Source organism: Tripterygium wilfordii, chromosome 10 (genome assembly GCF_013401445.1).
Source record: "Tripterygium wilfordii isolate XIE 37 chromosome 10, ASM1340144v1, whole genome shotgun sequence".
NCBI classification, from domain to species: Eukaryota; Viridiplantae; Streptophyta; class Magnoliopsida; order Celastrales; family Celastraceae; genus Tripterygium; species Tripterygium wilfordii.
Genome location: NC_052241.1, coordinates 3,591,575 through 3,735,753, shown reverse-complemented (window position 1 = coordinate 3,735,753; position 144,179 = coordinate 3,591,575). Strand labels below are relative to the sequence as shown.

The window sequence follows — 144,179 nt, the reverse complement described above, 5'->3', positions numbered from 1 at the left end:
CATTTTCAACTGTTGCTTTTCTCCCAAGGACGGATTCTAGTAGAATTATATCAAAGGGAGTTTAGGAGAAACGAAAATTTGTTAGCCTAACGTTCCTTATTTCTCTCATGAATGTTTCTAGTTGAAACATGACTCCATAAAGACCAACCCATGTTCGTCCTGCGCATGAAAGAAGAACATATTTTTACACGATAGTTCGTGTAGAAACATCAACAACGTGACTGTTGTTGGTCAAGTCCCCACATATTCAACCATAAAGCCTAAACACCTACAAAGTGGAAACTATCACGACCTCCATTGCAGGCGTGGAAGATGAAAAATCTCATGTGAAGAATGATGAGAATGGACTATTCACTGCTATTGTCAGTTGTGAGGAAGGACAAAGTGGTAACAAGCGATCTGGTAAAGGTATCCTCTCCATTTTTTTTTACACTCAGAAAGTTTATCCTATTTGTCTACGTAGAGAGGTTTTCTTGTAACTATGTCATAGTAGCCCTTCTAAATCTTGAAGGGTTGCGTGGGAAGCCGTATGATTCTGCTACTTGTGCACTCCTTTTACTAAGAACCCCTAGCCATCACTTATAAGTTGGATTCTTATATTTAGCAAAATTTGAAATGCACTCTAAAAAAGAAAATTAATGAGATATTCTCCATTTTGAAATTAAAAAAATAAATAAATTATTATCTGCTTTGCCAACCAGGCCACCAAGTGCCAGAGTTTCTCCTTCCTATGTTTGTTGATGGGGTTCAGTACGAGGAGAGAACTTGGAAGGGTAAGAATGTGATCATTGACTTAGATGCAACACTGGAAGACCAGTAGATTGAAGGAACACTAGATGTATTTGTTAGTCTTTAGTTATGTAATGCGTAATCCTGTACATATGATCCAAACATTAGTTTTATGTCGCAATATTCATATTTGTTGGATATTTATTGTCTGGATGCTAAGGATGTGTAGGTAGATGGATCATGGATCAATTAATCATAAAACTGGCCGTAGCCAATCTATAACATGAATTTCGGTGTATCTATCTTATCTAAGAGTTAGGGCCTTAAAAGCCAAGAGTTCATAGATTTTAAAGAATTGATTATGATTGCTTTCTGCAAAGACTATATGTGAATAAGTATTGTCTCAATATTTTTTTACCTTGTACCTCCAACTTACTTAGAGGTATAATATGGGCCAAGGCCATGTTTGCCCGGTACGTACCCGTCTGTTGACCAAAGTCAACGGTTTGTGTTAGGCTTAATAGTTTGTAACGGGTTGAGTTGGGATTTTCGACCCTCCTCGATCTTTTTCAAAATAAAGTTATTTAATTGTTACACAGGGGAATAGATATCAAATATTGCAAAAAATGTTGTGGTATAATTATTAGTACACAAGATTCTCATATTGAGGTATCAAGAAGTTCAAGACCCTTGCATCATATCATATTATATACATCATACCATATACATAGTAGTAATATGGAAAACAAGACCCGAGCCACTAGTTGGCTTGATAAAAATGGTGTCTATAAAGCTTCCGAGATGGGTTGATGGACAGAGGAAAGAGGAAAGAACTATTAATTTAACTGACGAAAGTGATCATGTCCTTTTTCCTAATGTCATCCCTGAAAAATACTGGCTTTAGGTAAGGTGTATTTTTCCCATGTATTGTTTGCTAAATTTTCTTTCAAAATGGATGTCCATATTTTTGCATGAAGAGCATACAATTTTGGATATTATGTAACTGCGTCAACCAAGTCTTGTGCTCTTGTGTTTCTAATTTGCTACTTATTTAAATTTATGACACGATCATATGTATGTGAGATGGTTGACTCAAATTTTGATAACATATGTCTAGAATACATGAACACTGTTTTGGGAAAATAAGTAAACAATAAAATGGACCAAATACTGAATAGGTATTGAGAGAGAGAGAGGAAAATCAGGGACATGGGCAGGGGAAGGCAACTGGATTAAAAGGAAACGAGAGGATAGAGGGGGTGTTGGACACATAAAAAGGGAAAGGAAAGGAAAAGGAAATTATTACACTTGCAGATCCTTTGTCATCTCCTCCTCTATTCCATTCCGTCTCTCTCTACTCCTTTTTAATAAGAGATGGAGAAAAAGAAGGACAATGAAGAGAAAAAAAAAGAAGGAATCTCAGAGCACCCGACTCCATTTTGTTTGGGTCTTGGAGTTCATGTGGCCTTGAAAGCTAGGAGATAGAGACGATTGTGTCAAAAAAAGTAAAAATAAAAAATTGTGAGTGAGTGAATGAGATTTATTGATAAGATTATATATTCTCTCATTTTAGTACTCTCTAAATTTGGTTTTTGTTAGGGAAAATTTTATCTACACCACAAAAACACTATCTTTACTTTACTTTTTAATTTTTTATAATTTAAATAAATATCCTAATATAAAATGACATATTAACCCTTAATATTTAAATCACTAATTAAAAAAACAGGATTTTGAGACCATACAGATTGAGTTGAATATCGAGTTTAGTCCTCACCCATTTCATGTTTGTAGCCCCAAATCAACATTACAAATCAGAATCTCCAGTTTTATTAGATCCAACATATTCACTCAATTGAAAAATAATTAACATATGAGAAATCACAAAATTTTCAGTCTAAAGCAGAAAGATGCGAAGAGAGAGAGAGAGAGCGACTTCGTTGGTGATTAGATCTACAAGCTTTCTTTGGTGATGAGATTTATTCTCGTTGATAACGAGATCTACAAGCTTTCTTGGTTTCTTACAACACAAAGCTTTGCTTTGTGGGTCAAAGAGACAATGGGTTTGAAATCACTCGAAAGTCAGTTTATCAATTTTTTTTAAGAAAATTATTTAATGTACTAAAGAACAATAGTCGAGCAATTTTAAATCGGTACGAGTGTGTGGGGATGAATTTAGGGTTAAAGAGGTTGTGTGTAAACTTAACAATAGAATTTCTAATATTTTACACATCAAGGTTAAATTTGTCTTGTAACTATAATTTTGTATCTAGACTTATAATTTTTTGGTGTAAACTTATCATGTTCAAAAAGTGGTGTAAAAATAATATTTTTATGGTGTGTAGATAAAATTTCTCTTTTGTTAGAGGATTGGCTTTAAAAATGATTAAATACTTTGTTTTCCTCATTTTCAGTTTTCTCAAACACTTAGATGGTTTTTGAAAGAAAATAGTCGATTTTGAATATTTTGAAGAATGATCAATTAGAGAATAAAGGTAAGACCTTGAAGAATGTTGGAGAATATTTTGAGAATTTTCTGTTAAGCCAATTAACCCAAAATTTGAAGACAAGTTGAGCTAAAATATGATCTTGACATAATTGCGCTACCTGTGAAGAAGTGGGTCTAGAAGATTCCATAGAATTTTACTAGAGGCATATGAGATAGCTTTGGAAAGCTAGGACGTCAAGCTTCAATTTACATATTTTTCGGGATTTTTATGAAGATTGTAACGTTGTCAGAATCCATAAAAGATACAGCAGCCCAACTTCCAAGTTAACTTAGGAGTCAAACTTTCCTTCTATTGTCTTTATTGGTTAGGAAACCTTTGTAACGTGGGTTTCTTTGGGGGTTAAGTATTTGTTTTAGAGGAATTTTAGGGTTTAAAAGAGGCTATTTAAGTAGGACCTTAGAAATATGATTCTCTCGTTTGTTTATTACTCTTATCTTTGATTGCTCTTTTGATGTTGGATTTTTAATCATCATGATATATTGTTTGAATGCTTAGATGACTGATCACCAGCTAGGTTTCAAATAAGTAATTTGATGCAAGTTTACGTAGATACCATACGGGATTTGGGACCAACTTCTAGTGATTAGAGATTGGAATTGCTTAGGGTAGATATCATACTCGTAGGGTTTACATGACATGTTAATGAATTATTGAACTTAAGGATATCTTGCATGTTCATATTTGAGTTAGATACCATAACCAAATTGCATGTTAAGATAAACGAATTAGCCTAGATACCATAGGTAATTCACGCCTTAGTGGATTCGCCAACAACATCAGTTGAGTGGATTAAGGATGAGGTAATCAACAACTAGAAAGGATTATTAAGATGGATTCATTGTCCTAGTGCTTTCATAAATTTACTTTCTCAATTAAAATCAACAAGTTTGTGTTTTCTTTACTTCGTTGCTTTAATTTCGTTACTTGTTAGGTAAAATCAATCATCCCTCAATAATTATTTCTGACGTAGCAGCAGAATAATCAAACAAAGAATATCACACCTTGCTGCCTTGTTGATTCTCACGTGGGAGAATAAGCCAAGAACACAAGAAAGCTATGCCTTGTTGATTCCCACGGGAATACCAAGTTGATAGAAGTTGAGAAACGTCTCACACTTTTATTCAATTAAAAGAAGCTCCCTTAAACAAATCATAAGAGGCACTTATATAGTGTTCACATAAACCAAACCTTCCTATAATTATATGTGTAATAGGACATCAACACAAATTAAAGTAGACGTAAATAGGAAACAATTACAATGCAAAATAATAGGAAACTAGTTAACTTGAACTCCAAGCAATACTGGAAGTCATCCCTTGCCCAATCAAAACGTGACATAAAAGAGAGAGCAATCCGTGTGGCATCAATTTCTTTTGTTAGGTTTAGTATAGTGGTTAATTGTATTGTTTATCCACTCCTTGTAGTTCGACCTCGTTCTTGCATAACCTATGCTACTACGGTCTTGTGCGCTTATGAATATTTTAATTTTGGATTTTTGTTTGCTTATTTTAAGCGATCGAAAATTGCTATCATTTATTTTTTGTCATAAAAAAATAAAAAATAAAAAATAAAAAGTGAATGGATGAGCTACCAAATAAAGAGTAATATGTTGTATGAAAAATTGGTTTAAAGACTAATATGTGCCAAATAAATACCTATAGGATTAAGAGCAAGAGATTATGTGCCAAATGAATGCTATTACTCATTCTTAATATTTTAATGTACATATTGGTAAATTCACAACTTTGACTAGGAATGAAGTCAAGTCATTTGATTAGACAATACATGAGAAAATTCAAATACAAAGGAGTTGATAGATGCATGACAGTTGACACGATTCAAGTATCAAATCAACCTTTTGCAGCATTTAGGCTTCCTAATAATTCCGTCACTAAATAAACAGGATTGAAATTGAAATGACACCTAAAAGTAAGAAAAGATACAATTAAGGAAAATTAAATTAAAGAGAACAAATGACGATTATTAGTTTCTCACTAATTATGGCTTGAATTAAAAGTAATGAGCAACTAATATCAGCAGAACATCTTAGAAAACAAGTACAGACCAGAAACAACATTAATCCTCTCACATATCTTTTTCCAACCAGTGCGTCGAATTCTCAATGAAGCACACACAGATGTAGGCATCAAATTTACATCCCTTGTCCACAAAATTAGTAAATAATCAATGAGTAAACTAAAAAAACTCTAAAAATAAACTGACGATTTACCATAAATATCGCAGTAAATATAAAGGCGTTGAATAAAATATCAAGAATGAAAATCTATCTAGCAAATGAACAATGCTTATTCGAAGTTAGAAATGATTAAATTTATGAGCTTAACACGTAAACCATGGGACAATTGGATTAAATGCATAACAAGCATGGAAGATCCAAACAGCAAAAATAAAATACATATAAGGAATGAAGCACTCGAAGAAATGCAAAGATAAAAATTAATGATAAATGCAAAGATAAAATTAATGATGAATGTGATAAATGATATAAAACAAACAACTCAATTAAGGAACAAAGAATATTAAACGCGAGCAAGATATAAAAATTGACAATAACATAACCAGAATACAAAGATAATGGGCAATGACATTTAATCCAATAGACATCTTTTTTGTCTTCAAAAGAGACCTAAAATAACATTATTTAACATATTCTTCTAAAGATATAAATATAGACAAACAACAACTAAAAAAAATGTAACCATATAGAGAGTCTAGCAATTCTAAATGCAATGCAACACACACATGAAAAACAAACATAAGCTTATGAACAAAATGTGTTACACATTTCAGCTACAAAAAAGTTGTGAAGATGTCAATATTGGACCAAATTCGAAAACACAATCAGGTGAAACATGACAATCTAATGTAAATTTCACCCAACTATATCAGATAAACACCTCCCCACATCAGAATAATCATACTGAAGATGATCACCAAGAAAGTAAAACAAAAGAATCTTATCAGAAATCATTCTAGAAGCACCTCATTAAGACAATTCAAGGAAGAATATCAACTTTGTACAATTAACACAGGAAAAAAAAACAACAATTGGAGATGCCCAATAAACACATATAGTAATGTGAAAGCATTGATTATGCAACAACTGAAGGACCGAAAAAAACACTCAATTGCGTCTATTAAAACACAAACCTTAATGAAACTCCAAAAGAAATCAAGAAAGTAGCAAAACCCGTAAATCAACTACCTCTCAACACCAGAGGCACACCTCCGTCTCGTCTTCTAGAATGTCGACATCAAGTTTGGGCACTCCGTATGCCAACCTCTATCCTATATAAATCACTGCGATCTTCACCTTAGCGATGGTCCACTCCCGTCCCCCAACCTTTCCCTTACCTTTCCAAAGATCTCCTCCGTCAATCTGGAGTAGGGGTCACATCTCTCATGCAACAACACCGCAACCATGGCGTTGAGCGAGTTGCCATCACCCAACTCCAACTCGAATAGGAGCCCCTATCAATTGTTCTCTTTTTGCGTTGTTACTATGGATATTTTGGAATTACAACTTTGTTCAGCGATTTCTGGTTACTTACTACTAAGCAAATATTGTTGATTTGGGTGATGTTCCTGTAAGTATTTGAGTTACCTGATTGCATAATAAATTGGTATTTAAGACTCCATATTCTCATGGTGAAGATAAGAACAACGACATATGATGATGTTCTAGCTCCTCTACTTGACCTTATCACTGCACTCACGGCCGCCCGTTTTGATGAGCAATTCCAAACTCTGACAGATCATTTGGACTGCCTTGACTGTCCACCAGCACCACCACCGGTTGTTCATGCTTTTGAATGGGGAAGGAATAACAACGCTGCCAATATGGTAGGGCAAAATCGTAACCTACAGTTGTATTTTCCCAAGTTTAGCGGAATCGATCCCGCGATGTGGCCCCATCGAGCCAATCAGTACTTCATCTATTACCACACATTGCTAGAACAGAGAGTGTTGATTGCTTTATACCATATGGAGGGACGAGCGACAATGTGGGCTCACGAGTTGCAGACAACAGAGCAACTCATATCTTAGACTAATTTTATCGATGCGATTCAAAAGCATTTTGGTCCTAGCTTGTTTGAAGATCCCTTGGAAGAATTTATACGCCTCAAACAAACAAGTACTGTAGAGGAATAAGATTCAATTTGAAGAGATTGTTGTTCGCATCCCAGAGTTGACAGAAGCTCATAAGCTTAGTTGATTCTTAGGGGGGTTAAAAGAGGAGATTTACCTCACAACGAATGACAGCCCAACAGATGCGTGACAAGATCATAGAATTGTATTGAAGGGGAGTACTTCGCCCATCAATGTCAGGTCGTATAGATACCCTCACTACCAAAAATCAGAGATTGAGAAAATTGTCCAAGAATTACTCAAAACAATAGTTATTCAACCAAGTGTGAGCCCTTTTTCTTCTCTTGTGCTTTTGGTGCAAAAATCCAATGGTATGTGGCGTATTTGCATCGATTATTGGGTGTTGAACAAGGTGACCATCAAAGATAGATTCTTTATGCCTAGATGAACTATATGGAGCTAGCATTTTCTCAAAACTGGATTTGCACTCGGGTTATCACCAAATAAGTGTGGCAGAGGAAGACATTCCAAAAATATCATTTAGAACGCACGAAGGCCACTACGAGTTCCTTGTAATGCCATTTGGGTTAACTAATACCCTATCCACATTCCAGAGTCTTATGAATGTGGTGTTCAAGCCATATCTCCAAAATTTTGTTTTGGTATTTTTTGATGACATATCAGTGTATAGCCACTGTAGAGAAGTGGAGAGGGCTGCTGAAGAAGGTACACATAAATATTTTTGTGAATTGCTTATTTTCTTAACTATTTTAAGAGTTAGGTCTTAATATTTATGCTAGTGCACCTCTTAAGATTTTCTTAATTGTTTTATGAATATTGAACCTTGTTTTAGAATTGGATGGCAGAGCTGGACAAGATGGAGGGCCTGGACCTATTGTTGTATGATAAACTTAATTAAGACATGGTATATTAGTTTGTGAGAATTAGTGAATTACACAAATTAGAGTGTAGTTGCTAATTGATTTAGCATGGTATTTGCCTATTTGGCTAACTATTTTATGGTTTATGATTTATATTGTATAGTGACATCATGGAAAGTTGGAAGACATGGATCATAAAGAAGTAAGGATGAAGAATGTTGATGTCAAAGCTTTGTATGAAGAAAGTTTAGGTTTTTCTGGTTGAATGTTTCAAACTTTTAATGGATTTTTTCTTTGTTTTAATGGCTCAATGTTTTAACCTTTTAAAGTTTTAATGGCTTGCTAGTTTGGTTTGCTGCAAACTGTTAAGTTTTAATGTTGGTGTCAAGCTTTGTAATACGGAAGATAAGCTTTGTCCTTGCTGGTTTGGTTTGCTGTAAACTTTTAAGTTTGAATGCTAGTGTCAGACTTTGTATCAAGGAAGACAAGCTCTGTTCTTATTGGTTTGCTGGAAACTTTGAAGTTTTAATGTTGGTGTCAAGCTTTAAGGAAGACAAGCTTTGTTCTTGCTGGCTTACTGGTTTCGTTTGCTGCGTAATGATATTAATATTGTACTGATTCTACTAGAATAGAAGAGATGTATTATTGAAGTAGCAGATATGTATTCATTGTTTTTGGGATTGGCAGACACAATATTGAATATTGCAGTACCTTTGATTTGTTCTCACGTCAATTTTTTGTTTACTTCTGAATATAGGCCTTGTTTGGGCTTAGTAGTTGTAGCCTTAATATATACTGCTGGTTGTATTGATAATTATAATAACAGCCGAACTTGACTTACAGTGGGTTATATGTCGTCGATTTGGTGAAATTCAGAGAAACTGGGGCAGGAGATAGTCTTATAGAGTTTTCTAAGAACACTTAGCAAAGATCCAAACAATCTAGAAATTAAATGTTGCAATCTTCTTTTATAAATTTGGTATTATATATTGGAAGTGTAGTCTCCAATAATTTTCTTAAGTTGGAATATGTCATTTTTGTTGCCTTTTGGATCAAGGCATGTCACCACATAGAGTCTTATTTGTCATTGGGATTTCATATGAATTTGAAATTGACCATTTTATATGCATCAGAACAAGCATCACTAGTGGACAAGAGTCTTTAAGAGATTGTGGTTGCAAATAATTTTTCAAAATGTATTGCATTATACGGTAATATGGATACCGACATTATTTTGACTAATGATTAATCTCCTCCATTAGATAATAAATATTTCAGTTAAACGTGTGATTTTTTCTTGCATTGGAGCTTTGATGTTTAGTTTAAGAAGAAGAAGAAAGTTTTCCATTTAGCGTTCCTTCTGAATACATCCTCTTAACAAAAATAATTGCTTGGTAGTGTAGAGAGCTGATTTTATAAGAATTAATGTACTTCGTCAAAAGTTAGGAGACTTCTTATAGAGGATGGAGGATTGATAGATTTTAAGTGCGTCTTATATTTGAAAATTTATTTTGCTGGATGAGTGTGGATATGCCATTTATTTTACTAGATGAGTGCGGAGATGCCCTTAATTAATTATTAAGAACCTCAACATATCTTGGCAATGTTCAAACAATCAATTATCTTAATACTGTGACAAATCCTTCTCATTCTTTATGAATATGCTTATTTGAGTTGTCTAAGTGATTTTCGTGCACCAATATATGATAATCCGCTTCAAAACTTCCAGGAAAAGGTTTAAGTATGTGGTTAGACCTGTATTACCTTTAGGATGTAAAACAAAAGTAGACCATTGCGGCGTTGTTGGTGGTAGAGACCCTTTGCTTTGAAGAATATGGAATGCAAGGGGCTATGTATGACAACTCTATCAAGAAATGTTAGAATGTTGAACTCATGCTATCACATAATTTTATAGACTTTAACTCTTCAAGCTACGCTTCATTCTATATAAGAGAAGTTGGTACGGGTTTATGATACTTCAACTAATGTTAGATTGTTAGTTATAATTTTCGACAGTTTGTATTTTTCTTCTGATATTTCTAACCAAATTATATGGAATATATATACTTTTTTACAATGGAAGTTTCTCAGTGACCTTCCTTGACATACCATGCGTACATTAATGGAGCCTTATACACCAAATCTTGTTTCCTTTATTATTTTGTCTTGTTCTACCATTATTATGTAGTCAGTGTCATCGTAAATAGCAAACCATAATCGTTGTTTCTGTCGCTATTTTTACATGTAATATCCGCTATGAACACAACCTACAGAGAACACCCCATTATTATTGTACATGTTACATGCTTCTCCAGGTCAAAACTCTAATCTAATGATCATTATGCGAACGAAGTATGCATAAATTGTCAAATATCTTTATTTACAAACTGTGTGAAGTGTGGGTATGCAACTAGTATATCATTAAAACCCTTAATCGGCAAGTTTGAAGGATATTAGAAGTTTATTATAAATTAATGGATCATAAATTCATAATTGATGGGCTTTAATTATACTTTTTATCATGTATGAAAATAATATTTATAAATAAGCTAAATTATTTATTTGGAGTATTATTTATTTATAAAATAATTTAGTATATTTGTAATTAATTTAGTTTACTAAAAAAATCACTAATAATTCATAAAAGAAATTAGTTAAATTACCTCAAAATTTATTGTAAAAATCATAATTGACATGATTGACTGACCCTTGAGTTTATGACATGTATTTTTTTTGAATAATTATTGAATATGTGAGTCAAATGAGTCCCTTATTTGGAACAACTAAAATTAGTTCAAGAAATACCCAATACGTTCTTAACCAAAAATATAGCAAAGAAAACTAGGTTCAAAACACCTAATAGCTCAAGAAAATATAGCAAACAAAGATACCTATAACAATTACAACCAAATATGTTCTAGAAACACATAATTCTATCCAAATTCACAACGAACAAGTTATAAAACGAAATAACTCAATAAAAAACATATTAGATGTCATATATTACACAAACTCCATAAATATTTTGTCAACATTAAGCTAGTTTGGTTTGGTCCACCTAATACTCTGTTAGAGATGTCTGAATGGCTCTCATATTCATTTTCATCATAGTAAGGGGAATTGACAGTATATAGACAAACAAAAACCAAATAAACACCCCAAAATCGAAATATCTAATTCGAAACCACAACCAAAACCTCAAATTGAAATTCAATCTCAATCGAAACCCAAATCAAAACACTGAACCGAAAGTCCAAATCAAAATCCCAAATTGAAGCACAAAAAGGAGCACCTAAATAGAAAAACCAAAATGGAAAACGTACAAATCGTACCTTGATTTTGCAAGTATAGACCTATAGGAGAAGAGAAAAACAAGATCCGGTGAAGGGGGCTGCAGGTAGAGTCAGAGGGAGAGTTTAACATGTATGTGCGACTTTGCTTTTGCGTTTATGCTTTCAATTTTTGATTTAAAGGGAGATATTTTGTTTTTTATTTTTTTTATTGGAGTCATGTCAGATTTTACACCTCATTTGCATTTTTCTTTGAATCAAAACCATGTCACATATTAATTGATACATCAACATTTTTCAATATTAGTTTGCTAGAAGGGCTAACGAATATCAACATTCAAAGTAGAGGCATTTATTTAGTCCAAAACAAAGTAGATGGGTTTTTTTGGACTTTTTTTATAAATACAAAGTATAGGTGTAAATTTTTTTGTAAAAGCCAAATCGACCGCTTAAAATCAATCGAAATAACCACCGATAAATTCATGCAAGTCGAAAAAACAACTGTAATATACTGTTTACACCCTAGTACATGCACTTTTACTTGTCCATTTTTTAGCAAACTTAGAAGTTAAAACTCGACTCGAATCTGCTAATTTGCATCCTAAATTTGATGGAGGCTTAAGAGCCGTCACTTGAACAGATAAATTGGAGCGCTCAACTTTGTTAAATAAAAAACTTAAGGGATAAATATCAGGAAAACCCCCGAATTTTCAAAAACAGACTAGTTAAGCCCTTAATCTCTTTTTCGGGGCAAATCAATCCTTCACCTTTCAATTATGGTCCACGTTAACCCTCACACCATTTGACCATTAAAATAGTATGAGGTGGACACCATTTTCAGATATGTATTTTATTTTGTTAAAAACTATAAATACACGTAATTATTGACATGACATGATATAAAAAAAAGTAAATAAAAAGGAAAACCCTAAATCTAACCCTTTTCCTCCCCATCGCCGTCGTCTAGCCTAATTGAGAATTTCAACTCTTTCTCACGAACCTTTTGTTAGCTTTCCAGGTCCTCAATCTTTCTCCTAGCCTCTTGGAGATGGTTGGGTTTATAGATGAACAAATTGTATACGATCCTAATCAACCCTCAAAGCTCAACACTTTGAAGGATTCACATGGAGCCGTTGATCCCAAAGCAAAATGAGGTGGATTGGTATGGTCTTGTAGTGAAATAGGAATCGAAGGAGTTTGCAATCGAGCGGATTTTGAGCGGATGAGATAGGCAAGGTTAATTTGGTTGAGGGGTCTATGTGGGCAAGAGCAAGGACGCTGACGAGGCTGAAAGTGGTTCTAAAATGAAGAGTCAAAACCCCATGGATTTGAAGGCCCAAGAGCGACAATGCTGAGAAAAACTGAGATTCAAAAGCTGAAGACCCATAACTTGGACTTGTATGGCTATTTTGCTTGATCTGTCCAATTGTATTATTCTTTTACTGAAAATTTCGCCGGAGAAGATGACTATAGTTTTTAGATTTTTTTTTTAATGTTAGTTAACAAGTGAAATTTCATTCTTTTACTGAACCACACGTCATTATATGATTGGTACATACCATGTGTACGTTAAGTAGAATATCATAGAAATTTTTTATAAATACATGTCATTACTTAACAGCCATATCATCACAGTTTTAACGCAAAATTGTTGGAAGGGTAAATGTGATCTGTTGTTGAAAGTTGAGGCATTAGTGCGGACAGGAAAAAAAGTTGAAGGGCTCAAGTGACCCTTTTTGTAAATTCAAAGACTTCCCAGAGATTTATCCCAAAACTTAACTTGTAACACATAAGTAGTTTAGTACGGCTAAGGCAGCCCGCACCTTAATACGGTACACGCTAATTAAGCTATAGCCTATATAGCAGCAGATCTCCCGGTTTCACTCTCACAGTATCGGAGAGGGGAGAGGAGAGAGCGAGAGAAATGAGTTCATGGAATTACGTCGTCACGGCACACAAGCCCACCTGCGTGACACACTCGTGCGTCGGCAATTTCACCGGCCGTCAGCACATAAATCTGATCCTAGCGTAATCCCTTTTTGCTCTCGCTCTCTCGTCTTTTTGTATTTCACAACTCAAGCGTAATCCCTTTTACGCTTGAGTTGTGAGTTGTTCCCTTTCGCGTGATAGCCAGCTACTTTTTGGGTTATTATTATATGTTTGCGTGGCTGTTACTTATTAGGAAAAGAGAATACAACGGTCAGTATGGTTATATCGCATATATTCACTTTCTTCTCCTTAATAATCTTCCTGTTTGTTGTACCAATCAATAATTTAAATGGAAGACTGCTGTTATATGTTTGAGCTTGGTCCTCTCCCGGAGCTGTAAGTCCTGATAAATTAGTTGATTTCTTGTGTAGTCTATGCTGGATGTGCCAATATATGGAAGAATTGTTACCCTTGAGCTTTTCCGCCCTCGCGTGAGTACCTTTGTAGATTTATTCATTCCTTTCAGATAATGCACAGTTGCATTAGGATTCATATTTTCATTTAATTTCACTTCTGATGTTTTTTCAGGGGGAAACACAAGATCTTTTATTTGTAGCAACTGAAAGATACAAATCTGTGTTCTCCAATGGGATGCTGAGTCGTCAGAGCTTGTCACAAGGTTGCTTACCCATTGTTTGGCAATTATAGTTAAGATATCTGTTGGAAATTTAAAATTAAAAGCAAAGAGCAAAACTGTAAACTTGAAAATAATGATAAAATATAATGATTTAAAGTATTTGACTATTTGAGTTAGATTGTTGATTTTGGAATTGTGTCGCTTAAAAGAAGGATATTGGAATTGTGTAATGAAGTACTATATACTAAAAGTTGAAGCTGGGATTTTATGTGCTATATTTTCTTATTTTTCTGTAGCTTAATTTGTAATAAATCATATGACCTTGTTCCCGATAGAAAAATGTGTATACTGTATAATACTTAATAAGTGTATATGTTTGCATTAAAAAAAAAAAGAAACTTAATAACTGTAAATGGTGGATGTTTGCTGGATACACTTGCGAGACGCTCTAATTGTAATGATATAAATAATTTCTTTAATCAGAAATCATTTGATTTGGTCTTGATGTTACTTATTAGGAAAAGAGAATACAACGGTCAGTATGGTTATATCGCATATATTCACTTTCTTCTCCTTAATAATCTTCCTGTTTGTTGTACCAATCAATAATTTAAATGGAAGACTGCTGTTATAATTTAATCAGAAATCATTTGATTTGGTCTTGATGTTGGCATGTTCCAAAGGCCGGTAGCTTTCTTCTTATTCATTTTTGAAGAACTTGATCTGTTTTTTTCCATTAATGAATTCATCCTTCACCCTGTAGAGCAATGCGAGATGTGTCAGACCGTAATGATTTTCCAACAGTTTATGGTCAGGTAATTATTTGTAGTTGCACTGAATATTTTTATTAAAATTTATTTTGGTTTTTGTTTTTGAGTATTTTTTAGGATAGCTGTGTTTTTTATGGACTGCATGTGCTTTCTTTTTCCCTTTTCACGTTGCAGAATATCCACAAATTTCTGGTATCCAATCTTCTTTTTTTGTTTGCAGATTAGTATAGTTGATCCGGATTGTAGATCAATTGGACTTCATCTATATGACGGGCTATTTAAGGTACAAAGTCGTTGCAACGAATTCACTTTAGTTTTTAACTCCCTCCTTTTGTCTTTATGGTCATATGGTTAGAGGGTAGGTATATAAGTTCCTGATTCATCTTTACATTTTAACATCAATATCCCAAATTTTTTGTTTTTTTGTTTTTTGTTTATTAGGTATAATGTAGATAGGTGTTGTTTAATTGCTTGTATTTAGTTCTAGGTAAACTGCTTGTTGTCTTTGCACCTATTGCTCCTATATTGTTGGTTGTTTTGCATTTCGTTCAGGCAATCCTAGTAGATACTTAAAAAGAACTGGGGAATTAAAAAACAAAATTTTTTTTCAGGGTACCCAAGGAGGTGAAACACAAAGAAAAGAAACAGATGCATGAAAAACAAAGGAAGAGAAATGTAGTAACAGGATAGAACTTTTGGTAACCACTGACTAATGGTATCTAAAAATTTGTTGCAAATTCTGGAAAGCCAAAACTTGTTAGTATTGAACCAACTATCTACGATAGTGTCCAGGACAGTTTCCTTACCTTAGAATATTTGATAGAGTACAACTAGTGTAAACAACCAGCAATATTCAGAAACAACAAGCAAGATGCACAGATTTGGGATTAATAAGATAGCTGTTTGTATTGATAATAGAAAACGGCAGTAACAAGATAACCTAGCTTTCGAGGAGCTAGTACCTCCAATTACAAAACCACACAAAACGTAGTCTGCCTTATTCCTGCCATATACCACTACTTAAAACCCTGCCAAAGTCTCAGTAACGTGCTTGCTCCAGTGAAAAGGGCCCATGTGTAAAGATCAGGAAATTCCACTCGTCTTCTCACGAACCATCTTGCCTCTCCTCTTGCATTGCTTAGTAATGGTCCTATCAACATTCTTTTGTTTCTTTCCAACCAAACAAGCCAGCTAATGGTAAATTGTCCAAAGCAGGTTTGGAGTTTTCCCTTGGTCTTTTGGTATAATAACTCAGTACCTTCAGGCTCCAACTTCTATATGTACCCCTCTCGCTACTTCTGTTGAGTGGCATGAACTCATAATTAGATAGTTTAGGTGTTTTAATTTTACTTTTCTGAAAAGGTTGAATGGAACCCAATGGTATAATTGCATGAGTGCAATCTAGAGGTCATTGGTTCAATTCTTGAAAACAACCTCTCGACATATTATGTGGGGTAAGGTCTACCTACATCTTGCATATCCCTGACCCCACCCACTGCGGGAGCCATGTGCACGAGTGTTGTTTGCCTTCATCCTACCTGCCCCCGACCTCGCCCACTGCATGAGCCTTCCGCATGGGAGTTGTTTACCTTTTTTCTTCTAAAAGGTTGAGATTGTACTTGTTACCTGATGTTGAAGCAACTTCATTCATAGTCATACCACGGTTTTTCACACAATTGAGGGGTGTTTGATAGGTGTGCTTATATTGGAGGCAGAAGAAAGTTACTGCAAAAAAAAGTAGTCTGACTGAAGCTCTCTGCTAATGCAATGAATACGCACATCAATAAGACAACATACATTTACCTGATCTCGATGTTAATGTGTATGATAATCACGCACTGGTCCTTGGTTTATATGTGTTGAGGGCTGGGGTTCAAATACCCAAGTTCTTTTGAACAATAAAAAAATGATGTGGCAGTTGATGCTTCGTCTGTAATAAGACTGATGTTTTTTTATGCTCAGGCTTGAGAATCTTCCTGTTTTGGATATCAAGTTTCTTTATGGCTGTTCAAAACCCACAATAGTAGTGCTGTACAAGGTAACCAAGTTCCATAATATATTTGCAGGTTTATTAGGACTTTTGACCTTTCAATTTTAATGCATTACGCCATGCACATCTTTTGAAATTTTTGTGTTATTATTTTCTGTTATTTTTGAACAAGTTAAAGCTGCAAGGATATTTGCAGAATTATTCAATTAGGAATAAAAGTTGTAACTCTAATTGTGACAATGCTGCATGGTCATACACGAATAAGGCAAGTTTCCATGTGTGAGCATATTTAAGTGCAAGTTCCATAGGCAAGCATCTGATGCATTTATTTATTTTAATTCTTTATTTTTGGAAGTGTAAGGATCAGGGATTGTTCAAATCACGTTCGACTTGTAACCAAGAAATGTCAAAGCTATGTCAATGACCCATGTGTACCTGAATTTTGCAAGTGCTTGTACTTGCTAGATAATCCGGCACTTTTCTATACTTGATGTGTTATACACAATCAAAACTTGCCTTCTTGATGCTATTGAGTGCGATCTCTCTTTATCCTTCAGAAAGAAATGAGTAACCGATTTATGAACAAACCAGTGTGCCATTAATGTTATTGAGTTTAGTTCTTATACCATCTCATAGATTTCCTAATTATGGCCGTCTAATTGTGCAGGATTACCAAGGTGGTCGTCATGTCAAAACATATGAGGTTACTGTGAAAGATAAAGGTTTTGTTGAGGGGCCATGGTCCCAGAACAATGTTGACAATGAGGCTGATTTGCTAATAACAGTACCCCCACCCCTCTGTGGTGTTCTCATTATTGGTGGAAAAACAATTGTCTATCGCAGTGCTAGTGCTTTGGGAAAGATCCAAATAGGACAAGTAGGTTGCTTGTAACTTCTTTGAGCCTCTTATGATCTTAGTAGGATTTTCTCTTCAACATTCTTTTTCACGTGCACTTCAGTTCGTCACAAAGGCGTATGGAAGAGTTGATCCTGATGGTTCTGGATATTTACTTGGTGATGAGTCTGGGCTTCTTCATTTACTTGTTATAAACCATGAGAAAGAGAAGTAAGTGGACAGTTTATTCGTTATTTGTAAGTTTTGGAGTTATTTAACCACTTGCCTTGAGAAAGATTTGGTGAAAGGAATAACAAAATACAATATTGCCGACTTCCATGGATAGCTTGTGTATTTTAAAATCTCTTGGTATTTCATCTTGCAGGGTCACTAAACTCCAAATTATGCTCTTGGGGGAAACTTCGATTGCATCAACGATTTCTTATCTTCAAAATGAATTTGTATTCATTGGCTCAAGCTATGGAGATTCACAGGTTTGGTGAACAATAATATTACATCCTTGTTGTCTTATATATATATATATATATATATATATATATATATAGAGAGAGAGAGAGAGAGAGAGAGAGAGAAGACAATATGTCCTAAACTTGTGTCTGGTTTCGTAGCATTCAATTCCTGGATATTAGAGAGCAGCAAAAGCAATATGTGAATCAGAAAATTTATTTCATTATTTTGATTATGGAGGACTAGGAATAGGCGTTTGTTGGGGAAATCTCCTTGGTTTTCCAGATCCCCTAGTCTATATTTTTGCTATTGGTCGAGGGAAAGAGGTTATTACTTGCAATATATGTATTTACAGCAGAGTCTTTTGTAGACATCCCTGAGGGTATTACTTGTAATATATGTATTTACGGCACAGTCTTTTGTTGACATCCCTGGTATGTATTGGTTAGACATCAATTTGATCTTGAATGTGCAGCTTGTAAAGCTAAATCTACAAACTGATGTCAAAGGTCCACGTGTGAAAGTGTTGAAAAAATATCTCAATTTGGGTCCAATTGATGATTTCTATGTGGTGGACCTTGAGAGGCAAGGCCAAGGCCAGGTCGTGACTTGCTCTGGCATGTACAAGAATTATTCTCTTCATATAGTTCAAATTGGGACCAGAATCAATGTGCAAGTATGATGAATCTTACTTAATTTCTTTTAGTCTTACAGAATCATCCATGATCTACTCATAAGACTTTTTGAAAATATGAGTTATGCAGGCTTCGGTAGGACTTCCGGGTATCACGGGAATGTGGTCAATAAGATCATCCACTGGTGACCCATTTGATAACCTCCTGGTTGTTAGTTTCGTCAGTGAGACACGGATTTTAGCGATGACTATTGATGATAAACTTGAAGAAACTGAGATAGAGGGTTTCTCTTCTCAAGAACAGACATTATTCTACCATTATGCTGTGTACAATCAAGTTGTACAAGTAGGTTTTCTTGCCCATTCCCAGCCAAATGCAATCATGCTGTAGGTTTCAATTTTTAAGTGTTTTATTCTACATCTGTCATGCTCTAATTTTAAGGATATAGTGTGTAACCGGAAGTGAACCCTAATTGATTTAGATGATAGTTGAGCATGGCATTTATGATTGGTGGCTAATCAATAACCATTACAGGTCACTTCAAGTTTTGTGAGGCTAGTAAGTTCTACCTCAAGAGAGCTTCGAGATGAATCCGATAAATATTCAATCAATGTTGCCACAGCAAATGAGTCACAGGTGTTTCCTGCCTCTATGAGGTCGCTCGTTGTTTCTCAATTCATTTAATGTGATTAAACCATTTTTTTTAACTTCCATCTCGTTGTCATGGCAACTTCATTTAGACTACCTCTCATGCTGATATTAATATTGCCTAGGAAGTTGTACTGTTTTGGAATTACATTTTCATTTGCGGAAGCATCTTGTTCAATGAGATTGTCCAATTAACATTCACTGTCTTTTGGTTCTTAGGAAGTTGCTTATAATGGCATTTCAGCTTTTGAATTTATTATAGTAAGAATCCAAGTTGATCATTGAAAGTCTTGACATTACTTTTTGCCCCTCTGCTGATGTAAGATATGTCCAATAAAGCAATACCCTCTCAAGTCTGTGTGGTACATTTGGAATTATCAACATTCCATGACTTTAATACAACTTTGTATAAAGTTGATCAAGGAATACCAGAAAACTAGCAAATAAAGCAAGCATATTTTTGCTTCTCTGATTTTCTCGGTGAACATGTTGATAAGCACCATAAATGAGTGGATTACAAAGATAGCCTATATCTTTCTTCACTTGAATGAAATTGATGCCTTTATGTCTTGTCTTGTCTATACACCATTGTAAGTTTAGTGACTGGTTGCATGTTGAATTTCTTAAATCATGAGTCAGCCCAGCAGGTGAGCTGTGTGAATTAGAGAGCTGGCTGAATGTTGGCCTTTCATTGATATGCTCCTTGTTACATGTCTTACATGCCTTGGAGTCATTGATTGATATAAGAATCCATTGCTTTTGTCACAGGTTTTACTGGCAGCTGGAGAAGTCCACTTAGTCGACCTGGAGATTGGTGATGGGAAATTGACAAAAGTTAATTGTGCACAGCTGGAGCATGCAATATCATGCCTTGACATAAATCCCGTTGGTGAAAATCCAAATTATAGTAAGCTAGCTGCTGTTGGAATGTGGACAGAAATTAGCGTGGGGATATTTTCAATGCCTGACCTAACTCTCAAAGAGAAAGTGCATTTAGAGGGAGGGATAGTACCTTGCTATGTTCTTTGTTCTTTTGAGTGGGTACGTTTTCACTTGGGCTTCATTCACATCTATTCTCTGATTCTGATCTTGATTTACTTTAGCTTCTGCTTGGGTGCGTGCTGCTTGACTTAAAATGTGATTTGGGAGTGACCGTTCCATTATTAATGTTTTAAATATCCTGCAACGAAAAAAGTAAAAGCTATACAATTGTCATCATTTTATTGTTATCAACTTTTCACGTTGAGGACATTAACTATGGGCTAAGCTGCATGTTTCGTGGATGATAGTTGATTGATTTTGAATTTGGATACTTGCCACTTGCTGTGCATTTGTCTTTCATTTTCATTCGTTTTAATCACTTTTCTCTTTCTGAAATATGTTTTTTTTGTTCCCTTTCCAGATATCTTACTTGTTATGTGCCCTTGGAGATGGTCATCTCTTGAACTTCCTGTTGAATCTGACAAATGGAGAGTTGACAGATAGGAAGAAGGTGTCTTTAGGTTCCCAGCCTATAAGACTAAGTACTTTCTCATCCAAAAATACTAAGTATGTATTTGCTGCATCAGATAGACCAACTGTCATTTACAGCAGCAACAAGAAACTTCTCTACAGCAATGTAATTTTGAAAGAAGTCAGTCATATGTGCCCATTCAACACTACTGCTTTTCCAGACGGGTATCCCTGCACATGTAGTTACCTATTTGGTTTGTATGAATATTTTTGTTATATATTAAGAAAAACATTACACGTTTTGATTCGTATAATTATTCTGTTAGTGGATTAGAATATATTTTGTAAAGGATATTCTTTTTTCTTTCTTTCTTTCACTAAACGAACTTTATTGGAATAATAATTAATAGGCAATAAAATGTTCTAAGAATGATTTGTTTGTTATGCTAAAGAAAGGATATTTTTTGAATTATTTACTCACACACCTAACTTGTGTGGCGTACATATCTACAGCATGTAATTGTGAGAGGCAATTTTTTCTTGAATAATATTCCAATCTGTTAGTTATTTTTGACAACATTCTGCTGATTGATTTTCCATTTAAATTGTTTGAAAATCCCATTCTCCTCTGAAACCAATTTTTTTTAATGATGCTGACAGTTAGTTGGATTAAAACAAAATGCAATTAGCCTGCTGGGCTTTGCACAATATAGGATTACTCTTTGAAATATGGCACCTGTATAAAATTTTGGCATTTGCTGAATTTCCATATTGTACGAGTTTGGCTAGTGGGGTTTACCTTCTAGTGAGCTCCTGCATAAATGATCTTGTATCTCCTGTTTCTGCACTATACTGCCAAATGTATAATACAAGCGGGTGGTAAGTGTGCCCACATGGGTTCCACAATTAAAATGTTGTCGTTGTTGGCTGGTTTTAATACGACAATGTGAAAAACCATGTTAACAACATCTATTTGGCTGATGTCTTTTGCAGCTCTTCTAGCTTCAGATATAGTGGGTTTGTTCTTTTGGCCTTGTCTTTATTGTTATTGTCAGCAAAGTGTAAAAATTGTTGACCTCTTTATGAACAACTTGCTAGCAAGATGTGTCCATGTTTTTTCTTCTGTTCGGGATTTGAGTGGTATATACTATTAGAAGGTTTTCACAGTTTGCCAGGAGCTTTGATATTTGGTATCTTTTAAGAGATTAAATGCCTATTTAAGATTATCCTTTCCTGGTTTCTTCATGATTCTAATGTTACAATTGGTGCTTTCACTATTTTCGATAGTGCTATCTGGTGTATCACCTATTCACCTGTGTATGAGGGTTGCAGTATATTTTCCTTTTCATTTTCTGTCCTGCAATATAGTTACCACTTTTGGGCAAAATGGCTTATTTCTGTGCAAAAGCATTGACTAGTAGTTTCCTCTCAACAGCCTCGCCATTGCAAAGGAAGGTAAACTCACTATTGGTACCATTGATATCCAGAAACTTTACATCCGTTCCATCCCACTCAGGGAACGAGCAATGCGTATCTGCCATCAAGAGCCATATGTTGTTTGAAGAATCAGACAAGTGCTGAGGAATCTAACTTGCACCCTGTTCAATTGTTGGATGATCAAACTTTTAAGTTCTTATCAATTTATACTCTTGACACCTTTGAGCGTGGTTGCTCTATTCTTAGCTGCTCGTTCTCTGATGATACTAATGTCTATTACTGTGTTGGAACTGAATATGTTTTGTCGCTAAAGAAAAAACCTTCAAAGGTAAAGAGCACGTTGTTTTATGTTTGTTGTTTCTGACTTTCTGTAATAAAATTTTGAAGATGAATACATTCATGCTGTGGTTTATAATTTTCACAAACAATTGTAGGGTTGAATACTGGTTTTCATTGTTGAACATGGGAAGTTATTGCTTATTGCTGAGAAGGAAACTGAAGGGGGTGTTTACTCTCTCAATGCCTTCAATGGCAAACTGCTGGCTGCTGTTCATCAAAAGATTCAGTTGTATAAATGGATGCTTCGGGATGATGGCAGCCCTGAATTGCAGTTTGAGTGTGAACATCGTGGACGCGAACTTGCGTGGCGTGTACAAACTCGTGGTGATTTCATTGTTGTTGGTGATGAGAAGATGTCTATCTCATTGCTAATCTACAAGGTAATATATGAGCCATCAATTACATCAAATTTGGCTATAATTGATTTGTGCTGTTGTATATATCCATAGTTGCTCTGCGTGATTGAAGAAAATGTTATTGTTTTAGTGATATGAAGTACCTTTGAATCCAATGTTATTGTTGGTCTTTTTTTGAAGTTGAAAACAAGAAATAAGAAGCAAACCGCGTGACAGATCGAGAATATAACAACCATCGAACGGATCTGATATTACATACCCAAATCAGCATTTATCTTCATACAAAATACTCCCCTGTTCAAAAAAACTATTCTGAATACAACCTATATAATTGGTTGCATAATATTTCACAGCAGTTTCGTGTCCTTGTTTAGAATTTTCGTGTTTTATACTTTTGATTGAGTTTATATGGAATGATCTTTTTCGCTAATTTGAAACGATTGTCCATTCATCTGCAGCATGAGAAAGGTGCTATTGAGGAACAAGCTCGTGATTACAATGCAAATTTTATGTCCGCTGTTGAGATTCTCGATGATGATGTGTACCTTGGTGCCGAAGACAACTATAACTTGTTCACAGCTTGAAGGAATAGCAAAGGTGCTACTGATAAAGAACGCAGGTGTCTTGAGGTGGTTGGTGAATATTATCTTGGGGAATTTGTCAGTCGGTTCCGGCATGGTTCTTTGCTTATGCGTTTGCCAGATTCTGATGTGGGCCAGATTCCGACCGTCATTTTTGGGACTAAGAATGGTGTAATTGGCGTCATTGCTTCACTTCCCCATGAGCAATTCCTCTTTTTGGAGGAGCTTCGGTCAAACTTGAGGAAAGTTATAAAGGGTGTGGGAGGGTTGAGTCACAAGCAATGGCGGTTGTTCAACAATAAAAAGAGAACTGCAGATGCTAAAAATTTCTTAGATGGCGATCTAATTGAGTCATTCCTTGATCTCAGTCGTAGTCATAAGGATGAGATTTCAAGGGCAATGAGTGTTTCAGTTGAGGAGCTCTCTAAAAGAGTTGAAGAACTGACCAGGTTGCATTGATGTTATTGTCCAACTCTAGTCGCTCTTTTATTTTTGTTCGGACTGGGAAGTAATCAAGTATTCATGTTGGGAATGGTATCCTTTTATCGGGTCCAGTCGTATATTTTCCTATGAACTTCTATTAGCATCATGTGTAACACTTAGGCCATGTGGAACCAGAGCCTGTAAAACTTTACCGCTGGATAATCTGGCTTTTGACTATGCAACATCATAACATGTATAGATGGTGACTTGTGTTGCAGGTTCTCTATTGCATGATTTCAAAGTGCGTGATGGAGTTGCCTGTGACGCTGAAAATATTTGATTTGGCTTTTCTTAAATGGTGTTGAACAAAAATTGTTTTATGGAAAGGGATGACGTGCAAAATTGGAACGGCTTCTTGATTGCTAGGTAATTGGTTGCTCATTTCTGCAGGCATCTCAGTTGATCTGACTAGGAATTAGGAATGAGAGGGTTTTTTGTAAAACGTTAGTTTGGGTACTCCGAGATGTACTTCATGGGGATGTTCTGACGCTCAAGTTAGATCGATGGATGGTAAGGCGGGTGAGATAGCTTGATATTTAGAGCGCTCTTTAACTCGTAATGAATAGTGAAAAACAAAAGTGTCGAAGATTTACCTGAATGTGAGGGTTGGACTCTTTCTATATCGTAGTATGAAAGCTTCTCCTCTGAACTTGCCACATCATCCAGTTTGACTCATCGTATTTGGTCACTTGAAAAAAACCTTTAATTCTTTTAGTTAAATCTCTAGATTGAAAAAAATAGAAAGACAATTGGATATTAATATAGGTGTTCGTCTTTGTCATCCACACGTACATTCATTTAACTTCTTCGATTCAATATTTTTATTGATCGAGGGGAATGTCGATTCGATTTTAGTCTAGGTTCATCTTCCTCATTAACGCGTATATCAATTTTCCTTCGTTGTTTCATTTTACTTCCTGAGGGGATTAAAAACTAGACCAATAATGCTTTCATCTTTATTTTTGAGAGTCTTTTGGTTGTTACTCCTATTTTTTCTTTGGTAAGTTTTCTTGTATCTTTTCTTGTGATGGATTTTCTTTCGAGATTAATGCTCCGTTTGTTACACGAAAAACATGTATTTCGGCAAAAAAATTCTTATTTTTTGAACTTTAATTTGATCCAGTTCAACTCGAAAATCCATTTTTCAAACGTTTTAGGTTGAGTATCGAAATTTCAAATTGTTTCAAATAACTCACATGGACAGTTTTCTGGCTTCTTGGTAAGTCAAACTGATGATATGGTATTAAAATATCAAATTCAAATGATTTTGCTGAGCAATAGTGCTAGTTAACCCAAAAGAGTTCAAATCTAGGTGTCATGGTGACTAGGCTAACAAGAAAGAAAATTTTGAAAATTTCAAACAAATATACACTCTCTCTCATCTCTCCTTCACTCACGTTCTCTCTCTTCTTTTTTCTATTTCGCCCAGTAGGGATATATAGAGTATAAATAAAGGCTGAAAGAGTAATAATGTGTAATCGATGCAACAATATGAAATGCAATATAATAAATGCACCCGATCAACCCAACCAAACCTACATATCCACCTCCAATGACACCGAAGTTGGAGGATCAGATTCCCGCCTTGCTACGATAAGCCGACGAGAATCCACCCGCACTGCCTCTCTCTCTAGCATCCAACCAATACCAAGAAACGAACACCAGTCATCCATCAACGTCAATCTCAAAACCGCTAGAGAGAAGGTTGGCACGTATGTGGTTGCAACCACTCACTACTGACCCCACAGTGATATCTCAGCCTGCCACGCCTGGCCTAGCATCAGATAACTAGCCAGCGTGCTGTAATAAATACTGGTACGGGAGTCCTATGGACTAGGATCATCACAAGGATCCTATCCATCATCCACACAGGTGCCCAAATAACATCCAACACCTAACATAAGGCCTAAGTCCATACTTGGAACCTACTGTGCATCTATCACGACCTCCATTGCAGGCGTGGAAGATGAAAAATCTCATGTGAAGAATGATGAGAATGGACTATTCACCGCTATTGTCAGTTGTGAGGAAGGACAAAGTGGTAACAAACGATCTAGTAAAGGTATCCTTTCCATTTATTTTGCACTCAGAAAGTTTATACTATTTGCCTACTTAGAGAGGTTTTCTTGTAACTATATCATAGTAGCCCTTCTAAATCTTGAAGGGCCTGCATGGGAAGCGCTATGATTCTCCTACTTGTGCACTCCTTTTACTAAAAACCCCTAGCCATCACGTATAAGTTGGATTCTTATATTTAGCAAAATTTGAAATGCACTCCAAAAAAGAAAATTAATGAGATATTCTTTATTTTAAAATTAAAAAAATAAATAAATTATTATCTGCGTTGCCAACCAGGCAACCAAGTGCCAGAGTTTCTCCTTCCTGTGTTCGTTGATGGGTTCAATAGGAGGAGAGAACTTGGAAGGGTAAGGATGTGATCATTGACTTAGATGCAACACTGGAAGACCAGTAGATTGAAGGAACACTAGATGTATTTGTTAGTCTTTAGTTATGTAATGCGTAATCCTGTACATATGATCCGAACGTTAGTTTTATGTCGCAATATTCATATTTGTTGGATATTTATTGTCTGGATGCTAAGGATGTGTAGGTAGATGGATCATGAATCAGTTAATCATAAAACTGTCCGTAGCCAAGAGTTAGGGTTTTTGTAATGCAATTGGTCAAACTTTTAAATCTCCCAAAAGTTTTGATATAACAGCAAATCTATGCAAAAAACATTAAGTTTTTTTTTTTTTTTTTACCAAAACAAGCATCATTAAATACCTATATAATACTGATTCAAAATTTGTTATCAAAAGCACTCCGCACAATCAGTGATTAGTGAAATATTTTTATAGCAACACTAAAAGTAATGTTATTGTTTTTGGTCAATCACGTCAATAATAATGACATGATCAGTGTTATTACATCAATCATGCCACATTTTTTGTTGGTCAACCGAACAGCAATGACGTCATTCAAGAATCAAGATCACCAAAAAGTTGAAGAACAGTTCTTCCTCCCACTCAAGATCTGCTCTCTCTTCCACATACTCCGTTATCACTGGAAAACCCAAAAAGAACCCAATTGATCTTTTTATTCGAGAATGAAGAAAAGGCCAATTGATCTCAGCTCTGCCACGTTGTACTGGATCTCATTTTGTTCCTCTATTTGCAGTGTAGGCTCATGGATCTGATTTCATTTTGTTCCTCTGTTGATAATTACAATAATTTTTTAATCTGAATTTTTGGTAAAATAATAAATCTTATCATAAAGATAATACAAGTTTACTAATTTAACATTTACTCTATGATAAATGTTAAAAAATAAAAATCCCTAATTAAATATCAATATTGATATTTAATATTGATGATTACAATAAGTATTTAATAAAATAATCAGTATGTAATACTAATTTAATATTTACCCAATAAAATAATCAATTTTAGCATAATAAATATACAGAAATTAAATAACTCTATGACTATCCAAATAATTGTTAATAACAATTTGTGAATTGTTAAGAGTTAAAACTAAACAATTAGATAATAATACGAGATTAGACTTCTAAATTTTATAAATAAACTTTTTCTAATTAATTATTATATAGTTTTTTTTTTTTGAGGAAAAAAATTCATTAACAGAAAGGAGGATTACAAATCCTGACAACAATCCCTTTCAAGGAGGGATGCAATTTCCAATGGATATCTACCCCGCCAAATTGTCTTTCTACCCCATTCTTAGCCATATGAGCTAAGGAGTGGGCAATAGAATTACCAGCACGAAGAACATGTTGACAATGAGAAACATTCAACCGACACATTAGAGATTTAACCTCTCTAATGAAGTGACCCATCCTAGATTCTGAATAATCATCTGAAACCAATGCTTGAACAACAATGGTCGAGTCCAATTCAATAGCAAAATCACGATACCCCTCCACCTATAAACACCACAAGGCATAATGAACAGCTAATAACTCGGCAAAAGGAGGATCAACACCCATGCTAACCCTTTCAGACAAACAAATAAGACGCTCTCCCTGACAATTCCTCATGATTGCTCCAATTCCAATCTCATTTTTCCTTTGAAAATGTGCAGCATCAACATTCAATTTATAAGTCCCATAGCAGGTACTTGCCAATGATCATTATGCCCGGCTGAATATTCTGCATGAGATATTAGACTTTGTTTTGTACTACAATTATCTATAAATTCATCTGAAAATGCCCTCACTTTAGCTGCTATATCTCCCACAACCAGACCTTGCCTTTCATGTACAATAGCATTTCTAGTGTTCCAAAGCACCCATATGGCAGTAGCAAAAACAACCTGAGTTTTGAACTGTCCAGACTTTAGCACCGCAGCCATCCAGTCCACAAAATTCAACCCCTTACCCATATCAAACGCAACACAAGGAGAAAGTTCCTTCCATACCCGGTTTGCAATCCCACATCTTCGAAAATTATGCTCCACATCCTCATAGAAATCCCCACAGCCAAGACAAATAGAATGAGAACTAACATGCCTTTTTTTGTAAATTTGAGTGTGATGGCAATATATTATGCACTGCAGCCGATAATAAATGTCCGATCTTTGTTGGGACTTTCACCTCCCATAACTTTGCCCATGGAAAACTCCCTCCAATACTAGATGCAGATAATGTGGGTATCTCTTGGTTCTTCCAATTCGTGGCTTGGTGATAAGCACTCTTAACTGTATATCGACCACAAGATTCCCAATGCCAAATCAAGGTATCAGCAGTTTCTTCATTTGATAATGGAATAGATAAAATTGCTTCCGCTTCAAAAGACAAGAAAATTGACCGAACACGCTCCGCCATCCACTGCCTTGTTTGCCTATCAATTAAAGAACACACTCCTGCAACACAAAGTTCATTAGTTAAAGGAGAAACAGGCTTAAAAGAATGTGGAGTTGGCAACCAAGGATCCATTCCAATTTGCAAACCCAGCCCACTCCTTATCCTCCACCTAATACCCCGCTTCACCAGACCAATGGATTGCCAAAGACTACGCCAAATAAACGATGGGGCTGAACCTATCCTCGCATTGAGGATATTACAATGTGGAAAGTATTTTGATCTGAAAATCTTTGCTACCAAGGAATCTAGATTTTTTAAAATTCTCCACACATTTTTCCCCAATAAAGCATCATTAAAGCATTCTAAGTCTCCAAAACCAAGCCCTCCATTAATCTTAGACTTAGTTAAACAATTCCATTTGGCCCAATGTATCTTTTGATGTCCTTCTGTTGAACCCCACCAAAATCCCGCCATTCGCTTCATAATACACTAGGTAATGGACTTTGGAAGTTTAAAACATGACATAGCATAGGAAGGAATGGCCTGAACTACTGATTTCAATAACACTTCCTTGTCTCCACGAGAGAGCAATTTTTCATTCCATCCATTTAAACGCTTTGTAACTCGTTCTCGGATGTAAGAAAAAATTTCTCTTTTTGATCTTCCAATCAAAGTTGGAAGTCCCAGGTAACGCTCATGCATACGGGCCTCAGAAACACCAAGAATCCCTTTAATCGTCTCAATAACCTCTCCTGTTGTGTGCCTACTAAAAAAGACATTGGATTTATGAATGTTGACCAACTGTCCAGATAGCCTTTCATATTTATGTACAACCTCTAATAATGCCTTGCATTCATCTCCTTTTGCCCGATAAAAAAGCAAACTGTCATCCGCGAAAAACAAATGGTGAATCCTTGGAGCCCCCTTAGCCACCCTCACACCTTGAAACACCTTGCTATTATGAGCAGCATCTAACAATTTAGAGAAAGCTTCAACACAAAGAATAAATAAATAAGGTGAAAGTGGATCTCCTTGTCTCAGTCCACATTGAAAATTAAAACAATGAAATGTTCTGCTAACTTCAATTTAAATGCACTATTCCTAATAGGGCATTTTGTTTTTTTGTACATACATAAAATGGTAGCAAAAATTCTGGACAATTTTAATAATAGATAGCCAGATATGCTGCATGATTAATTAATAAAAATTCATTTATAAATAAATATGATTAATTTAAATAAATAAAGATAATTAATTAATTTATATTATAAAATAAATATAATTAATTAATTAGTTCGATGTTGATTTGACGGTGTTAGGGGGATAACACTAAAAGAGTGAGGATAATATGAGGAGAAAATGAAAAAAGCTATCAAAATTGTCCCCAAGAGAAACATTCCAAAAGTAGCGTAATATTGCTCCAAAATTGTTTTGGATTATGTGTCCCAAAATGCTCGTTCGGGATACACAAATATTTTGTCAAACGGGGTCATAATATGCTACTGATAATAGCGCCCAGGGTTAAATATTTCAAATGTGGTAAGGACACTTGAAATGGTGCAAGTGCTAATGTCTCCAACAAAGTTAATCCTGAGTCCCACCTCTATTACATAAAAAATCAAGTCAAACACGTATTCTAATACAGTCACATCAACAAAACACATCTTCCAATACAGCCACATCAACAAAACATAAATTTCTATACATTTTTCCTTCCCACCCAACATGGAGGCCAACAACATTTCATTCTTCCATATTATCCGCAACAAAACTGCACCAAAACACAAAATACAAATACATCCACATCAGCAAAACACATCTCCAATACAACCACATAAGCAAAACACGTTTCACAATACAGTCACATCAGTAAAAGACAACACCTTTGTTTGCCCAATAACACAGTACCATTGCAAGTGCCCTAATAGTGAAGCAATTTATTGTACACTTTTAAAATTGTATGTCTCTCTTTTTTTGTTTCGAAACATGTCCTAACTTCGTATGAGTAGGGTTATACCTTAAAAAAACCTACTCCTTTTCTTTTTTTTGAAAGGAAAAAAACCCTTCTCTGATAACTCAAGAAATATATATATTATCATTTTTTAAGTATATCGAAGAAAACTAAGCGTAGATTCCAATGTCTGAAACCCCAAAGCACAACTCAGCTAATACCCGATACTTGGCAACTCTTCTTATCTCTCTCTGTCTCTCTTATCTCTTCACTTCGTCTGCCACCACTCATGGTTTCTTCTCCATCTTCCTCTGAACCTAAACAATATCAACCATGACCTCTCTCGTTCTATCCCTTAATAGGGCTGGACTGATTGAATGGGGGCAACATCGCCACACTGTTCAATCACAGCCACCAAGCCTTACCAGAACCACCAATACCCACAAAAGCTTCTAACTCAAGAAGACCCACCACCAGAATCACCACCACCATCCACACCACTGGACTACCCAAAAGGTCTCTCTCTCCAAACTTCTTTCATCCTCTGCCCGCCATATTGCCAAACCTGCCGCCACCACCACTGCTGCCCCTATAGCTAGATTCCCTCCTATCGCTCCTATTTGTGGTCCAAAATCCGAGCTCGGTGCAAACTTCTCAGGTCGTCGATCAACCCGGTTTGTCTCCAAGATGCATTTTGGGCAACCGAAGACTAATATGGGTACCCGACATAGTTTTGTGGCTGAGGAGGCTCTTCAGCAGGTGATTCAATTCGGAAAAGAGGAGAAAAGCCTAGAAAATTTGCTTCTTGGATTTGAGTCGAGGCTTTGTGGGTATGATGACTATACATTCCTGCTCCGGGAGCTTGGAATCGTGGGGAGTGTGTGAAAGTCGTTCGATGTTTTGAGTTTGCGGTGAAGAGGGAGAGAAGGAAGAACAAACAGGGGAAATTAGCGAGTGCGACAATCAGTATCCTTAGCAGATTAGGGAAAGTTGAGCTTGCAGGATTGTGTTTGATACTGCGTTAAATGGGGGCTATGGCAATACTGTGTTTGCCTACTCAGCGATGATTAGTGCTTATAGACAGAGTGGATGTTGCGATGAGGCCATTCAATTGTTTGAATCAATGGTAAGTTCTAGTTTAAAGCCTAATTTAGTTACTTACAATGCTGGAATCGATGCCTGTGGTAAGGGTGGTTTGGAGTTTGGAAGAGTAGTGGTGTTATTTGATGAAATGTTGAGAAATGGAGTCCAGCCAGATCGAATTACTTTCAATTCTCTACTTGCTGTTTGTAGTAGAGGGGGAATGTGGGAGGCAGCTCATGGTTTGTTTAGTGAGATGGTGGATAGAGGGATCGATCAGGATATATTTACATATAACACTCTATTGGATGCTATTTGTAAAGGACTAAAGGTGGACAAATGGATGTTGCTCTTGAAATCATGTTGGAGATGTCTGCGAAGAATGTAATGCCTAATGTTGTAACTTATAGCACTGTCATTGATGGGTATGCAAAGGCTGGTAGGTTAGATGGTGCACTTAATTTGTTCAATGAGATGAAGTACATGGGTATTGGTTTGGATAAAGTTTCATATAACACTCTCTTGTCAATTTATGCAAAGCGATAGATTTGAGGATGCTTTGGATGTTTGCAAAGAGATGGAGAATTCTGGGATACGAAGGGATGTTGTGACTTATAATGCACTTTTGGGTGGCTACGGCAAACAATGGAAGTATGATCAAGTGAGGAGAGTGTTTGAAGAGATGAAACAAGACCGGGCAACTCTTAATTTATTAACCTACTCAACATTGATTGATGTGTACTCGAAAGGTGGTTTGTATAAAGAGGCAATGGAAGTGTTTAGAGAGTTCAAGAGGGTGGGATTGAAGGCAGATGTTGTTCTATATAGTGCACTTATAGATGCTTTGTGTAAGAATGGGTTGGTGGAGTATCTTATTTCCTAACTTGATGAGATGACCAAAGAAGGAATTAAGCCTAATGTTGTGACTTACAATTCTATAATCGATGCATTTGGCCGTTTGGCAACTGGAGAATGCATTGCTGATGAAGCCAGGGATATGAATAAGTTGAAGTTGGAATATTTTTCTTCTGCAATAATTATTGAGGATGAGTATGAACGTGTGGTAGCAAGTAGTGATGATAACCAAATCATCAAGATTTTTGGGTAGTTAGCCACTGAGAAGGCTGGTCAAACGAGGAAAGATAACAAGGGTAGACAAGAAACTTTATGCATTTTAGAAGTATTTGACAAGATGCACGAGCTGGAGATCAAACCCAATGTTGTCACATTTTCAGCCATTTTAAATGCTTGCAGGTATTGTTATCTTCATGCTTAAATTTCTCTTCCATTAATATTATTCTGAATAATCTAGGTAAATGAGGAATATTAGAGAAACTGAACTTTTCTTGGTTCTATCTTAGAGTCCTCTTTGTAACTTACTCTCTGAATTCTGCGTCAATATACTCTAATTGGAAGTTTTTTGGATTGGTGAAGCACCATCACTAATATTAGAGATTCTTGATTTAGAGCACTGATTTTAGAATCTAATGGTATGGTGAGGCGCAAATTTCAACAGTTATGATGCAGCTGACATGGAATTTCTGATATGTAATTGTTAAAGAAACATTGAGATCTAAATTTGATTTCTTTGAGTACATAAAATTTTGACCTTGTGATCTCAGGCTTCACTAGATCTCTACGAATCAAGGTTCACAAATGGTTTTTTCCCCTAGGCTCGTGCATTTGCATCAAACTACCGTGTTGATGGATTTTAGTGATATTTAAGTAGAGTATGATGACTAAAAACCTAGTCATTTTGATAGCTCATGATTTACTACCCTCCTATAATCTCATACCGCTAACAAGAAATGATGCTCTTGCAAAGTATTGACATTAGCTGGGATCTATTTCCTGTACTTTTTTCAGTGTATAACAAGTATCTTATGTTTGCAAAAGTGATGAATGAACCAATGAAGGCCTTGGGAAAGCCAAAAATTCTGTAAATGAGTGGGAAATGAGAAACCCATTTTACAATATTTTCAAACACAATGTATTGTCTGAGTCGCAGTTAATTCACTTAGTCCTTCCTAATTGTCCATCTACAGCAAAAGCCAATGAAGTGGATGAAATTTCCTTCTTTTCATGGATTAGATTATTACGGTACCCTTTTAGGGCTTCCTGGCAATGCTTATTTTATTTTCACCGCATTGGTGCTCAAGATTAGGTGGTGCTTTGGTGTAAATTTTATTGCAACGATGAATGCATATATGTGTCTTCTTAATTCTCGCTGTCATTACTATACCTTGTTAAAGATCATTAATCATAAATTCATATGTATGTAATTCTTCTGTGAACTGTCTTCTCGATACAGTCATTGTAATTCTTTTGAAGATGCTTCAGTGTTATTGGAGGAGCTCCGCTTGTTTGATGATCAGGTTTATGGTGTGGCTCATGGACTTCTTATGGGCTCTAGGGAGAATATATGGATGCAAGCTCAGTCCCTTTTTTGATAAAGTAAAGCTGATGGACTCTTCCACTACATTTGCCTGCTATAACGCTCTGACTGACATGCTCTGGCATTTTGGTCAAGTAAAATTTTATAGTAGCTACTGCTATTAAATGCATATTTCCTCGATTTGAATGTGATATACTCTTAGAGTTTTCCCTTGGTTGCATTTTTTTTAAAGTCTTCCCATGGTTATTATCCCTCAAACTTGCGATTCTCATGAAGTTCCTTTCCTACGCAATTGTTTCTCAGGAAAAAGGTGCCCAACTGGTGGTTCTTGAAGGGAAACGTCGGCAAGTATGGGAGAATTTATGGTCGGATTCTTGTTTAGATTTGCATCTTATGTCTTTTGGGGCTGCTTGGGCTATGGTTCACGCATGGTTGCTAAACATTCGAGCAATCGTGTTTGAAGGGCATGAGTTGCCAAAACTGCTAAGGTATGAAATCAAACCTTGGCATTTTTCAATCATTATCGGATTTTTTTTTCTCTTTCACTAATCGTTGATGCTTCTGTATTTCGAGAGAAAATATATAAATCTAAACTCTGGTGGTCTATTCAGCATTTTAACTGGATGGGGCAAGCACAACAAAGTTGTTGGTGATGGCACATTAAGGCAAGCTATTGAAGCACTCCTCACCGACATGGGTGCACCCTTTCAAGTTGCCAAGTGCAACTTCGGTAGATTTATATCTACAGGATTTGTAGTAGCTGCCTGGTTAAGGGAATCTAACACATTGAAAGTGCTTGTACTTGATGATGACAGAACTCATAGAGAAAGTGTGTAGTTTGGTACAATCTCTAATATGCAAATGATCCCCTTTTAGTTTCTCATCTCTGACAGAGTTAATTCCCTTGTAACATATGTACAAGTTGTAAGATAAGGCACACTCTTTCTTTTCTGGATTTCCTCTCTCTGCGGATTTATGATGTTGATAGTTTTGATGTAAGTCGAATAATCTCTTCAAAGTACGGTTAGAATACTTGCATTCAATGCGGAACTCCTGTAGTTGTTTTTGGATTGAAATTTTTGATTAAAGTGTAATCAACCAATGGCAAATGCATGTCAGATAAATTTGTATTATTGGTGAAATTAATTAAGTTGAGACAAGATCCTTTAGCTTGGTAGGTTTCATTCTCAGCCAAACTAATCTTCCGTGAAGATTTAAAATAACTAACTAACTAAAATATAAATCATTTTTTTAGGGCGGGATAAGTAAAATGACAAATGTAACCCACTGCTTTGAATCTCACACGTTTCAAATCAATGACGAAAACATAGGTCCACATTTTAAATCCTTATTTTAAGTCCGCATAAGAAAATCCTTATTTTAAGTCCGCATAAGAAAATCCTTTACACATACATATATATATACACACCAAGCATAGGTGCGGACGCCCAAAAATTACAACATATTGGCGTTCACACCTAAGCCTCATCGTGTGTATATAATATATATTCATTTGACTAGTATGTATAATGTATAATTGTATATATTTTAAATATTAAACAAAAATCTATTAACGTTATTATACTTGTTGATGTAAAAATCTACAAAACCTATACGTCAATCTCTAACCTGCAAGAACAACAGGGTGGCCCTTGATGGTCCATGGATACTTCAATGTTCAAGTCAATGTCTTTCTCAAGAATCAATCAAATATCAAATATTACAATTCAGAGTGCATGCCTCGTTTGAGTTTGATTAGTCCTTTTATGGGAGTCGTGGTATGTTTCACTACAAGAAAATAGTTATTTAGCGATGAATATTTGCAACGAAAAAAATTTCATCTCAAAATCTATTGTTTGCGACGAAATTTTCATAAATTTTCGTCGCTAACTTTTGTTAAAATTTTAAGACATTTTGTCATGGAATTTGCAACCAAATTGTCCGTTATAACAAAATCCGTCGCAAATGCCATTGCACTTTATGGCGCGAATTTCCGCCAACATTTACAACGGAACAACGACGAAATTAAGCAACATATTTAGCAACGAAATTTAATTCCGTCGCTAAATTCTATCTTTTGACACCATTTTTAGAAAATCTCGCTTTTTCCAATGCAAATTTAGTGATGGAATCGATATTCCGTCACTCAATTCTATCTTCTAACACCAAAATGGGACCTAGTGATGAGTTTTTTTAGTGGGGTTGAGGAGTTCATTACTTATGCGTGTGGAAGTAATCCATGATTTGTAGACACATGAACAATAAGGTGTCCATGTGTGAGATGTAAACGCACGAGATTTCAGGGATTGGATGATATAAGGGTGCACTTATATAGAAAAGGTTTTCAACCTGGATATCATTACTGGACAGTTCATGGTGAAGAAATGCCTAAATTCCCCATGTGGTGAGTATCGATGTGCAAGCAGATGCTGTAAATTATTACTAGCAAGACAATAATTGGGCTAATTTCAATCCATACGAACAAATGGTGATGGACCCTATTGGACCTTTGATTGGGGATTAGCACTTATAAGGAAAGGATAACAACCAACATTTTGTGTCGGAATCACCTAATCCCGATGTGCAAGCTTTCTTTGACATGTTTCTGCTGCCCAAGCTTCACTATGAGACGGATGAAAGTCACACTTAGAGTTGTCTACTGCGATGAGGTTATTAAGCATTAAAGCTGACTACAGTATACCCCAAGGTTGTTTCGATGATGTCGTTCATCTTATGAAAGAGACTATGCCAGAAGATAATAGGATGTCTATGGACTTCTATCAAACCAAGAAGTCGGTGTCTAAACTCAGACTTGGATATCAATGAATTGATTGATGTGTGAGTGGTTGTATGATATACTATAAGGATGACGCGAATGAGAGGCAGTGCAAATTTTACGGAGCAACCTGTTATAAACCTCGAAGAACTGGATGAGGAAATTACAAGGATATTCTGGTTAAACGTATGTGGTACCTGCCTCTGATTCCCAGACTTCAGAGGTTTTATAGTTCAATAGTTACAGCAAAGGAGATGAGATGGCATTATGAGCATCGAAGCGAGTCTAACATCCTGTGTCATCCATCAGATGGAGAAGCATGGAAACACTTTGACCGAACATATTGAGATTTTGCTTCAGGCCTGTGAAATATAAGATTAGGTTTGTGTGTGGATGGATTCACTCCTTTCAGACAATCTAGCAAGAACTATTCTTGTTGGCCTGTCATTTTGACTCCTTATAATTTACCGCCCAGGTATGCATGAAAAGGGAGTTTATGTTCCTGACAACAATCATTCCGGGTCTTCAAAATCTGAAGAGCAAAATCGATGTTTATCTACAACCTCTAACAGACGAGCTCAATCAGTTGTGGTGTGAAGGTGTGATAACCTACGATGTGTACATGAAAGATAATTTTGTTATGAGAGCTACGTTGACATGGACAACCAACAACTTTCCTACCTATGGTATGCTGTCTGGATGGATGACACAGGGGAAATTAGCATGTCCTTGCTGTACGGAGCGTTCAAAGGCATTTACCTTGAAAATGGTAGAAAAAATTGGTGGTTTGATTGTCACATACAGTTTTTGGATACGACACATCCTTTTAGGCAGAACAATGATGCATTTTTCAAGAATCGAATTGAGAGATCAGAATCTCCTCCACGTTTGTCTGGGAAAGAAGTGTTGGCATGAGTTTGGAACTAACCAAAGATTACTGATACGGGCCCATTATCATTGTCGACATATGACCAAGAACATAATTGGACCAAGAAGAGCATCTTTTGGGATTTGCCTTATTGGCGCAACAATCAAATACAACATAACCTTGATGTCATACATATTGAGAAAAACGTCTTTGATAACGTTTTCAATACGTGTATGGACGTTAAGGGAAGAACAAAGGATAATGCTAAGTCTCGATAAGACCTTCCGCATTACTATAAACGTAGAGCTTTAGAGTTGGTGGAGAATGATAAGGGCAAATCTCTCAAACCGAAAGCACAATTTTGTCTCAACATGGCGCAAAAAAATGTTGTTTGTCATTGGGTCTCCAGTTTGAAGTTGTCAGTTGGCTATGCCTCCAACCTAGGCAGGTGCATAGACATGAGAGAATGAAAGCTATTTGAATGAAAAGTCACGACTGCCATGTTTTCATGGAATGACTTCTTCCAATTGCCTTTCGGGCATTGTCGAAGCCCATATGGGCTGCCATTACTGAGTTGAGTCACTTTTGTAGAGATATATGTTCAACTACACTGTGAGAGGATCAATTGATCATCATAGAGCTGAGTCACTTCACTGTTGATATGCTGACATGGGCCTCACCTCCACCTAGCCCTCATATCCCACATGCACCCAACACGCATGGCCCACCATTGGACACACAAGGTGCCAGTGGCTCTTCATCCCAGAATATTAGGGTTGTGCCTCCTCAAAATAGCAGTATCTTGATACGACCTGTTTTGACTGCTCTGTAGGTACATTGTTCCTTACTCTTATTTTAGTGTACATTGATTACAAAAGCATTTACGCCACTAATATGTACTTACTCTTTAATTCATAGTTTCGATCCTTTTGATGTTACTCGGAAGATAAGCTGAAGACCAAGTATGAACGAGTCGTGACACAATGGAGTGATTTTACTCCCGAGGAAAAAGAAAGTTACTTTAAGGAGTTCAAGGTAAGTATAAAGTATAAATTGAAAGTGTTCTCCTTTAATATATTTTCTCACCAATGTTTCACAATGTTGTTAACTTTTTATATCTTGCAGAGTAAATTTACATGGGACCCTGCTCATGATGTTGCAATAAAGAAACTGTGGAATAAGAAGAGTGGAGAATTATTTTGGGGCATAATGCATATGACACAAGAAACCACCAAAGCTACTTGGATCCCTACTACAGTCCTTTCTGAACTTCATCATATTTGGGATGAACTAGAGTACAGGAAGAAAAGGGAACAGGGGAAGAAAAATCTAGCATTTGGGGATAGTTGTTCTCACACTGGTGGCTTTATTCCTCACACGGAGAACTGTAAGATAATGGTAAATTTTGAGTAAATTTAACAATTTCAATTTTTATCTAACGCATGGACACCTTTTTTTTCTGTAATTTGAAAATATGAACTACTTTGACAAGCAAATTCAATGAAATCCTCAACCCCTTTCAAGAACACTTCAGTAATTCCAACTCGATTGTGGCCAATTCTATTGTACATCCACTTACAAGACTCAGACATTTCTATGATGAGTAGAAAGAAACCCAAATGTGATGGAAGAAGTTGAAAGAGGTAGTCAGGAAGATAAAGTAGAGAAATGAGAGAATAAACAGGGGAGAAGTAGCAAATGTAAACTGGGGTCAAAAGAAAGGTTGTCAAAGTGTAAAAAAAAATTTTAATTTCTTTTTTTAGTGACGGAAATGCATTTTCGTTGTAAAAAATATCAACTAGTGACGGAATTTGTGATGGAAATTGTTTCCGTCGCTAGCAAAAAGCTGATGATTAGACACTATATGCAAAAGGACTTTTGTCAGAAAATTTTGTAATAGGAAAACGTTTTCATCACTAAAATTAGTGACAAAAATGATTTTCCGTCGCAAAAAAGTTGTTGCTCTAACACCTACTGCGAAAGTTTGTTTTTTACAGACATATTAGTGACGAATTTGGTGACGGAAATATTGTTGTCACTAATATTAGCGACAGAATTACGCTTTCATCGCTAATCCATCACTAAATTTGGCTGGTGTTCGCGCTAAAATTTATCACAGAATTAGTGACGGAAATTTTTAGCAATTAAAATTTCCGTCCCAAATTGATCCTTAATAATATCGTCACTAATTCCATCGCTAAAATAAAAATTAGTGACGGATGTATTTCCTTCACTAATTGTCGTCACAAAATTAATAGTTTCTTATAGTGCATCATATTCCCTTGTTTTTCTTTTCTTAGAAAAATGGTGGGATGAAGGTTTGGAATTTACAATGAGATTTCATCCCTATATGTCTTTATCTTCTAGTGTTATACTGAGGGTCTAGCTACTCCTTTCCTTCAACAACTAAAATTCTGTTTTTTCTTTGGATTTGTGCGTCTTTTATAAGTTGACTAAGTTGAGTCATTCATTCTTCATTATTTTCTTCTTTTGTCTTTGTATATGAAGCAACCGGCTTGAAAAACAATGAAGTCGCCACCAATTGATTTTTAGGGATGTAATTGGACATCCGTTCTGGTTTACGAGAAAAATGGGCAAGGGGGTCTATTGAGCATGGGGAAGGTGTTAGGCACCCCACAACTCCCGAAAACGGTTACGAGAAAAATGGGCAAGGGGGTCTATTGAGCATGGGGAAGGTGTTAGGCACCCCACAACTCCCGAAAATGGTTACCTTTAAATGTTTTCCTATTTGGCTCTAATTTGTTTTTGAAAATCCCATTTTGATGGGTCTTATTGGAATGTAAATGAAAAATCCACTTGGAGTGGTTTGGAGAACAAGGGGCACGGGATCATTGGGGCCATTCCCGGCTTGGCCGAAGGTTGGAGAAAACACCACTTGGAGTGGGTTTGGATATTTGAAAAAGGGGATGCAAGGGATCATTGGGGCCATTCCCGGCTTGGTCAAAAATTGGATAAAACACCACTTGGAATGGGTTTGAATATTTGAGAAAAAAGGGGTTCTTTGAGAACTTGGTTGATATATCAAAAGGGCTCACAATCAAGGAATAAGGTTCAATTCAAGCCTTACTCACAATTATGTTCTTCATGAGAAAAAAAAGAATTCATTTATGGCTCATCGAATGGGCCAAATATCTTTAAACCTACCTTTGAGTCCTTAAATAAATTCTCCTAATCCCTAAAAACACATTTGCTTTCTGGATCCACGAAATCCAAATGTTTTCAATGAATGCCAACAGAACCCCAATATCTTGAAGGCTCCTTGGTATTTAAACAAAACATAAGGATTCCATAATTTAATCTTGATGTGTTTTATTAATGTGAGACGGCTTGGATTAATCCAATGACTAACGCGTTGCATTTATTTTCATGACATTCAAATAATCCTAGCATACGTCTCATGCATGGCATAATGTGAAAAATCAAAGTCCTAAGCATGCATTCTAATGCAATCATCATTCACAAAATCAATCCCTAATTTCTATATGCTTCTAGCATCCTAGAATATCATGTATGCATTTTTATTATTTTTTTTTGCTACAATACAATTATACATGATAAATAATGAAATGTACAAAAATTACTATCACCCGCGAGGCCCATTGCTTCAATCCAGCCCAAATCCTCTAAGTATTCCCTTCAGCACAAGCGGTATGAAGCCCAGTCCAAACCCCAACATCAAACACAAAAATAATGGGGGGGTTAAATGGTGCTCAAATATCATAAAAACTCAAATCAAATTAATTCCATATATATATTATAGACATGCATACATAAACACATATATACAAAGTATATATTCATATACAAACACATATGAAATATATATATACACACCCTGTATATACACACACACACCACATATATATATATATACACCACACATATATATATACACCACACATATATATATACGCACATACAGATATATATATATATATATACACAATATACTGCACCCATATATACACACACTATGTATATATAAATCAAGACTCAAATAGCAAGCCAACAAAGCTCATGCTAAGGACCCCATCACCTGATATTAGAATAGCAAACAATTCAACCAAGAACATCACAAAACCAGCAACCGAAACCCAGAACATCACATCCATAATCCAAAATCAGGAAGAAATCCCAGAACATGAACCATAAGATTCAAAGATACAAAACTAGAAATCAAACTAGAAACAATATCGAAAAATAACACAGAAATTGTCGATTATTACCTCTCCTTTTCTTATCTCACGAATCTGTCAATGCTTTGATTCCGATTCCGCCCGATTTCTTGTGCAAACCTTCTTTCTCTCCATTTTTCTCTCCTTCTTCAGCTCCTTGTGCCGCCTCCCCCCTTTCTCTCTTTTTTTGTTTTTCTTTTCTTTTGTGCTCTCCGTTCCTCTCTCTTCCTTCCCCTCGGCTGCCCTCTCTTTCTTCTCCACTCCACTTTCTCCCCCACCTTTTCTTCTTTTCTTTCTTTTTTGTCTTTCTCTCCTACCTTTTCTCTCTTTCTCCCCATTTTCTCCTTTTTTTTCTTTTCCACTTTCGGCCACTTTATCTTTTTTTATTCTTTTTTTTATATATTTTTTATTTTTGTATTTTTTGAGAGGACGAAAATCGGTTACTACAGTATACTCCTCTCTTTTTCTTTTCTTTCTTTTATTTTTATTTTTACTTTTATTTTTCTTTAAAATCCGGTGTGGTCTCGAGTCGAATGATGTTAATAAACAAAAATTATACACTCGCATGATCCATGTGATATTGTGCGTACATCTCATCCTTTGGGATAATTAAGACCAAAAACACTGACATATGTATGATTGAGGTTGCTGTTTAATATCTCATCCTTTGGGATAATTAAGACCAAAAACACTGAAATATGTATGATTGAGGTTGCTGTTTAATAAATATTCGCATAAATGGCGGTCACTGGAGATACATGCATGGATTAATGCATCTTTGCCTCAATGACTGTCTCGGTAGTGTATGAACATAAAACCAAACATGTCAGAACATGATTTCTTGATGAATCCTTAAAATTAAATGGCAATATTCTCCATTATTCTCTAAGAAAATGTGTGGTTCATGTATGTCATAGAAGCAAAATATCTGCCTTATCCCCAACATTAGTATTTCATAAGTCTCCATTTGTTCACACAAGTACTATTTTTTAGATAATTAAGAATTCTTCTTGCTCACTATTCCAATTTCTTATAGATTTATTACTAGGGTTTCCTGTTTGGAAGCATGGGCTGCTAACCACTATATATTCTTGAACTTCTGCAGATTTTATATATATATATATATATATATATATATATATATATATAACTAGTTATAAGCACCCCCATAAACTCAAACTCTATGTGCATTGAATTTGGAAAGGGAAGAAGAGAATAATCCAGAGTGTTCTGATAAGGTGTTGGTGGTGGCTTATAGGGGGAGTTGGGGTGTGGTGGTGGTGATGGTGAAGAAGAATCATGTGAGTCCATGTGGATTGAGTTGTGAGGAACATGCACAAAAAGCCTAACACTTGCACTTCCTTAATTCATTTATATTTCTCCCCCCAATTCCTTTGGGTGTGTCCTTCTATGAAGATGTGTTGTGGATCCCACTCCTTGGATTATATATTTTGAATTATCCTTATTGGCTACCAACCCATTAATTCCCCTCAAACACCCAATATTATAAAAACCCTAACTAGCTATCTCAAATTGTTACCAAAACTTCTGCTCATCAAAACATTTGATGCCTCAATAGCTTGAAAAGAACAATCATGGGAATTAGTTCCACAAATCCTCTTCTTGTGTCCCTTAACTTGAAGGGTAGAAGTGTTGATGGAAACAATAAGGAAATCATAAGCAAGGCTTTGGAAACACAAGCAAGGAGAAGGTGGCAAATGAGGGTCGCGACAAAGAAGAGGCCTAGTACTAGGAGAAGCATGTTGATGAAGAGAAGGGCGGCGCGTCTAGATGGACTGAGAAGGCCGCGAAACGGTGTCAGAAAAAGGGTCAGAACCTTGAAGAAGCTAATACCAAACAGTAGTAATGAATTCAATGGTTTGGGAGGGTTATTCGGAGAGACAGCTGCTTACATATTATCTCTCCAAATGAGAGTTAAAGTCATGCAGATTTTGGTTCAGACATTGAGTACTACAGGATCTGGTGATCAGTGACTCTGCATTGTCATCTCTCTTATTGTGTAAATTGAGGTTGATGATATAATTCTTCTCATTTGTGTTTCATTTCTCTCTTTATCCTAACACAATCAAGAATATTTTTCACTCTAGGTCACGGGCCCCCACGGATTTGTTCTTCATCGCCTTCTTAGGCTCAAAAAACGTGTCCCATGTGTGAGAGTTGTAAGGATTTATTTGTTGGAAAAATGATGGTCAATCATAGTTTGACCATTATTAATTGAGCTCAATAATATTTATTGAATGAAATTTATGGGTAATTAATCATTGTTATAAGGATAATAAATTGGAGCAACTAGTGTGACCAGATCATTTTTTGGTTGAATGAAAAAAGACTCCAAAGTGACCATGATGAGCATGGTGAACAAAGTGCAATAAGTGTGTGTGTGGAATACCACATTGGAAAAATACAATGTGAATATGGTGTTTATAAGCTCAAACTTCGTAGTAAGACTTTGAGCCCAATGGCACCCAAGCTTTTGTAGGAGAGAGAAGCTCCACTTTACGAGCTTTGATGAAAAACACATACGCGTGTTGTCGTCGTCCATCCTACTCGGTTCGGTAGCACGTGGTGGACTTGTGGTGGTTGCACTTTGCAGACCCAAAAAATCAGTGATAGGTTCACTGATATTTTGGCCATTTGGTTGCATGCTCTCCTGTATAAGGAGATCATTGCACCAAGCTCAAAAGAATCCCGACTCTTCTTATCTCTGCATGTACTCCGTCTGCTGAGAAAGTTCTCTATTTTACTCCCTTTCATCTTCATCTATCTGAGAGAGTGTTGTTCTAAATTGGTTTATTAAACCACCGGTTTTGAAGTGTCTCTAACAAGGTGGTGAAGGAGCATTGTATCTTGGGAGATGATTGCCCGGAGTTGCTGGACACCATGAGGCAAAGGTAAATTCACTTTAAGGAGATTCGGTGCTCACCGTACCTCGCTCTTCCTTGTTGTTCTTCTCCAGTTGCTGCAAACTTCGGTTTCGATATACTTCATTCATGCAATTTTAGTTGTATTACTGTTTTCTGTCAATGTTACTGTTTCTGTTAATGTTACTATTTCATATTGTGTAACTAGACTGCAGTATATTCAATATATTAATTACTACATTTGTTCATGCATGTGAAATATCCAACAATCTTAAAGTGAATTTTTGTTTCTTAAACCTACCATAATTGTGCATTCTCAATTTTTGCAATTGGAATAATTTGCATCTTGTATTTAGCTATTGAATTCTATCTATCGGTATATGTTTAAAAGTTTGTTAATTGTACGTGCCTATTGATTGCATTCAGTATTGAATAAAGTATTTGTTATAATTGCATTCAGTATTTGTATGAGTAAGTATTTGCATGTCAATTGAGTGAGCCAATCAATAGTCAATTGAAAATTAAAAATTTGCAGCCGTGTGTCTCTGTGCAGGGAAATATATGTAATATGTTACTACTGTTTGATAAACTCGTGTGCCATGTTATAATTTGAGTGGTACCAATAATTGCTACATGTGCAACCGGTTTTCATAAATTGGAATTTCTTTGATAAACAAATATTTTGGTAATCTTTTTTAGTGATTAACAATGACTAAGCAATGTCTAGAAAGTTCTATCTAGCAATATCTAGAAAGTTCTATCTAGGAAAGAGGTTATTTAATTGTGCGTTGAATTATAAGGAAGGCCCCCTCTTACCTAAAGTTGTTAGTCTCTAATTTAGAAAGCCGACAAAGTGTTTTTGTACATTTTTTAAACCAATAATTTTATGGTGTTAAATTACTGAGGATTATATCTTTGCATTATTTGATCTATTTGTGTTACGTACACTACACTTTGATTTGTGTAGAAAAACACTGGCTCAAAATCAAAATACTGAGAAATCCACTGTCATTCTTGGAGGTGATGAGAATACCACTGGTGGTCTGAACCCAGTTGGTCCTGTTGCCCAAGATGGCATGATTAAGGTGACTATTCAAGGTAGCACTACTCTTCCTACCAACATTATTGGTATGGTTGGCTCTAGTGGCATTGGTGTGACCACTCCGATGGCACCCATTGTTGAGACAACTGATCTCGTGACTGGTCGTGTGAATTCTGTGATTTTGGGAGAAAAATCGTTGAAATTCAGTGGTACTAATTTCAAGAGGTGGGAGCAAAAAGATGCAGTTCTATTTGTCCACTTGTGGGCTTATCAAATACCTCAAAGAAGAGTGTCCTGCCATACGTGTAAGGCTGTTATTGGTACGGTTACCGTTACCAATCACGGAATACCGTTACCATACCAATTCTTTCGGTAATTCAAAAAATGTTACCGTTACCGTTACCGGAAGAGTCGGTATACCGATGGTCGGTATACCGATCGATCGGTAATGGTAAGTCGGTAATTGGTAAATTTACCAATTCTTAAAACCTATTTAAAAAAGAGAAGAAAAAAAATGCATCAAGTAGCATTGTGTTTAATAGTTATTGTATGAAATAAAAATGATAGATTAATGAGAAGGATCATTGTGCCATATGTGAATAAGAGAAAATACCTATCAATCGGTGAAAAAAAGAAAGGATAATTCACATAACATTATTCCAACAATCTATAACAGAAAATCTATTTTTAGTATCAGAAGTGTTTTAAACTCCATGGCAGGAAAGCTAGAAGAAACAAGATAAATAAAGATAAAAGACCATAATGGAAAGGGAGAAAAACATGTAATCAATACCAACAAAGCATTTTGTTATGTAACAAACACTGCTTTAAAGTTAATGAAATTGCTACAAGTGATATATAAATGATAACCCTAAAAATAATCAATGGTCTAGATTAAATTAGATCAATCTAATGGTCATAATTAAATAAAACTAAAACTAAAACTAAAAATAATATTAATATATATTTAATATATATGTCGGTAATCGGGAAATTTACCGGTTTTGAACTTTGTTTACCGTTACCGTTACCGAAATCATCGGTAAATTTACCGTACCGAACAATTGGTAACGGTATACCAATCTTCTGCTATTTTCGGTAACCAATTCGTCGGTAATGGTATACCAATGGATAATTGTGGGAAACGTGCATATGAGTAGGATCCTTTGACTGTTGCTACTATGCAAGCATGGATGTATGGAGACTATCTATGCAAAAACCATGTCTTTAATGGATTGGTGAACTCACTCTACGGTGTGTATTGCAAGATACCCACCGTTGAGAAATTGTGGGAAACGTTTCACAAGAAGTACAAGACCAAGGATGCCGGCACAAAGAAATTTGTGGTGAGCCGGTTTCAAGAATTCAAAATGGTAGACTCAAAATCTCTCGTTGCACAAGTGGAAGAGTTTCAGCTTCTCCTGCATGAGATTGAAGTAGAATGAATGAATTTGAGTGAGGCTTTCCTAGTAAGAACAGTCATTGAGAAATTACCTCCTGGGTGGAGTGACTACAGGAATCGCTTGATGCACAAAACCAAGGAGATGAATATGGAGGATCTAACCCTTCATTTGAGGCTTGAAGAGGAAAATATGAGGAAGAGTGGTAAACTTCCAATGATGCCCAAGGCAAATGTGGTAGAAATTTACAAACCCAAGTTCGATGGGAAAAGGAAACAAGACCATCAAGCCGAAGGCAAGCAGTCACAAAAGTTTCAGGGCAACTGCTATGTTTGCGACAAACCTGGACACCGGGCCAAAGATTGCAAGAAGCCTCAATAACAAGGGAAAGAAGCAAGCCCACCTAGTTGAGGAGGAGGAAGATGAAAAGGTGTTTTGTGGTGTCATCTCTCAGGTGAACATAGTCACAAACACCAAAGATTGGTGGATGGTCGCCAATGTTTTAAAAACCGGATTTCGAATCGTGCCAGTAGGCCACCGAAAACCAGTTCAATCGGTTTGACCGGTCGGCCGGTTTGATTGATTAATTAAAATTTTTGATAATTAATAATAAATTATAAAAATCTGTAAAAATACTAGAAAATTTAGAAAAATATTATAAATTAAAATTCATCCAAATAAAGTAATAACCACAATAATAACACTCTCAATCTCAAATTAAACATAATATTACCAAATGTAATTTTCAATTAACAAACATTATTATAAGAAAGTACAACATAACTACATAAATTATAAAAGTTCAAGTTCAACATAACCATTTAAATCTCAATTAGTTTCAACTTTTAATTTTTTAATTTTTTTTTATAAAAAAATTCTCGATTTTGAAAATTTTCAAACCGACAACCAGTATTTATACCGAAAACTGGTCGGTTGAACCGGTATTTATATCGAAAACTGGCCGGTTGAATCAATATTTGACCAAATCGATATTTTATCGATATTTTATTAAATTGTATCGGTGACCTCTCCGATTTTCGGTTCAACTGGTATTTTAAAACACTGATGGTCACAGATGCAACCAAACATATTTGCGTCCACACGGAGTTATTCTCAACATATGAGAAGAAAGATGATAGTGAGATGGTTTATATGGCTAACTCTGCTTTAGCCACCATCGAATGAATCGGAAAGGTGATCCTGAAGTTCACTTTCGACAAGAAGCTTGAGATGCTGAATATGATGCATGTCCCGGATATCCACAAGAATCTGGTATCAGTGCCCACTCTGATAGAGAAAGGATTCAAATTAGTATTTGAGTCAAAGAAATTTGTACTTTCTAAGGGTGGGATTTATTTGGGAAATGGGTATATCAATGATGGGCTTTTTAAAGCCAATTGTGATGTAATAGACAAAAAGTCTAAATTCTTGTACCCAAAGACTGTTATCAATAAAGAAGAGTCTTCACCTTACATGGTTGTGTCTCCTTTTCTGTGGCATGGTGGATTAGGACATGTAAACTATGGTACAATGAAAAAATTGGTAAACTTAGGTTTAATTCCCAAATTCAATTTGGATGTCAACCACAAATGTGAAACATGTGTTGAAGCAAAGTTTGCCAAGAAACCATTTCCCAATATTGAAAGAAGTACTGAGCCTTTGGCATTAATCTATATAGATTTATGCGACTTGAAATTCGTTCAAACTAGAGGTGAAAAGAAGTATTTTATTACTTTCATTGATGATTGTACTCGTTATTGCTATGTTTATTTAACTACCAAAAACGAAGCAATGGACATGTTTGTGAAGTATAAGAATGAGGTTGAGACTCAACTTGGTACGAAAATTAAAGCACTAAGGTCCGATAGGGGAGGAGAATATGATTTTGCTCTCTTTGATGAGTTGTTTGCTGAGTTTGAAATAATCCACCAAACTACAACACGATATACACCTCAACAAAATGGAATTGCTGAGAGGAAAAACCGAACTTTAAAAGAGATGGTTAATTCCATGCTCATAAGTTCAGGTCTACCACAGAACTTGTGGGGGGAAGCAGTTTTGACTGCTAATTACATTCTTAATCGAATGCCGCATAAAAAAACATGTAGCATCCCATATGAGATGTGGAATAAGAGACCACCATCCTTCAAATATTTGAAAGTGTGGGAGTGTCTTGCTAAGGTGGTTATAGCTCCACCAAAGCAAGTAAATCTCGGACCTAAAATGGTGGATTGTATATTCATCGGATATGCTCAAAATAGCAGCGCATTTAGATTTTTGGTACACAAATATGAAATTGATGACATCCATGTCAATACGATCATGGAAACGAGAGATGTAGAATTTTTTGAGAATATTTTCCCTTGTAAATGAGGCGAAACCTCTTAGAAACGGAATAGAGATTCAAATTCTAAGAAAAAAGAAATCGGTGAATGAGAGACCAATGAAATAGAACCAAGAAGGAGTAAGAGATCGAAAATCTCTATGTCCTTTGGTTCAGATTATCTAACATACATGTTAGAAAGCGAACCTCAGACTTATAATGAAGCAATGTCATCTCCAGAATCTCCATTCTGGAAATAAACTATTGACTGTGAGCTGGAATCCATCCTAAGTAACCATACTTGGGAATTGGTTAATCTCTTACCCGGGAATAAACCAATTGGATGTAAATGAATCTTCAGGAAGAAGCTAAAAGCTGACAGATCCATTGATAAGTACAAAGCAAGGCTTGTAGCCGAAGGGTATAGACAAAATGAGGGTCTAGACTACTTTGATACTTATGCACCAGTCACGAGGATTACATCTATTCGGATGTTAATCTCGATAGCTTCGCTATATGGATTGGTGATACATCAAATGGATGTAAAAACCACTTTCTTAAAAGGTGAACACAATGAGGAGATTTATATAGAACAACCTGAGGGTTTCAAGGTCAAAGGACAAGAACACAAAGTGTGTAGACTTGTCAAGTCATTGTATAGGCATAAACAAGCTCCAAAGCAATGGCATGAGAAATTTGACCAAGTAATGATTCGAGACAGATTTCATATCAACGAGTGTGACAAATGCGTTTACACAAAAACTATGAACAATGAATGTGTAATCATTTGTCTATATGTCGATGATATGCTAATTCTTGGTCGTAATGTTGAGATTATCAACAAAACTAAGAAAATGCTATCGAAGAACTTTGACATGAAAGACATGGGTGAAGCGGATGTGATATTAGGCATTAAGATTCTCAAATCTTCGGAAGACCCAGCTTTATCTCAATCACACTATATTGAGAAAGTGATTGAACGGTTCAAAGGACATGGAATCAAGGATGTAAACAATCTTTTTCTCACTCACCTGGTCTTACATAAGAATATTGGAAACAACATTAATCAGCTAGAATACTATCGCATTATGGGCAGTGTCATGTATATCATGAACTGCATGAGATTGGATATTGCATACTCTGTTAGTAAACTAAGCAGATACACTAGCAATCCTAGACATGAGCATTGAAAAGCTCTATTGAGAGTATTAGGGTACCTAAATAAAACGAAAAATAATGTTTTGAGCTATGGTAAATACCCTGCTGTTGTAGAAGGATACAATGACGCCAATTGAATTTCAGATTCAGAGGGATAGAAATCAACTAGTGGTCATGTATTTCTTCTTGGAAGGGTAGCTATATCATGGAAGTCCTCAATACTTTTTGGAGGACATTCCAATATGGCCAAAGTCAATGTCTGCAATTTGCATTCATTGCAATAGTCAAGCTGCAATTGCAAGAGCACAAAATATGATATATAACGGTAAGTCTCGACACATTCGTCGAAGACATAATTCCGTCAGGCAGTCACTCTCGAGTGGGATAATTTCCATAGACTTTGTGAAGTCTAAAAAAAATCTAGCGGATCCGTTTACAAAAGGTTTGAGTCGAGAGGTGATAGACTACGTATCGAGGGGAATGGGCTTGAAAGCCTTGATTCAATAAGTTATCTTGATGGAAACCTAACCTAGCGATTGGAGATCCCTGTGACTAGGTTCAATAGGACAACACAAGTTGGGTGTAACTTAAGTGTGAGCAGTACGAAGTTTTACTCCAACCCATTCCTAAGACGCACAAAGTGTTGTTAGAATGTGTGTATAAGGTTAAGCTATGCTTTTAATGATTCCTATATCTTGTGATAAACAAGTAGAGTATTAGAGGATACTCTTGATAGGAAATCACCTATGTGAGTGAAGAGTATAGCCGACTCTATGAAAATATTTTAAGACGATATTTTCTAAAGCACTCACTAAACCCAAGATGTTAATGACCGAAATAATGAACACAACTGAGAACCAATTATGAATTGGATCAATGTTGTGTGAGGTCTGTTGACTAGGCTTACACAAACAACTGGCAGTTAAAGGCTTCAGTCCACTGACTAGTTAAGTAAGTCCAATGGATTTTCACTAGGGAAGGTTCAAAGCTAAAAGCTATCTACCTTGATGCAGTATTGATTCTACTGCACTCTCAGACGTATTCCCATGTCAGTATTGTCGTCTGTTCACATTCAATGTGGGGGATTGTTGGAAAAATGATAGTCAACCATAGTTTGACCATTATTAATTGAAAGCTCGATAATATTTATTGAATGAAATTTATGGGTAATTAATCCTTATTATAAGGACAATAAATTGGAGCAACTAGTGTGACCAAATCATTTTTTGGTTGAATGAAAAAAGACTCCAAAGTGACCATGATGAGCATGGTGAACAAAGTGCAATAAGTGTGTATGTGGAATACCACATTGGAAAAATACAATGTGGATGTGTTGTTTATAAGCTCAAGCTTTGTAGTAAGATTTTGGGCCCAAGGACACCCAAGCTTTTGTAGGAGGGAGAGGCTCCACATTATGAGCTTGGATGAAAAACACACGCGCACGCCGGTGTCGCCGTCGTCCATCCGGCTCGGTTCGGTCGCACGTGGTGGGCTTGGATTAGGCCTAGTCCAATTCACATTTTAAATATTTTGCACATTGTTACAAGCCCATAAAAGAGAGGCTCATTAACCCAAATACATTGAATATGGACATGAGACTTTTTCAAAGTCATACCTAGTTTTGTAGCCCAGCTCAGTCTCATGACTTGGTCAAGTCTGTTGCAAGATATGGGTTAGTGGTTGCACTTTGGAGGCCTAAAAAATCAGTGATAGGTTCACTGTTTTTGGGCCATTTGGTTGCATGCTCTCTTGTATAAGGAGATCATTGCACCAAGCTCAAAAGAATCCCAACTCTTATTCTCTCTGTCTGTACTCCGTCTTTTGAGAAAGTTCTCTATTTTACTCACTTTCATCTTCATCTATCTGATAGAGTATTGTTCTAAATTGGTTCGTTAGACCATCGGTTTTGGAGTGTCGCTAACAAAGTGGTGAATGAGCGTTGTATCTTGGGAGGTGATTTCCCGGAGTTGTTGGACACCACGAGGCAGGGCCAAATTCACTTTAAGGAGATTCGGTGCTCACCGTACCTCACTCTTCCTTATTGTTCTTCTCCAGTTACTGCAAACTTCGGTTTCGGTATACCTAATTCATGCAATTTTAATTGTGTTACTGTTTTCTGCCAGTGTTACTGTTTCTGCTAATGTTACTATTTCATATTGTGTAACTAGGCTGTAGTATATTCAATATACTAATTACTACATTTGTTCATGCATGCTATATATCCAACATTATTTATATACCACTTGATTGGATTATGCCGATCTAATATGGGATATTAATCTTTGACATATACCGAGATCATATGTAGAACTGCAGGAGATTGTTTTTATTAATACTCCGTATGTGTGTCATGGTGATATGTCTAGGCTTAACAATTGAATTGCTGAATTCACTCTGAGTTTCTATCTATTGATTTAATTAATTTCTTTTAAATTAATTATTTTGCTTAATATGTGTTTACAGCCTAGAAGTAGTTCATGGGCTGGGCTAAATTTGGGCCGAGAGTCAGCAACACTTATCCAAACCAAACCCCCCACTGTTTGGAATCCTTGTCGGCCCATTGGGGGTTAAAACTCCAACTGAATTGTTGGAGATGTGAACTGAAGCAGATCTTCATCGATCTAGGCTACGTAATTTGGTCCAGATGTTCTTGGGCTGAAAGACCTAAATGGAGATGTGAACTGTTGCAGGTTCGTGGCCCTACACTGGCAATTAACGCACGAGTTCGCAAAGGAACTGGTGAGAGAAGAGACGGTTCGCATTAATTTTGTTTATAATGTAGGTATCATGGTGGGTTCACATTAATTTTGTTTATAATGTAGGTAACATGGTGGGTCCAGGATACCATCTTGGCCCAAGAAAAGATTTGTCGGCAGAACAAAAACTCAAATGGACAAATAGAACTTTTGATCATTCAAATTTATTTATTTTTTAAATACCACTAAGAAATATTCTTTTCATTGAAATAGAACGTTGAACATACATATATCTAACCCAGTCGATTACCAACCAAACCATATCTCGTTGGTATGGTCATTCAAAAGTTTCATTTTCATATTAAAATTTGTTTTTTCATTTTCATCCTTCTAACTATCAAAAAAAGTACCATTTTTTATCTTTCACATTACTATCCAAAAGTACCATTTTTATCCTTCACATTAGCAAGAGGCCAAAAAATTTAATGTGGTATATCGAAAAAAATTTATAAGATAACGCTTGACAAATGTGAAAATTATATCCCCAAACTATACATATGTGAAAATTTTGAACCATGAATTATATGTTCTTATATAAAAAAAACCATTAAATATATTGTCAACGATCGGTTTTTTGACATAAATTTAACCAACTATTCGGTCGATCGGTTATTGACGGTTTGATCATTTTTTTTAGTTTTTGAGTCGGTTTGACGATCGGTTCAATTTAATATAGTTTTTTTAGATAGCCCTACATAGCAAAACAAGACAAACCTTTAATTCAATCCCCATCAATGCACAATCCCCAATCGGCACTACCAACCTTTAATTCAATCACTGTATCATTCTACAACCTTGCGATCTGACGACTCACGAACAATCTCTAGTATCGAATCCAATCTCAATAACAACTTCATCAAGGCCAATCGGTTGTGCAAATCTTCAATTAAACTTTTGCTAGAGTTTCAATGTGTGGGTGGAAAAAGATAATTGGGACTTTTGAGATTTCGGGAATTAGGGTTCTCTTTTTTTTTTTAATCCACGTGTATTCTAACATGTAAACAAGATGTAAAAATGACAAGTGGATGTCATGTAATGTTTTTTCGTTGTAGGAACTAACTGAGGACAAACAAGATACTTTCTAATATATAGTTGTGGGACAAAATTAGAAAAATTCCTTACATGATAAAGCTTGACAAATGTGAAAATTATGTTCCTAAATTATACAGATGTGTGACAACTTAATTTCAACCATGAATTATATGTTCTTATAAAATAAAATAAAAACCATTAAATATGTACATAGCAAGAACAAGATCAATATCATGATTATATATTCATGATCATGAACACCAAGCACAAAATCTCTCCATCTCTGCCACCAACATATCTCGGTCACTCCACATTAATTAGGGTAAAATGCGGATCATATTTTGGGATTTCAAACATTATTCTTACATAATATTAACACCCACTTTATTAAATATATCGTGACAAAGCAAATAAATGAAGAAAAAAAAACGTTGGGAACTTTTCTGTAATGACGATAGATATAATGATGATGAAATGGACAGTGCAGTCCTTCTTCATGGCGTGATGCAAAACTGAATGTTGTAAATGGAAATGGACCGACAAATTGGTAACTACATTCGTCTTTAAAACGTACTCTATCTGGAATATATATATGCAATAGAGACCCACCCACCAAAGTAGTCTTTTATTACAAGATTCACACTTTTTGGTCTTAATTATTTCAAATATGGCAATTGCATTCCAGCAAGCAATGTGGGCTTTTATTGATATTTCTGGGTGTAAATCATTCATCAAAGTATGGGCTCAGCATGTCCTTTTTTACCTTCCTTGTCCAAATCCAGTCTAGGAAGCAAAGTGGAAAAAATAAAGCATGCATGCATGCATAAGGTAGCCTACATGGGCTTTGCAGTAAAAAGTTGATATCTGGGTTTTCCACATTTTAACCTTGCATTTAATGCCTTTTCACTGCAACAATAATATCATGTATAGCAAATTACCATGTCGGTAAAGTAGCTAGGTTAACTAGGGGTATAAATGGACAGAGCCGCTCGTGAACAGCTCGAGAGAAGCCTTATAAAGGGTTGGGCTGCGGATGAGGGTGCCTGCATTTTCTATGCAGGCAGTGTACCCTTAACTCATTTGGCTGGAGTTCGATTCATTTATAAACGAGCCAAGCTAGGTCATAACTTCGAACTGATTTAAACGAGAAGGGTTTTAGTACCTTGATTTTAGGTTTTTTTTTGGAAAATGAACCTGCCGATGATTTACTAATGACTAGTTTGGCCTGACTAGTTTACACCCCTGAGGTTAAACGTTTAAACCATTATTAACATGATGATATTAATTTTTCAAATTTCAAAACTATAGAATGAATATAAATATACTGTATACATATATAATAGTTTTTGAATTGAAAGACTAGATAGTACAAATTGAAACCGTAAAATAGAGAAGACAAAACGTTTTGTAAAATTTGACAGAGTTGCTTACAGAAGCCATATTAAATACCAGATAAGGCCCCCAAATACGACCGATAAGAAGCGGAGACTGGCGACTCCTGGTCAATGTCTTGGGCTTTGTGTCCAAAACGATGATTTCACAAAAAAACAAAACAAAATACCTTTAGTATATTTAATTTATTTGTCTTTTTTTGAGCTCCTAAAGGCTAAAACGTATCCAAGAAGCTACACTAGGCAAACAGTTGCGTCTACCTATATTTATACATTTTATTTGTCGTTTTATTAGTGTCCTTTCTTGGGTATTTTTATCTCAACAACTACTGGTTATATCTTACTCGGTGAATTTCTTTAGAACTAAAAAATATGAATTCTAAAGATTGTGAGTTCGATTCTGGTCATCCATTATCCTGTTGTTGGCAACTAAAGCTTTAAGATTCAGATTTAGCTCTTACTGGCTTGACAATCAAAATTTAGATTTATAATAGATATCTAATTTAGACTCATAATAAATACCTAAAGTGCAAACTTGTTATTTAAAAAAAAATAATCTATCTCATAATTTCTAAAACAATTTAATCTTTAAAAGGTTCCACTACTAACGCCTATTTATTTGTTTAAACAAATAATATATAAATCTTGAAATCGTGTGCTAGAAGCAAACCATTAGTATATTCTCAAACGCGTAAAATCCCCCTCCAATTAGTGTCCCCAGTAATCCAGAGAGATCGATTGATTAAGATTGATAGATAATGTAGTGATATTTGCTTTGGAATTAATAATTATTCTGATTAAATTAAGCTTAAAGTAGAAGTTGATATTAATTGTATTGTACAGTAAATGTACAATAATTTTTTGAGTGAATTATATGGTTTGGTTGGTCCATTGAACATCACTATTTTGCCGCCAAAATAAGTCGTCCAAAATTAAAGCCAAGCCCTTATTTATAAGTTAAGAAAATATGAGACTCACCACCGTAAAATCATAAGGTTTGAGTTTTTTTCAATCATTTTGGTGATAGTTTAGTTGATGAATATCTCTAAAGTTAAATCGAATGAACTCGAGAGGTAAGAAGTTCGATTCCCAATACGAACAAAATACTTATAGCAGAGACGTTGAGCTTTTGATCAATATACCTTATTATGAAGTAGAAAAGTTCTATGTTGTGTAAACTTGTCCATATCAAATATTCAAATGACAAACTTATATGATGACATTATTCCTTTAAAAATAAAAAAAAAAAGTTTCGCCAAGGAATTTAACTATATTGTTTTTATTGAACACATGATTCATTCCACATCATACGATACGTTTCAGTCACTCTCACGTGCCACCAAACCAATCTTTAAATATAAATTTGATTTAATTTGATATTAGTCTCTCAATAATTTGAAGCGAAATGAATTTGATCAATTAAAAAATCAGCTTAACTCGCGGCACAATCAAGGGCACGTGTGCTCTTATTGAAAACGCAAGATCGATCGCTCGACCCACCACGTGTACAATGTGGCGGTGGCTTAAAGTGGGTCCCGGTAGACATGAAAAAAGACTAAAGAGCAGGTGTCGCGTGTGCGTTAAAGAGAGGGCATAGCATCAACGGCCGCTTCTTTTAGGGGTCCGCGCATCGTGGCTCGGGTTTTGGTTCTACAATAACCTTAACGTGGATTACGCTAATCTTTTAATTATTTTTTGTGTCGCAGTCTCTGTCTCTTCATATCCACAAGAGTATTGTTATTAGTGAGAATCAAACTTAGTACTGTTCGAAGGTTATATGGTTTAGCCCCGTAAAAATTCACCAACTAGACTATCGTCTTCATATAATAAAAATAATAAAAAAAAACAACTAGGCTATCAATCAAAAAATTTCCAACATTTTTTATGCACCATAATGATACATCGATCATAAATACACAAGTCTAATGTTGTGAAACCCGATGACCCAACCACCAAGCCGATACGGTCCTGTTATTATTACCGTTTAAGCACTTGACTTGGTAAAACCCGATAAAATTGGACGGTAGGACCGGAAATCCGATGACCTAGTCGGTTTTATATGAACCAGAGAGGTTTATTTTTTAGGGTTAAATGACTACAAAACATTAGTTTCTTTTATAATTTCATTATTTGTATTTCATTTTTTCACATATAATATGATAATATGAGTATATGTATATCAATTATCACTTATCAAATTATGTCAATTCAATCAACATGTATATATTACATACAGATTTTTTTTGATGATCATATATCATTATTTTGATTTTGATTTTTTAACATTAAATTTATCATAAAATATTTTTATTTTTAATTGAATCTGCAGTTCGATCGATGATTCACTAGTTGAATTAGTGAACCAGTGACTCGGTCCCTTGCCTGGGTCAATGTCTGGCACGATTTTAGTAACATTGCACAAGTCTTTTCTCAGATCCCACAAAAATAAATAATATATATATGTATGTAGTTTTTACCGTTTATTTTGGGTGGAAAATGTTAATCAACACTAGGTATAACAAATGTGAGAAACCTTCTATCAAAAAGAAAATGTGAGAAAGCAAATGATTTTGAAAGGGTGGTGGTGGACTGGATTGATATTTGATAAAGCGTGCAGCAGCTACTTGAGCTCACACGCAACCTAGCTAGGTCTCATGTCATGGTCATTATTTCGGTCGACACACGTGCATCAACTTTTTTTCAATCCACACACACCCTTTTCTCACCAAATTAAAGGGTTTGCGATGTGAATATTATTCATCTTTTCCCTTTTCTTTCTTTTTGCTCTCGGGATTTTCAATTTGCCGCAAAAGAGAGAGAAAGAAAGAACAAAATTTAAAGGTATCGGTCTCTAGCAAAGCATCCGATTTGATTTTGGCATTTATTGTCCCATTTCGCACAATTGATTGCACACTCTTTTGTCAAGCACATCAACATCTTTTGGCATTCTTAGGAGTAAGCTTTTTCATGAGATACGTTGGGATCATTTTCTTTGTGATTGTTCCTCCAAATATACTAGCTTGTCTGGTTGAGTTCACATTGATCACGGGATAGTACAATTAGTTATTTCTTTGTTAGGCATTTCGTATGAGCAAATTAAGTGTTTGAAATTCTCTAGGGTATTTCCCCAATGGTACTCGCATCGTGTGTTTGTCTTGTTTGTGGAGTTTACACACATGAGTTTTACCCCAATATTAACTGTCTTCAGAGTGATGCGTGGTAACTTGAAGGCTCGAATTTAAGGTCATTCAAGTGTTCGAACGACAAGCAAGGCCGGGTTGTTTTCGGTTACCTTAAAAAAGTTGACATACATAAATTAGATCTCCATACTTATTTAACATAAAATTAGTTAAGTCCAGCCAACAATTATGTTTTTAATAAACTTGCTTATAGCATAAAGAATCTGTACATAATTAATTTAACTAAATTAGATGATTCAAACAAAATGTCAACATTCTTCCCTTATCATTTATTTTATTTTAATGGATCCGATCATAATAAGAAATAATTATTTTAAAAAACAGTGACATCATTCAGTTTTTACTTCTAGAAAGAACACAAAGAAACAAAGTGAAACACCCAAATTAAATTTTATAAAAAAGTTATTTATTAATGTGTTTGGACTTGAATTTTTAATTTGGTATCAAAACAAAGACTCGATCTATTTGGTCATAATATATTAACAATTATCCGTGTTCATTTGTTAGGCCTCGCTTAATCGAGTCCACAAGTGCGGGGGAATATCAAGACTTGTAATCCTATAACAGATTAACATAATCCAACTAAATAATATATAAACAAATGTCAAATACCTTTCACAAAACTAATATTTATTTGGGCTTAAATATTACGAACGCAGGAAAACAAATTCATGTGGATCGGTAGCATACACACCATATTTAATAAATGGTGTTGTTTGGGAGTGTTGTGTGATGCTGTGAAGTGTTGTGTGATACTGTGAGTTATAAAATTATGATACTGTGAGGTGAGTTGAAACCCAAAAAATGTTTGACATATCACTTTTAAAACTGTGGTGCGGTGCTGTGAGGTGCGTTTTACGTATCTAAATTATGGTTATATTAAATAACTAATAATATTAATATAAAATCACTTAACGTTTACATTGTACATTAATCTAAAATAAAATAATTAACCTAATTTGATTACGTGGGACAATTCGACTTATATTGTAAGCGTTTTGGAGTGCTGTGAGGTGAGTTCTATTGTAAAAGCGTTTCATGTGTTATAAAATACTATAATGCTGTGAGGTGAGGTAGACCTAAATGTAATGTAAACACATTGTGTTTTTGGCTTCCATTTGCAACACCTAGTTCACATGCACACACTCTGTCAGCATCTCACGTGCAACAAAACCTGTTCACACTCTGATCGCAAAACCGGTTTAGCTAGTCAACCGGTCAAAAAACAAGTATGAAAGCGTCGACCATCTTGTCAGAGTGGACCAGTAGTGTGCTCATGCAATGAATTGTCACCGGTACTGTAATGAACCCGTACAAAATATTGACCTACAATTGCCGGTCAATCCCCTCTCTTTGTTAATATGCGCTCCATCAATGCCCACATGAATCTCACTTTCTGCGTCCATTCCCAAAACTCTCTCGTCCTTTCTCTCTCTAAAGACACTTTCTCTGTCTACACACCTAACTTGTATACATACCCAGATCTTATATCTGTCTGTCTCTCTTTCTCTCTCTCTCTCGATATCTATAGATTGTAGATATGGAGATGAAACAAGCGGTGAAGATTGAGGGCGGAGTTGGATCCTCACCATTTCTTGATGAAGTTCAAGGTGGTTACTTGCAGGGTGTGTTTGATATGTGGGAAGGAGAGAAAGGGGGCTCATTAGGGTTTATGGAGCTTTTGGGTATACAAGACATTAATGGACCTTCTTCTTTGTTTGATGGGATTCATGTGCCTTCTATTGCACAAGAATCTCTCTCTCCTGCTCGTCCAAATCCACCTGCTGTGACAAAGATGGAGTATTCCTCATCAGAAGTGTTGAATCCACCTGCAACACCCAACTCTTCATCGATTTCATCGGCATCAAATGAGGCCTTGAATGATGAACAGGCTAAGCCTGTAGTTGATGAGGAAGAAGAACAATACAAGACCAAGAAACAGTTAGTACTTTTGTTGTGTGGTGCACTATTTGATTTCTTATTTAATTTGTGTTTTAGCCTTTAAGGGGAATAAAAAATCAACCGGCATAGGTTGTGATGTTGGGAAAGTGGGGGGTATATATATATATATATATACATACACACAATTCTGGTTTTGGTGATATTGATAAAAAGATAAAAATGGGTTTAATGTGCGATGTTTGGGAATTTTGAGGATTTGATGGTTTAGTGAGTGTTTGGGATGTTTTGTGTGGGTGTATGTACAGGTTGAAGGCAAAAAAGACAAATCAGAAGAGACAGAGAGAACCGAGTTTCGCATTCATGACAAAGAGCGAGGTTGATCAACTGGAAGATGGATACAGATGGAGAAAGTACGGCCAAAAAGCTGTTAAAAACAGCCCCTTTCCTAGGTACTAACTTCAATGTCTATGACTATGTGTGTCTCTTTACCCATTTTGATCCCCCTCTCTATTAGACAATATTTTAGTCCAAATCTTGATGGGTTTTGCTTTAATTTTTTCTTTGTAGGAGTTATTATCGTTGCACCACTGCCTCCTGCAATGTGAAGAAGAGAGTGGAGAGGTCATTCAATGACCCTACCATTGTTGTAACCACCTATGAAGGACAACACACTCATCCAAGTCCAGTCATGTCTCGTTCAAATCTTGTCACACATTTAACGGACTCAGCCGCCTTCGCCGTCACTAACTTTGCCATGCCAATGCAGAGGAGTACAGTACTGTCTAACTGTAATCAATACCGTCCTCAACAACCCTTTGTGAATGGCTTGTCTACTCCTTTCATGAGTTTTGGTTCAATAAATGCAGCAGCTGGTTTTCTTCAAGAGAGACGCTTTTGCACCCAAGAGGCTTCTCTGCTTCTAAAAGATCATGGACTTCTTCAAGACATTGTTCCATCTCATATGTTAAAGGAAGAGTAGTAGATGAGAGAGATACCAATATGACTGACTTTGTTAATGGTAGTGTAAATGAAAAATCCTCAATGCCGGGTAGTAATCTAGTTTCTTTTGCTTGCAGGTTTGTTATTATTTCTTTTTCTTTTGTTCTTTTTTACTTTTACTAGTTTCTTTTTGGTGACCTTTCACTTTTACTAGTTTAAAGAGGCTGAGGCAAGCCCTCTATGATATATACACACAAACCCTTATGAATATCACTGTAGTAATGGGATTTCGATTCAATGTACAAGGACTAAAAACTTAATTTGCTTTCATGTTTTTTTTTCCTACTTTTTTTTTTTGTAGTTTTGGATATGTTGTGGTGATTACAGTTTGTAGGAAGAGTAAATAGGGTTCTAACTGCTCTAATTATTCTGACCCATAAGTTGTCCTTTGCGTTTGTCTCTATAGTAGAAGGAATGTGCATTGATTTCATTAGTTGAGGGTTCCATTCACGATATGAGGATGAGGGCTAGGGTTTCCTCTATAGAACAATTAAATACCCTACGCCTAGGTCATTTCTTGCTTTCAAGTTCATGTTCGCCATTTTCTTAGATTGGAAAATGGTCCGAGGTGAGAAATTGGTGGAGACAGTAAATGCAATGTCTTTAAACGTTTATGAGGACTGAGGAACCCACTTTTAGGTTTGTTCGAGGGTCTGGTTAATGCCTCTCTTGTGCATGTGTAGTGCAGTCCCTAAAATGGGTTTGGGGCTCATTAAAGAACGGTGTGGGCTTGGCTTACTGAAAAAAGCAAACAAAATCAAGAAGAATATGCCTAAATGTGAGAGTAGTTCTATTCTTTGATTCTAATTTTAGCTTGAGGAGATGGAAGAACACTATGAAGAGTAAGGGAAGAGCGTGCCAAATATGGGTTTTGCGCACTTTTCTGCAGTTTGTTTGTGCATTGGCCATGTGAAGTTGTCATTACAAGGAATATTGGTGTCAATCTGATCCACAGAAAATCAAGAAAGTTGTTGCGTAACATTACAATTGTAAGACTCCCATGTGGTTGGTTACCAGGGCGAGGTTCAGCCTCTTTTGTACGTGTTTGTACCATATATTACTATACTTGTTTTTTTTAGAAAAAAAAAAAAAATAACCGAGAACAACTCAATAGGGGTGTGTAGTTCAAACCATTTGGAAATAGTTACTTCAACTTAGAATTAAATTTTTGACCTCAGATGTCATGCGATATCCTTTACGCCCCAAGTCCATAGAGATAACCAGTCAGACTATCGCCAAGTGATTATTACTACAAGCTCCGTAGTTTTATGAAGATAATTACCTTCAGCAACATCCAAGGCTTCATCCACCCCAGAGGGTTTTACAACATAAAATTCTTATCCGGAAGTTTGCCCTAAGAACGCAGCCCCCCTACTTTGCAGTTTGCAAAGGAAAATTACACCTATAAAAGCTCTTTCTATGCTCATAAAAAGTTGGGGAAGAACAATATATATATAACAGCGATCACAACTTTTTTATGATTATGTATATGTAATGAAAACTATTGGGGATGCTAATCTTCAATGGAAAACCCCTTTGATTTAATAAAAAGAAATGTCCTTTGCATGGGCGTGCCTCCATACATGTAGCAAAAACGAATATACGTTGTGGAATCTTATTAATGTTCTCATAAACTTATGTATTCGATCCCAAACTTTTAGGAAATGTCCTTTGGTTAAGAAACTAACATTATTGCAATATTGCATCAGTAACATAAAAGCCACGATTGTACATTCACTTGGTAAAACATTACTGATTTGAATTTGTAACATCGTTTAGTGCTCGAATCATTAGATCCCTCTTGAACAGACTATCATGTTTCTTAATTGAAACCATAGCAACTACCATAAATGCTGGCCAATGTTGAAAATTGAAACAGAGTATGTTCACCATTTCAAGGTATATATGCAGTGTTTAGTTGTAAGCAGAGTATGAAAACAGACAGTGTACAATTAGACAAAAACTGTGCTGAAAGAGATGTAGTATTTGTTAAAAAAGAGAATTTTTCTTGTTAAGGTAAATTTCTGATCGGATTGTGATGGGGCTATGAACCGTCAAGTTCTTTGTCTCTCTTTATAAGGCAACTTTTACTTTGTTTTCACTTAGGTGAATCGTATTTGTTAAGACTCGTATCCTACATTGGTTAGGTGTAAACCATCGATGTGATTTATAAGTAAATATTTGAGTAACGGAATTATAAAAACTTAAAGAAAAATATCAAATCAGAGAACACTTTTTATTGAGGCATTAAAGTAACTGACGCCTTAAGTAGAAAACTAGAAAAAACCAACTCCAGCAACCCAATTACTTCTCTTTAAGCAGACGGTGGCCAATCTTGTAAGAAGCATAAGCATCAATGGCAACATATTCAATTTGAACCAGATCAAGAACCCTATCCTGCCAATCACTCCTAGTAACATGAATCGGCTTCGGCATTTCAAGTCCAACAACCAAACGGGCTATATCTTTCAAGCCAGGTTTCCTGTAGAACATAGTAGGCCAACGAACCATAGTGAGTTCACGAACATCAGAAATGCTGGCACAGTTAAGCCCATATTCCAACCTAAGCTTCTCAACATCTCTTGCAACTTCAACGCCAACAAAAGTAAAATTGGGGTCAGTTAAGAAACTCTTGAGAGATTGAGGAATGCGATCCAGATAGAATAGTTGGATTATAAGGCACTTGGTGTCAATGCATAGTTGCAGAGTTGCTGTTTTGTTGTTCATGAGAATGGTTGTATTCGGCCGCCATTCACAAACCAGTCCTACAACAACCTGCTGACCGATATGCATGGATCGAATGATCGAAACCCATGAATCAATTACAGAGGAATTGGCAGTTACGGTTATTTCTATGTATTTTCCTGCGAAAGACATTACCTATGACTTCCATCCTCACCACTCAATCACTGAATGTACATTCCACCAAGTCTTTATATATACACAAACTTTAGTAAGTGCAAAAATAAGAAGCTGAAGAGTTTTGAGCATTCATGGTGAGACCCAGAAGGTGGGTTCTTGGGAAGAGGTGAAAACAATTTTGTTGGGTTTTGGTGCTTGAACGTTCTTCATTCTTATCATCATTTAATTAGATAGACATTCACTTTCTTAAACGAATGAACAAGCATTAAATTACTCCTATGAGCAGGAGGAAGTGGTTTTATTTGTTGGTGTTTTCCGATGAGGACTGGACACAGAGCAACAGACACGGATGTGAAGGAACATTGATCCATTTGCCTTATGGTCTTGCAAAGCATAAATGGGCCAAATATTTCCAGATATCCAGGTAATTCGGTTGAAGCTGGGATGGGCCTACGAGTTCTTCATGTGTTATTTGAGGATCACTCTGGGCTATCTCTTGCCAGCGGGCTTCATTAGTAATTGGGTATGGGACTTAAATTATGACTGTAAAATTTTTTTTTAAAAAAATTGTGTAAAATCGAATCCATCATCAAACTAACTATTTGGTCGGTTATTATCAAATATATGTTAGTGAGAATCGATCGAACAATCGAAAAAATTTACCGAACAGTCAATAACCCACCAAATGATTTGTTAAATTTATGTCATAAAAATTACAAAAACCGACCGAAGACACCCATAGAGCAACACAAAGAGGAATAAACTGGGCCGGGTGGATCAGGCTGGGCTGTTTGGATTCTGGGCCCATGTAAAGGCCCTTCTAAGAAAGACCTTGCCACGTTTCACACTGAACTTTTGGCCTTTTTGGTCTCTTAGGCAACGAAACGACAAAACCTGTCTGCCATTTGTTTTTCTTTTATTTGCTTTACTATTTTAAATTTTTTTTTTTTTTTTTACTGAATATAACAATCCATTCGTGATTGATTTCATCTTCATCCTAGAAAACGCCAGAGAAATTCAGAATATCTACCTCTTTCGTCTAATAAGTAATCGGAGAAATCAACGTTGCTCCTTCTTAATCTCGTAGTTTTCCGATTTAATTCAGGTACACTTCTCCTCTTCGTCTTAATTAAGTTAATTAAATGTTTTCTTTTACAGTTTTGTTGATTTTTTGGGAATTCTGCTTTCGGTTAATCGGCATCTGAAGCTGCATTGTAAAAAGCTGTGCATCTCTTCCGCGTTTGGCTACCGGGAAAATAAAGGAGAGATTGGGTTACGAGTATTCGGTGGTAGTTTTCTTAAGAAATGTTATAGGAAGAAGATAATTTTAAGTTCTGAGAAATCCGAGATTAGTTATGTTTAAATTACTACCTACTTGGAAGATACAGAACATATCTTGTCCTAATTTTGTATTTATTTTGTGATCCTATATGTATTGCAGAGTTTTTCTTGATTTCATCGGAGGCTTACATGCGATCAAAGTATCCAAATTTAGGGTTGTTGGCTCCTCGGTTTTGTATACTTCAAGATTGGTTTTTTATTTATTTATTATTTTTTTATGATATTGGGTTTGGTTTGACATGGTTATTCCAAAGGTCTTTGTACAGAGAGGCATGTTGTTTGGAAACCTAGAGCAGGAAAGTTTAGTTTCTCCCTCTGGAATCACTAAATTTTATGTTTCGGAATTTAGGTTCTGGATTCCTTTAGATTTAGTTACAGCTTGTAGCCCCAAAGTTGTTGCCAACAATTGAGCTCAAATAATGCGCGGAATTGCAGGTGGTTTTTGTTAATGAGTTGTCTAACTAGGGCATCGATTGATGAGAGGTGTCATGGAAAAAGTTTTGTTTGTGTAGATATGAGATCTTGACATTTGGGTCTGTATTGAAAAGATTTGTTGGTGCGACTTAATCATCTATAAGGTGCAAAAAGGGTGTCGTATAGTCCAAAATTGGATGGATAACTTGATTGCACGGGAAAGTGATCTTGAAGTAGACCTCGAAAGTGGTGGGACTACCAGCGAAGAGGATAGAAGCAAAGATCAAGTTTCAAATAGTAGGCAAAGGGACAAGTCTCGTAGTGAGTTTTGGGGTGGGCGATCAAGTCATGATGGATTGGTGAGTTCGTCAAGAATTTTTGAGATTGCAGACAAGGATGTAGAGTTGTTGATAGACAAGAATTCTGAAGGAGAAGAGATTCGAGAACACAATGTTGTAGCAAAAACACGCGTAGAAGAAAAACGCAAGAAGAGAACCTCTAGGAAGGCTCCCAAGCCACCTCGGCCTCCAAAAGGTCCGTCACTTGATGCTGCCGATGAGAAGTTGGTCAGGGAGATTGTTGAGCTTGCCATGAAAAGGCGAGCAAGGATGGAACGGATCAAAACATTGAAGAAGACGAGAGCAGCAAAGTCTTCATCTTTGAACAGCAGCCTTCCTGCCATGGTCATCACACTTCTCTTCCTCGTCATAATCTTTCATGGTATTATTGCTTCTTAGAGATTTATTTAGGCCTTGTTTTTTTCATCTCTCCTACAGTGTATGCTTAGAATTTTCATTTTTGACTTTGTTTACTGAATGGAAGCTGGGGTTTATTCTCATACAAGATTTTGATTACTGACTATAAAAGAATTAATTATAGAAGTTTTCTTAAAATGTTTTGTTTCATTCTACTTATTGTTATGCAAACTAACCATAGTCCATGAAGCCAAGTTCGGTTGATCAACAATATCATTCCTATCATACTGCAACAATGTTGACCTTCATTCATGCAGATTGTTACAGTTTCAAGCATATTTTTTTTTTCCTTTTTCAGGTTTTGTGAGGTACCTTATATGATATTATAGACTTCCTTCCTCCATATAGTTGTACCAGGCTCAAATGGCCTCTTCTTTAGTTCATGAAGTTCACTTTTATCTATTTAAAAAGAGCCATAGACTTTTATCTCTTTCACTGTTCCCCTATGAAAATTTTCTGGCACCAAATTCAGTGAAAAGGTATTCCATTTGTTTATCCCGTGTCTTCATTGAGGCAAACAGGTTTGGAATGCATTGACCTCGCATGGAAAATTTGGTTTAGCCAACTTTCAGAGAAGAATTGTTCCTTTTTTGTTTTTGAAAAGTAGAGAAGAAGTGTGCCTTGACATGCCAATGGAAGATGGAAATGAAATTTCTGACTTCCAATACTTGTGTAAACCATCATGTAGAGGAACATGTTGTGGGTGCTGCTGTGGAGTTCTTGTATCTAATGCCTAGTCTTATCTGCTCCAGATAGGCCTTGGAACTTTGAACTGTTTTGTTCTAAATTTAGACTGGAGCCTTTCCGACTCATAGATTTAACCTGCCCACCCCCCTCTCTCTCTATTATAATCAAAGGATTCGAACTCTAGATGTCTCTGCTATACAAGATTTTTCAAGGAAATTGACTACACACCATTGTATTTATCTATATATGATTGAATCTTCTCCCCAGGAATATGTTTGAAAGGCAGTCCAAGTGCTGGGGTGCTAGGATCTCCTGCGCCAGCAGTAGCCACGAATGAAGGCTTGATCTCTGTTCAGTTCCACAAAAACTTCAACATGGATGATGAAAGAAATGGCCCTAGCTTTGGCACTTTTAGGTACATAGCCTCCTCATTTGATGCCTGAATTATTGTCTGAAATTCTCTCCAATAAAGTAGCAGTTGTCTAAGAATCCAGAGAGCCATGACTGACTGATAACGTACTAAATTAATTTCTTTTCACAATTTCACTGTTTAGCATTTTTGCTTTATAATATTTATTCTTTTTTCCAAGTTTGGTATGAAGAGAAGAGAGAGGTTAAGATATCGTCAGAATTCAGATGGTCCCATTTGGTGTTGAATTGGTTTGAAGACTTGGCCGGAGTCTGAGATATTAAAATTGAAGAAAAGGCTTTGGAAATCAGGTGTACCCACCCAGACCCTGTACATGAGCATCACACAGGTTGAAACTAACATTCCACCTCACACCTATATTTAGGTGTGCTTTCTTTTGCACTTTTCTAACGTGGATTTCTCACGATTTGAATCCTCCAATGTTGCTCATTTATATGCCCTTTTGTAGCTGCTTGATGTATTTGTGTGAGAAATTGAGCCTCATTTTGGATTTCTGGTATTTTGGGTGCTTTAAAGTGGATTTTTTTGCGTCTTATCGACAGAGAAATATGGGTTTCGTTAAGATTGACAATTGATACTCTGCTCGAATCTGAGGCCTAAGGTGGTACAAAGGTACCTACTTTTTATTTGGGTGTCATGGTTCGAGAGTGGTTTTTCATAATTTGGAGCTCCTCTATTGAGAGATAATGATGGCATGAAACGGTCTTTTGAATCCAATTCTTGGTTTTGCTTCGTGTAGCCTTCATTTACATGTCTTTTGATGACATCACTGCTGTTAATTACCAACAACCACCCGAGTTAGATTTTGTGAGTTGTTGATTGAGTCATTTTGTGGTTGATGGTCGACCCTTATACAGTTATACGTCAATGGATGGAACTCTTACTGGTTGATGGGTTATGCTGTGGAGGGACATGACAGACCCAAGGTTCGTGCAATGCTACAAGCAGGGCACAGATGGGTCTCACTGTTTGTCGAACTCGGGCCTTCAATGATGGATTCTACAATACACTCCAGATTTCCCCTGGTCGATTCGATGATAGAGTCTTCAAGGTAATAAAACCCCGAATTGTACTTTGTTTCTTTATTGCAAATAATAACTAACTTGAGTTTTGTTCAGTGCACCAATTATCCTAGAGGATTTAGGCATTTGATTGTTTGACATTGTTGTTACTTTGAGCATTATGAAGTGTCTGTCTGTCTGGCATGTCATCACTATAGAACTGCTTAATAACTCCACCAACGCTTGCAGCCGGTCCCAAGCCTGGACGAAGGAGAAGGGTTGCGGTAGGTTGGCAACTAATGTAAAACTTTGCCAAACACATGAACATGATGTTGGGCATTCAAGAGACAACATATCCAAAAAATGCATGTAACAAAAATGCGAATGCTTCGTTGGATGTGTGGTCACACTAGGAAAGATATGATAAGAAATGAGATTATTAGATCTAAGGTAGGTGTAGCACCTATTGAAAATAAGTTACGAGAAAATCGGGTTAAGATGATATGAACATGTCCAATGTAGAGATAGCCGTGTGGCAGTGAGGAGGAATGAGATAATTTTTATAGGCGAGAGTATGAGGCAGCGAGGTAGACCCAAAAAGACATGGCTTAAAGTTATAAGAAATGACAAGATTTTAATATGAGTGGATGAATGTATGATCCATGATAGAAATGAATGGTGAAAACAAATACATGTGGTGGATTTCCAATGATGTTTTCATAGACTCATGTAGCAGACCCTAAACTTTTGGGATAAAAGCTCGGATGATGATGATGAAGGTCATAGAATTGTTTCTTTTCTCAAATCAGTCTGGTGTCTTTCTTTTGGCAGAGGCGATATGGCTCCCTTATACTGCTAATCGAAAAGGAACAGAACCAATGAGCATAAAATTAAAAAAAAATCCAGTTTGTTGTAGCATTTCTGTGTTTGGGGAAAGAACAAATTGCTACCAAAACTTTCCACGGTCCACTTCAAATCAATTGCGCTTAGTTGTTCTTGCATTTTGTGCTTTCCTTGTCAAGTAATGAAACTAGGATTAGATTTTATGCCCTCTCACTTTCATTTTTCTTTTTGGTTTATTTGTGTCATTTTCATTATGTTGACATTCTATTTTTTGGGTGATCCTTGTTTCTACTCTGCATCAGCAGGGATGGGTAATTATGGGAATCATGCCAACAAGAAGAGAGTGCATGAGTTTTGTTATGATCTATGAAATACTTACATCTTACCTTATAATTGCATTTATATCTTAAAAGTCCTTGAATATCTCAAAATGTCGTGCTATTAACCGATCCAAAGAGTGGGTTGCCTTTTGTTGCTCTCCATTTTTATCCTTTACAGTTTCACTGAATAAAATGCTAAGCTTTTTCCTTTTAATCTTGAAAAATTGTTGGTGTGTCAGGCCTTGGATCGTGTCATTGCAGAAGCCAGATGACATGGAATCAGGCTACTTTACAAGTTTAGTGAATAACTTGCAAGCATATGGTGGGAAGACTCAATATGTCAAGTGGGCTTGGGAAGAAGGCATTGCTCTAAGCTCTTCAAATGACTCCTTTTTCGATCCATCTATCCACAAGTATTTCAAGCATTATGTCAAGGTACCAGTTTTTTAATTTTCAAAAATCAATGAGGTACCATCGTAAAGTGATAACCGAAACATTCATATCATTCATATTGCACATAGATCCTTCAAAAACTATGTTATATAGGGAATGAGATTTGTTGACATTTTCCGAAGTTGAGAACTCGCAAATAGGATTTTTTATTGTTGTGATAAGAACTGTTTCTGAATCTAATTTCAGCATAGCTTGTAAAATCTACTCCTGTAGCCCAACATGTTTTAAGACAAGAATAAATTACATCATGTGAATATCATCACCTTACTTGTTAAGTACTAAGCTGTTGCTAGGAAAATATGTCAAGGGGTTCCAGGTTGACTACATCAAATAAGTGCAGCCTACCCAAACAATCGCCAATCAATTGTTATTTTCCCATACTCTCTATTTTCTAGAAATTTCAATTCTGATCCTTTTGCAGACTGTGCTGACCAGAAAGAACACCCTAACAGGATCGAGTATAGGAATGATCCTACCATCTTTGGGTGGGAATTGATAAATGAACCCCGGTGCATGTCTGATGCTTCAGGTGACACTCTTCAAGTAAGTTGTGAACTCCTTATTCTGTTTACAATTCCTTGTATCAACTATTTTAGGCCATCTGACCTTTATCAAACGACTTAGCAATCTTAAATATTTTTTCACTACTTGAACGATGTATTGCATATAGTCATAGAATAAATATTGTTATTCAAAGCTACTATTTGTAATTTGTTTTAGGTAACTATTCCATATCGGTGGGCTGATATGGCTAGAATTGATCAGTGTTGCTGTGTACCTCTCTTTTATTGGCAACTTTTAGCATACTTGAATTGGGAAGGTAAACTATTTGAGGAAAGGGTCCTCTCTAAACCCATTTTCAGAAAGAAAAGGAAAAACAAGGAACAAAGGAATCAAGGATGGAGAATGTTGCTTCGTCCAGTCAATATCCAATACTGAACAAATGATATCTGCATTTTCCACTTCCACTATCTGCGTCAAGTCTGTCAATACCAAATACCAAACAAATGATGTAAGAAGAGAAATAGAAGCCTTCCACTGAAACCTTGTCTGCCCCTTCCCCTTCCACTCCCACTCCCACTCCCACTCCCACTCCCACTCTATAATAAAAAGAAAGCAACTCTTTGAAATTGTGGAGAAACCAACAACAAAAGGATTCCACAACAAAGCATGGCAATCCTTCTTTCAAGTTCTTTTTTGTTGTACCTTGTCTTTACTTTGATCAAGTTCCTTCGCAAAGTATGGTGGACTCCCATCCGGATGCAGTCACTTATGGCTTCCCAGGGAATTCATGGTCCTCCATACAAGTTCATCTATGGAAACACCAAAGCCATAATCAGTATGAGTTGCGAATCGATATCCAAACCCATGGATCATCTCTCACATGATATATACTCGTATGTCCTGCCTCACTTATCCTTATGGTTCAACAAATATGGTAACAATTCCCCTTTTTTCTGGTGTAGTTTCAATTCTACAATACGTCGCATAAGATTAACCAAGAAGACAGTTTAAGACCAGATTGAATGATCACTGAAAAATATTTGGGGAATAGGAGTCTCGTGATGATGACTGACTCTGAATTTATTTATCTTTGTTTCTGTGTGCCAAATAGAGATGAATTTTGTTGTTTGCTATGGTCCTCAAGCTTCCCTGGTAGTCTTGGAATCAGAGCTCATCAAAGAGGTACTGAATGATAAAGATAAAACTTACGCAAAAATAGACACTGGAGCATATGGGAAAAAGCTGATAGGAGATGACCTTGTGACATCCAATGGCGAAAAATGGGCTAAGATGAGGAACCTTGCGAACTACGCTTTCCATGCCGAGAGTTTAAAAGTAAGCTTATTATGATACTGCAATTGATGTTACTGTTGAAGTTCTTTAATTGTTTATATGATGTTGAAATATTGAACTGTTAAATTTATGCTAAATGTTGTGATAAAAAGAAAAATATAAACAAGGCTAAATCTCATGTTAACGTGCACAAGGCTGCTGTAGTGGGCGGGTAGGCCATACTACCACATAATATGTGAAGAGACTGTTTTAAGAAATTGAATTTATGATTTTGCAGAATATGATACCAGCTATGATTTCTAGTGCTGAAGTGATGATCGAGAGGTGGAGAAATCACGAAGGCAAAGAAATAGAGGTGTACGAAGAATTTAGGCTATTCACATCCGAAGTAATTTCTAGGACGGCTTTTGGAAGCAGTTACATAGAAGGGAAGAACATTTTTGACATGTTAAGGAAGCTGACAGTGATGGCGTCCAGAAATGGTTTTAAAATTCGACTTCCTTTCATCAGGTAAGCAGAGAACATATTTGGGACATTGAAGGAAATAATTCCAACTTCGAACAAGCTAAGCAGATTTATTTTCTTGCTGAAATTCATTCGTTGTGAATTTTCTTTTCTGTTTCAGTAAGATTTATAAAAGTAGAGATGAGATAGAAGCAGACAAGCTTGAAAAGGGAATAAGAGAATCTGTTTTAGAGATAATCAAGAAGAGAGAAGAGAAGGTGAGGACAGGAAAAACAAAAGCCTTTGGAAGTGATTTTCTTGGAGTATTGGTGAAGGCATATTATGAAAAAGACGAATCCAAGAAAATTTCAGTGGAAGATTTGATTGATGAGTGCAAGACATTTTATGTTACCGGACAAGAAACCACAAACTCCTTGCTTGCTTGGACTATTATGTTGTTAGCCATCCACACAGACTGGCAAGAGGAAGCAAGAAAGGAGGTGCTCATGATTTTCGGGCAGGAAAAGCCAAGTTATGATGGCATTGCATGACTAAAGATGGTAAGAAACTCAATTCATCCTTTTCAACAGACAACAATATACTTCGTTAGCTTTATAATCCTAATCAGGTCTATGCATAATTTGGTTTGCTGTGCAGATGAATATGATCATCAATGAAACACTAAGACTATATCCTTCTGCTTTGGGGGTAATTAGAAAAACCAGTAGAGAAGCTCGACTTGGGCGGCTCACTCTGCCTGCTGTCATATATTTACAGGTCCCAATTCTAGCATTTCACCATGACTCCAATATATGGGGAGAAGATGCTCATTTGTTCAAACCAGAGAGATTCTCAAAAGGGGTGGCTAAAGCAACAAACAATAACATTACTGCATATATGCCCTTCAGCACAGGCCCGTGAATTTGTGTAGGCTATGATTTAGCCATCACTGAAGCAAAAATCGCTCTTTCGATGATATTACAGTCTTACAACTTTACTCTCTTCCTGGCTTATGTCTATTCGCCTCATCTGGTTTTTACACTTAACCTGCAGCATGGAGTTCAGGTGATTCTTCGCTCCTTGAAAAGTGAAGATTGAGTGTTACAGTATGCATTCAAGTTCAGATGATGGTCATGGAAATCATGTATTATATAAGCTTATGGGATGATGAGACTAAAGTTGAGCATTAAAGCTGAGAAGATCTTCATGGAATTTGTGTAATTTAGAATCTTATAGGTAATCTCAAGTGTTTGGATAGCTTCGTTCTTCTCAAATATATTGGTGAATTGCATGATATTGACGTGGAAAGTTGGGAAAAACTCTGTGTTTATTGACATTTGAGCATCAAATTAAAAAAAAAATCCAGTTTGTTGTAGCATTTCTGTGTTTGGGGAAAGAACAAATTGCTACCAAAACTTTCCACAGTCCACTTCAAATCATTTGTGCTTATTTGTTCTTGCATTTTGTGCTTTCCTTGTCAAGTAATGAAACTAGGATTAGATTTTATGCCCTCTCCCTTTCATTTTTCATTTTGGTTTATTTGTGTCCATTCCATTGTGTTGACATTCTATTTTTTGGGTGATCCTTCTTTCTACCCTGCATCAGCAGGGTTGGGTAGTTATGGGAATCATGCCAACAAGAGGAGAGTGCATGAGTTTGTTATGATCTGTGAAATACTTACATCTTACCTTATGATTGCATTTGTATCTTAAAAGTCCTTGAATATCTCAAATATCATGCTATTAACTGATCCAAAGAGTGGGTTGCCTTTTGTTGCTCTCCATTTTTATCCTTTACAGTTTAACTGAATAAAATGCTAAGTTTTTCCTTTTAATCATCTTGAAGATTTGTTGGTGTGTCAGGCACTAAGGCCTTGGATTATGTCATTGCAGAAGCCAGACGACATGGAATCGGGCTGCTTCTAAGTTTAGTGAATAGCTTGCATGCATATGGTGGGAAGGCTCAATATGTCAAGTGGGATTGGGAAGAGGGCATTGCTCTAAGCTCTTCAAATGACTCCTTCTATCCATCTATCTGCATGTATTTCAAGCATTTGTCAAGGTACCAGTTATTTATTTTCAAAAACCAATGAGGAATCATCTTAAAGTGATAACCGAAACATTCTATTGCCTAGAGATCCTTCAAAACCAAGTTATATAGGGAATTGAGATTTCTTGACATTTTCTGAAGTTGAGAACTCGGCAGATAGGAGTTCTATTATTGTCGTGATAAAAATTGTTTCTAAATCTACTTTCAGCATAGATTGGTAAAATCTACTCCTTGTAGCCCAACATGTTTTAAGACAAGAATAAATTACGTCATGTGAATATCATTACCTTAATTGTTAGTAGTAAGCTGTTGCTATGAAAATATGTCAAGGGGTTCCAGGTTGACAGCAACAAATAAGTGCAGCCTACCCAAACAATCGCCAATCAATTGTTATTTTCCCATATTTTCTATTTTCTAGATGTAGGAAATTTCAATTTTGAATGTCTTATACTGATCCTATTGCAGACTATGCTGACCAGAAAGGACACACTAACAGGAATGCAGTATAGGAATGATCCTACCATCTTTGGGTGGGAATTGATAAATGAATCCCGCTGCATGTCTGGTGCTTCAGGTGACACTCTTCAAATAAGTTGTTACAATTCCTAGTATCAACCATTGTAGGCCATCTGACCTTTATCAAACGTCTTGGCAATCTTAAAACTTAAATACTTTTTCACTATTTGGACGAAGTATTGCTTATACAATAAATATTATTATTCAAAGATACTATTTTTAATTTTATGTAACTATTCCATATTGGTGGGCTGATATGGCTAGCATTGATCGGTGTTGCTGTGTACCTCTCTTTTATTAGCAACTTTTAGCATACTTGAATTTGAAGGTAAACTATTTGAGGGAAGGGTCCTCTCTAAACTCGCTTCTACTCCACCTTTTTTCTTCTTCATCGGTTTATTGGGTCGAGAGAAAACACCGATCTTTGATAAGTCTCTGTACCATGTTTCAACTTTCAAGTTTGAAGTTACTCATAGTTTTGGGGAATCAGTAACTGATTGCTAAATCTCATTTCATTATTGGCAAAAACAAGACTATATACAAAGTGTTCTTGATGGATATAAGGCTCTCTCTATTAAATTGTATTTTATTTAGTCATTTTTTAAACGATGACTTGACAATGATTGATTTGCTGTTACCTAAGGTGACAAGTAGGTTGAAGATGCTATACTTGATTCTCTGACAATACTACGAACTTACGAACTTTATAACATGTAACTTAAACCTAATTTGGTGGTTGGGCACAAATGCGTTTGCAATAGAAGTCACTACTGCCCATTACAGACGTCCGGTAAACATTGGTGGAGGAGTTGTGGACGAGGATCTATGCAATAGAAGTCGATGTAGTGGCCATTGCAAACGTCCAATTTGTTTACCAAATTTAAAAAATTGTGTGGAACCCACATTGCTAAGCCCCTGTAACAAAGTCACTTATTGTAGAGGAGTTTGTTTACCAAATTTAAAAAATTGCGTGGACTCCACATTGTTAAGCCTCTTTACCAAAAAGTCACTAGTAGTTACGATAGACGTTCGTATGTTTACCAAATTCAAAAATCAATGTGAACCTTACATTGGTAAATAAACTGAACGTTTATGAATAAAACTGCAGAGACTTGGGCCTCTTAGCCTAGAGGAGTTGTGTATAATATCAACAATAATACAGTGTAGCAAAGATACCCTACTGGGTCAACAAAGAAAACTTGCTCTGTTTCCTGGGACACCTTTTGTTGTTTATTAATCATCTAAAAGATGTTGACGCATCAAGTCAATATCAAGTACTAAGCAATTGATGCAAGAAGAGCAATCCAAGCCTTACATTGAAACCTTATCTGCCACTTCCACTTCCACTTCCACTTCCACTACAATAAAAAGAAGCAACCCTGTAAAATTGTGTAGAAACCAACAACAAAATGATTCCACAACAAAGCCTAGCAATCCTTCTTTCAAGCTCTCTTTTATTGTACCTTGTCTTCAATTTGATCAAGTTTCTGCACAAAGTATGGTGGACTCCATTCCGGATACAGTCTCTCATGGCTTCCCAGGGAATTAAAGGTCCTCCATACAAGTTCTTCTATGGAAACACGAAGGCCATAATCGGCATGAGTTGCGAATCGATATCGAAACCCATGGATTATCTCTCACATGATATATTCTCTTATGTCCTGCCTCATCAATCCTCATGGTTCAACAAATATGGTAACAATGCCCCTTTTTTTTTGGTTTAGTTTAAATTCTACAATATGTTGCATAAGATTAGTCATGAAGACAGGTTTAGACTAGATTGAATGATCAATGAGAAATATTTGGGGAATAGAATTCCTGTGATGATGATGATTTTGAATTTAATCTTTGTTTCTGTGTGCCAAATAGGGATGAATTTTCTATTTTGGTTAGGTCCTCAAGCCTCCCTGGTAGTTTCGGAATTGGAGCTGTTCAAAGAGATACTGAACGATAAAGATAAAACTTACCCAAAACCAGACACCCAAGCATATGTGAAAAGGCTGATAGGAGATGGCCTTGTTGTGACATCCAATGGCGAAAAATGGGCTAAGATGAGGAAGCTCGCAAACTACGCTTTCCATGCAGAGAGTTTAAAAGTAAGTTTACAGTGATACAGCAATTGTTGTTATTGTTCAAGTTCTTGAATTGTTTCTATGATGTTGAAGTATTGAATTGAAAAATCTATGCTACATATTGTGATAAAGAAAAAAAGGCCTCCTGCAGGGGCGGGGTTAGAGTACTTAGACCTTAGCTCCATTTAATATGTAGAAAAGTTGTTTCCAGGATTGAGAAAAGGAAAGGAGCTTCTCTAATCCTGCTTAGTATGATTTTGCAGAATATGATACCAGCTATGGTTTCTAGTGTTGAAATGATGATCGAGAGGTGGAGAAATCAAGAAGGCAAAGAAATAGAGGTGTTCGAAGAATTTAGGCTATTGACATCTGAAGTAATTTCCAGGACGGCTTTTGGAAGCAGTTACACAGAAGGGAAGAAAATTTTTGACATGTTAAGGAAGCTGACAGTGATAATGTCCAGAAATGGTCTTAAAGTTCCACTTCCTGTCATCAGGTAAGCAGAGAACTGATTTGGGACATTGAAGGAAATAATTCCAACTTCTAACAAGCTAAGCAGATTTATTTTCTTGCTGAAATTCATTCGTTGTGAATTTGCTTTTCTGTTGCAGTAAGATTTATAAAAGTAGAGATGAGGTAGAAGCAGACAAGCTTGAAAAGGGAATAAGAGAATCTGTTTCAGAGATAATTAAGAAAAGAGAAGAGAAGGTGAGGACAGGAAAAACAAAAGACTTTGGGAGTGATTTTCTTGGAGTATTGGTCGAGGCATATCATGAGGAAGACCAATTCAAGAAAATTTCTCTTGAAGAGTTGATTGATGAGTGCAAGACATTTTATGTTGCTGGACAAGAAACCACAAACTCATTACTTGCTTGGATTATCATGATCTTAGCCATCCACACAGACTGGCAAGAGGAAGCAAGAAAGGAGGTGCTCATGATTTTTGGCCAGGAAAATCCAAGTTATCATGGCATCACAAGACTAAAGATGGTAAGAAACTCAATTCATCCTTTTCAATAGACAACAATGTACTTCGTTAGCTTTATAATCCTAATCACGTCTATGCGTAATTTGGTTTGCCGTGCAGATGAGTATGATCATCAATGAAACACTAAGACTATATCCTCCTGCTTTGGGGGTAGTTAGAAAAACCAGTAGAGAAGCTCGACTTGGGAACCTCACTCTGCCTGCTGGTATACATTTACTTGTCCCAATTCTAGCACTTCACCATGACTCTAGTATATGGGGAGAAGATGCTCATTTGTTCAAACCAGAGAGATTCTCAGAAGGGGTGGCTAAAGCAACAAACAATAACATTAATGCATATATTCCCTTTGGCACAGGCCCGCGAATTTGTGTAGGCTTTGATTTTGTCATCACTGAAGCAAAAATTGCTCTTTCAATGATATTACAATCTTACAACTTCACTCTCTCCCCGGCTTATGTCCATTCGCCTCATCTGGTTTTTACACTTCGTCCGCAGCATGGAGTTCAGGTGATTCTTCACTCCTTGAAAAGCGAAGATTGAGCGAGTGTTACAGATTGCATTCAAGTCCAGATGATGGTCATGGAAATCATGTATTATATAAGCTTATGGGATAATGAGACTAAAGTTAAGCATTAAAGTTGAGAAGATCTTCATGGAGTTTGTGTAATTTAGAATCTTATGGATTAGCTCAAGTGTTTGGATAGCTTCATTCTTCTCAAATATCTTGGTAATTTGCATGTTATTGACGTGGAGAGTTGGGAATAAAACTGTACATGGGCTTGGAAATTATTGTGGTTGACATAGAGAGACTAGCGCAGAGCAAGAAAGGGCACATTTGCTGCTTTCTTGTCAAAAATTTAGAAGACAAGGAAAAATTAAAAATAGAAAAATTAAAAATATAAATTAAACGAATGAAAATGAAGTCCAAACTTGTATCTTTGCTTAAAAACCCGTAGATTCATAAATTCAAAATTTAAGGCCCAATTCCTAAGTTTTGGCCCAATTATAAAAAACAAAACCCTAGAAAATATCTAGAGAATAAAAATAAATTAAATAAAAAATTAAAAGTGGAAAAGACCAAAAAGAATAGCCACCTTGGTTAAAATGAAAGAAAAAGTAAGGGCAAAAGGGACAAATTGAAAAAACTAGCGTTTTAGGAGAGAGGGGGTCTCATTCTCTCTTAGTATAAAAGAAAGGCAGCATTCTTTGAGGGGGCAGCCGCACAAGGGAAGGAAGAAAAACAGAGAGAGAGAGAGTGAAGAGGGGAAATCGGGAAACAAAGAAAGAAAAAACAGAGTAGAGAAAGAGAGAGAGTAAGGCAGCCGAGGGAAAAGAAGACAGCAAGAGAGAGTCAAAGAAAAAGAGAGAAAACCAGGGGAGCAAACCGTGAGAAAGAAAAGCCAAAATCAAGGGAGAGTTGCGAAGAGAGTCTTTCGTCACTCAAGGAAAACTTTGATTCTAAGAAAAGGAGGACTTTCTATTGCTCTAAGAAGGTAATATCTCATATACAGTTTGGTTCTTTGGATTCCATTTCCTCAGCTCTGTTTATGTTTCTATCGCAAATTCATTTTCTGATTCATTTTATGAGTTTCTTCGAGTTCTTGGCCTCTGTTTCTATTTCATGTTTGTCATGTTTGTTCTATGTGATGAATGACTGAGATTTTGCCCATATTTGAGACTCTTCCCCCTGTATCCATGTATGTGGTTTCTGTATATTGAATTTGTTCGCTGTATTCGTGCCCTTGCATTTTATGTAGGCATATATTGGTTTCTGTATGCATATATGTGTTATATGTGTTTGTATCGGTTTATATGTGATGTGTATATATATATGGTATGTTACAGTGAGTGTATAGTATATATATATATATGGCGTGTCTATGAGTTCATGTGTGTTTGTATGTGTATATATGCTATGTGTGTATATATATATATATGTTGTGTATGTATGGATTTGCTTGTATGTATATATACACTGTGGGTATGGGTGTGTATATAGATCGTGGGTTATGTACGAACGATTTATGTGTTTATGTATATGCATATCTATGTATATGTGGTTTGTAGATGTATGTGTATATTATCATATATGTTTATATGTGCATGCGAATTCTTAGATGTTGGGCTTGGTTTGATGTTATGTTTGAATACCCATTTGACTCCATTATTTTTGTGTTTGATGTTGGGCTTGGGTTGGGCTTGACTCTACTTGGGCCGGACTTGACTTCGTTTGGGGCCGGAGAGTTCATATGGAGATTGGACCGGGTTTGAGCAATTAATGGGCTCCTTGGGCCATATTTTAATTTGTATTTTTATCTTTATATTTCACTATTTGTATATATTTTTATCTTATTTTTATTTGGCATGTATATCCTTGTAAATGTAAGCCATGTAATAGGATAGTGGAAAAATAATGAAATAGTGGTGTAATTTATATTTATGCATATTTAAATTGATTAGTATGCATGTTAGGGGTTGTTAGTTTAGAATGTATATTAGAATTGTATGCATATGTCATTTTTCACAAATCCGTCAATTCAACAACCACGTTTTTGTCAAATTTTCACATAAACAAAATAAGAAGATACCTAAATTAAAGTCAAATAGGAGGACCTGATAAAATTCAGCTCTTGCCTAGACTTTAATTATGATATATTCATCTAAACGAAAAGCAAATAATTAATTTATTAGATACCTAAATTAAAGTTCTTTAGGAGCATGACTTGATAAAATTCAGCTCTTGCCTAGGCTTTAATTATGTTATCTCTTTGAATTAAAGTATTATTTGTATTCGCAAACACAATGATAAATTAATTTACTAGATACCTAAATTAAAGTTGTTTAGGAGGAGGACTTGACAAAATTCAGCTCTTGCCTAGGCTTTAATTATGTTATCTCTTTAAATTAAAATATCACTTGTATTCATAAAAAGCATGATAATTTAATTTACTAGATGCCTAAATTAAAGTTCTTTAGGAGGATGACTTGATAATATTCAGCTCCTGCCTAAACTTTAATTATGTTATCTTTTCAAATTATAGTATCATTTATATTCGTCAAACAAATTTGGATTGTCCTTTCCGTTTTATTCATTATTCTTTGATTATGTGATTGAGACCTCCCCTTGATACAAAACCCAATGTCCTTTTTGCAAATTCCATCCAATATTTTTCCAAGTTGATTTTCAATAAAACCCATCAAAAATGAGATTTTCAAAAAACAAAGCCTTGGTCTAACATTAATGGAAAACATTCCACCCCATTTGATAATACATGATTTTTCGGGCATATGAAAAATTCATTAAAACAAATTGGGACATGCAAACAAATTTTTTTAAAAAAGCACATAGATCAATCTAGTTAACCTTTTAGGGAGTTGTGGGGTGCCTAACACCTTCCCCACACTCAATAGACCCCCTTACCTATTTTCTGGTTCGTAGACCACATTTTTAGTGTCCAATTGCACTTAAATCAATTGGTGTCGACTCTAAATCATTTTCCATCCTTTCATCGCCGGTCCGCATCGTGGCCCTGGTTGCGACAAAGAGTTTTGAAGGATTTTGGACAATCACAGAATTAAAGAGAAAATTGCTTCTACAAAACCAAAAAGGAAAAAAAAAAACTTGACAATGACTAATTTGCTAATGACAAATTCTGAAGCAACTTAAACCCAATTTTGGTCGAGGAGGAGTTGCATATAATGTCAGTTTTAAACGAAATTTTTTGTTTTATTAAAATTATTTTTTTTAGTCTATAGATACATAAAAATAAAAAAAGTATCGTATGGGTTGCAAAAATTATTTTAATAAAAATTAATTTTTAACTAAAATTAATTTTTTAGTTTATAGATAAATAAAATAAACAATTATTGTATGTGTTGCAAAAATATTATTAATAAGAATTGAAATTGGACACTCAATTAGGAAATTCTACTTCCTTTGTCATTTTTTTGACTGGGGAAGCCGTCAGTTGTATTCGTCCTCTTCCCAATTCACTTATGTCCATGCTTGGGCCAATGCATCCTCCATATTGAACATAGAATTTGGTCTGCTCTTTGTCGAGTTTCCCTTGGGGAAGCGAACTCTCTCTAAACATCGTGACAGTCGTTTCTGGATTGTAGTTGGGAATCAACACCTTCTTTGCATTGAAATGACCAAGTACAGCATGCAGCGGCTCCCCTAGACTTAGTTTAATTTGATAAAGATTGTCTGACGTCTTCTGCAATCTCTTGCTACTAGCGAACTATTCGATAAACAAATCTTTTAGCTCGACGAAGGAAGAGATGAAGTTGTTGGGCAGGTTGATGAACCACTATAAAGTCGACCCGATCAGACATCATTCGAACCCCTTGCACATGCAGGACTCACGGGACTCATGTGACATTACAACGGTGAGCATCCGTTGTTTGTATTGACTGACGTGGTCGTACGGATTGGTTGTCCCATCAAATGATTTCATTTTGGGAAAATAGAACTTCCTCAACATCTTGACCATGGAGATTTGGTCGATGAAAGGTGAATCGACGAAACTGTTTAGCTGACATTTTTTTTGATTGGTGTGGGACTCCAAGAAGTCGTATGAGTATTGCTTCCATCTCTGTCAATCTACATGAATTATTTGACTCTGCTGCTGAGGACAACAAATAAGTGAGTGATGCACTCGTGGTTGATATGTTATAGGCATTCATTCTCACAGCAAATGCCGGACAGAATGGAGAAGGTGCGATAACTCTTAGTTTGGATTAGGCGACGTGAGGCATGTTGAGGGTAAGGTGGCAGCTTAGAGATGATTGTTGATTGGACGTAGCTCGGTCGACAAGAGGAGTCTCTTTGTGTATAAAGGTCATACGAAGCCAATGACTTCGTTGAACCGGACTTGTGAAGTTCTCTACGGTGGGATGAGTTGAACTATCAGCTGATCATACTTGGTTTGCAATGTGAGGTTTTTAACTTGGATCGCAGTGTTCTCTTCTGCTAAGGCCCTTGATTGATTAGTATTCTTTTGCAACCAAACGGTGAGTGCGACAAGCTGAGAAGCAAAGTCTTGCGCTACATTTTTTGTCATGGTTACATCGTGCGACCTTGTGTGAGCTTAGCTAGTACTAGATTGTCGAGGTCCAACGGTGGGCGTCAAATTGTAGTCCCAAGAATCTACAATCAAGTTTTGTCAAATGAGGCCTTTGACAAAGATCACGATGAAAGTAGACCGTGAAACTTGACACTGGTGAGGTGTCGACCAAGGAAGTTTATTTGGTCAAGTTAGTTTACGGTGGCAAGATTTGTAGTGAGAGAAGTTAGAGAGAGAGGGAGAGTAAGATACCTCCAAAAAGTTGGATCCCTTTCTGTGGCGGGGACCCCATTTGAGCTGGCCAATACTGGTTCCTAGGCCTTGATCAGACCTTGGGCCGACGAAAGAGCTTCCTAGGTGTGAGCCCACAGATTGGCAATGTAGGCTTTGGTCCTTTGCCAAGTGTGTCGCGATTAAGGTAGATGTCCTATTGAGAAGACAATCCAGGTCGTGGGTCTGTTGGGCTCGATTGAGGCTCGTGTGGGCCTTGTTGAGTAGACAGCGCAGGGCGTGAGCCTCTTGGACTCGACCAACGTTCATGTGGGCCTTGTTCAATATATTGCCTAGGCCGTGAGCCTGTTGGGCTCGACTATATGTAAGTACGGATTTTGGCCCTTACAATAAGGTACTAAATTAATTACTTTTTCACAATTTCGTTGTTTTTCCAATTCTGTTTTATAAAATTTATTCTTTTTCGATTTTTCCAAGTTTGGTATAAAGAGACGAGACATTAAGATATCAGTTTGAAGACTAGAGTTCAAAATATAAAAATTGTTCATGTGTGACCTTAGGGTACAAGATAAAAATGAAAAAGGTACATTGGAGTCTAAAAAAACATGTATTTTAAATTTAAAAGAAATATGTGAGATTGACATATTTTGTAATCAATTCTTAATGAGTGTCCGTAGAACACCACTAGTCCGAAATATTAAAATTTTAAAAAAACTTTGGAAATCGGGTCTACCCAGATCCTTGTACATGAGCATCACACAGGTTGAAACCAACATTCCACCTCACATAGCGACCATCCTCCATGTTCTTCTCTGTTGATGCTTTGAGTCTTCAAGGGAGACAAATTAGGCGTGCTTTCTTTTGCGCTATTCTAAATTGGATTTCACATGATTTGAATCCTCCTTTGTTGATGTATGTGTGTGATAAATTGAGCCTCATTTTGGATTTCCGGTATTTTGGGTGCTTTAAAGTGGATTTTTTTATTGCAAATATTGAGTACTGTGTTTGTATATTGCAGATTGCTATTCAAGAGAAATGGTGAAGAGATGAAGAAGAAGAAGCATGAAGAGAGAGAGAGAGAGATAGAGGAAGAAGATGGGTGAAATTGTATATTCATTCAAAAGTGAAAATAATTACAAGGGTTACATAGCTCTTATAGTGCTGTAATAAGAGCACTGTACCAACGTACATATTGATAATGAGCCCAATGGTTAAGAAGAAGACGCCCAACAACTGAAGGCATATCCTCAGCCCACATTCTGAAGCATAGACCAGACTTTGTTCTTCGAGAAGAAGAACATAATCTAGGGTATGCGTTGAACTGTGTACAGCGGATATCGAACCAAAAACTCTCTTCTTCCTGTAAAGCTTAACAATTTTTGTGGGTCTTATCGACAGAGAAATCTGGGTTTCGTTAAGATTGACCATTGACACTCTGCTCGAATCTGAGGCCTAAGGTGTTTTGTGTTACAAAGGTACTTACTTTTCATTTGGGGGTAATGGTTCGAGAGATTGTGGTTTTTCATCATTTGGATATCCTCTATTGAGAGATAATGATGGCAGGCAATGGTCTTTTGTATCCAATTCTTGGTTTTGCTTCATGTGTGGCTTTCATTTGCATGTCTTTTGGTAACGTTGGCTGCCGTTAATTACCAACAACAACCTGAGATTTTGTGAGAAGGAATAGGACTCATTTTGTGGTTGATGGTCGACCCTTATACGTCAATGATGGGACTCTTACTGGTTGATGGGTTATGCTGTCGAGGGACATGGCAGACCAAAGGTTAGTGCAATGCTGCAAGCAAGGCCACAGATGGATCTCACTGTTTTTCGAATTTGGGCCTTCAATGATGGTTCCTACAATACAGTCCAGATTTCCCAGGTCAATTCGACGAGTGAGTCTTCAAGGTAGTAGAATCCCTGAATTATTTGTACTTCGCTTCTTTGTTGCAAATAACTAACCTGAGTTTTGTTCAGTGCACCAATTATCTTAGAGGATGTAGGCATTTGATTGTTTGACATCGTTGTTACTTTGAGCATTGGGAAGTGTCTGTCTGGCATTTGATTGTTTGATTGTTTCTTTTCTCAAATCAGTCAGGTGTCTCTCTTTTAGCAGAGGCGATATGGCTCCCTTATACTGATAATCGAAAAAGGAACGGAACCAATGAGCATAAAATAAAACAACTATCCAGTTTGTTGAAGCGTTTGGGGAAAGAACATATTGCTACAAAGGCTACCAAAACTTTCCACAGTCCAATTCAAATCAATTTTGCTTATTTGTCCTTGCCTTTTGTGCTTTCCTTGTCAACTAAAAAAACTAGGATTAGATTTTATGCCCTCTCCCTTTCGTTTTTCTTTTAGGTTTATTTGTGTCATTTTCATTGTAATGACATTTTATTTTTTGGGTGATCCTTCTTTCAACAAGAAGAGAGTTCATGAGTTTTGTTATGAACTGTGAAATACTTACATCTTACCTTATAATTGCATTTGTATCTAAAAAGTCCTTGAATATCTCAAAATATCATGCTATTAACTGATCCAAAGAGTGGGTTGCCTTTTGTTGCTCTCCATTTTTACAGTTTCACTGTATAAAATGCTAAGGTTTTTCCTTTTAATCATCTTGAAAAATTGTTGGTGTGTCAGGCCTTGGATTGTGTCATTGCAGAAGCCAGATGACATGGAATCAGGCTACTTTACAAGTTTAGTGAATTACTTGCAAGCATATGGTGGGAAGACTCAATATGTCAAGTGGGCTTGGGAAGAAGGCATTGCTCTAAGCTCTTCAAATGACTCCTTCTTCGATCCATCTATCCACAAGTATTTCAAGCATTATGTCAAGGTACCAGTTTTTTAATTTTCAAAAATCAATGAGGTACCATCGTAAAGTGATAACCGAAACATTCATATCATTCATATTGCACATAGATCCTTCAAAAACTATGTTATATAGGGAATTGAGATTTGTTGACATTTTCCGAAGTTGAGAACTCGCAAATAGGAATTTTTTATTGTCATGATAAGAACTGTTTCTGAATCTAATTTCAGCATTGCTTGGTAAAATCTACTCCTGTAGCCCAACATGTTTCAAGGCAAGAATAAATTACATCATGTGAATATCATCACCTTACTTGTTAAGTACTAAGCAGTTGCTAGGGAAATATGTCAAGGGGTTCCAGGTTGACTACAACAAATAAGTGGCATATATGTGCACTTGAAGGAGGCAGTCGGAATGGCGTATAATTGCAGGAGTGGATAGAGGAAATGTCGGCCTTTGTGAAAAGAATCAACAAGAACCATCTGCTAAATGCTAACAGTGGGCCTTGAATGATTCTATGGTCCCAAGAACCCCAAGAGGCTATCTGTGAATCCAGAGCAGTGGGCTTCTACTATTGGGTCAGATTTTATTTGTAACTCGAAGATATCAAACATTGATTTCGCCTCTGTGCATGTCTATCCTGATCATTGGTACGCATTGCATGTTCTTTAAGTTAGTGCTCCAAAATGCATGTGCAGAGGGGTGCTAGCTCTTTACCTCTTTTCATACTCAAATCGAAACTAATTATTTTCCCTCGAGCACGTCTGACTTATATGAAACTCTTTTTTCACCTTTGAAGGTCTAAAGACCCAGAATTTGAGGACAAACTGAATTTTGTCTCGAAGTGGTTGCTTTCTCACATTGAAGAAGGTGACAGCAAATTCAAGAAGCCTGTCATGTTTACTGAGCATGGATTGTCAAGCGAGAACAAGGACTTCCGACCATCTCAACGAGACCGATCTTACAAAACCATTTTAGACATCATTTATAAATCTGCCAGACAAAACTGGTCTGGCGCAGGCTCTTTCGACATCATCATGATAGTTTTGCCTTAGTCCCATGGAAAGATCCATCAACGTTTCGATTGACTGTCGAACAATCATGCAGGTTGGCTAGAATCCAGGGATTAAATTGACAAAAAGGGGATCTTAACGATCTGTATTCACTGGCAAAGTGTTCTGAAAAGACATATTTGCAATTGAAATAGAAGTTTCGACTGTCTCGATGGCAGAACCCTAGGTTTTATGAATCCTCAACACATTCTTTGTATGGCTACAAAAGACTGGGACTATGCTAGATGAATGAGATATGTATACTGGCTGGACTGCACAACAGCCAGTCGAAGGTGCTGTAGAGTTTATTACATACTTGAGTACGGCATGTAGCGGAAAAAGGATTTAGTATCAGACTGGAGATTGTGATAGCTATTAAGTGATTGCTAAATCTCTTCTTGTTATTGGAACAATAGTATATATGTACAAAGTGTTCTTAATGGATATGATGATTGAGATAATATTTCCTTGGTGAGAGTTGTTGACAAATGGGAACGTTCAGTGAAGAAAGTGTGCAGATGCTGCTTTTCTCTGATGGAGGAAATGGACATGAATTTGAAGATGCTCTTTTTCTCTCTGTTGAGTTATGGTATTTTTTTATTCTTCTTTAAACAATGTCTTGACAATGACTAATTTGCTGTCACAGAAGGTGCCAAGTAGGTGACAACGAAGTTGAAGATGCTATACTTAATTCTCCAACAATACTATGAAATTTGTAACAACTAATTTAAACCCAATTTAGTGTGAGGAGTTGCGGACGAGGGCTCCTGCAATAGAAGGTACTGTAGTGACCATTAGAGACGTCGGGTCTATTTAAATTGTGTGGTCCCCATAATGGTAAAATAATGGACCTTTGTTAATAAGACTACAACTACAGGAAAACTGCAGCGACTTGGGGCTCTTTGCCCAGAGGGGTTGCATATAATATCAACAATATCAGGCTATAGAAAAGATACCCTGGTGGGTCAATCAAAAAACACTATTTTCAAAAGGAGAGAGAAACAAGGAAAACTTGCTCTGTTTTCTTGGATACCTTTTTGTCGAGTATTAATCATCTAGAAGATGTTGCTGCGTCAAGTACTCAAGTCAATATGAAAAACTAAACAAATAATGCAAGAAGAGGAATACAAGGCTTACATTGAAACCTTATCTGCAACTTCCACTATACAATAAAAAGAAAGCAACGCTGTAAAACTGTGCAGAAACCAACAACAAAATGATCCCACAACAAAGCCTGGTAATCCTTCTTTCAAGCTCTTTGTTATTGTACCTTGTCTTCAGTTTGATCAAGTTCCTTCACAAAGTATGGTGGAGTCCATTCCGAATACAGTCTCTAATGGCTTCCCAGGGAATTCAAGGTCCTCCATACAAGTTCATGTATGGAAATACCAAAGCCATAATCAGCATGAGACGCGAATCGATCTCCAAACCCATGGATCATCTCTCACATGACATATTCTCTTATGTCCTGCCTCATCTATCCTCATTCTTCAACAAATATGGTAACTATTCCCCCCTTTTTTTTCTTTCTTTTTTTGATCAGTTTCAATTTATTGATCTTTGTTTTCTGTGTGGCAAATAGGGATGAATTTTCTTGTTTGGTATGGTCCTCGAGCTTCCCTGGTAGTTTCGGAACCAGAGCTGATCAAAGAGATACTGAACGATAAAGATCAAACTTACCCCAAAATAGACGCCGAAGCATATGTGAAAAAGCTGATTGGAGATGGCCTAGTGACATCCAATGGCGAAAAATGGGCTAAGATGAGGAAGCTCGTGAACTACGCTTTCCATGCCGAGAGTTTAAAAGTAAGCTTATTGTGATGCTGCAATTGATGTTACTGTTTAAGTTCTTGAATTGTTTTTATGGCGTTGAAGTATCGAACTGTAAAATTTATGCTACATGTTGTGATAAATAGAAAAAGATGAACAAAGCTAAATATCGTATTACCGTGGACAAGACTATTGCAGTGGGCGGGTAGGCCATAGTACCACATAATAAATGGAGAGATTGTTTCAAGAAATTTAAATTATGACTTCTAGGTTACCCTCTTGCAACTCTACCACTGGGTCATTCTCGACTTTACGTGCATGTTGTGATGAATATGTAAAATTTTATCCTCCATTGCGATACTATCAGGCCAAACATAGTCTGAGCAGATGATTTGCCAAATAGAAAACGAGCTTCTCTAATCCTGCTAACTACGATTTTGCAGAATATGATACCAGCTATGATTTCGAGTGCTGAAGTGATGATCGAGAGGTGGAGAAATCACGAAGGCAAAGAAATAGAGGTGTACGAAGAATTTAGGCTATTCACTTCTGAAGTAATCTCTAGGACGGCTTTTGGAAGTAGTTACATAGAAGGGAAGAACATTTTTGACATGTTAAGGAAGCTGAAAGTGTTAATGTCCAGAAATGGTCTTAAAGTTCCACTTCCTGTCATCAGGTAAGCAGAGAACACATTTGGGACATTCAAGGGAATAATTCCAACTTCTAACTAGCCAAGCAGATTTATTTTCCAACTTCTAACAAGCTAAGCAGATTTATTTTCTTGCTGAAATTCTTGCATCGTAAATGATCTTTTCTGTTGCAGTAAGATTTATAAAAGTAGAGATGAGATCGAAGCAGAGAAGCTTGAAAAGGGAATAAGAGAATCTGTTTTAGAGATAATTAAGAAGAGAGAAGAGAAGGTAAGGACAGGAGAAACAAAAGACTATGGAACTGATTTTCTTGGAGTATTGGTGACGGCTTATCATGAAAAAGACGAATCCAAGAAAATTTCAGTTGAAGATTTGATTGATGAGTGCAAGACATTTTACGTTGCTGGACAAGAAACAACAAACTCCTTGCTTGCTTGGACTATTATGATCTTAGCCATCCACACAGACTGGCAAAATGAAGCAAGAAAGGAGGTGCTCACGATTTTCGGCCATGAAAAACCAAGTTCTGATGGCATTGCAAAACTGAAGATGGTAAGGAACTCCATTCGTCCTTTTCAATCGACAACAATGCAATGATGTACTTCTTAGCCTTGAAATCCTAATCAGGTCTATGCGTGATTTGCTTTGTTGTGCAGATGAGTATGATCATCAATGAAACACTGAGATTATACTCCCCAGTTTTGGGGTTGCATAGAAAACACAGTAGAGAAGCTCGACTTGGGAAACTCACTCTGCCTGCTGGTATACAGTTACATGTCCCAATTCTAGCACTTCACCATGACTCTAATATATGGGGAGAAGATGCTCATTTGTTCAAACCAGAAAGATTCTTAGAAGGGGTTGCTAAAGCAACAAACAATAACATTACTGCCTATATTCCCTTCGGAGCAGGCCCGCGAATTTGTGTAGGCTTTAATTTTGCCATCACCGAAGCAAAAATTGCACTTTCGATGATATTACAGAGCTACAGCTTCACTCTCTCACCGGCTTATGTCCATTCGCCTTGTCAGGTTCTTACACTTTGCCCACAGCATGGAGTTCAGGTGATTCTTCACTCATTGAAAAATGAAGATTAGAGTGAGTGTTGCATTTAAGTTCAGATGATCTTCATGGAAACCATGTAATATATAAAAGCTTATGGCTAATGAGACTAAAGTAAAGCATTAAAGTTGAGAAGATTTTCATGGAAATTGTGTAAATTAGAGTCTTATAGATAATCAGAGCTAGCAAAATAGTAAATAAAAATTTGGAACAGAGGTTCTTGTTCGTGGAAGAAAATCAATTCTATATACGAAGAGGTGGATATCAGGAAGGTAAAACCGTAAAACGGAGAAGAAAAAAAAGCCTAAATTTCCTCTTGAGAACATAGTTACTACTGAGCTCAATGCTTCACTTTGTAGTATCTTAAGCACAAGAGAAAAAATACTCAAACTTTCTCATTCGCATTTTAACAAACACATCATTAGCGACCCGATTAAACAAAGCCAATCTCCTCACCTTCGATCTTGCCCTTCTTTCCACGCTTCAATTTCTGGCCTTCGAAATTCTCCTTATTTAGTTCCTCCAGTACCTTGATCACTGCACCCACTCTCCTTTGCTACCCAATCGAAGTCATCCCCGAGAATCCTCACTGGAAATCTCCATGCACGAAGCTTTCCTTTTCCCCAATCTTGTTGTTCCACCAGTTCTTGTTCACAGTCATCATCATCTTCGTCTTCGTCCATCAAAGCCAGCCGTCTCCTTCACTTTATGGCCAGCGGAAAAGGAGGAGACGAATCAGAGCTAACCCTCTTTTTCGAGCCTTCCTTTTTTGCGTCATAAACCACTAGAGGCTGAGAAAGTACAAAATACAAAATGGTAAGGAACCCAATGAAAATTCTCAAATGAGGGATCCCTCACTTTATTTAAAATGAGGGATCCATCTAACACCATTCATTATGTGTAAGTGTGACCCCCACATGTGATGGGACCCGCGTGGGACCCGCGAGTGAATGGTGTTAGATGGATCCCGCACTTTAAATAAAGTGCGGGATCCCTCACCTGAGAAGCTCTCAGGAACCCAATTCATCGTTTTCAATAGATAACAATGCAATGATGTACCTCGTTAGCTCTATGCGTGATTTGCGTTGCTGTGTAGATGAGTATGATCATCAATGAAACACTAAGATTATACTCCCCGCTTTTGGGGTTACATAGAAAAAACCAGTAGAGAAGCTCGACTCAGGAAACTCATTGATGCAAGGAAAATTGATGACAACAATAAGAAATAACAGTATAAAGATTTGAAACGTAGATTAGAAGAAGAGACGATATGATTGATTCAATGGGGGAGTCTCTAGTGTTTAAAGTCCTAACATAAAATTCTATATTATTATTGAATAAGAGTCTAACAGTTGTCTCTCTTCACAATCATTAAATAAAAAATCTTAAATCACTCCTATTTGGAATCTAATATTAAAAACAAATAAAACTACCTTTAATTGGCCCCAAAAGGATATTTATTGTTTAACAATCAATATACTTCCTAAAATATCATAATATAATATTAATAAATAACTAATTTCGTTTTTTCACTAACCTGAAAATTACGATAATGTCATCGATTCTAAAACTTAAATAAAACTTTATAATATTGTCCTAACAATAATACTAACTTAAATAAAAGATAAATAAGGTCTAAAACTAACTGAAAAAGACCTAGACTCCTAACTAAACCATAATTCAAAATCTCATGATATTTCATCTTCATCACTTATACATTCACATCTCCCAACATGGAGAATAATCATGTTTTTACAATGGAGATCAAGTGATTCTTCACGGCTTATGTCCATTTGGCTCGTCAGGATCTTACACTTTGCCCACAACATGGAGATCAAGTGATTCTTTACTCATTGAAAAGTGAATATTAGAGTGAGTGTTACAGTGTGCATTCAAGGTCAGATGATTTTCATGGAAATCATGTAATAAATAAAAGCTCATAGATAATGCGACTCTCTATATATTTTGATGTGGGATTTGTTGGAGAAATATTGTAAGATTGGTGGTGATTGCAACAAAACTTGTACAGAACTGGTGCTTCAAGGCGCGTAGTCGCTTTCCTTAAGACAGTATTTGCCCCCACCAAATGGTTACACTAGGTTACAGCAAATCTGCCTCCAGGATACAATGAAGCTTGGTCTATGGACCACCTTTTTCTTGGTGCAATGGCCGTAGAAGGTCAGAGTACTTTGAGAATAATCAAGAGAAAGAAAGATGCTTGTCTTTCTATTTCTGCAGCAATAGAAAAACAATAGAAAAACTTTTATGAAGAGAGAATGGGAGAAAGTTGATAGGAAAAATTCGATCAAATGGTTGGAGAATAACTCTATTTATAGCGTTTGTGGTAACTCTTCACATAAGACATGTCTTTACAATGAATAATCATATCCTTACAATGAATGATCATGTCTTTACAATGGTGACTCTTCTTTAAAGACACCATAAAAGGACATATCTTTACAATATGAAGAGTTGCCTCCAAACCAATTAAAACATGTCTTTTAAAATGAAAGTGTATGTTAAAAAGTATGTCTTTTCAAAACAAAAATCAAAATAATTTTGAAAAATCTCTAACAATCCCCCACCATTTTTCAAAATAAGAAATGATGATTCTTTTTCTCTCTTGTCAGACTTAGTGCATAAATGAAAGGTGTCTTACGACTTGAACCAATCACTTAGTGACATGTATCAAAGTCAACCAAGATGCCTAGAGGACAATGCCTTGATCTAGTAATCTTATGCGATTGACCGAATACATTTCACACACTAGTCTTTTCTTACTTGTACTCAAAAAACCAACACGTGGATTGGCCTTGTGTCTATATCCTGGGTTCATGAGTGCTCTAGAGTTAAGTCCTTAACTCATAGAAGGCGGCACCACCTTCTACACTCATATAGGTAAACTTACACGGTAAAACCAAGAATGCACCTGAAGCTATAGCATTCCAACTACCCTTGTTTGTAAGCTTATTAAGAGTTAATTACTCAACCTCTTCCTTATTACAGCCAGGTACCAAATACTTCTTCCTTTGGATGGTAATATAAAATATAAGTGTTTACCAATCACGACATATGGTGTACTTTGCTCATTGAACTCAAAGACTTAATGTTTCAAGCGTTTGAGTTGAGTTTCGACCAAGAGTGATTGAATTAAATGGGCTTAAGTCCCATCCCTATTGATGTCCTCTTCACCAATTCCCTTGCAAGGCCTTTTGTTAAAGGATCTGTCAAGTTTTCACATAACTTTACATAATTTACAGTTATTACTCCATCTATTATAAGATAGCGTACATAACTATGTCTAAGACCTATGTGTCTAGACTTACCATATACACTTTATTGTATGCCTGTGAAAGTGTAGACTCACTATCACAATTTAAGGATATTGGAGGCATAGGTTTTGGCCATAGGGGAATCTCTACTAGTAAATTTCTTAACCATTCTGCCTCTTTTCCACAAGAAGCTAATGCCACAAACTTAGCCGCCATGGTTGAGTCAAAAATGCATGTCTGCTTCTTAGATGCCCAAGATACTGCTCCTCCACCTAAGGTAAAAATCCACCCACTTGTAGGAGAATGATCCTCATGCTTAGTTATCCAACTAGCATCGGTGATCTTCTAGAACCGAAGGATATCCACTATAGGTAATCCCATGGTCCATTGTCCCCTTAAGATATTTTAATACCCTATTAACCGCTTGCCAATGCATATGACTTGGTTTACTAGTATATCTACTAAGTTTACTAACAACATATGCAATGTCTGGCCTAGTACAGGTCATGACATACATTAAGCTGCCTATAACCCTAGAATATTCTAGTTGTGCCACTATTCGCCCTTCATTAGGATATAATTTAACTTGTGAGTCATAAGGTGTAGATACAGGTTTACAATCAAAGTGATTGAATTTCTTGAGAATTTTCTCAATGTAATGTGATTGGGTAAGTATTAGGTTATCATTCAACCTCTTGATCCTTATTCCCAATATCACATCAGCCACACTCATATCCTTCATATTAAAGCATGTACATAAAAACCTTTTGGTGCTTATAATAACTTCATGGTCAGTGCCAAAAATTAACATGTCATCGACATATAAACATATTATGACACCTCTATTTCCATTAAATTTACTATATATACACTTATCTGACTCATGCACCCTAAATCCATTTGACAATGTAACCTTGTCAAATTTTTCATGCCATTGTTTGGGAGCTTGTTTTAGACCATATAAGGACTTAACAAGTTTGCACACCTTGTGCTCTTGACCACGCACAACAAACCCTTCAGGTTGCTCTATGTAAATTTCCTCTTCCATATCACCATTCAAGAAAGCTGTCTTGACATCCATTTGATGAATTTTCAGCTTATGAATGGTGGCAAGTGCTATTAGCACTCTAATTGTGGAAATTCTTGCTACAGGAGCATAGGTATCAAAATAATCAATACCTACCTTTTGCGTGAACCCTTTGGCAACTAACCTTGCCTTGAACTTATCTATAGTCCCATCAACCTTCATTTTCTTCTTGAAAATCCATTTACAACCAATTGGTTTGAAACCAGGAGGCAAATCCGGACCACAAGAATCCATGTATTGTTACCTATGATGGAGTCCATCTCATCATTAAATGCTTCTTTCCAAAATGCAGAGTCTTGGGATTTCATTGCTTCCTCAAAGGTTAATGGGTCAGATTCCATGGTTAGTGATATCGCAGTTTGACGTTGAGGAGATTCCCTAGTTCCTTCAACTAAGTAGACTATAAAATCTGGACCAAAAGAATTCTCAATCCTATCCCTTTTACTGCTCCTAGGTTCAATGTTATCACTAGGTTTATTTGACTCATCTTGCTCTACAAATTCATTTTCATTAGTTTCTATTGCTAACCTATTGTTGTTATTGGATTTTGACTCATTTATAGATTCTTTGATCAAAGAAGATAATATATTCTCATAGAACACTGCATCTCGTGATTCAATGATGGTATTTATACCAATTGAATCATTTGGTTCTATTACAAGAAACCTATATGCTTTACTATGTAGAGCATACCCAAGGAATATACATTCTATTCCTTTGGTACCCAACTTCTTCCTTTTTGGATCAAGTAACCTCACAATTGCTCTACAACCCCAAGTTCTTAAATAACTTAGGTTTGATTTCTTCTTTTTCCATAATTCATATGGAGTGATATCTTTCTTCTTTAATGGTACTCTATTTAATATATGACAAGCCGTGAGTAATGCCTCACCCCAATAACCATTACTTAAACCAGAGTAACATAACATAGCATTAATCATTTCATTGAAAGTCCTATTTTTCCTTTCCGCTACTCCATGTTGTTGTGGTGTGTAAGGTGCAGTAAATTCATGTATAATACCAACATTTTCACAAAAATCAGAAAATTGATATTCACCTCCCCTATCTGACCTTAACCTTTTTATCTTAGCATTGCATTGATTTTCTACTTCAGTCTTATATATTTTAAACTTGTCTAAGACTTCATCTTTAGAATGCATAAGATAAACATAACAAAATTTTGAGTAGTCATCAATGAAAGTAACAAAATATTTCTTTCCACCTCTAGTAGGATTGCTATGCATGTCACATACATCACTATGAATTAATTCAAGTAGAGATGTTGTTCTTTCAACTTTAGGGAAAGGAGTTTTAGATATCTTAGTTTGCATACAAGTTCGACATTTATCAACTAAGTCAATTTCATACTTAGGAATTAGTGATAATTTAACCATATCATTCATTTTCCTAGTATTCACATGTCCTAAACGAGCATGCCATAAGGATAGAGAGTCAACAATATAAGCATAAATATTAGCTTTATTATTAATATTCATTTTGAACATGTCATTACAGTAATAACCCTTCCCAACAAAAGTACCACCCTTCGTAAGGACAAATTTGTCCGACTCAAAAACTAACTTAAAGCCATGCTTATTAAGCAAGCCTCCAGATACAAGATTCTTTCTAATCTCAGGAACATAGTACACATCATTCAGCGTAACAGTCTTGCCAGAAGTGAAATTCAAATCCACCTTTCCAATGCCTTTGACATTTGCGGAAGAGGAGTTTCCCATGTATAGAACAATTCCTTCTTCCACTGGTTTATATGTGGTGAACGAGCACACATGTCTTGTTGCTCCCGAGTCAATCCATCATTCACAAACATCTTCAAGGGTATTAGCCTCGGAGATTATAGCAGCGAAATTGGATTCCTTTGCCTCTTCTTTTTTCTTTTTCTTGGAACGACACTCATTTTTGAAGTGTCCGGGCTTGCCACATTTCCAGCATGTACCCCTCTTCATTTTCTTGGAATCTTTCTCCGGCCTCTGTTTGCGCTTCTTATTGGGTTGGGATTGCTTGCCATCATCCACTATGAGGACATTTGAAAGCTTAGTGCTTAGATTTTCCTTGCTTTCAAATTTTCTTGCCTCTTCCTCCAAACGGAGATGTTGACCTAATTCTTCGAGGGAAAGGTCTTCCTTCTTATGTTTATGACTTTTCTTAAAGTTTTTCCAAGAAACAGACAATTTGTCTATTATGGCAGGCACGACAAAAGATTCGTCCATATGAATGTTCTTTTGTTTTAGTTGGTCAATAACATGTTGAATTTCATGCAATTGATCAACGACAGGCTTGTTATCTACCATATTAAAATGCATAAATTGACTTACTAGAAACTTTTTGCTTGTCGCATCCTTAGCCAAATATTTTGCTTCTAGAGTCTCCTCGATAGGTATGATAATACCTATTATTTTTGGTAGAAATCTCCCCCTCTTAAGCTTCCTTTTGATAAATAATGCGTATGTTTACATGTTGATTTGTATTTTTATAGGTTAATTGCGGATTGTATCAAAAAGTGGAAAAAGGGGCTGAAATAGGCACGACTAGAGAAAGAAAAAGTCTTCAAGCTGTTCTGGGCGAATTTTAGTCACGCCTAGGCTTCATCATTTGCGCCCAGTCCAGGAGGAAGAGATTTTGTGGGTGAAGAAGTATGCCTAGGCTTACGCCTAGGCGAGGTGCGTCTAGGCGCATGATTTGTGCATGCCCAGGATAATTTCATTCGCCCAGTCCCGGAAGCAATGATTTGAAGGGAACATAACTTAAGAGGCTCACGCCTAGGAGCACGCCTAGGCGCACGCCTAGGCGTGAATTCAACACGCCTAGGCGCAAAAAGCAACTTCAAGGCGCGTAGTCGCTTTCCTTATGACAGTATTTGCCCCCACTAAATGGTTACACTAGGTTACAGCAAATCCGCCTCCAGGATACAATGAAGCTTGGTCTATGGACCACCTTCTTCTTGGTGCAATGGCCGTAGAAGGTCAGAGTACTTTGAGAATAATCAAGAGAAAGAAAAATGATTGTCTTTCTATTTTTGCAGCAATAGAAAAACAATAGAAAAACTTTTATGAAGAGAGAATGGGAGAAAGTTGATAGGAAAAATTCGATCAAATGGTTGGAGAATAACTCTATTTATAGAGTTTGTGGTAACTCTTCACGTAGAACATGTCTTTACAATGAATAATTATGTCTTTACAATGAATGATCATGTCTTTATAATGGTGACTCTTCTCTAAAGACACCATAAAAGGACATATCTTTACAATATGAAGAGTTGCCTCCAAACTAATTAAAACTTGTCCTTTAAAATGAAAATGTTAAAAAGTATGTCTTTTCAAAACAAAAATCAAAATAATTTTGAAAAATCTCTAACAGGATTTAGTCAAATTTTATTGGTCAATATATTTTGACGTGGAATTTTTTTTTAAAAAAATGATGTAACATTAAGTTAGCAATAAAATATGTAATATTTTTATCAACTTTAAATTGAAAATATCCATTCTCTCTCCTTCCTCACGCTCCCTTAGTCTCTCTGCCGTTGCAATTTGCCCTTCCTTTAAGTAACTTCTTGGTAGCAGGTTGAAATCTTCACTTCCTGAGTAGTCATGTTTGGCCCTGGAAATAAAGTCTCAAACACACCAATGCTTTGTGAACCCATTGAGATCTGTAGCCACAAACTCATTGACATCAGCAGCCATGGTGAGATAAAGAGAAGATACACACTAGCTTCTTAGTTTTGATTTGCTTGACTTCGTGCTTTGCCACCATCCCATCCAATAAGAGAAGATACATTCATTTGGATCTACATAGAAGGATGGCGGTGGTTACTTTTCCTCTATCTTTCTATACATATGTATTTGCTTTAGATATGTTTTGTATTTGTTGTGGTATATTGTTCACAACACATAGATCGAATTTGACGGTGATGGAGGCGTGGATTTTGGCGCAAGGAGGAAGGCGGCGAGTTAGTAGCTGAAGGATGGGCGAAGCAATGCTCATGTCGACGATGAGATAAATATGGGTTAAAAGAGAAAGTAAAGTTAGAGAGAGATAGATGAGAGAAGGCTCCAAATCCCTAACCCCATGCCACATCAACAGCCATGTAAGTATATCCTGATTTGGAATCTAAGTTGTTAACCACATAGGCACATATAATTTTACAATCATTAACCATAACCCACATCAGCATTGACCTTGTTCATTACTGTAGTAATTCTGACCGAATCCCCTAATTGTCTCATTTTGGAACAATGGGTGACCACTTTGTAACAAAAAATCTTTTGATGCTAAATGTGAACGAAACCAATCTTTCAGTGATTAAAAGTATAATTAACCCCACATGTTTAATTCAAAATGGCATAGCTTAGTGATGTGTTTCTTGAATTGAAATGTAGTTAAGACATAAATGAACATATCATATTGAGAGTGATTCATCAAATTTCATCTGATTTGTTGTAAATCCACACACCCATACATACCAATAATATTGTTCACTTTGGGTTGTCCGGTTTTCGTGGATATATTGGGCCCACAAAGGGTTATCTGGTTCTCGTGCATACATTGGTTCCCTTGAGCCTTCTCACTTGATGGTACATTGATACTTGAGTTTATAAACCACACATGGTTGGGATAACCAACATATGTGGGATATTGTTTAATACTCCCTCGTACTTGTGGGCAAGGTTATGCCAAGACCCAACAAGTACTGGAGTAGAGGTAATGTCCAGCTAGCTCGAATTGCTTCGATACCATGTTGGTAATCAATTCACCATATACATCTGTCGTATGCCCATTGATTCTCACATGATATTAGAGCATTTTTTCAATCCACAGGACCTCCACCCGATGGCGTTTGAGTCACATGTCGGCCTTTCAGATATGGACCAACCACAAGGTGAGGGGTAGTACATGGATTCTAACCCATATAGTTCACTTGTTGGTCTCGCATAGCTGAGTCCACAAGTGTGAGGGAGTGTTAGATGAAATGTCGCACATTGCTTGGCTCAAGCCAAGTGATGTCGTTTACAAGTTGAAAAACAATCTCAACCACTTGAGGGCCCTTTTAGGGACAAAACTCACTTGGGCCTTGGGCCCAATGTGGGACAATACCTCAAGTGTTGTTGGACCCAACATTTCTTCTCTACCCATTCTTCAAATTATCACATGATTGTTGTTCAATTTTATGCATGAAGCTACTGTATATGTGTAGAGTTGAAACTGTGATAGTTGAGCTTTCACCTCTAAGTTGAATGACCATAAGAATGAATCTTGCTGTGAAATTTGATATGGACATTCAAATGTGCTTATTATGATTTATCATACATAAATTTTAATTTATTGAATTTTATTTCTATATGATTGACCCAAGGGCAAGGCATGAAACTTTCACAAACTTATAAGCCAAATGGGATGTCGATACACCAAATTATTTGTAGGTACAATCTTGTAAAGGTTCAAATATGTCTAGAATTCAGAATTGTTGAGGAATTGAGATCCGGTTTCCAAGAATGAGTTTAGAGCTCTAGAAAATCATAAAAAATCCTATGTTTGCCTTTCCACTAAGGACTTGATGTGATGATTGAAACGAGCCTTAGGACTATGCATTAGGTACATATGAAAGCTCTATAACCAGTCATTGAAGTGAAATTGCATGAAATGGAGAAAAAGATTATTTTTGGGTTCAGAGACAAACTGAGATCACTCGGGGTTTGTTTGAGATCGATTGGAAATTATTGAGATTGATCAGAATATGATGCAAAGAGAAAAAGAAGAGAGGGAAAAGTACTAAAAGGAGAAGAGGCCACATCATCTATTTCCATATATGGACCAACATGTGAATTAGCTTTGCACTTCATTCTTCTTATGGTATAAGACATGTTTGGCTTTCTACACTCAAGACTTGAGCTACAATGAAGATTATCTTGATGCAACCAAACGTGGCTTACGCCTGAAGATATTATTTGATTTGAGTTGATTATACTTTTCATCACGAAAGATATGGGTCGTTCACTTTTAGAACCGAAAGATTTTTTGTTACAATGTCATCATCCATTTTTCCAATGAAGCAAAACAATCACTCAAGCAGATTTTATACAGTGCCAGTCAAATGTCCCATTGATGTGGCACTAAGTCAACAAATTTTGGTCAAAAATGCTTATGTGGTTCTAGATCAACGCTTTTTTTTTTTAAAAAAACTTCTATTCAACTTCACACAAAAATATTTTAAGTCAAAAACTTCATCTCTGACCACAAGAGGTTCATTTTTAGTATCAATGGAGTATAAACTCCATCCTTCTCTATCTATGTTTTCCTATGGAGAGTAGCAAAGAAAACAACAAATCCACTTACCTCTATGAATCCACTTCCTCAACTTCATCATTCTCCAACAATTATCTTTTTTTCTAGATCCATATCTACAAGGGTTTCCATTCCTCTCATATACCCAAAATCAATATCTGCCTTGTCTAGATCCAGATATTCCGCCTCCAAACAATCATCCCTTTGCCATAATTTGGGTTGTGAAAGAAGGTGAGAGAGATAGAAGGAGAGTGAGGAAGGAGAAAGAATGGATAGATTTTTTATTTGAAAATAAGAAAAATAGTATATATTGCCACATGTATATTTTGATTATTTATTGTTGGTTTAACGCCACATATCCATTGGCCCTACCCGACAGTGTAGCAATTCTGATCGAGTGATTGTTTTGTCTCATTTTGAAAAAATGAGTGATGACTTTGTAACAAAAAATTTTTGGGTGCTAAAATTGAGATACTCCTATCTTTTGGTGATGAAAAGTATAATTAACCCTATTTGGTTTCTTGGAGCTAAAATGGAGGGACAAGATCAAATATGGTACAAGTCATTAGTGGTCCAAAATTAAAAAAAAAGTATCAATGGTTCAGATTTAGAAGTACACATTGATCCAATGGTCAACATGAAAAAGTTATCATGCTCCTACCTTCTTACAAGTCTCCAACGGTTGGAAAATGTGTGATAGAGATTTGTTTTGTTTGAGTCACGAAGGGCCAAGATTTATTGGAAGATGGAAGACCAAGATTGAAAGATTGAAGTTGATCCAATGGTGAAAATTGTGTAGGGAGAAATCAAATTAGGGTTCTCCTTTATTTGGAGAATTTGGAGAAGGAAATTGAAAAATATCTTTGAGAGAAATTATTGCTATCAAGTTCATCAATCATCAAGCTTATTTGCCATTGCTACTACAATTTCATCATCAAGTGAAAGATCTTCTCCATTTAAGCCTCTAATACTCAAGGACTTCTGACTAATCTTGTTTTTACAAAAGGGAAGTTCCTACATCTTTTAGGTTTTGCTTACTTACAATCAAAATCTCTCTTATTCTTAAAATCATATCCTACCCTTCGGAGTATTGTTGTAAAATCATATCTTACCCTTCGGAGTATTGTTGTATTGAGAGAGTTCCACACCAAATAGCCTAGTGTTAACTTGTGAGAACCCTATTCTTCAAACCTTGATAAAGTCCCTTGTGAAGGGCAAAGTGTATTATTGAGTTTGGGGGTGTGCAAATAATCCTTTGTGTAAAGAGTTTTGTGGGGCTCTCAAAACCACATCTTAATGGAGTTGGGAAAAACATAGGTTGACAAACCTAGGTAGTAGACGTAGGAGAAAGGTTCTCCCAACTCTTTTATCTGCTTATGCTTTTGATCATATTAGGGAAGACAAATTCAATTTGGCTTTGTTGATGGAGAGAGATTGCGATTTTGTCATGAACTGCACGCAATGAAGAGATTTGTCCAGCCATTATTCAATCTTTGCACGGCTGCTAGATCATCCACATATCATCTAGCCATATGTGGTTTTCAACACTGGCCGTATGTCTACTTTTTCTATAACAAATAGGCTCTGTAAACAATTGTGGACAAAATGCATCCAAATGCAGACTTTATCGGATGTTCCCAAACTGAAAATTTTGGACGACAAAATTTTCACTGTTAAAACTTCCAAATTCAAACTTAATCTTTTTTTTCATCATTTCAGTTGGAGAAAGAGGCATTTTTAAGCATCTCGACCAGAATTGGCGCAAGAGAAGAGATGCCAGAGTTGACTTTAATTGTAATGACTTTAGTGGGGTCCTGAGAGCCATTCATTGGAACCTTATCTGCCATTAGTACAACAAAGAAAGCAATACAGTGAAATTGAGCAGCAACCTTGTTTTTCTTTTGGGCATCAATCCAAGCCTTCATACAAAAAAAAATTCCTCTCACTTCCAAATCAGAAAGCAGACAATACAGTAAAATTGAGCAGGAACTAAGAACAAATGAGCCCATTCCAGAGAAGTCTAGCAATCCTTCTTTCAAGCTCTTTTTTCTTGTACCTTGTATTCATTTTGATCAAGTTCCTGTACAAAGTATGGTGGACTCCATTCCGGATACAGTCTCTCATGGCTTCCCAGGGTATCAAAGGTCCTCCTTACAGATTCCTGCATGGAAACACTAAAGCAATTCACAGGATGAAACAAGAATCATTAGCCAGACCCATGAAGCTTCTATCACATGACATATTCTCCTATACCCAGCCTCACCTACACTCATGGTTCAAGAAATATGGTAAGAGTATATCTTTTTCCCCTTTCAATTTCAATTCTACAGTAGGCTCACATAACATGATCATGAACATAGGTTTAGAACAAATTGAATGAACAAATATCTGTTTCTCGGTGTAAACAGGGGTGAATTTTCTTGTTTGGTTTGGTCCTCAAGCGTCCCTGGTAGTTTCAGAACCGGAGATGATCAAAGAGATACTGAAAAATAAAGATGGAGATTATCCAAAAATAGATGTCAATCCTTATCTGAAAAAGTTACTAGGAAATGGCGTCGCGTCATCCAATGGTGAAAAATGGGTTAAAATGAGGAAACTCGTGAGCCATCCTTTTCATGCAGAAAGCATAAAAGTGAGTTACTGATAATACCATTTCTACTGTTGCAGTTTTTGAATTGTTGTTATGATGTTGAACTGTTAAAAGAGATGTTAAACAAGTATTTTTTGCAGAATATGATACCGGCTATGATTGCTAGTACTGAAATGATGCTGGAGAGGTGGAAAACTCATGAAGGCAAAGAAATAGACGTGTTTGAAGAATTTCAGCTATTCACGTCTGAAGTGATTTCAAGGACTGCTTTTGGAAGTAGTTACATAGAAGGGAAAAACATTTTTGAGATGTTAAGCAAGTTGGGTGCCATAATATCAAGAAATGCTCATAAAGTCAGATTTCCAGGCATCAGGTAAGCAGATAGACGGATTGGAAACTATATATGAACTATAATATCTTGACTAAGCCTTTGGGATTCATTTCAACTTCTAACAAGCAAAGGCAGATACATTTTCTACTCAATGTTTGACCCCTTTTTGTTTGTGCAGTAAGATATATAAAAGTAGAGATGAAATTGAAGCACAGAAGCTGCAAGAAGGAATAAGAGAATCCATACTAGAGATAGTTCAAAAGAAAGAAGAGAATGTGAGGTCAGAAAAACTCGATGACTTTGGAAATGATTTTCTTGGGGTTTTGATGGAGGCATTTCATGAAAAGAACGAATCGAAGAAAATTTCAGTTGCAGATTTGATTGATGAGTGCCAGACATTTTATATGGCTGGACAAGAAACAACAAACGCCTTGCTTGCTTGGACTATCATGCTCCTAGCAAGCCACCCAGACTGGCAAGAGGAAGCAAGAAAGGAGGTGCTCATGATTTTTGGCCAGCAGAATCCAAATTCAGATGGCATTGCAAAACTAAAGATAGTAAGTAACACAATCTTTTAATTTTTCCATTGATTACAGCATAGTAATTGTTTTCATTTTCTTTACTTTGCAGATCGGTATGGTGATAAATGAAACACTACGGCTATATCCTCCTGCTTTGGGGTTCCATAGAAAAGCCAATAGAGAAGTTCAACTAGGAAAACTCACTCTGCCTGCTGGTATCCTGTTTCATATCCCAATTCTAGCACTTCATAATGACTCTAATAGATGGGGAGAAGATGCCCATTTATTTAAACCAGAGAGATTCTCAGAAGGGGTTGCTAAAGCAACAAACAATGACATGGCTGCATATTTTCCATTCGGCATTGGGCCTCGAATTTGTGTGGGCATTAATTTTGCCATCCATGAAGCAAAAATTGCTCTCTCAATGATATTACAGCGCTACAGCTTCACTCTCTCCCCGGCTTATGTGCATGCCCCACAACAAGTTCTTACACTTCGTCCAAAGCATGGAGTTCAGGTAATTCTTCACTCATTGAAGAGCTAAGATTAGAGTTTTTGTTACAATGTGCACTCAAGTTCAGAAGATCTTTGTGGAAATCATGTAACAAAGAAGCTTTGGATAACGCAACTAAGATTACTAGTATTATATGTCCAAATGGTAAGCTTGTATTATGTCTTTCTTGGTTAAAAAAAAAAAAAAGAATAAAAGGTGACACCAACTATTCAGACCAACATTCTAATGCACAGGGCATCAGCTTATCAAAGAATGCCTAATTGTAGGCAACTTAAAACATTGAGCAAGAAAAGAGTTAATCTTGCAAGATAAAAACAAAAATAAGTATAAAAATCAAACCTTTGCGGCGAATTTTTACTATCCTCCACAGCGGCTGCTTCTTCCTGTTCCACATGCAGTACTTCTTCTCATCGCAATTTGTTATCTTCTCAATCATTCCTTTCATCCTCTTCTGCAGCCTCTGTAATCATGACTCCCACGTATGGGGAAAAGATGTTCATTAATTCAAACCAGAGAAATCTCAGAAGGGGTTGCTAAGGCCACAAACAATAATATGGCAGCATATTTTCAATTTGTGCTCTTTCTATGATACTACAGTGCTACATGTTAAAATATCCCACCTCGGTGGGTAATTCCAACCATGTGTGGTTATAAACCCAAGCCCACCCCTTAACGAATAACAAGGCCTTTTCTCAAGCTTAGTGAGTTGGCATTTGACCCGACGTAGTGAGTTTACAACACTACAGCTTCACTCTCCCGTTGTTTGAGGGTGTGGATTTATAACACTACGGCTTCACTCTCCCCAGATACTACAGCGCTACAGCTTCACTTTCCCCAGCTTACGCCCATTCCCCCGTATCAGGTTCTTAAAATTTGCCCACGGCATGGATTTCAGGCAATTCTTCAATCATTGAAGAGTGAACTTTGTAGTATCTTGAGCACAACGTGAGAAAATCCTACAGGTATTTGGTTGTCGATAATCATCTTTCAAGTTTCAAACAAAGCAATTAAGCAATCCTCAAACTTTCTCATTGGCATTTTAACAAACACATGGTTAAAATATTTTCCTTCCCACTGACGATGTCAAACTATTGATATCGAAAATAAGACTGACCCTAATTAGTCAAGCAGACTCCTTCTTGCGAATGAAAACCTTCAGCACAAAATTTTACTACGAAGGATTGCTCGATATTTGAAGCTTTCCTTCTCTAATTAAGCAATTGACACTGCAAGATTCAAAATGGAGATTTACCTAATGCTTGAGGTCCCATTTCTATATGAGTTGATGAGGTCAAATTATAGTAGGAGTAAGTCTCCCTTTTTTTATCTTCAAGAGGATTTCTCGTAGGGTAGATTCCATCCAGATTCCTTTCTTAATGGGAGTTGAACTCTGTTTAGAGCTGGTGTCATTTTTGAATAAAGATTCAAGGATGTGTCGAGCTGGTACCTCGATAAGTCGCCAAGCAGCCTTTTCGATTGGTGTCAAGGTACTTCCTCAGCTTATGTCGAGGTATTTCCTTGAGCTTCAACATGAGCACCATTCGCACATTTGTGTACCACGTATCAACGTCTTATTGGAGGGCTTATTTGGTAATATCAATCGACAAATTATACTTTTCGTCACCGAAAGATAGGAATCATTCACTTTTAGCACTAAAAGATTTTTTGTTACGTCATCACTCATTGATTTAAAATAAGACATTTAAAAGATTCGATCAGAATTGCTACAGTAATGGGCATGGTCAATGCTTAGTTGGCAAATAATCAACATTTGCAAAATTAGTTGTGCTTATTTGGATGACAAGTTGCCACCCAACTCAGCACTTGCTTGTATGTCACTTAAAAAAAATATATACGAAACAACACTTCCTCTCTCTCATCGCCTTCTACAACTTTACTTTCTCTGTACCATCTCATCTATCTCATCGTCAATCTACGCATCATCGTTGCCGCTGTCTTTAGTTGTGTCTTTGCAGATGCAGTGATACATGGAATTGGGTGTAGATTTTGAGAGTCAAAATCTAGAGAGAAGAAGTATAACAAACAAGAAAGTTCTAGAAAATTCTGGGTAAATGAAAAGGTTGGTGATGATCTTCAACAATGGTCCCGATATGTAGGAGCTTCTCAACATCAAACGGATTCTCACCATCGCTCCTAGAGCTACTCGACATTTATAGAGACCTCAACCTCTTCGTGCTTGGGTTTCCAGGCGATTTGGGCTCCCGCTTCCATCTCTTCCATTTACAGTAGATTAGCTTCGTCATTGTGAGCTAAGTAATTACAATAGATGAGCTTCGAGAGATTGTGAGCTAAATGATTACAGTAGATGAGCTTCGTGAGAATGTGAAAAGAAGTGAATAACCCTAAAAATAATAAATGGTGTAGATTACAATCGTATGAATCTAATGGTGACAACAAAATTAAAACTAAAAATAATATCAATATATATTTAATATATATCAATAATCGATAAAATTCTCGATGTTAGAATTTTGATTACCGTTACCAATACAGAAGTCAGGGAAAAACTTACCATGCCGACAAATTGATAACGGTATACCACTGCAGTGTCAGTTTCGATAATCAAAAGTTCAATAACGGCACGGTAATCGATATTTTATCAATACCATAATAGTTTAATCCAAACATGGTGGAAGTTTTACCCCTCCTTTATCCTTAACTCTGTACCAAAAGCTAGAGCAACCACAATGGTGCAATGCTATGGGGAACAACAAAACGTAAGGAGACGTGTTTTGCTAAGATGGCTGAGAATTGAAATGAAATGTTACATGTATCGGTACAATAGTGTAAATTTGCTTGCTTGATTTTTGATGTAATAGAGGTGGAGCCCAGTATTGATTTTTAGTATAATTGTAGTGTGGTTTAAGTGGGGCCATGTTTGAAGCCAACATGGAGGCCAACCATGTTCCATGCCTCCATGCTTGGATCAGTGGCGTATCTGAGTTTATGGGAGCCCTGAGCGAACTCTAAAAAAGGGGCCCCTTAATTTTTTTTTCCGTTATTATCATATAGTTTTTAAAAGTTTAACAATATTCTATATACAATCCATGCATTTGAAAAACCACCATCCATTGTTTGTAAGTGATTTAGTATTTCAATAGGCTTTTTTATTTATTTAGGTAAAATGTTACACAAAACTTTGAATTCTAAAGCTAAATCTCTTCCATCAATATCATAAAAATTTTAAAAATGTCACACTTTAAAAAGGTCTTTTGATTTTTGAAGAGGCTTTTGATTTTTTTTTCTTAATTTCTTTATGACCTGGTCTAACTTCTAGAGTCTAAAACCTAAAGTGGTATTTCTTACTTTCTAATTGGGTTGGGCCCATACTTTTGTTAGTTTGTTTTAATTCTCAATTCCCTTTGGGCTTTATATGTAATATTTATGAGCTTTAAAATAGTTTGATATTGGTTTTAAAATAAACTATCCTATAAGGCTATAACTAAAAATTTTCAAAATTGGGGGCCCCGGGCGAGGGCCTAGCTTGCCCAGGGCCGCCCCTGGCTTGGACCAACAAAATGGGACAACAATTTGCACCATTAGAAGCATTTTTTTACATGGTCCATTAAACAAGATAACAAACATCATCCATGGGTCATTAAAAAGTAATCATTTGCAATGGTGTTTAGACTAATTGGGTCAACAAAAACTTGGAAAACGTGTAAAGTAGGGTATGAGTGGGAAGGGAAATGTGGTATGCTACAATAGTGTAATTTTGATGATCCATAAAGTACATTTTTTACAATACTTTTGATAAAGAGAGAATGAGATTGGTAGAGATAGAATGAGATTTGTAGAGAGAATATGTAAATTGGGACTCAAATATGATAAAAGTAGCCAACATATAGGTAAACCAATGTGCATGCCGTACCACTTTGCCCTTCAAAATGACACAGTAAAATGCCACTTCTGTATCCATTCATTCATCCATGCCCCAACAAATTTCACTTGTCCCCCATCCATGCCCTAGCAAATTATCATTGCTTGTAGCTGTTTAAGAGCAACCACAATAGTGTAAATTTGTTGGGGCTAACAAAATGTTTTGATATAATGATGTTGATGGCTTGATTTTTATTGTAATAGATGTGAGACCCAATATTGATTTTTGTATAGTTGTTAGTGTGGGCTAAATGGGGCCTATTTGTTGGTGCCAACATGGAGGCCAACCTTGTCCCATGTCTCCATGCTTGGCCCAACAAAATGGGGACAACAATTTGTACCATCATACACATCTATTCCCATGTTGGGCCAATAAAACACACTTTTTACTCATTCATGCCCCATTAGATGTGGTGTGCACCAGTGAGTGTAACATTTTGCCAAATTGAACATTAAGGTAAGAAATTTGTTGGGGCGAGTGGATTTTCGTTGATTTTTGATAGATTGTGTGGAGCTTGATCATAGGCCGGATGGGCAAATTTTCTCATAAGGTTCAGACCGTCTATGTATCAACAATGGGTTCAGGACCACTAATGTCATACAAGTAAAGTCAACTCTTGCATCTCTTCTCATGCACCAATTCTGGTTGAGATGCTTCAAAATGTCTCTTTCTCAACTGCCATGAAGAAAAAAATGGAACGTGCTACACTTTGAATTTGAAAGTTTTAACAATGAAAAACAGAGGGTTACCATTTCCCAATTTTCCACGTCGGTATCATGCAATTCACCGAGATACTTGAGAAGAATGAAGCTATTCAAACACAAGAGATTATCCATAAGATTATAAAAATTACACAATTTCCATGGAGATCTTGTCAACTTTAATGCTCAACTTTAGTCTTATTATCAATAAGCTTTTATATATTACATGGTTTCCATGAGGATCGTACGAACTTGAATGCACATTGTAGCACTCACTCTAATCTTCACTTTTTCAATGAGTGAAGAATCACCTGAACTCCATGCTGTGGGCAAAGTGTAAGAACATGATGAGGTGAATGGACATAAGCCGGGGAGAGAGTGAAGTTGTAGCACTGTAATATCATCGAAAGAGCAATTTTTGCTTCAGTGATGGCAAAATTAACGCCTACACAAGTTCGCGGGCCTGCGCCAAAGGGAAAATATGCAGTAACGTTATTGTTTGTTGCTTTAGCAACCCCTTCCGAGAATCTCTCTGGTTTGAACAAATGAGCATCTTCTCCCCATATATTTGAGTCATGGTGAAGTGCTATAATTGGGACCTGTAATTGTATACCAGCAGGCAAAGTGAGTTTCCCAAGTCGAGCTTCTCTACTGGTTTTTCTATGCAACACCAAAACCGGAGAGTATAATCTTAGTGTTTCATTGATGATCATACTCATCTGCACAGCAAAGCAAATCACGCATAGACCTGATTAGGATTTCAAAGCTAAGAAGTACATCGTTGCATTGTTGTCGATTGAAAAGGATGAATTGAGTTCCTTACCATCTTTAGTCTTGCAATGCCATCAGAATTTGGCTTTTTGTGGCCGAAAATCATGAGCACCTCCTTTCTTGCTTTCTCTTGCCAGTCTGTGTGGATGGCTAATATCATAATAGTCCAAGCAAGCAAGGAGTTTGTGGTTTCTTGTCCGGAAACGTAAAATGTCTTGCACTCATCAATTAAATCTTCAAATGAAATTTTCTTGGATTCGTCTTTTTCATGATATGCCTTCACCAATACTCCAAGAAAATCACTTCCATAGTCTTTTGCTTCTCCTGTCCTCATCTTCTCTTCTCTCTTCTTAATTATCTCTAAAACAGATTCTCTTATTCCCTTTTCAAGCTTCTCTGCTTCAATCTCATCTCTACTTTTATAAATCTTACTGCAACAGAATAAGATAATTTACGATGAAAGAATTTCACCAAGAAAATAAATCTGCTTAGCTTGTTAGAAGTTGGAATTATTTCCATCAATGTCCCAAATATGTTCTCTGCTTACCTGATGATAGGAAGTGGAACTTTAAGATCATTTCTCGACATTAACACTGTCAGCTTCCTTAACATGTCAAAAATGTTCTTCCCTTCTATGTAACTGCTTCCAAAAGCCGTCCTAGAAATTACTTCAGATGTGAAAAGCCTAAATTCTTCGTACACCTCTATTTCTTTGCCTTCGTGATTTCTCCACCTCTCGATCATCACTTCAGCACTAGAAATCATAGCTGGTATCATATTCTGCAAAGACAGTTAGCAGGATTAGAGAGGCTCTTTTTCTTTTGCCAATTCTTTTTGGCATACCATCTGTTCAGACTGTTTGGCCTAGTAAAATTTTACATATTCGTCATAAAACACAGCATATAGGCGAGTATGTGATCTAGTGATAGAGTTGCAGGGTTGCAACTAGAGATCACATGTTCAATTCCAAAAAAACAGTCTCTCCACATATTAATGTGAGAGTAAAGTCTATGTACATCCTGCTTGTCTCATGTCGCTGATCTTGCCAACTCTAGTTTATCACAACATGTAAATTTTTACAGTTCAATATTTCAACGTCATAAAAACAATTCAAGAACTTCAACAGTAACAAAAATTGCAGCATTACTTTTAAACTCTCTGCATGGAAAGCGTAGTTCGCGAGCTTCCTCATCTTAGCCCATTTTTCACCATTGGATGTCACAAGGCCATCTCCTACCAGCTTTTTCCCATATGCTTGGGAGTCTCTTTTTGGGCAAGTTTTTCTATCGTTCAGTATCTCTTTGAACAGCTCTGATTCCGAAACCATCAGGGAAGCTTCAGTACCATACCAAACAAGAAAATTCATCCCTATTTGCCACACAGAAACAAAGATAAATAAATTCAAAATCATCATCATCACGAGACTCCTAATCCCCAAATATTGTAGAATTGAAATTGAACAAAAAAGAAAGAAAAGAAAAAAAGGGGTGGAATTGTTACCATATTTGTTGAACCATGAGGATATGTCAGGCAGGACATAAGAGAATGTGTCATGTGAGAGATGATCCATGGGTTTGGATATCGATTTGGATCTCATGCTGAGTATGGCTTTGGTGTTTCCATAGATGAACTTGTATGGAGGACCTTGAATTCCCTGGGAAGCCATGAGAGATTGTATCCGGAATGGAGTCCACCATACTTTGCGAAGGAACTTGATCAAAGTGAAGACAAGGTACAGTAAAAAAGAGCTTGAAAGAAGGATTGCCAGGCTTTGTTGTGGGATCATTTTGTTGTTGGTTTCTACACAATTTTACAGAGTTGCTTTCTGTTTATTATATAGTGGAAGTGGCAGATAAGGTTTCAATGTAAGGCTTGTATTGCTCTTCTTGCATTACTATTGCTGACATCATATGCAACTCCTCCACAACGGTGAATGGACAAATACGCTTCTTGCATTATTTCTTTGCTTGGCCCCATGCTTGCTTGCTTTATGCAAAAATGCAAAGCACACTTCTCAAAAATAAAAAATAGCAAGCAAATGACACCAAAAATAAAGCAAACAAAAATGCACCATTCTGTGCATATACAAATCGCTTCCTTGCCATGTCATCAAATTACAATTCACAAAAAAATTCGTTGAGCCAATTGATCATGCACCATTGTAATGCTCTTATTGCTGACTTACCACACCCTCATCTTTTATTCGAGTTTGAGATTAGCTACATGGATAGGCACATCAGAAATTTTTGGACAAAAATATACATTTAGTCCCTCAACTATACCATTGATTTCATTTTTGTCCTTAAATTTTTTTTTTCTTAAAATCATCCCTCAACTATTCAAAGGTACTTCGTTTGTTTCTAAAATGATTCTAACATCAAAAAAATCACATCTGGCATCCCAATTGGCATAATTTTTATACCTATCATCCCACTTGGCTTAAATTTTACACCTGTAATCTCACAAAATCCCAAAAATACCTAACTCTTCAAAATCCCCAAACTATTTTGTTATATAATTTAAGCACTAGAAGTGTTGGACATTAATAGTTTAGGGAAAATATCATTTACTTTTGTCAAAGTTTGCCAACTAAGATTACTCTGATATACTAAATAGATATCAAGTTAGATTTTTCCAGCTACGCTCTCACTTGAAGGACGAAATAAATATTTTCAATAGTTAAAGGATGAAGTTAAGAGCAAAAAAGTTTAAATACGAAAGAGAAACTAGAGATATAATTGAGCGACCAAATGTTTTATATTTTGCCGAAATTTTTGTACGTCAAAAAAAATCCAAGCCTTTCATTGGAACCTTATCTGCCATTAGTACAACAAAGAAAGCAATACAGTGAAATTGAGCAGGAACCTTGTTTTTCTTTTGGGCATCAATCCATCCAAGCCTTTCATACAAAACTCCTCTATCACTTCCAAATCAGAAAGCAAACAATACAGTAAAATTGAGCTAGAACCAAGAACAATGAGCCCATTACAGAGAAGTCTGGCAATCCTTCTTTCAAGCTCTTTTTGCTTGTACCTTGTATTCACCTTCATCAAGTTCCTACACAAAGTATGGTGGACTCCATTTCGGATACAGTCTCTCATGGCTTCCCAGGGTATCAAAGGTCCTCCTTACATATTCATATACGAAAACATCAAAGCCATGCACAGGAAGAGACAAGAAGCATCAGCCAGACCCATGAAGCATCTGTTACAGCCTGTAAGGTTTATTCCTGGTGGCTGGTTTAGTTTGGTTTGCATGGTTGTTGTGGTACAAGTTATTATGTCTATTTTGGTAACTGTGTTAGTGTTATTAAGTCTAGCTTGGTCAATGTCGGTTTACAACCTTGACCAAGGTTAATTTACTGTGGTTACTTTATGTGACTGTAATATAGTCTAAAATAGAGGCGTAAGGACTTTTGGTTGCATAAATATCATGTAAGACAGACTGTAATGGATATAGATTTGTTTATGGTAGATATTGATGTTTGTTCTTAGGATTTTCTTTTGCTTCTAACTCAAGGCATAGAAGTCCATAATTGATAGTGGTATCGAAGCCCCTAAAGGATCTTGAAGGGACCAGTGAAAGACAAGTATGGCTGGAACATCTGGTTTACCTACTCCTCCTGTATTTTCTGGTGAAGGGTATGATTTTTGGTCAGTGAGAATGTAAGCTCTCCTTAATGCTCATGATCTATGGGGGACAGTAGAACAAGGCTATGTTCCCACTGAAGTTACATATGAGTCTACAGTTCAGCAGATCAAGCAGTATAAGGATGCTCACACCAAAAATTTCAAAGCCCTTTCCTTCATTCATGCAGCTATTTCAGAGGTGATATTTTCACGGATTGTTGGTTTGAAAACTGCATAGTAGACCTGGAATAAACTCAAGGAGGAGTTTCTGGGAAGTGAAAGAGTAAGATCAGTGAAGCTCTTAACACTTAAGAGGGAGTTTGAGCTGCAGAGAATGAAAGAAGGTGATACTATAAAAGACTATTCAGATAAGCTGGTTGGGCTAGTGAACAAAATGAGGTTATATGGAGAGGATTTGTCAGATTCGAAGGTGGTTGAGAAGGTGCTGATAAGTTTACCAGAAAGATTTGAGGCCAAAGTTTCAGCAATAGAGGAATCTTGTGACCTCAAAACTCTCTCGGTTTCAGAGCTTTGTAGCAAGCTGCAGGCACAAGAGCAAAGAGCTAGTATGAGAAGTGATGATGTTACTGAAGGAGCATTTCAGGTTAATCATAAAGGTTGGAAATCAGGGTCTTCTTCTAAGGAAGGCAAGAAACCTGTTCATGAGAAGGCAGGAAGGGAAAAAGCAGTTGAGGGTTCAAGTCAGGCCACTAAAAAGGGTACATTTCCTCCCTGTGGTGTGTGTAGCAGAACAAATCATCTTGAAAAGGATTGCAGGTACAAGGGTAAACCTCAGGTACAGTGTTGGCATTGCAAGAAAATGGGGCATATAGAGAGATTTTGTAAGTAGAAACAACAGATTTATGCCAAGCCAACCACTCAGCAGCAAGCAAACTACACAGATGAGCAAAAGAAACAACATGATCATCTATTTATGGCTCAACATTCTACTGAAACATACTCATCCAATGTTTGGCTTATTGACTGTGGTTGTACAAGTCATATGGCCAAAGACATTGGACTATTTGCATCATTGGACAAGTCAGTAAAGACCAAGGTGAAGCTTGGTAATGGTGAGATAGTTGAAGCTGAGGGAAGAGAAGTTGTTGCTATTAACACAAAAAGAGGTATGAAACATATCACTGATGTTCTGTACATTCCTCAATTACATAAGAATCTTTTAAGTGTCGCTCAAATGTTGAAGAAGGGCTACTCCTTGTTGTTCAAAGATTATTGTTGCACAATTGTGAATGCTGATGGAGTTGAAATTGCTATGGTTGAGATGTCTGGTAATAGCTTTCCATTGAATTGCACACCTGCAGTTCATACAGCTTATGCAGCTAAGGTGGATGATACCTGGCTTTGGCATAAGAGGTATGGCCACTTTAACCTGAGAGGATTAAAGTTGGCAAAGGATAAAGAACTTGTAAGACTTGACTGATGTGAGTGAATGTGAAACTGTTTGTGAAGCATGTCAATTGGGGAAGCTTCATAGGAAATCATTTCCCTCTAGTTCTTCTTGGAGGGCATCTGAAAAACTTGAACTGGTTCATACTGACGTGTGTGGGCCTATGAATACAGAGTCTTTAAGTCAAAATAGATACTTTGTACTTTTTATTGATGACTATACAAGGATGACATGGGTTTACTTCTTGAGCAGCAAGTCACAAGTTTTTAGTGTGTTTAAGAAGTTCAAACATTGGTAGAAGCTCAGAGTGGAAAGAAGCTAAAGACTATAAGGTTTGATAATGGTAAGGAGTATACCTCCTCCAACTTTAATCAATTCTGTGCAGATGCTGGAATTTCACATCAACTTACAGTGAGTTATTCCCCTGAGCAAAATGGAGTTTCTGAAAGAAAAAATAGAACAGTAATGGAGATGGCAAGGTGCATGTTAATGGGGAAGAAATTACCAAAGACATTTTGGGTTGAGGTAGTTTACACTACAGTCTACCTTCTCAACAGGTTGCCTACAAGGTCTGTGGAAGGAAGGACACCCATTGAAGCCTGGTTTGGCTCCAAACCTTCAGCCAAACATTTGAAAGTCTTTGGTTCTATTTGTTATACTCACATCCCGGCTGTGAAGAGAAGTAAACTGGATGAAAAGGTAGAGATGGGAGTTTTTCTGGGTTATTCTGCACAGGCCAAGGGATATAGGGTGTACAATTTGCAAAATAACAAAATTATGGTAAGCAGGGATATGATTGTAGATGAGAATGCATATTGGGACTGGGATAAAAGTATAGTGGTAAATTCTATGCTGTCTCAGGAAGCTTCCAGCAGCTCTATAGTGAGTCAAGCAGTAAATGGAAATGGTTCAGTGGTTGACACCACTGATGAAGCTTCTGTTAAGAAGAGCAGACCCTTGTCAGAAGTATATGAGAGCTGCAATTTGATGATTGCTGAGCCTTCTTGTTATTAGGGTTGAAAAGGGGCCAAGCTCGGGCCTAATGAGGAGCTCATTTGATATTTAGGGCCAAGCCCGAGCTTGGAGAAGTCGGGCCCGTAGGCCTTCGGGCCTGTATATATATACACATATGTATATTTATATATCCTATATTCAGCCCAAATAGACGCCTCATTGTTTAAGCCCATTCAAGAAGCCCTAATTCCCTAAATCCATAATCTTTTTACCTTGCTCCTATATGAAAAAATTATAGCAGAGAGAACGAGAGCTGAGAGAGCAAAGGAACCCTAAAACGTCTTCTTGAGTCTCAATTTTCTTCCTGAAACGTTGCTTTTGTGAGTCTTCTCTAATGGGCAGAGAAGCGGCCATACCAGAAGAACTAGCATGATCATCATTTGCATCTATCAATAGTTTTGAGCTCTCATTTCTCGGCCTTTTATCAGGTATTTTTTCTCTCGATCTTAAATCCGTTTTTTAATTTTGGTACTTTTGTGTTGAACAAAAATTCCTAGAATCCGAGCGTAGGAAACGAAGGTGGAATTTTGATTTCCAAGCAGCTCTAGGTCTTGAGATGGTGGCTACTGGCGAAGAGTGTTCACTTTATAAGCCCTTGATTAGGACCCTAAAGTAAACAAAGGAAGGGTGATTATTTTGATTACTGCTTTTTATAATGCCTGAAATGCTTTTATATTGGAGTGATAATACTGTTTGCTACTTTTCTATGTGGAAAAGGACGTGTTCTGGTTTTCTTGCCTGAAATAATTGTAGTTATAGATTTTATATATGCGATATCATTGGTTTCTGCTTATATACGTTTAAGAATGATTGGAAATAATATTAGCCCGTGGCTTAAAATTATTCCTTAATGTTATTGTAGTCATCACCCCAAGCCTCTTTCAGCTTACATACTTAAGTGATTAAAGCTATCAAGTAGTAGCAGGAGAGATAGTTTATAGATAATTCTACAAAACAATTACATAGAACTTCATATAACATTAGTATGAAAGCACTGGATGGTCTGTCTGCCTGTCCGATTGATGTATAGTAATTCCCATTTCTTTTCAAGTTTTGCTGCATAAGTGGTGCTGTGTAAAAAGCTTATTTAGCATCTGGTTCGACGATTTTTCTGGTGTTGTATACTTGAGTTATGAGTTCTTTTGAACAACTGGTAATTTAACAGAAAGAATCAAGAAACATTGCAGAAATTGCTATTGATTAATTTTGCTTAATCATTCTTTTTGTGTTGTGATCTCCTCTTGATATTGATGATGCTTAACTTTGTGAATATACCACCTCCACGAGGTGGTGTTGATATTGTTGATGCTCTATTCAAATGCATGACTGAGTGGGGAATTGAAAATAAAGTTTATTCTTTGTCTGTTGATAATGCTTGATTCAGTGAAAAATTGATGACAACAATAAGAGATCGCAGTATAAAGATTTGAAGTACAGATTAGAAGAAGGGATGATAGAATCGACTCAATGGAGTCACTAGGGCTTAAACCCAACAGAAAGTTTTGTATTATTATTGAATAAAAGTCTAAAAGTCGTCTATAGCACAAGACATTACAATCCTTACATAGAGAAATCCTAAACCACTCCTATTAGAAAACCAATATTGAAAAGAAATCAAACAGACTCCTAATTTACCCCTAAAAGATACTACTTGTTCACCAAGAAATAGACTTCCTAAAATATCATAATAAAACACAAATAAATAACTAATCTCGTTTTTCCCACTAACCTGAAAATTACAATAATGCCATCGATTCTAAAACTTAAAAAAAAACCCTATAATATTGTCCTAACAATAATACTAACTTAAATAAAAAATAAACAAGACCTAAAACCAATTGAAAATGACGTAAACTTCTAAATAAACTATAATTCAAAATCCCATGATTTTTGATCTGCATCAATGCTTCTTATAATGATGTGGCAATTAGAACTTTGAAGAACACATTTCTAAGAAATAAGAAATTGATACTTGATGGAAAGTTGTTTCATGTTTGTTGTTGTGCACACATTCTCAATCTTTTAGTTCAAGATGGAATTGCTGCCATTGATGATATGATTTACAATGTGAGGGAAAGTGTCAAATTTTTGAAAAATTCTGAAGCACGATTTTTGAAGTTCACTGAAATAGTTAAGCAATTGCAACTACCTGCTAGGAAGCTGATTTTGGATGTTCCAACACGTTGGAACTCTACTTTTGAGATGTTGTCACTTGCTTTGAAGTTTAAGGATGCATTTTTTATTTTTAAAGAGAGGGAACCTCTTTATCATAATTTACCAACAGAGGAAGAATGGGAGAGAGTAAAGAATGTGTGTCAAATCTTATCTGTGTTCAACACAATCACTAATCTCATATCGGGAAGTGACTACCCAACTTCTAATTTATTTCTTTCTGAGATGTATCGAGTGAAAGAAATTTTACAAAAGAGAGCAATGGATAACAACATATACATCAAAGCTATGGTTGGGAAAATGAATGCGAAGTTTGAGAAGTATTGGGGTGAGTGTAATTTATTGATTTCGATTGCTGCTGTCTTAGATCCACGGTGTAAAATGAAGTTGATTGAATTTTGTTTTCCATTGATTTATGAAAAGTCCGAAATGATATACAATATTGAGAAGGTCCATGGAGCTTTATATGAAATGTATGAGCAGTATGCAGCTAATTTTGCCTCAACCGACGAGGAAGGTAGTAGTCAGAGATCATCTAAATCCCAGGGAGATGATGTTGGTTCTAGCTCTACAGTTGATATTAATTCTGAATGGTCTAAATTTGATGAGTTTGTAGACATGACTGAAAATGCTCCCCCTACAAAATCTGATTTGGATGTTTACCTAGGAGAAGTTGTTTATAGATGTTCTCAAGAAGAAAGAGGAAAATGGAATGCTTTAGGTTGGTGGAGGGTAAATAGCCTAAAGTATCGTATTTTGTCAAAAATGACTTCAGATGTTCTAGCTATTCCCATCACAACAGTAGCTTCAGATGCTACATTCAGTGCAGGTAATAGAGTTATCGACACATATCGGGCTAATTTAGCACCAAAAACTGTTGAAGGTTTGATGTGTGGAGGTGATTGGATACGAAATCTTTATGGGTTAAAGAAGAAATCACGCAAGGTGATTATTTCATTTCATATCACTTAAACTTCCTATAATATTAAGTTTTAAAACCTCACATTTTAGATTGATGATTGTTTTTTTATTTTTATTTGTTTGTAGAAAGAAGAAAAGGATGAAGAGTTTGTTCTCAATGTTCCATAAAAGTTAGGTGAGTGTAATACTATTAGATTATGTTCAGTATTTACAAATCTTTCTTCATACAGAGTATGGTATGTACATATGTATTGCTCTGGTTTTATTCCTCTGAGGTTTTGCGTGATATCAGGATTAAGCTTTAGTTATATGTTGTGATGATATATGACATAATTGTGCTAATTTACTTCTATGATGCATAATTTGTCCAATATAGCTCCTTCCTGTGGTCTAGATTTTCCTAATTATCATATTATGGTAATAAAATGTGATAATTAAAACCTGGAGATTCTTATTAAAGCTGATATCTATGTGTTCAGATGTTTTCTTCTCTGCATCATAGGGTTCAAATGATAGTGTTTGCAAACTAGGGTGCAGCCATGGAAGCTTAGTTTTATTGCTTGCCACTCTGCAAAAGAGAGATACATAGTTCAGAGAATGTAACTTAGCAAACATATGAACAAAAAAAGCTCAGATAAAGTGTCACTGATTTCCTTTTCCCAAATAGAATTTCCATCACAGGTTATACTTTATCAATTGATTCCTGTGATAATGCATAGGTTGATTGATATGGACCATGTTACCAAATTCACTTGGTTAATTGATACTTTGCTAATTGCTAGGTTGGAGTTTCGGAAGTTACAGAGTTCATTTCAAAACATGGAGATTCAAGCTCATTACAATCAAGAAGGATTGTTGGAGTTTAATTACATATTTTGTTATTGTTTATGAAGTATTTGACTCGTATATTATTTTGGAGTTTACTTATGGAATTTATGTAATGTTGGCTGCTATTGTAATAATTTTACTTGTATTAATGTTGGATTTTATTTAAGTCATTTTTACAGGTTTTTTTTTTTTTTTTATATTTATGATCAAGCCAAAGCAATCTCAGTATAAACGGGCCGGGCTCGACGGGCTGAGCCTAGGGCCGGGCTCTTTTCTAACGAGTCGAGCCCGAGCTCGAGTTTTTGGAGCCCTTTAAGGCTCGGGCCGAGCTCGAGCCTTATTTAATGGGAACGGGCCGAGCCTAGGGCCTGTCAAAGCCCGACTCGACCCGGCCCATTTTCAACCCTAATTGTTATGAGGAAGCTAGCAAGGTTGTAGAATGGCAAAATACAATGCGAGAGGAAATTGATATGATCAATAAGAACTCTACATGGCATCTTACTACCAGACCTGAAAATCAAAATGTTATTGGTGTTAAACGAGTGTATAGAACCAAGCTAAATTCAGATGGTTCTATGAACATATTTAAGGCTAGGTTGGTGGTAAAAAGTTATGCACAACTGCCTGGAGTAGATTATGGGGACACTTTTTCCCCTGTTGCAAGGCATGATACTATCAAATTGTTGATTGCTTTGGAAGCAAGGGAAGGGTGGAAAGTTTATCATCTGGATGTCAAGTCAGCTTTTTTAAATGGATTCCTTGAGGAGGAGATCTTTGTTGAGCAACCTCAAGGGTTCATTGTTACTGGCAAGGAGGATAAGATTTACAAATTAAACAAAGCTCTTTATGCGCTGAAACAGGCTCCTAGAGCCTGGTACAGCAGAATTGACAGTTACCTCCTAGTTCATGGTTTTAGGAGGAGTTGTAATGAACCAACTTTGTATACAAGGGATGGAGAACAGAAGCTAGTTGTATCTGTGTATGTGGATTATTTCTTCGTCACTGGAAGTTGTTCTACTACTGTACAGGAGTTCAAAAATGAAATGAAGATTGAGTTTGAAATGTTAGATTTGGGAGAAATGAGATACTTCTTAGGCATGGTGATATGTCAATCTGAAAATGGGATCTTCCTTTCACAAAGGAAGTATGCCCTTGACGTCCTTAAGAAGTTTAAAATGGAAAGTTGTAATGGCGTGGTTATTCCTTTGGCAGTTAATACATAACTGTTCTTGGAAGATGGTGAAGAACCAGCTGATGCCTCTGTGTACAGAAGCATGGTTGGTAGTTTATTGTATTTGACTGCTTCAAGACATGATATGATGTTCTGTGCAAGCTTGTTGTCCAGATTTATGAAGGCACCAAGCAAAGTTCATCTTGGAGCAGCTAAACGAGTTTTGAGATATTTGAAAGCTACATTTGATTATGGGATTTGGTATGAGACAAGTGCAGGGAATGCTCTGGAGGGATATGTAGACAGTGACTGGACAGGGAGCTATGATGACTCAAAAAGCACTTCTGGATATTTGTTCTCTTTGGGTTCAGGGGTGTTTTCCTGGGGCTCCAAGAAACAAGATATCGTGACACAGTCAACAGCTGAGGCTGAGTATGTCTCAGCAGCTTCAGATTCAAATCAAGCTTTTGGTTAAGGAAACTGATGGAAGATGTAGGACAGAAAGAAGAGGAAGCTACTGTAATCTACCGTGACAACAAATCGGCAATAGCAATTGCTAAGAATCCTGTGCAACATAGTAGAACCAAGCACATGAATGTTAGATTTCATACCATTAGAGAGGCTGAAAGAAATGGTGAAGTGTTATTGATGTATTGCAAATCAGAAGATCAGTGGGCAGATATTCTTACTAAAGCTCTTCCAAAAGCAAGGTTTGAATTTTTGAGAACTCAGATGGGAGTGACCAGGAATTACCTTAAGGAGGAGTGTTAGAGCCTGTAAGCTTTATTCCTGGTGGCTGGTTTAGTTTGGTTTGCATGGTTGTTGTGGTACAAGTTATTATGTCTATTTTGGTAACTGTGTTAGTGTTATTAAGTCTACCTTGGTCAATGTCGGTTTACAACCTTGACCAAGGTTAACTTACTGTGGTTACTTTATGTGACTGTAATATAGTCTAAAATAGAGGCGTAAGGACTTTCGGTTGCATAAATATCATGTAAGACAAACTGTGATGGATATAGATTTGTTTATGGTGGATGTTGATGTTTGTTCTTAGAATTTTCTTTTGCTTCTAACTCAAGGCATAGAAGTCCATAATTGACAGCATCTATCACATGACATTTTCTCCTATACCCAGCCTCACCTGCACTCATGGTTCTAGAAATATGGTAAGAGTATATCTTTTTCCCCTTTCACTTTCAATTCTACAGTATGCTCACATAACATGATCACGAACATTGGTTTAGAACAAATTGAATAAACAAATATATGTTTGTCGGTGTAAACAGGGGTGAATTTTCTTGTTTGGTTTGGTCCTCAAGCCTGCCTGGTAGTTTCAGAACCAGAGATGATCAAAGAGAGAATGAAAAATAAAGATTGAGATTATCCAAAAATAGATGTCAATCCTTATTTGAAAAAGTTACTAGGAGATGGCATCGTGACATCCAATGGTGAAAAATGGGTTAAAGTGAGGTTACTAATACTACAATTTTTACTGTTGTAGTTTTGAATTGTTGTTATGATGTTGAACTGTTAAAAGAAATATGTTAAACAAGTATTTTTCGCCGAATATGATACCGGCTATGATTGCTAGTACTGAAATTATGCTGGATAGGTGGAGAACTCATCAAGGCAAAGAAATAGATGTGTTCGAAGAATTTCGGCGATTCACATCTGAAGTGATTTCAAGGACTGCTTTTGGAAGTAGTTACATAGAAGAGAAAAACATGTTTGAGATGTTAAGGAAGTTGGGTGTCATACTATCCAAAAATGCTCTTAAAGTTAGACTTCCAGGCATCAGGTAAGCAGATATATGGATTGGAAACTATGTATGAACTATGAACCATAATCTGCATTTTTGAATTTATCTTTTACCAAGCCTTTAGGACCCCTTTTTGTTTGTGCAGTAAGATATATAAAAGTAGAGATGAAATTGAAGCACAGAAGCTGCAAGAAGGAATAAGAGAATCCATTCTAGCTATTGTTGAGATGAGTCAAGTATAGAAACAGGTTTTTACTGTATTGTGTTGACTAGTTTGGTTTGATTAGTCTAGTAGAATACTTTTCTGGTTGTGTCATGTGATGTAATCCTTGGAAGGCTGTGATATAGCCACGTGTATGGCTTGATTATTGTATCTAGAAGTGTCTAGGTGTCTTAGTTTTTTCTTTAAAAAAAAGGTATCTTCTTGTACTATCGTGTAAGAACATTCTGGTGAGGAAAAGAAGATCTTTTGCTGAGCTTCTCTTGTCTTGCTTGTAGTTTGTTCATCATTGGCAGGGTTTCCGGTCAGTAAACTCAATTGCAGACCTTGTCATTTGTTGATCTCAGTTTTTACTACTTGTCTTCATATTACAACATTGGTATCGGAGCTTTTGTTTCTTAACGGCCTGTGGTTAGTTGTTGATTCAATTTAAGGTTTCTGTGAAAGTTCATGGCAACCAACAAGGTTAACCTACCACCACCACTTGTTTTCTCAGGTGAAACTTATGATTTTTGGGCTGTGAGAATGAGGGCTTAGCTCATGGCTCAAGATTTGTGGAAAATTGTTGAAGAGTGGCATGAATTGGAGCCTCCAGATAATTCTACAATTGCTCAGATGAAGCAGTTTACTGAAAGTTAGATTAAAAACTTTCAAGCTCTCACCTTCATAGACACTGCAGTCCATGAGAGTATTTTTCCAAGGATTGTAGGTGCATCAACAGCCAAGGCTGCTTGGGATACTGATGTGAGATTTTGAACCACTAAATTATAGCGATTCAAAACTCAGTTTATTACTCGCAAGTGCACGAATCAATGGTACTATAGCTTAGCAAATACGAGTGTCGAATCCACGAGGACTAAATATTAATCTATCCTAATTCCAAAATTTACTATAGACATCACTGGATAAAAACAAAAGATTATTTATGATTGAAAAATTATGAAATTAAAAGAGAAAATTATAAGAAGCATGCAAAGAACAAATAAATGGGTAAGCTAGGGTTCCGATTTCACCATCTTTATTATACTTAAATCCTTTAGTTGTCAATTATCAATTCCTTCATGTATATCAAAAACCAAGTCCCCTGATTCATGTAGTAGTCATGGCGTTTAACTTACTACGTCTATTCTTAATTTGCAACTATCCATGGCATCTAGACTAGTTTAACAAACAAGAACGCAATTGGATCTATGGCAACTTATGTAGCGATCACATGAATCCTAGCATATGGCGTCTATGTCTAGGCAGTCAGTGTTAGATTGCAAGAAGCTATTCCCAATCCGAGCATGGCGTCTACCACGAATTGCATCAGAATAATCAAACCTAGATGGTAGCTAAGCATCACGGTTCAATCATCAATCAAGCACAACAATCAACACTTGGCATAGCAAAAAGAAACTAATAACTAATCAAACCAAATTCATTAAGCACAATCAAAGAGGCTACATCATCCCCCTTGCAAAAGGTTTAGCTACTTAGGCGACAAAACAAAAACTAATAGAATCCATGGAAATCTAGGAAAGAAAACACGAGAATGATGGAACCCGATTGCCGAAATCCCTTCTTCTTCTTTCTTTGTCGTCAACCTCTCAAGATCTCTCTTTTTGACTTGTAATGAGGTATTTATATATGTTTGAAATTCTCCTCAACCTCCTAGGGTTTCCTTCAATAATAATAAAGCACGTAAACGTCAAAGGAAACTCTTAAAACAATTCAAACTTCTAATTCTCGAATTTTTATTCCATCGAGCAGCTGTTCAAAGCCTGTTGAGCATCTATTGAGCGCTAGCTACTGGCCAATATTGTGACATCTATGCTCGAGCGTGGGTTGAGCAGCTGTTGAGCCTAAGGAGCTGAAAAAGTACAAAAAATATAATTTATGCAAAATCTGATCTTATTTCGATAAACAAAACATCAATTCAACCTAAAAACACAAGCAAAAAGGTGTATAATAATATGCACATCAGATACTTTGCAAGAGGAGTTTCAGGGTAGTGTCAGAGTGAGGCAACAGAGATTGCTCACTTTGAAGAGAGAGTTTGAAATGTTAAAAATGCGGGATGATGAGGCTGTGAAGGAGTATTCCTCAAAGCTGCAAGAATTAGTTAACCAAATGAAGATCTATGGTAAAGATGTGAAGGATCAAAAAGTGATTGAGAAGATTCTCATTAGTTTGCCTGAAAGATTTGAAGCCAAAATATCAGCAATAGAGGAGTCTTGTGATCTTTCTAAACTGATAATTTCTGAGTTGTGCACCAAGTTACAGGCTCATGAACAAAGAACTCATTTCAGAAATGAAGGCACTGTGGAAGGGGCTTTTTAGGCCAAACAGAAAGGAAAGCCATCTTTTACTTCTGGAAAAGATGGTAAGAAGTAGATTACTTGGAAGGGAAGTAAGAGCAAGCAAGGTGACAATTCATCTAAATCAGGTGACAGTTCATCCAAACCAAGTGCTGGGTTAAGTATGGAAAGCCACAGATTCAGTGCAGAAACTGTAAGAGGATGTGGCATATAGAGAGGGTTTGTAAATTCAAGCAAAATCAGAATCAGTCATCAAATTTTTCTACACAGCAGGTTCATTTTTCAAATGAACAGAAGGAAGCTGATAATAATCTGTTTATGGCATTAGATGCTTCTTAGCAGCAAGAAAAGAATGTTTGGCTAGTGGATAGTGGCTGCACTTTACATATGACAAAAGATGTTGGCTTATTTACAGCTTTGGACAGGAATGTTAGAACCAAAGTGAAGCTTGGAAATGGAGAGATAGTGCAGGCAGAGGGCAAAGGCACAATTTTTGTAAACACAAAGAAAGGTATGAAGACAATATCAGATGTGCTCTATATTCCTGTTTTGAAACAAAATTTGCTTAGTGTCCCTCAATTGATGAAGAAAGGTTATAGTTTGAATTTCAAAGGAGAGATATGTGCAATTTTTAATCCTTCTGGCAGTGAGATTGCAAGAGTGAAGATGGTGGAGAATTCCTTGCTTTTGAATTTCAATGTAGTCAATCATTGTGCATTCAGCTTGAAGGAGGATTACACTTGGCTTTGGCACAGGAGGTATGGTCATTATAACTTGAACTCTCTGAAATTTATGAAAGATAAAAATATGGTGAGAGATATGCCTGAAATTCAACTAAATGATGATATATGTGAAGCATGTCAGTATGGGAAGATGCAAAGGCAGTCATTCCCTTCTATTTCATCTTGGAGAGTAAAAGAGAAGTTGGAGTTGATTCACACTGATTTGTGTGGACCAATGAGTCTTCCATCCTTGTCACAGAATAAGTATTTTGTGTTGTTCATAGATGATCTCACACGGATGACTTGGGTCTATTTCCTCAATGAAAAGTCTCAAGTGTTTTCAGTGTGTAAGAAGTTCAAAGTAATGGTGGAGTCTCAGTGTGGGATGCAAATCAAGACCATTAGGTCTGATAATGGCAAGGAGTATACTTCCAAGGCCTTTGAAGCATTCTGTGAAGAGATGGGGATTGATCATCACTTGACTGTCCTTATTCACCTCAGCAAAATGGGGTTTCAGAGAGAAAGAATAGAACAATGGTTGAAATGGCCAAGTGCATGTTAGCAAAAAAGAGGCTTGCAAAGAAGTTCTGGGCAGAAGCTGTGTATACAGCTGTTTACCTGCTCAATAGACTGCCAACAAGGTCACTTGAAGGGCAAACTCCCATTGAAACATGGCTAGGAGTCAAGCCAACTACCAAGCACTTGAAAGTGTTTGGTTGTGTTTGTTATATGCATGTACCAGAAGTCAAAAGAAATAAGTTAGATCAGAAGGCAGAGTTGAGAATTCTTCTTGGCTATGCTGCAAACTCTAAAGGCTATAGAGTTTATAGTCTTCAGTCTAATCAGATTTCTGTAAGCAGAGATTTGATAGTGGATGAAGTTGCTTATTGGAATTAGGAAGAGAAAAGAGTTGAAAAGGCTACTGGAATTTCCAGTAGCAAGCAGATGTTGGCGGGTCTAATGAAATGAAAAATTCAGTTGTGGCAAATTATGATGAGTCAGATGATGAGTCTCTTCCAAGGAAAACAAAGTCCCTAGCAGAAGTCTATGAAAAGTGTAATGCAACATTGGAAGAGCCTTCAAATTTCTCTAAGGCAGTTCAGCATGAAGAATGGAGACTTGCAATGTAGGAGGAGCTTGATGCAATCAACAGAAATAATACTTGGGAGCTTGTTGAAAAGCCAGAGGATAGAAAAGTGATTGGGGTAAAATGGATATTCAGAACAAAGCTGAATCCAGATGGCTCATTACACAAGTATAAAGCAAGACTGGTGGTGAAGGGATATTCTCAGCAAGCTGGAGTTGATTATGTTGATACATTTGCTCCAGTTGCAAGATTTGACACTGTTAGAATGTCGATTGCATTGGCAGCTTTCTTTGGATGGAAAATATATCATTTGGATGTCAAATCTACATTTCTAAATAGTGTATTAAAAGAAGAGATACTTGTTTTTTCAGATTGCTGAGAAAGAAAATATGGTTTACAGACTCAAGAAAGCCTTATATAGCCTAAAGCAGGCTCCAAGGGCTTGGTATGGGAGAATTGATTCATTTCTTCTCCAACAAGTGTTCAGAAGAAGTGAGAATGAACCTACTCTCTATTTGAAGTCTGGCAGTGAGTTTTTAATGGTGTCTCTCTATGTAGATGATTTTCTAGTGATTGGAAGTAATCTAAAATCTGTTGAGGAGTTTAAAAGACAAATGGAGTATGAATTTGAGATGTCTGATCTTGGCTTGATGAATTACTTTCTTGGAATGGAAGTGCATCAGAGTGAGAAATGCATTTTCCTTTCTCAAAGGAAATATGCCCTTGATCTGTTGAAAAAGTGCAAAATGGAGAAGTGTAAGTCAGTTGTGACTCCTCTGGTGTTGAATGAGAAATTATATGTTGATGATGGAGAAGCCAGGGCAGATGCAAGTTCTTATAGAAGTTTGGTGGGTAGTTTGCTGAATTTAACAGCAACTAGACCTGATCTCATGTTTTCTACAAGTTTGCTTTCCAGAAGTGTCTAGGTGTCTTAGTTTTTTCTTTAAACAAAAAGGTATCTTCTTGTACTATCGTGTAAGAACATTCTGGTGAAGAAAAGAAGATCTTTTGCTGAGCTTCTCTTGTCTTGCTTGTAGTTTGTTCATCATTGGCAGTGTTTCTGGTCAGTAAACTCAATTGCAGACCTTGTCATTTGTTGATCTCAGTTTTTACTACTTGTCTTCATATTACAACAGATATAGTTCAAAAGAGAGAAGAGAATGTGAGATCAGGAGAACTAGATGACTTTGGAAGTGATTTTCTTGGAGTTTTTGATGGAGGCATTACATGAAAAGAACGAATCCAAGAAAATTTCAGTTGAAGATTTGATTGATGAGTGTCAGACATTTTATATTACTGGACAAGAAACAACGAGCACGTTGCTTGCTTCGACTATTATGCTCCTAGCAAGCCACCCAAACTGGCAAGAGGAAGCAAGAAAGGAGGTGCTCATGATTTTTGGCCAGCAGAATCCAAATTCAGATGGCATTGCAAAACTAAAGATCGTAAGTTACACAATCATTTCATTTTTCAATTGATTGCAGCACAGTAATTGTTTTCATTTTCTTTACTTTGCAGATTGGTATGATAATAAATGAAACACTAAGGCTATATCCTCCTGCTTTGGGGTTTATTTGAAAAGCCAATAGAGAAGTTCGACTAGGAAAACTCACTCTGCCTGCTGGTATACAATTTCATGTCCCAATTCTAGCACTTCACAGTGACTCTAATAGATGGGGAGAAGATGCTCATTTATTCAAACCAGAGAGATTCTCAGAAGGGGTTGCTAAGGCCACAAACAATAATACGGCTGCATATTTTTGATTTGACACCGGACCTCGAACTTGTGTGGGCTTTGATTTTGCCATCACTGAAGCAAAAATTGCTCTTTCTATGATACTACAGTGCTACAGCTTCACTCTCCCCAGCTTACGCCAATTCCCCATATCAGGTTCTTACGATTTTCCCACAGCATGGAGTTCAGGTAATTAATTCTTCACTTAATTGAAGACCGAAGCATACAGTTTTCCCTTCATGGATGTCATGTAATCCAAAAGTTAATAGATGATGCAACTAAAATTTGCCATCAGAATAGCAGAGAATGAAAGCCTACATTTCCTCTTGAGAACATAGTTACTTCTGAGCTCAATGTTTCACTTTGTAGTATCTTAAGGATAAGAGAAAAAAAAATCCTATAGGTATCCCGTTGTCCAGAATTATCTTTAAAGTTTCAAACAAAGCACTTAAGCAACGCTCAAACTTTCTCATTGGCATTTTAACAAACACATAGTTAGCGCATCCAGCCTTTTCTCAACCCTTGTTTCAAAAACACTTCAACATTAACAAAGATAGATAATCGAGATGCCAATACCAACATATATGATACTTTCATTGCAAACCCATATCACTGGGTCGTTTAAATCTACAGCTATTTTCACAGCAAAGAAAGAGGACCGAAAAAAAAGAGAAAAGAACAAAGAAAAGTAGACATCGGTACATAAACAGAGCCAATTTCCTCACCTTCTATCTTGCCCTTCTTTCCACGCTTCAACTTCTGTCCATCTGAATTTGTTAGACTCATGAAGTTTTCGGATGATTCTTCCTCTGTTAAGCAACCACAATGGTCGCAATTTGTTAGGGCATGAATGCCAAAAAGTGATATTCTAACGGGCCAATAAAAATTTTCATGTTCCAACAATGACAATATATTGGCTCAATTTTCGTGTAGCATGGATGTGGGCATGGTAAATATCATGTCCATATATTTGCTCTCATATGGGCCCCATAACGCACACACTTAGATTTCTACACAAAAATTAATATCTAGTTTCATCTCTATTATACAAAAATCAAGTCAATAAATTATATCATTGTATCAATATATTTTGTTAACTCAACCACATTAACAAAACACATTTATCGATACGATCACATCATCAAAACACAAATCCCCATACATTACCCATTGCCCAATCCCCATACATTAGACTCATGAAGTTTTTGGATGACTCTTCCTCGCTTCTTTCTTCTTTGTCTGCTTGTTCTCCAAAAGCTTCCCAAGCTTTCCTTCACGATTTTAATTTTCTAATTGCCTCAAGTGTTTCGGGCTTTTCTTATTAGGTCTCATCCTCCATGGGCCAGTCTTTACTTTGTATATTACTTTGTGCTATATTGTTTCTAAGCCCAATGCTATTTTATTTAGATAAACCTTATTTGCACTCCATAATTTACTAAATACACTTTAAAAAGACACTAATAACCCTGATCTATAGACACCCCCTCCTGACCCTACCGTTTCCCTCCACATTCTCTCTTTCTCGTTCGTTTCCCTCGTTTCTCTCATTTGCAGAGCTTCTCTCCCAAATCGAGCAAGATTCTTCAACGATTTCTTGGCCGAAAACTTCGATGGAATCATGGGCACAGGTGAGATGATAATATGGACTACAAGGCAGCAATGGAAAACGAGGAAGACTCCTTCGACGGAGAAGAGAACGTTGATGACGAACAGATAAGCTTAACCCTAACCCAACAGAGAATTGTTTCTACACAAATGCCAAATGCTTTGGTTTACCTTGTGCTCATATGCTGACAATTTACAGAAATGCTCGGATGTGCATCCAACCATTCAGTCAAAACCCCAAAGATGAAGTCACCATTGATACTGAGATTGAAATTGCTACTATACCTCAGATGCTATAAATTAAAAGACGGCTTCAGGCATTAGGCAAGGCAAGCAGCACTTCCATATTAGAGCCAAAGTCGATGGTGAATGTGAGGGGGAGGAAGAAGGGGCATAAGGGGATTGAAGCATCTCAAGTGGATGAAAAATCAACCAAGCGTGATCCTTCAACATTTGAGCATGCTCTTGAGTCTCATGTGTTTGAAGATTTTCAACAAAGACAGAATTCACAGTTTTCAAAGCAAAGTTTGAAGCAAAAGGGAAAGTTGAAAGTTGAAAGTTCATAGAACAAGGAAGCCAAACACCAAAAATTGGGTGTATCTATTTCCTGATTTCTTGCAGCCTTACATTTCTAATATTGATGTCCCTAGAAATGGGCACTGTGGATTCAGAGTTGTGGCATTGTTCTTTGGTTGGGGTGACGATGGTTGGAAAATAGTTCGTCAAGATCTTGCAAATGAGCTTTGCATGAATGGAGGACAATATGACAAGCTCTTATCACCTTTCTCAAGCACACTAGAGCTTATGTCCAATGTTGAATGTTATTCTACTATGGTAGATGCGAAGAATTGGATGATCATGCCTTATATGGGTATAATTCATATTTGTCTCTGAATCCATGTTGTTCTATAGCTATAATGCATTGGATGAGATACTTTGTTTTTGGTTTACTGGTTTTCTGGTGTGCATGGGGTGCAGTATGCAAAATTTTAAAATGACCAAAATGGTGTGAACTCATAATTGTTACTCCCTCCATCCCAATTTGTTTGTCATCCTTTGGAAATCTAACTTTTTAAGGAGACATAATTAAATGCAATTCAACTACACAAAATAACCATATTATTTCAAATTTACCATTATTTATGGTAGTATTTTTTTTCCTTGAAACAATGGTCATTAAAGTTGTAAGGGTAATTTTGAAATACAACAACAAAAATTATTAATTAATGGAAAAAAATGACACTAGTTTTGGGACAACTCAAAATAGAAAGGATCGATGACTAAGAAAATGGGACAGAGGGAGTATAATTTTAACTGAGGTTTATTTAAAGTGAGGTGTTCTCAATAAATAATGGGGTGCAAATAATGTTTATCTTTATTTATCATTTGTTTTTATTTCCTATATGATCACATTAGAGTCAATAGTTGTTTCATTCAAACAGGCTACTAACCTTACTTGTGGCAAACGTAGCCATATGGCCCATATGTCTTATTACCTTTTTGAACTTTGAATATTATGAATTTCTTCTCTCCGACTTTTTCTTCTTCCCTTCTTTACTCTACAATTACTTGATACCACTTCTGCAAGTTACAAATTCCAAGTTAGATATAAGTATCATTTTACATTATGGTATCAGAGCAAATGACTCCTCCTAGTATTTTGCCACCCATCCCACCACCTTCTACAATGGAGGCTACAAATTTCATGACAAATTGTTACATAAATGTACCATTTTCTGGTTCATCTTTAACAAGTACTCATTTTACATACATGGGTTACACAACTGCACTGCCATCTAATCGGCCACATATCTATTCATCTTCTTTTCTATATATGCCCACAATGCCTTCCATGCCTGCAACACCTGCAATGCCTCCCATTCTTCCCACCCGTGAACAAACACTAGCACCAAATCCATTTAGTAATCCATATACCTTTCTTCCTAATGACTTTGCTATTAGCAAACTCATTCCCTTGGAACTCAATGGCACCAATTATCACATTTGGAGTGCAAATTTTCGAAACTCCTTGGAAATCAGAAGCAAAATAGGTTTCATTGATGGAACTTTACATGTTCTTTCCCCTGAAGATATCAATTTTCAAGCCTGGAAACAAGGAAACAGTTTGATCAAAGCTTGGAAGACATCTGCAGTATTCTAATTTTATGTATGTGTCTCTGCTTCAAGGAGGTACTGGGGGGTTTTATTGCGGACAACATCATTGATGTTCTCATCACCTAATTCAAACTTGCAAAGCGATTCGGGGTTATTTCTTCTAATTTCCATTCTTGATTAGGGGACAAAAGTTGCAATTATTTGGTAATGACTATGCATGGAATGCTTAGAGCTCTCGCGTAGAGAACTCTCTGTCAGTTCTTCATTTCAACCTCGATATCCAGATTTGTAAGTTCTCGGTTGTCTCTGGACTTAACGTAGTGAACCATCTTCAGCTGCAAATATATTCATGCGTTCCTATGCATTGGGGTTCGAGACTCAAAAGGATGTTAGTATTTGTACTTCTTTGGTAAATTTTTTGAAACTTCTGTACATCTGATTGTGTTGGTTTGTTTCTTATCTTTTCTATATTGGGTTATCTCTTGATTAGCACACATGATCTAGCTGAACATGAGGGTGGTTTTGTATAGACCCCATCTGTGAACAAAGATAAAGTTATTGAATGAGGAAATTTCAATTTGTATGCTATTGGCAGAGGTACGTGGATTATCTAGATTTCGTTGGCGTACTATATGATCAAATTTACATTGGAAGACTTGTATCATTTTTAGATCTAAATTGGTTAATTTTTGTAAGTGAGTTTCACTTTTCCGTTAATAATAGTAGAACAAAATAAAATTTTAAACTGATTAAATTTCATTTCTAGATTAACTAGTGAATATGAAGCTCATCCATGGAATAGCGGGAGTATTAAGTATCCCTAACAAATTCAGTCATAACATGTAATTAGAAAATATTATAACGAAAGTCAATATAATTAGACAACGTAATAACGAAATTCAATGTAATTAGATAACGTAATAGTGTTATGATCAGTTATAGACAAAAATGTTAGGGATATAAGTCATTTTCGATGGAATAATATCCACACAAAAAAGGTTCAAGGCAGGGTAAATACTGTAATTAACTATATATTTGCTTCTTAATCAAACTAACTCTATATTTCTCTCATCTTTTGGTTTTTGCCTTGCTTGCTTGGGATGTGCCTTTTGGGTTCTCATGACGAATCTCAGTTTATTTGGATAAGCACTATGTCGAGATTACCTTATATGAAGTTCATGAAGATATATATGAAAAAACATCAACTGAAATATAATATTGGGGACCGAAATGCATCAACCCATATCCATTTCCCTGAGATTATTATTCAATTGTCCACGAACAGACCTGCTCATTTTCTTTTAGGATTCTATTCTTGCTCATATATTGCCCACATGGCTATATATATCGATTCTACTTATCTGATGACAGGCATAACACCATCTACTGGAACCTTTCTAGCTGATGCTTACTTCGGAAGATTTCGGAAAAACAAGGAACAAAGGAATCAAGGATGGAGAATGTTGCTTCGTCCAGTCAATATCCAATACTAAACAAATGATATCTGCCTCGTCCACTTCCACTATCTGCGTCAAGTCTGTCTGGTGCAGCTCTCATCAACTGCATGACTGTCAATACCTATCACCAAACAAATTATGTAAGAAGAGAAATACAAGCCTTCCACTGAAACCTTGTCTGCCCCTTCCACTTCCACTTCTACTATATAATAAAAAGAAAGCAACTCCGAAAAATTGTGGAGAAACGAACAACAAAATGATTCCACAACAAGGCCTGCTACTAATATTCCTTCTTTCAAGCTCTTTGTTATTGTACCTTGTCTTCAGTTTGCTCAAGTTCCTTTACAAAGTAGGGTGGACTCCATTCAGAATACAGTCTCTAATGGCTTCCCAGGGAATTCAAGGTCCTCCATACAAGTTCATCTATGGAAACACCAAAGCCATAATCAGCATGAGACGCCAATCGATATCCAAACCCATGGATCATCTGTCACATGACATATTCTCTTATGTCCTGCCTCACCTATCCTCATTCTTCAACAAATATGGTAACTATTCCCCTTTTTTTTTTCTTTCTTTTTTTGGTCAATTTCAATTTATTTATCTTTGTTTTCTGTGCGGCAAATAGGGATGAATTTTCTTGTTTGGTATGGTCCTCAAGCTTCCCTGGTAGTTTCGGAATCAGAACTGATCAAAGAGATACTGAACCATAAAGATAGAACTTACCCAAAAACAGACACCGAAGCATATGTGAAAAAGCTGATTGGAGATGGCCTTGTGACATCCAATGGTGAAAAATGGGCAAAGATGAGGAAGCTCGTGAACTATGCTTTCCATGCTGAGAGTTTAAAAGTAAGCTTATTGTGATGCTGCAATTGATGTTATTGTTGAAGTTCTTTAATTGTTTTTATGATGTTGAAGTATTAAACTGTAAAATTTATGCTACATGTTGTGATAAACAAGGTTAAATTTCGTGTTACTGTGCATAAGGCTGCTGCAACTCTACCACTGGGTCACGCTCGACTTTATGTACATGTTGTGATGAATATGTAAAATTTTATTCTCAACTATGATACTATCAGGCCAAACATATAGTCTTGCCAAAAATAATTGAGAACAGAAAAGGAGCCTTTCTAATCCTACTAACTATGATTTTGCAGAATATGATACCAGCTATGATTTCGAGCGCTGAAATGATGATCGAGAGGTGGAGAAATCATGAAAGCAAAGAAATAGAGGTGTACGAAGAATTTAGGCTATTCACATCTGAAGTAATTTCTAGGACGGCTTTTGGAAGCAGTTACATAGAAGGGAAGAACATTTTTGACATGTTAAGGAAGCTGACAGTGATAATGTCCAGAAATGGTCTTAAAGTTCGACTTCCTGTCATCAGGTAAGCAGAGAACACATTTGGGACATTCAAGGAAATAATTCCAACTTCTAACAATATAAGCAGACTTACTTTCTTGCGAAAATTCTTTCGTCGTAAATTTTCTTTTCTGTTGCAGTATGATTTATAAAAGTAGAGATAAGATTGAAGCAGAGAAGCTTGAAAAGGGAATAAGAGAATCTGTTTTAGAGATAATTAAGAAGAGAGAAGAGAAGGTGAGGACAGGAGAAACAAAAGACTTTGGAAGTGATTTTCTTGGAGTATTGGTGAAGGCATATCATGAAAAAGACGAATCCAAGAAAATTTCGATTGAAGATTTGATTGATGAGTGCAAGACATTTTACGTTGCTGGACAAGAAACCACAAACTCCTTGCTTGCTTGGACTATTATGATCTTAGCCATCCACACAGACTGGCAAAATGAAGCAAGAAAGGAGGTGCTCACGATTTTCGGCCATGAAAAACCAAGTTCTGATGGCATTGCAAAACTAAAGACGGTAAGGAACTCAATTCATCCTTTTCAATCGACAACAATGCAACGATGTACTTCTTAGCTTTGAAATCCTAATCAGGTCTGTGTGATTTGCTTTGCTGTGCAGATGAGTATGATCATCAATGAAACACTAAGATTATACTCCCCGGTTTTGGGGTTGCATAGAAAAACCAGTAGAGAAGCTCGACTTGAGAAACTCACTCTGCCTGCTGGTATACAGTTACATGTCCCAATTCTAGCACTTCACCATGACTCAAATATATGGGGAGAAGATGCTCATTTGTTCAAACCGGAGAGATTCTTAGAAGGAGTTGCTAAAGCAACAAACAATAACATTACTGCATATATTCCCTTCGGCGCAGGCCCACGAACTTGTGTAGGCTTTAATTTTGCCATGACTGAAGCAAAAATTGTTCTTTCGATGATATTACAGTGCTACAGCTTCACTCTCTCCCCGGCTTATGTCCATTCACCCCATCATGTTCTTACACTTTGCCCACAGCATGGAGTTCAGGTGATTCTTCACTCATTGAAAAAGTGAAGATTAGAGTGAGTGCTACAATGTGAATTCAAGTTCATACGATCTTTCATGGAAACCATGTAATATATAAAAGCTTATACATAATGCGAGTAAAGTTAAGCATTAAAGTTGGAAAGATCTTCATGGAAGTTGTGTAATTTTTAGAATCTATACTATATATTAAAACCGGTGAGGCAAGCCTGGCTTGCCGACACCTGTGTTTAATTGTTTTCCAGGCGAGTTGCCTTGAATGTATACTTGCGTGTGTGGGAAATGGACCTGACCTCAGGTGTTAACTGTTGTGATGACACGTGTCCTGGAGGGATGTCACGTGTTCAAAGACTTCTTCGCAAAGCTCTCTCTTTTATCCTTATCGACGAAGCTTTTCTTTCCTCTCATTCTCTCTCTTTCGTTTCGCTATAATCATATCTCTGCTTCATGGGGTTGCATCTTGGCGGATGTCCAATCGAGATTAAGTTTAGCTTTTCATCGATGTCGATCGTTTTTTTTCTCGGTTCCTCATGGATCTCATAGCTTCTACGATCCATAGAACATTAGAACCGCAATCGGTTCAAAAGCTTTGAGAAAAGAGGATTGATTGCTCCAACAGCCATTGATCTCTTTCTTTAGTGTTTTAATTTGAACGAGAACAAGACACTCTCTCCGAATGGGTAAATCCCAACCTTTGCGTCTCTTTGGGAGACGTGCCATGCAATAGGGGATTTTGTATCTTTTAATTTAAATGACAATTTTTGTTTGTTGTTCTCTTCTGTTTAAATTATATCTGGTAGACTGGTAGTGATGTAATTCACACCTATCCTAATAATCATATGATCCGTTATCTATATTTTGACATCAAACGCTATATAAGCTTACTTTGCCAAGAGTGCCATGGGTAAATTGTTAGTTCCAAGCATGGTACGGAATGTTTGGTACTCTGTCCCCGATCGAACATGCTCGAATTTGTGATGTGCTTCAATTTCTGTTTGTTGTTCTCTTATGTTTTTGGGACACACCTTTTAACCCTAAGCTACCGAAAATGAAAAACCAAGACTTTGAAAGTTAAAGAAAACAGAGACTTTGAAAGTTCATAGACCCCAGAGAGGGAGAACCTGGAAGACAAACAGAAGGGAACAGCTGTAAATTAATAACAATATGGACATAAGTTATTGTTTTTTCGAGTTATGACATGAAGGAGAAAAAGAAATTTGGCATTTCATATGATAGTGAAGAACCAGTGTTGAGTTCATTAAGGGCATTCTCTTTCTTCGGATTTTTCAAATGGTTTGAGAGGGTAAAACATGATAAAGAAAGTGGAGATTTTGATTTAATTGAGTTAAAAAGTTTTAGATTGTTGGGTTTAGTCTCATATTTCTTTTTTACACTCCGCAGGCTGTTGGTTGTGGAGTGTATGCATGCAGGCTGTTGGTTATGGTTCATTGCTGGATAATGAAGAGAATTTCTTTGGAGGAATGTTAACAGGAGGAGGAGGAGATCAAGGAATTCAAAATAGCGTCACTGTTTCATAATTAGCCTATTCATTAGTGTCGAGGCCTAATATCTCCATGATTAATTCAGCCACAAATGTGCCTGAACACGCAACTAATGGGAAGGAAGAGAATAACAGTTTTGTTTCTTTGCTTACTCAGATTCCACAGAGTTTGGTTTTCACGCGAATACAATTAGGTCTCTTGGTGATGTTGCGTTGACATGACAGTTTAACCTACCACCATGAATTGGGAAAACGTAGAGGGACAAGAATGGAAGGAGGAAAAGATAACGAAGAGAGGAAACAAAACAGATAGACAGAGATTAAAGTAGAAATTGCGGAGAGGGAAAAAAAAAATGAAAGAAGCAAAATTGGACGGGAGAGAAGGTATCAAGGTAATAGAATTTTCAAAGAAAAAGAGAAGGTAAGAGAGGAAAATAAGTAAATGTTTGAGAAAATAGCATGTTTTTCATTGATATGCAATATTTTATGGTTATTGTGTTGGTTTCGTCCCTTTCTATTTTTAAAGCATATGCTATTGTCATGTGTATGTGCTTGGCTTATTTTAAGCAACATTGATGTTATTCTCTGGCTGAATTTGCCGCTTTAATTTATATACGATGAATATATGGATAAAGTATAATATTAAATCATTGTTGCATTGTTCACATTGTATCTTTAATATTTCGTACTTATGGGACTGTTTGGTTTCTCTATTTATCATTTTATAACGACTTGAGTTCTCTTTAGATTTTCTGTTGAAATAAGTGTACTTTCTTTCCCTCCCTCTTGATATGGCATTACGTTGTTATTGGCTCCAAAATCTTTGGCTTAATCATGTTAATCGTGTCATCTGATATGAATTCATTAGTACCATGTACATCCTTTTTTTCTTTGGTTGTTGTTGTTCGTTAAGGGGACTGCGTGTGACCGCTGTATCATTCGGTATGTTTACTTACCTGAAAGATATAAGCAAGAAGAGAGATGACCAAGTATTGTTTTTTTTAACAACAATAACAGAATTCGTAACACAAGTTCTTCGGCGCATTGAGCTGCGTCATCGGCACAGCGATATGCTAGTCTTATTGATAATCTCAAGTATTTGGATAGCTTCATTCTCCTCAAATATCTTGGAAAATTACAGGATAATGACGTTGGAAGTCAGAAAATGCTTCATTCTTCTCAAGTGTTTGGATAGCTTCATTCTTCTCAAATATCTTGGTAAATTAGAGTGTTTGTATAAAACTGTACACATTGGTATTGTGTCAATAAACGATAAGGCTTTCGAAGGATTCTGGACAATCACAGAATCCTTCGGTCTGTTTTTCACTGTCAAAACTTCCAAATTCAAAGTGTAGCATGTTTCAATTTTTTCTTCATGCCAGTTGAGAAAGAGACATTTTGAAGCATCTCGACCAGAATTAGTGCAAGAGAAGAGATGCCAGAGTGGACTTTACTTGTATAACATTAGTGGCCCTGAAAGCCTTTCATTGGAACCTTAATCTGCCATTAGTACAACAATGAAAGCAATATAGTGAAATTGAGCAGGAACCTTGTTTTTCTTTTGGGCATCAATCCAAGCCTTTCATACAAAACTCCTGTGTCACTTCCAAATCAGAAAGAAAACAAACAGTAAAATTGAGCAGGAACTAAGAACAATGAGCCCTTTACAGAGAAGTCTGGCAATCCTTCTTTCAAGCTCTTTTTTCTTGTACCTTGTATTCATTTTGATCGAGTTCCTACACAAAGTATGGTGGACTCCATTCCGGATACAGTCTCTCATGGCTTCCCAGGGAATCAAAGGTCCTCCTTACAGATCCGTGTATGGAAACACCAAAGCCATGCACAGGATGAGACAAGAATCATCAGCCAGACCCACGAAGCTTCTATCACATGACATATTCTCCTATACCCGGCCCACCTACACTCATGGTTCAAGAAATATGGTAAGAGTATTTCTTTTTCCCCTTTCAATTTCAAATCTAAAGTATGCTCACATAACATGATCATGAACATAGGTTAAGATTTTAGAACAAATTGAATGAACAAATATATGTTTCGCTGTATAAACAGGGGTGAATTTTCTTGTTTGGTTTGGTCCTCAAGCTTCCCTGGTAGTTTCAGAACCAGAGATGATCAAAGAGATACTGAAAAACAAAGATGGAGATTATCCAAATATAGATTCCAATCCTTATCAGAAAAAGTTCTAGGAGATGGCGTCGCGACATCCAATGGTGAAAAATGGGTTAAAATGAGGAAACTCGTGAACGATCCTTTTCATGCAGAAAGCATAAACGTGAGCTTACTGATACTACAATTTTTACTGTTGTAGTTTTTGAATTGTTGTTATGATGTTGAACTGTTATAGGAGATATGTTAAACAAGTATTTTTCGCAGAATATGATACCGGCTATGATTACTAGTACTGAATTGATGCTGGAGAGGTGGAAAACTCATCAAGGCAAAGAAATAGACGTGTTTGAAGAATTTCGGCTATTCACATCTGAAGTGATTTCAAGGACTGCTTTTGGAAGTTGTTACATAGAAGGGAAAAATATGTTTGAGATGTTAAGGAAGTTGGGTGTCATGGTATCCAGAAATGCTTTCCAGGCATCACGTAAGCAGATATATGGATTGGAAACTACGTATGAACTATAATCTGAACCTCTGAATTTATCTTTTACCAAGCCTTTAGGACCCCTTTTTGTTTGTGCAGTAAGATATATAAAAGTAGAGATGAAATTGAAGCACAGAAGCTGCAAGAAAAAATAAGAGAATCCATTCTAGATATAGTTCAAAAGAGAGGAGAATGTGAGGTCAGGAGAACTAGATGACTTTGGAAGTGATTTTCTGGGAGTTTTGATGGAGGCATTTCATGAAAAGAACGAATCCAAGAAAATTTCAGTTGAAGATTTGATTGATGAGTGCCAGACATTTTATATTGTGGGACAAGAAACAACAAGCACGTTGCTTGCTTGGACTATTATGCTCCTCGCAAGTCACCCATACTGGCAAGAGGAAGCAAGAAAGGAGGTGCTCATGACTTTTGGCCAGCAGAATCCAAATTCAGATGGCATTGCAAAACTAAAGATCGTAAGTAACACAATCATTTCATCTTTCCATTGATTACAGCACAGTAATTGTTTTAATTTCCTTTACTTAGCAGATTGGTATGATAATAAATGAAACACTAAGGCTACATCCTCCTGCTTTGGGGTTAAATACAAAAGCCAATAGAGAAGTTCAACTAGGAAAACTCACTCTGCCTGCTGGTATACAATTTCATGTCCCAATTCTACCACTTCACAGTGACTCTAATAGATGGGGAGAAGATGCTCATTTATTCAAACCAGAGAGATTCTCTAAAGGGGTTGCTAAAGCAACAAACAATGGCATGGCTGCATATTTTTCGTTCGGCATCGGGCCTCAAATTTGTGTGGGCATTAATTTTGCCATCCATGAAGCAAAAATTGCTCTCTCAATGATATTACAGCTCTACCGCTTCACTCTCTCCCCGGCTTATGTGCATTCCCCACAACAAGTTCTTACACTTTGTCCAAAGCATGGAGTTCATGTAATTCTTCACTCATTGAAGAGCGAAGATTAGAGTTTTTGTTACAATGTGCACTCAAGTTCAGAAGATCTTTGTGGAAATCATGTAATAAAGAAGCTTTGGATAACGCAACTAAGATTGCTAGTATTATATGTCCAAGGGTAAGCTTGAATTATGTCTTTCTTGGTTAACAAAAAAAAAAGAATAAAAGGTGACACCTACTATTCAGAACAACATTCTAATGCACCGGGTATCAGCTTATCAAAGAATGCCTAATTGTAGGCAACTTAAAACATTGAGCAAGAAAAAGAGTTAATCTTGCAAGATACAAACAGAAATAAGTATAAAAAACAAACCTTTGTGGCGAATTTTTTACTATCCTCCACAGCAGCTGCTCCTTCCTGTTCCACATGCAGTACTTCTTCTCATCACAATTTGTTATCTTGTCAATCCTTCCTATCATTCTCTTCTGCAGCCTCTGTAATCATGACTCCTACATTATCTTTAACTGGTTGTCCAGAATTATCTTTAAAGTTTCAAACAAAGCAATTAAGCAATCCTGAAACTTTCTCATTGGCATTTTAACAAACACATAGTTAACGCATCCAGCATTTTCTCAACCATTGTTTCAAAAACACTTAAACATTAACAAAGATAGATAATCGAGATGCCGATACCAATATATATGATACTTTCATTGAAAACCCAAATCACTCGGTCGTTTAAATCTAC

At 36.5% G+C, this 144,179-nt stretch overlaps 9 protein-coding genes and 6 pseudogenes across 9 annotated transcripts; 13 read left to right on the top strand and 2 right to left on the bottom strand.

Moving 5' to 3' along the window:
• Nucleotides 1-13,444: 13,444 nt before the first annotated feature.
• Nucleotides 13,445-24,276, top strand: LOC120006977 (annotated as a pseudogene).
• Nucleotides 24,277-31,058: 6,782 nt separating this feature from the next.
• LOC120007141 lies at nucleotides 31,059-35,427 on the top strand (annotated as a pseudogene).
• Nucleotides 35,428-43,766: 8,339 nt separating this feature from the next.
• On the top strand, nucleotides 43,767-44,165 carry LOC120007251 (transcription factor UPBEAT1-like). The gene has a single exon (XM_038857453.1). It carries the CDS (start codon nucleotides 43,767-43,769, stop codon nucleotides 44,163-44,165), a length of 399 nt encoding a protein of 132 aa, XP_038713381.1.
• Nucleotides 44,166-60,796: 16,631 nt separating this feature from the next.
• Nucleotides 60,797-62,526, top strand: LOC120006899 (WRKY transcription factor 23-like). Its single transcript, XM_038857018.1, has 3 exons — nucleotides 60,797-61,296; nucleotides 61,563-61,706; nucleotides 61,825-62,526. The coding sequence occupies exons 1-3, from the start codon at nucleotides 60,896-60,898 to the stop codon at nucleotides 62,234-62,236; spliced, it is 957 nt and encodes a 318-aa protein (XP_038712946.1). The 5' UTR covers nucleotides 60,797-60,895; the 3' UTR covers nucleotides 62,237-62,526.
• A 2,034-nt stretch (nucleotides 62,527-64,560) lies between these two features.
• LOC120007249 (Werner Syndrome-like exonuclease) lies at nucleotides 64,561-65,133 on the bottom strand. Its single transcript, XM_038857452.1, has one exon. It carries the CDS (start codon nucleotides 65,131-65,133, stop codon nucleotides 64,561-64,563), a length of 573 nt encoding a protein of 190 aa, XP_038713380.1.
• Nucleotides 65,134-66,079: 946 nt separating this feature from the next.
• LOC120007445 lies at nucleotides 66,080-69,047 on the top strand. Its single transcript, XM_038857670.1, has 3 exons — nucleotides 66,080-67,593; nucleotides 68,583-68,730; nucleotides 68,918-69,047. The coding sequence occupies exons 1-3, from the start codon at nucleotides 67,071-67,073 to the stop codon at nucleotides 68,931-68,933; spliced, it is 687 nt and encodes a 228-aa protein (XP_038713598.1). The 5' UTR covers nucleotides 66,080-67,070; the 3' UTR covers nucleotides 68,934-69,047.
• On the top strand, nucleotides 68,972-76,423 carry LOC120007444 (annotated as a pseudogene).
• A 1,111-nt stretch (nucleotides 76,424-77,534) lies between these two features.
• On the top strand, nucleotides 77,535-80,014 carry LOC120007438 (cytochrome P450 CYP749A22-like). Its single transcript, XM_038857665.1, has 5 exons — nucleotides 77,535-77,863; nucleotides 78,038-78,264; nucleotides 78,504-78,736; nucleotides 78,852-79,230; nucleotides 79,328-80,014. The coding sequence occupies exons 1-5, from the start codon at nucleotides 77,578-77,580 to the stop codon at nucleotides 79,766-79,768; spliced, it is 1,566 nt and encodes a 521-aa protein (XP_038713593.1). The 5' UTR covers nucleotides 77,535-77,577; the 3' UTR covers nucleotides 79,769-80,014.
• Nucleotides 80,015-85,730: 5,716 nt separating this feature from the next.
• LOC120007248 lies at nucleotides 85,731-88,848 on the top strand (annotated as a pseudogene).
• Nucleotides 88,849-89,518: 670 nt separating this feature from the next.
• LOC120007439 (cytochrome P450 CYP749A22-like) lies at nucleotides 89,519-92,105 on the top strand. The gene is made up of 5 exons (XM_038857666.1): nucleotides 89,519-89,894; nucleotides 89,975-90,198; nucleotides 90,606-90,838; nucleotides 90,986-91,364; nucleotides 91,469-92,105. The coding sequence occupies exons 1-5, from the start codon at nucleotides 89,609-89,611 to the stop codon at nucleotides 91,907-91,909; spliced, it is 1,563 nt and encodes a 520-aa protein (XP_038713594.1). The 5' UTR covers nucleotides 89,519-89,608; the 3' UTR covers nucleotides 91,910-92,105.
• Nucleotides 92,106-104,287: 12,182 nt separating this feature from the next.
• On the top strand, nucleotides 104,288-106,704 carry LOC120007441 (cytochrome P450 CYP749A22-like). The gene is made up of 5 exons (XM_038857668.1): nucleotides 104,288-104,818; nucleotides 104,939-105,162; nucleotides 105,261-105,493; nucleotides 105,630-106,008; nucleotides 106,082-106,704. The coding sequence occupies exons 1-5, from the start codon at nucleotides 104,530-104,532 to the stop codon at nucleotides 106,514-106,516; spliced, it is 1,560 nt and encodes a 519-aa protein (XP_038713596.1). The 5' UTR covers nucleotides 104,288-104,529; the 3' UTR covers nucleotides 106,517-106,704.
• Nucleotides 106,705-111,258: 4,554 nt separating this feature from the next.
• Nucleotides 111,259-113,679, bottom strand: LOC120007442 (cytochrome P450 CYP749A22-like). Its single transcript, XM_038857669.1, has 5 exons — nucleotides 113,360-113,679; nucleotides 113,007-113,227; nucleotides 112,407-112,639; nucleotides 111,912-112,290; nucleotides 111,259-111,807 (listed from the first exon to the last, which is right to left on the bottom strand). Exons 1-5 carry the CDS (start codon nucleotides 113,643-113,645, stop codon nucleotides 111,373-111,375), a joined length of 1,554 nt encoding a protein of 517 aa, XP_038713597.1. The 5' UTR covers nucleotides 113,646-113,679; the 3' UTR covers nucleotides 111,259-111,372.
• Nucleotides 113,680-114,835: 1,156 nt separating this feature from the next.
• Nucleotides 114,836-131,115, top strand: LOC120007247 (annotated as a pseudogene).
• Nucleotides 131,116-136,254: 5,139 nt separating this feature from the next.
• On the top strand, nucleotides 136,255-138,549 carry LOC120007440 (cytochrome P450 CYP749A22-like). The gene is made up of 5 exons (XM_038857667.1): nucleotides 136,255-136,550; nucleotides 136,631-136,854; nucleotides 137,163-137,395; nucleotides 137,511-137,889; nucleotides 137,992-138,549. Exons 1-5 carry the CDS (start codon nucleotides 136,259-136,261, stop codon nucleotides 138,424-138,426), a joined length of 1,563 nt encoding a protein of 520 aa, XP_038713595.1. The 5' UTR covers nucleotides 136,255-136,258; the 3' UTR covers nucleotides 138,427-138,549.
• A 3,126-nt stretch (nucleotides 138,550-141,675) lies between these two features.
• On the top strand, nucleotides 141,676-143,567 carry LOC120007246 (annotated as a pseudogene).
• The last annotated feature ends 612 nt before the right edge of the window (nucleotides 143,568-144,179 follow it).

What these genes read in the sequence shown, in the direction of transcription:
- LOC120007440 (XM_038857667.1), top strand. Translation starts at nt 136,259, where the DNA reads ATGATTCCACAACAAGGCCTGCTACTAATATTCCTTCTTTCAAGCTCT. An exon ending in GTTCGACTTCCTGTCATCAG is followed by an intron (nt 137,396 to 137,510) that starts GTAAGCAGAGAA and finishes TTTCTGTTGCAG; the next exon opens with TATGATTTATAAAAGTAGAG. An exon ending in GCATTGCAAAACTAAAGACG is followed by an intron (nt 137,890 to 137,991) that starts GTAAGGAACTCA and finishes TTTGCTGTGCAG; the next exon opens with ATGAGTATGATCATCAATGA.
- LOC120007441 (XM_038857668.1), top strand. Translation starts at nt 104,530, where the DNA reads ATGAGCCCATTCCAGAGAAGTCTAGCAATCCTTCTTTCAAGCTCTTTT. An exon ending in TTCATGCAGAAAGCATAAAA is followed by an intron (nt 105,163 to 105,260) that starts GTGAGTTACTGA and finishes TATTTTTTGCAG; the next exon opens with AATATGATACCGGCTATGAT. An exon ending in GTCAGATTTCCAGGCATCAG is followed by an intron (nt 105,494 to 105,629) that starts GTAAGCAGATAG and finishes TTGTTTGTGCAG; the next exon opens with TAAGATATATAAAAGTAGAG.
- LOC120006899 (XM_038857018.1), top strand. Translation starts at nt 60,896, where the DNA reads ATGGAGATGAAACAAGCGGTGAAGATTGAGGGCGGAGTTGGATCCTCA. An exon ending in CAATACAAGACCAAGAAACA is followed by an intron (nt 61,297 to 61,562) that starts GTTAGTACTTTT and finishes GTGTATGTACAG; the next exon opens with GTTGAAGGCAAAAAAGACAA. An exon ending in AAAAACAGCCCCTTTCCTAG is followed by an intron (nt 61,707 to 61,824) that starts GTACTAACTTCA and finishes TTTTCTTTGTAG; the next exon opens with GAGTTATTATCGTTGCACCA.
- LOC120007445 (XM_038857670.1), top strand. Translation starts at nt 67,071, where the DNA reads ATGGATAACTTGATTGCACGGGAAAGTGATCTTGAAGTAGACCTCGAA. An exon ending in CCTCGTCATAATCTTTCATG is followed by an intron (nt 67,594 to 68,582) that starts GTATTATTGCTT and finishes TCTTCTCCCCAG; the next exon opens with GAATATGTTTGAAAGGCAGT.
- LOC120007249 (XM_038857452.1), bottom strand. Translation starts at nt 65,133, where the DNA reads ATGTCTTTCGCAGGAAAATACATAGAAATAACCGTAACTGCCAATTCC.
- LOC120007442 (XM_038857669.1), bottom strand. Translation starts at nt 113,645, where the DNA reads ATGATCCCACAACAAAGCCTGGCAATCCTTCTTTCAAGCTCTTTTTTA. An exon ending in CTCATGGTTCAACAAATATG is followed by an intron (nt 113,228 to 113,359) that starts GTAACAATTCCA and finishes TGTGGCAAATAG; the next exon opens with GGATGAATTTTCTTGTTTGG. An exon ending in GTTCCACTTCCTATCATCAG is followed by an intron (nt 112,291 to 112,406) that starts GTAAGCAGAGAA and finishes ATTCTGTTGCAG; the next exon opens with TAAGATTTATAAAAGTAGAG.
- LOC120007439 (XM_038857666.1), top strand. Translation starts at nt 89,609, where the DNA reads ATGATCCCACAACAAAGCCTGGTAATCCTTCTTTCAAGCTCTTTGTTA. An exon ending in CTCATTCTTCAACAAATATG is followed by an intron (nt 89,895 to 89,974) that starts GTAACTATTCCC and finishes TGTGGCAAATAG; the next exon opens with GGATGAATTTTCTTGTTTGG. An exon ending in GTTCCACTTCCTGTCATCAG is followed by an intron (nt 90,839 to 90,985) that starts GTAAGCAGAGAA and finishes TTTCTGTTGCAG; the next exon opens with TAAGATTTATAAAAGTAGAG.
- LOC120007438 (XM_038857665.1), top strand. Translation starts at nt 77,578, where the DNA reads ATGATTCCACAACAAAGCCTAGCAATCCTTCTTTCAAGCTCTCTTTTA. An exon ending in CTCATGGTTCAACAAATATG is followed by an intron (nt 77,864 to 78,037) that starts GTAACAATGCCC and finishes TGTGCCAAATAG; the next exon opens with GGATGAATTTTCTATTTTGG. An exon ending in TCCATGCAGAGAGTTTAAAA is followed by an intron (nt 78,265 to 78,503) that starts GTAAGTTTACAG and finishes ATGATTTTGCAG; the next exon opens with AATATGATACCAGCTATGGT.
- LOC120007251 (XM_038857453.1), top strand. Translation starts at nt 43,767, where the DNA reads ATGGGAATTAGTTCCACAAATCCTCTTCTTGTGTCCCTTAACTTGAAG.